Here is a 144179-nt window from a genome sequence, read left to right as displayed (position 1 = left end):
AACAAGCAAACATGTTTTCTATGCAAATGTAATTGTCACTTTGAAATGTTATAATAAATAAATAATGAGTTATTTAAAAATAAGGAGTAGTTACATTTATTTTTTATTACATTTAGTTACATGTACAAGTAATATCTGCCCCTTTGACGACAGACACTATGCTGATGTGGCCCTCAGTGAAAATGAGTCTGACATCCCTGCTATAGGGTATATCATTATATATAATCAACTGTAAATGGCCTCGCTTGTAAGTTTTTTAAAGTGTCATGCTTAGCCTGTTTGGCGATGGAGACAGTGTTCTTGGAGTGGAAAGAAACATAGCTCATTCAAACACAACAAAATAAGTTGATACCAGGGTTGCCAGATGATTATGGTCCCATCTGACCACAGTCCTATCACTCTCTGCATTCCAACTTTTCGTGTGCATTCTCAAGCTGAGAGAACTTTAAGCATCGAAGACACGACACGTTGTGTCACCAATTTTTGTCGGTGATCACAGTTTCAGCTGTCTAGAGATCCTTGACTTGGTCCTCTTATGCATTGAGTCTTTGTTGTTCTCATCAGCATTGAATTAAGTTTAAACTCTTTATGAGTTTTAACTCTTAACACAAAGTTGCTTGAAAACACTTTTTGCTTATTTTAGCCATTTGTAGGTCTACAGTTTTGTTCCTAATGTCCTTTGACAGCTTTTTTAGTTACGGTGATGTTGGAGAGTTTGAAATCTGATTGATTGCTTCAGTGGACAGTTGTCTTTTATCACTCTTATTAGGAGCCCTCTGTTTGATCTCAGCTCATTACCTGTAATCTGGCTAATTAAGTGGGCAAGTATACCAAACCAGCAGGGGATCAAATCCTTTTCCCCTTCATGTAAACCCACCCAAAGGTGGCTCATCCTTCAGTGTAGGTCAGATCCTCAAATAACACACCTGCCCATCCTGACCCTGCCGCACAACACCTGCAGTCCCTCTGACAAGTGGAGAAATACTCTCACCTCTAATGCGCGCTCACATTTCTTTCATGCATCCATCTTTCCCCGTGCCCTCAGCACGCAGGGAAAACCAGCTGGCTTGTTATTTGTGACCTGCCAGTCTCCCAGAGTAACAAAGTTTCAGTACAATTAAGAATACATTTCCCAGGTACCAGTGGAACAAATCACATCTTTGAGTCCCTGTATGCACACAAACACACACTCACACAAGTTTTGCCTCTCTAGTGCCACAAATCAAACAGCACACAAATGGCCACATGAAATAAATTATAATTCTAGGAAGAGAAAAGGCAATTATTAATCGATTCCATTTGTGTTGGGCTGAAAGGGCCTCTAACAGTCCCATTCTTCAAAGGAAATATTTGCTGTGGCATTGCAGCTCGGCCGGCGTAATTACCACTTATTATGTGAGCTGATTTGAAAGTTAGAAGCAAAGTGGTCAAATCCATCATGGGTGGTCATTATATTGTCAATTCAGAGACATAAAAAACAATCCATTGCATGCTATGAATCATAAACCCCCACCAAGCAGCACAAGTGTTTTTTGGGGTGTTGATTTTCTTTATTTTTATTATTTTTTTTAGAATCAGTTGAGATTCAAGACAGGTGGTGAGGGTGGAATTTAGTTTAATTGAGAAATAGTGCATTGTCACTTTAAAATTACAGGCTAAAGTTTTGTGTTGGGTGCTTTCTTCATGCCAAACTGCTGAACAAAGCAACCAACTGACTGGATTGTATTGGCAAAGTTTGACAGTTTTATGATTTTTTTTATTATAATAGAGAATTTTAAGTTTGGGCATTATCACAAGAACACGATCTCCTTAAAGCTTTTATGTCTTTATATTTGCTATATAAAGTATTGCAGAACTGTTCATAGAAGTTATCAATTAATAAATAATAGCCTTGCATTATGTAAAAATAGTTATTTACCCAAAGAATCATTGGTAGTTAAGCCTACCCTCCACCAAAATAGTGGACAGCTTGATTTACAAAGTGCCCCCCCCCCAAAAAAAAACCTTATAGAAAATAAAGTTTCTTGTTTTTAAAATAAAACCGCAAATGAAATCAAATAACATGGAAACTGCTAAAAACAACTTCTGAATCTGCAGCAATTAACTTCTTATAACAGATTCTATTTATTATCCAATAGTTCCACATGATTACAGAAAAAGGAAGAAAAATGTCCAGACAGGTGGATAAAAACTGAATTTATGGCTGCTGCTTTAAAACGGCATTACAGTTAGATTGAAATTAGATGAAAATATACCAAAGAATGGTGAGGTAATTTTCAAATCCAATTTAGGATCCAACTCAGCTGAGGTTTACTAAACATACAGTACGGAGAGTAAGTGAAGGGAGCTATTTATAAATCTAATGAGTGGCAGCTCCATTTTCTCACTGTTCTCCTATTTCATACCTTGGGTAATTTTAAGATGAAAATGTGTCATATATGATTTTGCTCACATTCTGTGTGCTAAGGGCACCTGCTCTGCCCTTGAGAACTGTAAAGTTTTTATTTGTCTGTTTAGTGAATAAAAAACTCCAGGAAATGAATAAAGGATTGATCTGATTTTTGATCACACAGTTTTTAAGATACACTTTAAATTAGAACGTTTGTAGTGTATTTTACTCATAACTTATTTATTGAGTTACTTTTATTTCTAAATTTGTTGGGAAAAAACATTGTAGGCACAATGTTACAGAGACCAACATAAAGCCGTCTGTCATACATGTCCACTCCTATTTCTATGAGTGTTCAGAACTACACTGCCGGATCTACTTTGTCTGCACAAAATAAACAACAATGCTGCGTTTGGATTTGTGCAGGGATGCGTGCGTACATTCATGTCTTCCTCACAAAGCAGACATGACGCAGAGATAGAAGGGGGCAACTTCGACATCTGCAAATTGAATTCTGTCCAAATGTGACAGTGATGAAGTGTTGTTCATAACAGTCATGATTGTCTCTATCTTCACTTTTGTCCATGGGTATTACAGCACGCCTGCCCGCTCCATAAGCGTCAGCCCCTGCCTCAACTAGCTCATCTATTAATGACAGTATTGGAAAATCAAATTTATACTAGACACTGTATCTTTTTTTTATTTTGGGAGAGCATGCCTAGGAGATATTTTGCCTTAGTGTTCCTCGGCACGCACATCTGTGTTTCTTTTTGCAGGATCAGACTTCCTTAGCCCTCAGGCCAGCTTTTAATAATAGGATAAGGTGCTGAAAATTGATCTGACTTCACAGGCACAAGCTTTTAAGGATTATGTCAATAATGTAACAAAGTTGGGCCTATTTCCATCCCCACATTTCTCTCTGGCAAGCTGAGGACCTCTATGTTGCTCTAAGATGTTCTTTGTGACTTTATGCTTTTTGAAGAAAGAGGAGGAGGATGGCAGGGGAGATGAAGGAAAGGAGGGTGTGGTTACCTGGGGAGATAAAAGTATTAGAAAGACCTGGAACACAAGTATCTCAGCAGAGTTAACCGTTTCCTACAGTGTTTGAAAGAGCAAGGTAAACAAGCTGAAGGGGAAAGAAGTCAAAAGTTAAGAGGATGGAGAGTATGCTCCTGCAGAGACAGCTAAAACACATGCTACGATGAATGGAGAAGTGATTGATTACATGTGTAATGTTAAAAAAAGCCTACGCCTGTTTACCAGTCATGAATGGATGCTCTCCAGGTACTTTTACAAGGAACCTATTCAACATTTACTTGTCAAATAAAATCTCCAAAATGTAAGTGAGAAAAAAATATATTTTGTTCTTTACATCTTGGTGCGAAAAATGACCTGTAGTGCAAGATGATCCCATCTAAAATCTAGCAGGAGGTCCCTTATTCTGTGTTGTTTTACTGTTTTGCTTTGTCTTTTTCCTGAGGCAACTTTCTCCTGTGATGTGTGCTGTACAGCGCTTGTTCATCTTTTCCTCTGTGCCTCCACATATCGATGCCGGGCAAATGTGGACAAGACTCAGCTGGCTGACCATCTCTCTCGGTTTACACTGGTGGCAGTTTGCAGGAGGAGACAGAGCTGCCTCGATGGAAAGCCCGCTTAATAAACTACCATCTTTTCCTTTCCTTCTCTTGTTTCCTCTTTCCGTTCACTATTTTTTCATTTTCCTTTTTTTTTAACTGGTCGAAAATTCTGCTCCTATCAGAAACTGACTGATGTAACTTTGAACTTGTGCTGACCTTTCTGCTGGTAATAAGGATGAAGTGACAGAGCCTTCATCATGACACAAGCCGCCGCTGAGCTAAAGGGAGACAGACTTTGTGTGGATGTGTGAGTGGGATGTACAAAGCTTCCCCGAAAATGAGTGGCAGCGTTGGTCCTGCATTGTATTTAAGCAAAAGTGTCTCGAAGTTTCATCATCCACAGCTAAAGCAGAAAGGAAAAAAAAAATGCAAGCAAAAGTTCTAAGTCAACCAAAATTGTTTAACACCTATAGTTTTTGGGGAAAAAGTCAGTGGAAAAGCCCAGCCAGTTAGTTCCAGGATCCAACGGTGGAAACTTTCAGTTTCTACAGACCAGAGAAAAAACATCAAAGTATCTTAATGTGAAAGCAGAGTTTGGCTCTCCATTTCACTTTAGTTGATGAATTTCTATCAGACTGTCTTATTTGTTCTTTTTTTTCCAGCACTCATTAGGACATATAGACTTTTGACAACATTTCACAATAAAGCACGAATAAAGCACAGAGAATGATTATTCCTTTTATATTAATGACTGATTATCAGTTTTATAATTTATACTAATTTGGTAACTGTCTCTAAGGAATATGTATAAGAACGGCACCTTACATGAATAATAATGATAAACTTTATTTGAATAGCACCTTTCAAGATAAAAATCACAAAGTGCTTCACAGTAAAACACGATAAAACACAGTGAAACACAGAAATTAAAAAACGAATTAAGAAAAAAAGCAATTTTAAAAAGATAGGTTTTTAGCTGCTTTTTAAAAGAGAACACTGAGTCTGCAGATCTGAGGCTGAGAGGAAGGGAGTTCCAGAGGGATGGAGCCACTGCTGGAAAGACTCTGTCACCTTTAGTCTTTAACTGGGTTCTACACACCACCAGCAGACCCTGGTCACATGATCTCAGGGACCTGCTGGAAGTGTTCGGCTGCAAAAGGTCCTTTAAGTAGACCGGTGCTTGACTATTAAGAGCTGTGTATGTTAAAACCAGGATTTTAAAATGCACTCGGTAGCGGATGGGGAGCCAGTGCAGCTGGATTAGTAACAGGGATTAATAACGGGGTGACGTGTGAAAACATGGTTAAAAGCCTTGCAGCAGCGTTCTGGACAACCTAGAGCCATTCTAATGATTTTTTGCTTAAACATGTGAATATAGAGTTGCAGTAATCAAGACAAGAATATATAAAAGCGTGGATGAGCATCTCCGTCTCAGCACGCGACACAATTGGACTCAGTTTTGCAATGTTTTTAAGATGATAAAAAGAAAAGCTAACAAGTGATCCGACATGAGAGTCAAGAGATAAAACCGGGTCAAGGGTTACGCCGAGGTTCCTGAAAGAGGGCTTGATAAAGGAAGCAAGTGGACCAAGCCACTGGATTATCTGGGGGAGACAGCTGTCAAGAGAGCAGACTAGGTCCTCAGTTTTGGCTTCATTTAGTTGGAGAAAATTATCATTCATCCAACTCATGACTGAATCCAGTCACCTGCGTAAAATCTGCATTTAAAAAAACATTCCAGGGTTTACAAGATGCACAAGGCATAAAAATGCTAAGGAATATCAGCAAAAGAACTAAAAATATACTGGATAGGCAGCAGATATAAAATAAACAATAAAGATCCCTAAACTGAGCCTTGTGGGACACCAGAAGTGAGGCATGCAGAAGAGGACTTAAACTTTGAAAAAACAACAGACAAAGATTTACCAGTCAGATAAATGGAGAACATTAAAGACCCACAGCGTTGAAATTTATATTTGGGGTGTTTTAACATGTTCTTGTTGCTTTTTTCTCATGAGGGAGGACATATATCAACAATTAAGCTCAAATATGCATTTCTGTTTATTTCTGGTAAAGTCAGTCTTGGCGATTTAGTTGACCTATTTTAAAAGTATCCACAAGGTGTGTTGAAAGATTGTGTGGTCAACCTTTAACACAGTTTATTGCCTAAAGTGTTTCTTCATCCATCATCAGTCCTTTATTTGTTTTTAGTTTTTCTATGATCTACCCCCACATTTTCCCTCTGTCCTTGTCCCATACAAGCAGTCCTGTCACATGTCTTAACATCCCCTTCTGCCATCCGTCCAGTTTAAAACTTTAAAGGAATGTACAACATTTTAACGGAATTAATTAAGACAAATTAAGGAAAAAATATTTTTACATCCAGGTATGTAGTAATAGTAATTACTTTGTTTGATAAACATTAAGCAAAAACGGAGAAAAAAATACAGTGATATGGTTAGGTAACAAAATTTATTTTTTACTTTGCAAAATAACCTCTTTTTTTTTAAATGGCTTATGGCTTGAATAAACAGTGTTGATCATAAATTGTGTAAATCTTCATTTGTTTCCTTCTCCAACACTTTGTGCAAAGCTGCCACACATGTCCACCATGGCGTCACTGAGAGGTTTTACCACACATTTACCACAGGTCAAAAGAAAAAAAAAGAGTGGCTGAAAGGTTCCTATCTTGTCAGTAACACTAAACAACGTAGGTTTTCCTATGGACTCTTTCTTTTGCACTTGTGGCTCAGAGGTGTCTCCTGGTCGGGAGATTTGTGATTCAGTGCGCACCCGCATCGTGACTCAGAGTGTCATTGGACATGAAACTGAAACCCACCTCGCCCCCGATGTGCATCAGGGTGTGACTCCAGAGACGAGGCAGTGCATAATGCATATGGAGCGGGTGCAAACGTATTAGTTTGAGTGTGACTGGGAAAATGAGAAGTATTTAAAATCTCTTTCTAAAGGCCAAACAAGGTTCCAAAATAATCTGTTTGCCCCACTTGGCCTTTGTGTCATTGTATGAGAGCAATCAAGAAATTACAGACTTGAGACAAAGAGGGAAAAGCACCTGTGGTGCAGCTATCAGGACCAATACACATCAACCCTAAAGCAGCCAAGTCTGGATGTCATGGATGACATTTACGAGATCAGACCTGCCACTTTAGCTACAGATCAGGACGGGACGAGGCACAGCAGCAAGCACGCACATGAGCACACACTTCACCTTTTAGCTCTCCAAAGTACACGCTCCATGTAAAAGTGTGTCAATCTGTGTCTGATTTGGGCAGAGCTGCATTGCAGAATTTTTGAGAGGGAAGTTAAAAGTTAAAAAACCAAAAATCAACAACTGGGAAAAACTGGACTACCGCTGTACCTTAAAATTGACATAACTTGATACTATAGTCTGGCATTAAAAAAGCTTTTGATGACGATGCTCACTTGTTTCATTATTTATAGGGTTGATCACCATGGCAACCCAAGCTGAAATCTGAAGCATTACTTCATGGCACATCAGGATAACTTCCAGCATTTTGACTTTCAGTAAGAAGCTACTTTAAAGCCTTTTTTACTCCAAAATTTTTGATAAATGTACAAATAATAAATATTTTTAATGTTATGTAGCCACATCAATATGTCAAAAAAGCTGAAAAGCAAAATTTAAGAAAAAACTGGATAATGTTAAAACTGATCAGAATCCAGGAAAAAAAGTCCAGACCACCTAAGAGTTAAAACAAGAAAACAACAAGAAAGTATCACTTCAGTCCTGGAAATTGCAACTTGCCCATTTGGCTTTGACAGTTAGCTTTAAAATTGTGTATCTGTTGAACTTTTGACCACACTTTGTCTTGAACCGGTTATACCGAGGGACACGGAAAGAGTTTTTAGGTTTATTTTTATCTTTTAGTATTCAGGTTGTACTCAGCAGGGATGGTTAATGTTCTTCCAGAGGTCAGGCAGAGTGCTGTGACCCTTTTCTCCTCTGAAGCTTATGATGAGCCAGGAGGGCAAAGTGATAAAGGCATGAAATCCATGTTGCCTTTCTGAAGCGTGTCAATAGCAGGTCAACCACAACTCATAAATATTTCATCATTATAATTCAAGTTGTTTTTTTTAACTCATGCTTTCAGTCAGTTTGGGGGGATTTTTAAAAGTACATTAACCTCAAATCAAAGCTCAACCATTTTAAGAATGAGAATCCAAAAATAAAGAAGTAGTTTCCCTCAAAAGGTTGGTGCCACAACGGAGTTTCTGTGATGGATCTCGTGTTAGTCAACAGAAGAAATCTTTTCATCATGTCTTAGGAATTAAATCAGGGCTTTTAAAAGAAACTATAAAATTCCAATACTGTTTTTGTGGTGAAAGATTGAAAAATAATTTCAACAGTATTAAAATGTATGTTTATATTATAGTTTTGCAGAAATAAACACCCCTTTAGCGTCAGTTGGAAAAAAGTTACAATACCCCTTGTGTTTTGATTTTTTAGATTATATACATGACATTTTGAATATATTAACATCATTTACTTTTAAACAATTTTTATTGCATTATTTTTTAACTTCGAAGTTGCTTTTGAATATAATTTTACAGTTACATTATGAACAGATGATATTACCAACTAAACCCTCATTTATTACAGGTTAACTCTAATTTGGTGCCAATTACCATGACTGATGTAATTATCCTAGTCTAAAAGCAAAATTTGAGTCATTATGAATGTTTGCAGCAGGCAGTATTGCAGCTTTTATTGTAGATGACCAAAAAAATAAATTTAGATTCTGGATAGGATGTTTTATGATAACGGTCAAGGAGTTTTTATTTTTTCTGCTTTAATGTGAAATTCTTCATAGCTCCACCATTCTATTCTTAGATGTTGGTGCATTTTAGCTGCAGCAGCGTGACATAGTTGATCTACACTGCAGCCATGCAGGCGCTGTATTTTGAATACCTGATCATTGATTTTTTTTTTTTTTAATGCAACATCAGAAAATGAAACCCCCCTTCTCCAAAATGCTACAGTCACCGTGCATCCATCAGCTTATGAAGGCTAAAGCTTTCTGGGGTTAAAGAAAAAAGAAAATGAAAAATCTAGTCAAAGACATAATATCTTATGTAAAATATGAAAAGTTGTAAAATTACCTTTTTTTTTTAACATTCAGCTGTCCTGAGCAGTCCCAAGGGAGAGTAGGTAAGATCCTTTTTTGTAACAAGAACCTCGCTAGTATTAACAGCAAGTAAACAATCATTTTTTTAATAAATATATGAATATCTATAGTTTTTATTTGTGTCCACTTCTGCCCCTACTTCTCTAAAAATCGTCTTTAGATTAACTCTAAGGAATTGTTGCAGCTGCAATATTAATGGAAGTGTAAACAAAGTCTGGCAGACTTGTGTGGCGTTGGGACACTAATGCCATTTGGGGGCCGCTAATGCAGAAGTACTGTTTTTCACATTTTACCATTGGAGCGTATTTAAACAACATAAGCTAAGATGTAAACAAGCTCTCCATGGGGTCTCATTTAAACTGTTGGAGAGGCTTTCTTGACACTTAAAAATAATCTTTATTGCATTTAACTTATCTATTTATTGGCATAGTAGATCATAGATTCATCAACATTTCTGACAAAAAGCAGTGGTAACCTACTCAGTACTTTCTAAAATGAATAATTACAACTTACCTTTACTTTCATAATAAAGTCTTTGTTTTTCCTTTTTGCCTCTACAGCGTTTTTGGCTCATCCACCTCAAAACCACAAAAGAGTGTCTGTACATGCATTCACTCATCCATCCCTCCATCCATCAATCTTCTTAACCCACTGAATTCCTTTAGGGGTCACAAGGTCAGGGTCAGACACTGTTGGGCAAAGGTGGGGTACACCCTAGACAGGTCGCAATTCTGTCACAGCGCCACACAAACAGACACATACAATCACACCTAGGAACACTTTAGAGTTACAAATTAGCCTACAAAGCACGTTTTTGTAAGTTTCCTGCTGTGGGAGGCCACCATGCACAGAGGAGATTGATTGACAAAGTCTGCAAAGCTCAATACATTGTAAGAAAAAAAAGCATGCAAAATTGCGCTAACAAATCCAAGAAACAGCAAGGACGCGAAAGGTGAGCTGTGATATTGCCAAGTAACACTGTATAAGTAAACGCCATGTACCATTTTGCATTTTCTGGGCAGTGCAAGGTTATCGGTTAAATACTTTTTAATTGCCTCTAGGTGTAGATGTTTGTGTATGGTTGTGTGGCCTTGCAATGGACTAGCAACCTGTCTAAGGTGTACTCTGCCCTAGCTGGAATAGGCTCCAGCAACTCTGTGACCCCTAAAGGGATTGAGTTTGGAAGACGAGTGGATAGACGGATGGATTGATGGGTGGTAAAAAGTGAGGGCTTATATCTGCAGATGTAAAGATCACCGTAGCCCTGCACAAGCTTGTAGGAGCCCAAAATGTACAAAATTCTCGTTATGTTTTTTCTTCTTCCTGTTTTTAGAAGATGTTTAGAATAGTCGCTAAATCAGACAACATATTTTGCTGATCTGTAGCACAAAGATTGTTTTTTTTGGAACGTCATCGCAGATCATGTGACGGAAAACTGTCAATAGGAATTAAGAAATGTCGATTAAGAAAAACAACTTCTTATCCAAAAGAATGACTGCTAATTACCGTTCTCCAAAGGTATTTGTTCACAGGTGACTGCCTGTTATTTAAGCAGCAGTGTCAGTTCCAAATGTTTTCGTTTCTGCTTGCAAGCGATGGTGTCCTGTGGCATTTCTAACAAATATCAAACTTGTCGCCAGAGACTCTTAGGAATTCATGAACCACCAAGAGCTTTAACTCTTGCTTTTTGCGCAGGTGGTCGGGATACTTCTAACCAGGCCTGCTCTTTGCTCAAGCAGCTCAGCGGCCATGGGGTCACCCTGCTTTGAAGTGTCTTGCAGGAAGCTTTCTGTGATGCTCCCAGCCGATAAGAGATGGCTCTGCTGTGTTGACGAGAGACTCTGGTATATCTGCAACAAGTCTGCTGTCACTCCAAACGCTACGGGAGATGAGAGGGCCAACATTAAAAGAGGTAGGAATCAAAAGGAGGCACAAGTTTGCAACTCTGCCTTCATCTAAAAATAACTGGGGCTGAGTGAGTGACACGGCGGCCTTTGAAATGAGGAGACGTCCTTCCAGTGAGTGAGAGGGAACAGGGTAAAAGGTGGGGAAGGATCAGAAGGGGATGTAGTTCTCCCCCGCAGCCTAGCTTGTTGACACAAGATTGCTATGGCAGGTTGAGATTTTCACTCTGTTTTATCCATAGTCTGAGGATAATAGCAATACTCTACTTTATCTTGCTCTTTTTTAAATCCCGAGAGATAAGTCTGATTTACCCTTAATTATTCCTCTTCTCTTATCTGGAGATGGAACTTGCATGGAGGGAAATCCTGTTCAAAGTTTTCGTCCGGCAAACTTGCACAGATCAATAAACACCTCATTAACCACATGAGATTGCAGCACTATTTAAATTTTCCACAAAAAGCGTAGGGGACATGATCAAATTTGCAGCTACAAATATGAATAGACGTTTTAAACGGAAAACATTTCATGTGATATTTTGAAGATAAGAATTTCAATTACTTTATCAGTCATTAAATGCAGCATTATGTCCCAAGGGCAAATCTACTTCCACCAGTACTCTTCACTTTAACAGCTGCAATAGATCATCTAAGGACTGTCTCACCCGGCCCCTGCTCCCACTCTGTTTAGCATAAGCTATGTGTTGCAGTGTTTACGGCACGTGGCAAATGCAGTGATAGCCGTAAAAGTGATTGGGGTTATGGGCTTTACAGTTTGGCTCCTGTTGGCAATTTGTGTGACTTTCTTGCAGAGAAATCTTAAGTACTAAGCGCTGTCTGCAGGAAAAACTGCTTCAGAATATAAAATGGATAAGTGTTGACGTGACGCTTTATTTAATAAGTGGTGCGAGCAAACACCTAATTGATATGTTAAGTCTGTTAGACTTAGCGGTGTGGGGATTTGATGCTGTAATTGTACATTTTCTTTAATCATTCAGCTGAAGGAGTGACATGAGTGCTTTTTTCTTTTGGCTTATAGTGAAAATAAAATGTGATTTATGAGTCTGTGTGCTCTCCCTGTACCTTCTCCTCTTTGGCTACTTTGGCTGGAAGGGAAAAGTTTTTTGCACTTCTCAATATTTTCGCCCTCAAACTCTTGTAACTAGCACATCTGTGGGGACTTAAACGTGTTCGCAAGGATTGCTCACTCTTTCTTTAGTTGCTGCAGTCCAAGACAAACGTGTAGCAGGTAGGCAAGCTCCTGGAGCCATTCTGGCTGGCATTTGGTCTCTGGTTTGGTGTTCTTCAAAGTTTTAGGTTTTTTTTTTTAGTTTTGTTTCGTGAGACATTTTCCTTTAGCAGGTGTCAGACCATGATGCCTTGTACAGTGACAGGGCAGAGTAAGTAGTATTGACAACAGACTGCTGATGTCAACACTATACTAATGTTTTTAAGCCACATGTTCTAATCAAAATGTAAAATGATTTTAGTTTATGAGGATCATTCCTTTTTATTTGTTGTCTTAATTTCTTTGTCAAATAAATGATGTGTTAGCACCGTTAAAGACCCACTCTGATGAAAAATTGGGTTTTGGTATTTTTAGTAATTTCTTGTGGGATTTTTCTGATGATGTCAGACACGAATTAAGAAAATTCAGCTTAAAATCGCATTTTTGAGTAATTCTTTATTCAACAAGTTGTGAATTAGGAGCAGATGAAAAATGACTCCGAGATGAATCTCTGCTGAACTCCTGCTGCTCTGCAGAAACTATGTCCTTGAAACGACAAAGATTTCTTTTTTTTTGGCCCAAAAGAAGAAAAAAAAGCTTTTTCATAGTAGGTCTTTGAGGCCATCCATGGTATAGTTATTGTAAAGTATTTCAAAGTGTAAATTCTCAATTGCAACACAGATGCTTGATCTGTTGATCAATTTCTGATCATGTTTTGGGCTCTTGGTTTGTCCCAATTTGGGTCACATTTTTCTTTTTCTGACAAGTTTCCTTTTAGTTTTATTTTTAGGCCACAGCAAACTATTAAAAACTTATCTTGTGATACAGCTGTTTGGCTGTGTTCACCTGCACGCCCATTACATTGTTTATTTATCAGATGACAGAAAAATAAAGTAGCGCGGTTTTGTGGAGGCTTTTATTCCTGAGCTCTTCTCCTTGTAGTTTTGTTATGTAATCAGACAAGAAAGGTTTTCACTCAAATACTTCAGTCAGGAGCCCTTTTGTCAAAATGATCACTGTGGAACACTTTCTTTTTTTTTTAGGCTTGATGTTAGAGCTCTATCCTGTGAAACGTCTTTTTATGTAAAAATGCAGGGCGCCTCAGGCAGGAGCAACAGCAGAGGACCCCACAGTGCAGGATAGGGCAGCATCAATGACAAGCATTAGACTGATTAGATTTAAATAGAAAGATTTGGGTTGGATGTGAGTGTGAAAACAGTGCAGGGGAAAGCAGAGTGGAGAAAGTGGGCCCATATTGTGCAGAAAAAAAACAGTCAAGCATCAGTGGACGCAGGCACCCAGAGGTGTTGAGCTTGTAGTAAATCACTTAATTAAACTAATGCATCATAGGTTAAAATAAAAAAGTATATAAACTCAGGTATTTGTTTTTAAAAAGGAAAACAAGTTAAATTATACTGTTAATACTTTCAACATGTGATTATTTTTATTTGTTTGGTATCTATAATGATGAATTTACTGGCCATTCCTCATGAAGTGAGACCTCACAGGATGAAATATTTCTTAAAAAACAGAGTAAAAATGGATTCTATATGGAAAAACACTGATAAATTATCATTACTCTATTAATTTAAAGCAGAGATGATTAACATAATCAAGGCATAGTAAAAGAAAAGCCATTTTTCAACACGTTCCAGATCACTGATGATTTTTTTCTGTCAGCTCATTTGCATTTTGTTCCTTTTCTACCGTTATTTCTGTAACTGATATCCTTTGGGCTTCTTTCCTTAAAAGTGATGAATGAGTTTTTGTCTTGCTAATAAAGAATGAGGAATGTGAGACAGGGACTATCATGAAACATGTCTGCTTTTAGCAATTTGTGACTATTTTTAATCAGATTGGTTTTAAAGCAGTCAAATCACATGATAATTCATCATTTTTTTCCATTTCACGTCTATTTTCACTGCTCTGGTTTTCAATTTAGATGCTGTTTCATTAACTCAACTTTAATTCATAACTTATTGTCAATTCAACGAAGTAGGGGCTCTTTTGATTTTATCACCACATGCTTTAAATTTTCTAATTGATTATTTTTAAGGTCTATCAGTATCTCGTCCTCGCGAACTTTGTCAGTATTGGCTGATGGAGCAAAAACCAGAAGTAAAAACAGAAATTAAAATACTCTCAAAAAAACACATCATTTTCATATAAAAAAACATGGTTAGAAAAGCCTAAACAAGTTTATTAGTACAGTACACTTCATACACAATTCAAAGTGATTTACAGAAAACACAAAAGCACAAAAAGGCAAATTACAAGTCAAACTATACCAAAATAAAAACTTCAAATTATAAATTGATCTAAAAAACAAAAAGAAAAGAAAAGATGCAAATAAAGGACCTTCAGCAGTCATACAGTGAGCTTTTTAGTTTGAACCTGAACATTGTTGGATCAAAGGCTTGTCTAATATCATCCATCCATACACCCATCCATTTTCTTCCACTCATCTGTGAGCAGGTCATGAGGTCAGCAGTCTGAGCAAAAATGCCCGGACTTTCCTCTCCCCAGCCATTTCCTGCAGTTCCTCTGGGAGAATCCCAAAGCGTTCCATGGCCAGCCAAGAGACGTAGTCTCTCCAGCGTGTCCTGGATCTTCCTATTGAAGTCCGTCCAGTAGCATATGCCTGGATTACTTCCCCGGAGAAACATCCAGGAGGCATCTGGATCCAGGAGGCATCTTTTTTTACATTTAATGTGACTGTTATAGTTCATGTCAGAGTATATGATTATGTCAAGATTTTTAATCTGGTGGACAATTTGTCTTTTCTTCCTGGGCTAAATAGGATTACCTCAGTCTCATCTGTGTAACAGCAGAATATTGTTCTCTATTTACTCACTTATCTATTGGATGCAGTGACAGAGAATTCTAGTGGTACATTTTTTACCAACCATAAGTGGTCAAATTCTGTGTCATCTGCATATTTGTGCTTAGAATTATTTTTTTTATTCATTAAATGGCCAAGAGTATGGATGTACCGATACATGTTAAGCTAAAGGGGTTCCAAGATGTGACCCCTGGGGGACCCCACAGGTCAAGGCCCTTTTATCTCAGAAACAGTCACCATTTTCAACAAAATACGTCCTTTCTTCAAGAATTGACTCAAAACATTCAAAGGCAGTGCTAGAGATGCCCATGCAGTCCTTTAACAATCAAGTTTATTTGAAGCAGCATTCAGATCTAACAACACTCAGATTTTTTACTTCCACATGTATTGAGACTTGATAACAGAAATCTCAGTGCTATGATGGGACCTAAAAGCAGACAGAAAACAACCAAAACACTTGTTTAGCAGGAGAAAGTCAGTAAGCTATTGAACTTTTTAAGGACTTTGCAAAAAAAAAAAAAGAAAACGTCTGATTTTCTCCCTTTTGCATCAAGATTCCTATTCTTTAGAAGATGGCTGATGACTACAATTTTCAAGGCTCTTGGAATTGTCTCAGACTGCAGTATAAGGTTTATTACATGTGTGATTTTTGGTAACAAACTGCTAAACACGAGTTATCTTTGTGGTGGAGGTCATTAAACGTTTAATACCTTACATCTTGTCATTACAAACATTGTAAACGTTTCAGGTAAATGTGGCAATTAATTCTGAGGAAAACAAAGCTAATAATGTATTCACTGTAGCAAACAGGACATGTGAGCTGATATTTCAGTTCGGGTGAGTGAAGAGAAATACTTTTCTCTTGTTTATTGCAACATCTCAATATTTTTGGTGTATCAATAAAATCTGGAGCTTGGACTTCTGCCATTTTTGTTAAGCTCTTGGACACTCCCTTGTGTTTGCAATGACCAAACCCACATTTTTCCATCTCCATTAGATCAAAAGTTATCATCACATCTAATCTTCTCCATGTACAGTCGTGTTCTGTGGTCCAATTTCTGTGATCCTGCCGCCCAACTGAAGGCCCACCTAAAGGCCCAACAGTTGGTTTCAGAGTAAAAAGGGTAAAAAAAGACAAAAAATAACTGGACAAAGCGACTTCAACCCCTGTAATGTTTATGTTGACAAACGTTCCTGATCTATCAGTAAAGCTTTTTAACATTCTTCAGCATCCCAATTTGAAGTTACCACACAGTGAATGTAGCCAAGCAAGAAGCTGAAAAAAGTAATTCATGCTCTTAACTCAATTAATTAAAAAAGAATTACTGAGAATTTTATAAATAACATTATCATGCCCTGATGTAAAAATACAGTTTAAATACCCGACTTATTTACTAGAGTACTATTGACTATAGATTGTACAAGAGTACTATTGGAACAAGTGGCCGGGATAGGCTCCGGCAGCCTCGTGTCCCTGAAAGGGAATAAACGGTAAAAGATGAATGAATGACTGACTGACTGACTGACTGACTGACTGACTGACTGACTGACTGACTGACTGACTGACTGACTGACTGACTGACTGACTGACTGACTGACTGAAGTTGAACTATTGAAACATACATGCAATGTGAAGCGTTCCACTGGAAATTAAGTATACATGAAAAAGAAAATGAAGAAGAAACAGCAATATGGAACATCAAAGGTACAAAAAAAAAGATTAGATTCATAATTTAGAAGAGTAACACCATTTCAGTGGTAAAAGTCTCTGAGGCTTTCATCTCTGTTTTGTTCAGAAATGATTCAAAGCTTTGAGGCTTCAGTCTGAAGAGCGGGAGCATCTAGTGGCCAAATGAAGCAATAGCAGCCTGTTTGGGGTGTTTTTGAAGCACTGACAGACTTTTTACAAGTTAGCGTAGAGTTTAGATAAGAGAGTGCAGTTATTACTATTCACTAATGGTTTGGTTACTTTATAGTACTAAAATATACACAGTATTTTTGTTTTTAAATTTATTTACACACTTGTTTGAAGACACTTCAGGCTTCTAGCAAACATGTTTTTTCTAAAGAAGCTATTTGTTCAAAAGGAAAAGTTGTAGAGATGCACTCGACAAACAAGTCTACAGATTAGTTAGGAAAGCTACAAAAAAACTGAACTAAAATGTTAGACTACTTTGTTCTACTGCAGCCTTGAAACTGATGGCATTTGGACAAAGATAGAAATACCTTGTTTTATCTTGTTTAACCTCTGGGTTTGCTATATCTCAGGTTTCTGTAATATCTGAAAACTATTCTTTACCTTACGTGTGAAGGTCGGAGACAATAGAAGTCAGCATTTTCTTTTGAACACCGGTTCAGAGCAGAGATCAATTCCAAAAAGCATTTGAAAAAGCTGACGACTTACAATCAATTTTAGCAAAATGTAAAACTTCTTTTTAAAAAAAGGGACAGGAAATGTGTGATTGGTGGCTGTTGTGGTTTTCTGCTTATTCCTTTTAGTTCGCCATCCACATCATCAGGGTCCTCATTTATCATAACAAGCCAGTTCCTGCCAAATTAAAAGGTCTGCTTTGCTCTGCTCCAATGTATTATTACACTTTCAGGTGGGAGCATCTGACTGAGAGATAGAATGTTAAAAATAGAAATTGAAGAGGACTGTGTGTTGATTTGTTTGATGCAGCCTTGGACAAGGTCTTTGTGACCTGAAGCCTCAAAAGTCTTCAGCTGGGTTAAAAACTATAAAAATACCAAATCCAAAGCCTGAACTGATGCTTTTACAATAACTATAATTTTTTAATAATCTAAAAAATTAACAACCGATTGATAACAACTAAAAACATTTGTTAGTAGAGAGCAGAGATTTGGCATGATCTAATTTTTTCCCCTCTTTTCTGATTTTACATACAATGAAAAACCTTGAAAAATGTGTCCCTTAATCAGCGGGATAAATGAAAACACTTTTTCCATGAGTTCATATCCTTTTAAGTATCCAAATTTGAATCTTTACTGTGCGTTAGAGAATTTGACGACTGAATGGACAAATTTGCTGGAATCTATACTCATGCATGCATGCAGACCACAGAGGGCGCAGACGCAAGTAATTACTGCACTGTGGCAAAATATCATTATTCACTCATCTGCCCACGAGCACCATCTGTCCTGCTGAGCACCAAGCTCATACACAATCAGGACCGCACCAAGGACAGCTCCACCTACCCACACGCCATCTATTTTCTCAGGCACTAGCTCACAGGACACCACTCATCACCTCACCTTTTCCTCCATCCATCCTCATTAGCCTTTTTAGAACAGAGCCTTTCAACATGTATATAGATTCATATATTCTCTACATATGTGCAAACTGTCTCTTATTTTATTTGCTCACAACGAGCAATAGTGTTTGACCCTGTTTCTAAATGCATCATAACAACAATTCGATTCAAATCATATTTTTGTTGACCATACGATTTAGTCAATCCGATTCACTGACCTAGAATTGATCCTGGACCTCTTTTAGCCAAAAAATTCAACCAGTGCGATTCAAAGATAAATACCTGAAAATTGCAGGTAAATTTTTCCAGATACCTTGTATTTCTTGGAAGAAAATCAATGTGTACAACACATATTTTTGTCAAAAAAGTTACATCTGCTGCATGGTGGCCAGTGGTTAGCGCTTTTGCCTCACAGCAAGAAGGGGGAACTGAAACAAAACATCAATGGGGGACCTTTCTGTGTGGAGTTTGCATGTTCTCCTCCCGTGGGTTTTTTAAGTTGATTAGATGTTACACCCCCACAAGACATTTATTAATGGGAAGTTGGTCGACCATCAAAAATGACGCTACAAATCAGTGATGTTGGACTCTAACAAACATTGTTGAAGCACCAGGAGAACATTTATGGGTCCGAATAAGGAAAATATGATAAAAGCTGAGTTTAACATGGCGAGGGCTCCTATTTTAATGTAGGCAAAAAGGGGAAACCACAAGTCAAACACTATCATGTATGGAAAGGGTGCAGGCTGCAATTAAAACCCAAGAGATGACTAGATCTATTCTAATGATCTGTCTTATTATGAGTCTCCATTACTCCTTACCACTAAAGCTTCTACTAAAGCTCTCTTTGCTTTAGTAGAAAAAAGGAACTTTAATAGCAATTTGCAGTAATGCACCATGCCGTAATTCTGCCTCTGTCTGTTGGGTGCATCAATAGCTAGATGTAATTGCCGTTTTTACTCAGAGCTGATGGATTAGAACATAAAGTAACAAGAGAGGAACAATCATGTCAAGGAGATGGATGGATGGGCTCAGAGGAGTGAGTGAGTCAGGGAGTGAGTGTGTGCATGCGCTTCTGTGTATGCAGACAGGGCAGTAGGCAGCTGGGCAGATAAGAGGCAAGAGGCATCAGGCTGTAGATGTGGATTGCTTCTGGGAATATATCCCATTTCCCAACTCTCTTCACCCTGTGTCGTTCTGCTGTTCATTGTGAGCAAACACATGAAGCTGCACACGTGCATGAACAGACAAAGAAACCCATCACTGTCAGAAAAAAAATGGAAGTCACTTAAACTGGTCCCACAATTTTCAGTTAATCAAATCATTTTTCCTAACTCCCGTGGTCAGATGAATGAAGGGAATGACATTTTTCTAAAGTGTGTTTCATACAGTAGGTATTTAAGTGTCTAGACCTTTTCCTTTATCAAAGCCTTGAACTAACTGCTAGGCGCTAGCAGAGCTTTTAAGTTGCTTCCCTGTAGGATAAATTTGATTATCAAGGCCTTCTTGCTTTGCTGTTTCCCTGAGGTCATGACTGAAAGAAAAAAAAGAAAGGGAGGGGGAAAAAAAAGGTTGGTGCAGTCATAAAATGCCATCCATTCAAGCATCAAGGTCTCATAAGTTGCAATATTTAATAGATTTCAAAATAGCGGTAAAAACATTGACACTAAAACTGCGATGTGCAGGATCATTCGTCTCTTGTCTGACACGTTATAGAGGATCAAGAACAAAAAACTATTATGCCTTCTAGATCTTTGCGGCCACACATTTGAATTATTTTTTAATCAAAGGTCATAAAATATTTCCTCAACATTCCACTCCGATATTTCATTCAATCACAGTCTAAAAACTGTTTTCATGTGAGACGTAACTGAGATTTCTGCAGGTTTCTGGGAACAAATCTGAACTGAAGCCAAAACTACCGATGCCCACTTTGTCCCAACTCTCTCAGATGCTTAATGCAGTTTTAAAATCTACAGCTGGGTAAATAAATAAAGGCCAGGGTAAATGGAGATTCCGATGCAATTACACAACCACTTCCAGTTAACCCCCGGGCAATTAACAAGCTGTCAGCTGGGATGGATAGAAGTAACTCAGCAGCAAGGGAATGTGCATGTGTTTGTGTGTCCGTCTGTGAGTGCATATTTATGTGAGTGTGTGCGTATCCAGCTTGATATACATCAGCCTGCTGCTGATGCAAACTCAATATGCGTAATTAAACTGCACAGAAACTCTACTAGCATACTGAAAAGAAGCAGCAGGGTGCTAAACAAGTAAAAACTGCCCTTTCGCCAGAGGTCAAAGTTTGACTGAGAGTGACTGACAAAGTGTGCTGGTACATTACCTTTGGAATTGTGCCTGACAGCAATGCAGGGAGTACCACCTGAAAGTTATACAGTCATTAAACAAGAAAACACATATGTACACAATTTGTCCTTTTCTCAAAAAAATGCTATTCAGTTCATACAGGTATCAATCTGAAACCAACTCTAAATTATTGCAGTGGGAAAATGAGTGCCAACTCTTGCAACAAGTTGGAGAAACAAAATTAAGAGATATCTTCCTGGAATCACATGTATGTTGTCTTTCATTTAGGCTAAAACTTATAAACGTCTGCGGTACAACTTGTAGAAACAATACAGCTCAATTCCCATGTAAAACAGCTCTGACTGTTACATATATTTTCTTTTTAGTTTTTTGCTGTTTAAAATAAAAGCTAGCTGAAAGCCATGTACCATTTAGTGTAAAAACAAGTTTTAGTGAGTTTTATATGCTGAAAACCAAAAGAGCTGGAGACTGACAGTCTATCAAGTTTTATTTCTATAAAAATAGGTTAGTTATAGAGTCATTTTAGTTTTAACTCACATGTTTTTTGATCAAATCATAAATTTGCTAGTATTCTCAGAAATAGATTTAAATTAAAGGTCACCCAAAGGCAAAACCATAGAAATTACACAAAATGGCCATTACCCCAAAATCTACATCTCAGACCTTCTAAGTCTTAAACTCCAAGTCAAACGCAACATTTCAGTGCAAATAACAATTGTGCCATCTGAACATCTTCACTCCCTTTAAAAATTACCCTTACAACCAAAGCCTCAGATTATATATATTCTAAAATGTATCGTGCACAATGAATTATCGTCAAAGAAAATTAATGAATTTATACTTAATTCATTTCATTTTTTTATTATATTTTCTGTCATACCATACCAAAAAGATGATCACCGATGACCATTGTTACACTTTTTTTAACACAAACCATCTGTTATGAAAGTTTTTACATACTTAAGTTTTTATAAATGTAAAGTACTTCTGAAATAATAATATTGAAACGAAAAAAAGAGCTGTCAACAATGTGGAATATTGTGTGTGTAGACGTACGTGTGTGTGTGTGTACGATTGTGTCTGTAGATATGTAGTTGTGCGATTGTAGCTGCATAAACATATGACTGAGTGTATCTGCAAATTGGAGAGTTTGTTTGTGGACTTTGAACTATTGCTGGTATTAAAAGGCTTTTAGAATTTGCGTGTCAAAAATGACATATAAGACGATCTTTAAGAAAAGTCGTAAAATTTCAAGTTTGAAAAGGAAAGGTTAAGGTATTTGTTTTACAACTAAACATGGTAGTGGGTCACTTTTTACCTGCAGGACAACAGAAGGGTTAAAAGAAATATAACAAAAATTGTATGGATATACAGATAGCATTTTTTAAGTTGAATATGAATATGAAAATGCCATTAATTTCTCTTTGGTCAAATAAAAAAATAGAATTTGAAAATTGTATAGAATAATTACAAATAAACTGAAAAATTTCAACACATTCGCATGACTTAATACAAATACTTTACAAAAAGAAGTTTTCTTCCTTTAAAAAACAAAACAAAAAAACTCTAGATGTATAGAAGAAGGAAAAACTGAATGGAAGAGAAGATGTTTCCATAAGGAAAGATTCAACCAATCAGCAAAGGCCAAAGTTGAGAATAACACAGACGAACAACCAAGTCTTCTGGAAAACATTGAAGGTTACCTTTATTTAGTGAGATAGGCCAGAAGAATGAGTGAGTAAAAAAATAAGGGGGAAAAAGGGAGAGGGAAGATAAGAACAAGGTCTTTACACGGTTTTAAACATCCACCTGATTTCTTTCTTTTTTTTTTTTTTCTTCATTTTTGTGCAAGTGTGTTTGTGTGTATTTGCACATACATGCACACCCATCCCTGGGGCCTAGCTTTAAGGAGCCATTAAACACCAGATACAAGCCAGAGTGACCTCCCTGCACTCCTAACGATTTTTGATGCTGGTGAAAAAAGCAAAACATTTCGTACCCCCTCACAGCTATATTGCTATCATAGCACTTTAATGAAAAAGAATGCAGGGCACTGTCCCAGAGGTCTCAGACAGATAGAAAGGTTAGAGTCTAGAGTTTAGGGGGAATTAAGAAGAGAGAGAGAAACGCTTACAGGACATAGATGATAACACCGGACAATATCACCTTTCAGAGGGGAGTCCAAGAAAATATTTGATCTCCTCAGGCCAGTGTTTAACACCTTCAGAAGCCATGTCAAAAGTCATTGAACACACATGTTCAGTGTCTGAATGTGTCTTCACTTGTCTCTAAAGCCAAGAGAAGTTGGAAAAATGCAGATTTTCAACTCTATTTGCAACAGGGATGGCGTCAACTCCAATGGCTAAAGCTTATTTAGAAAATCTAGTTTTCCCCTGCTCGGGCTGCGTGGGTCCCGTCGCTGGGGACGCTCCTGGTCCGGGGGTCTCCCCCTCTCTCATGGTCGGGCTGGGGAGGATCTGGTTTCCCTAACGATCACATGGTTCACTTTGGCAGCGTGCATGCATCTCCACCCCCACGTGCACACTGGCTTACTGCTCCCTGTCTGCTTTATCCCTTCTCCTAACTCACAGTGTGTCGATTGACAGATATCTTAAGCTTAGATATCTTATAAAGATATCTTAGATATTTTTAGCTTATTGACAGATATCTTTAACTTATCTTAGTGTCAGAATTTCACATTTGGATGTAATATTTGCCTTTCTGCAGATCTAGCATAAATGTTTCACAGCTTAAAAAAACAAAAACAGAAAGGGGTTCATACAAATTTACACCCTGGCTATCGGAAGATTCATAACCCCTTTTTGTAATAGTAAAACCTGTCCAACACAAAAGGCTTTCAGCGCTCATCTGTTTGCTCAGTTGTTGGACAGAACAAGTAAAAAAAAAAAAAAAAGTGTAAATATTGAATTTAAATTACTTCACATTTTTGTATTGGCTCATCATAGTCTGTTTTCCTGTTGTCATAACTTTTTGACTTAATTCAATTGCTGACAGGGTTGTGCTACATTTGGAAATGTGCGTTCAAGCGGCAACTTCCAATGAAAAGTCTTTGTAAACGCACATATAAGTTTTGGGCTTACAAGTCTAAAATACTTGTGTTCACACATGACTATGCACTTTTTAAAGTCAGCTTTCAGGCTCTACGTATAAAATGCGCAGCAATTAAATGTGCGTCAAAAGTTAAACCAGTTGAACTCTGACTCGGATTTGGTGGTGACGAGTGTCCCTTTTTCAAAATACTGTTTACTATGTGCTCCTCTTATCTGCAATAAGCAGCTTTGGCAGAGACTGCAACATAACAGAAAAGTAAGCTTTAACTCATTCACAATAACGAAACATTTTTAAGTTATAACACATAACATACAGAAAAGTAGCCTACACTTACTTATTCAGCTCATTTTATTAAAGCACGGTACACATCACTCTCATCAGGCTCCTGAAGACGATGGCTGTGGTGCTCTGACAATCCTTCAAGCGGCATGACTGTGTAGTTTACCAGAGTCATACTTTAGGAGACCCAGCGAGACGAGTGTGGTGAGTCGACTTGGCGGCGCGTAAGCATTTGAACAAACATTTTCGATCTTGTTTCATTTTTCCGCCATATTAAAATATTTCCTGCTAACTAACACAACCTGTTAAGAGTATTAAGCTTCTGTCAGCCTGGAGGACCTGGAGAATTTCATTGACGAGTGTTTTAATACCTGCAACATGGTGAAGCCCAGAACCGCCACCACCACCCCCTCCGCCAAGCGTGAACGGCGTGAGGACTCTCCCGGGGCTGTGTCCTCTCCGGGCAGCGGAATGAGCGATATCCTGGATTCGATTGACAAAAAGCTCTCCAGCTTTGATGGCCGCCTCAATTTGCTGGAGATCCTCCATAGAGAATTTCAAGGTCTGCGGGAGTCTCTGGAATTCAGCCAGCAGCAGGTGCGGGAGCTCGCAGCGGAGAACCAGGCCCTCAGAGAGACCGTGAAGACCCTGAGCAATGACACCGCCCGTCTCTCCGAGGAGAACCGATCCATAAAGGAAACCCTCCTGGATCTTCAGTCGAGGAGCATGAGGGACAATCTCGTGGTCGCGGGGGTTCCAGAGGAGGCAGGAGAAGACCCCGAGGCCACCGTTAGATCCTTTTTAGAGGTCCACCTGAAACTCCCCAAGGAGGAGGTGCAGAAGATCTCTTTCCACAGGGTTCACCGCCTCGGAGGAAGAAGGTCCGACCACCAGCGCCCGCGTCCTATTGTGGCTAAATTCGAACATTTCAAACAGAAGGAGTTGGTGAAGGGCCGCGGACGGGAACTGAGAGGCACGCATTACAGCGTTAATGACCAGTTCCCGGCAGAAATCCTCCGTAGAAGGAAGATCCTGTTCCCGCTGAGGAGGAAGCATCTTGCTGCTGGTTCGAGAGCGATTGTGGCCGTTGACAAACTTTACGTGGACGGCCGGCTGTTCCGGGACCCGGAGATCACCCCCTGGCTGTGCTGAAGGCTTTCAGATCCGCGCTGAGAACATCTGCGCTGCCCAGAAGAAACCCGCTAAACTTACTTCAATGAATGGAAAACCGGATCATCAATAATCCACACCTCGATCTCAGGAAAACAGTCTTTTTTTTTCTTCGTCACCTCAGTCCCACTGATGTTTCTATTGTTGTTTTGTTGTTGTTTTCGTTTTCCCTTCTATCTCTTTTTTTCTTTCCTTTACTCTCCCCCCCCCTCTCCCCCCTCATTATATGTAAATCACCTGGAAGCAACTCATCCTCGGTAAGTATTTATTTATGCACGGAACGGGCGCGCGCACACACAAGCGCACACAGGGGCGTGCACATGCGATCCCGCACACACACGCCGACATACTGCAATCACCTCACACAGGCTCTCATAGGACGCACGCGACACGCAGCTCACATAGCCAGAAAACGTTCACGCGCACAGCGCTTCTCAATGCGGGCACGCGCACACGGACTGGTACACAAGCACTACTTAGCTCTACACCTTTTCAGTCAGAGCAGTTATGAACAGTCTTAACATCGTTAGCTGGAATGTGCGTGGACTTGGCTCTGAGCCAAAGAGACTGAAAGTGTTAAATCACCTGGATGGTCTAAAAGCAGATATAGCTCTACTGCAGGAGACCCATTTATCAAATTCTTTGGATCACCTTATGTGCTGCTTACAATTTCCAGTTATATACTCTGCCAGTTACAACTCCAAACAACGAGGAGTTGCTGTTTTAATTAATAAAAATCTTAATTTTACTCATAAGGATACAGTTACTGACCCAGAAGGCAGATTTGTAATCATTAATATATCCATTCAGAATAAGGACTTTTGTATAGTGAGTATTTATGGTCCTAATGTTGACGACTCTTCCTTCTTTCACAGATTCTTCACCTCACTCTCAGTTCACTCTGACTCCACAATCATTATAGGAGGAGACTTCAACCTTGTTTTGGACCCTGAACTTGACAGACTCAGCACAGCAGCAAATCAGCGTACATGGCGATCTGCAAGTATTCTAAAGCAGTACATGAATGATCTGGGTCTCTGCGACGCGTGGCGTTCATGTCACCCAAGCACTAAAGGGTTCACCTTTTTTTCTCCAGTTCACTATTCACACTCCCGTTTAGACTATTTATTAATCAGTAACTCTCTTTTAAAAAATATTCAAAGCTCCAATATCCATCCAATTATTTTCAGTGATCATGCACCAGTCTCTGTAAACATTTCTAGGGAAAAATCCACACCCTCTGGTACAACCTGGAGGTTTAATACGTCTCTGTTAAAGGACCAGGAATTTCTTGAATTCTTTAAAAAAGAGTGGGAAACCTTCTTAGACTTCAACAATACTCCAGACATCCCACCGTGCGTTCTTTGGGAAACAGCAAAGGCAGTCATGAGAGGGAAAATCATTTCTTATTCAACGCACAAAAAACGCAAAGAGAAAGCAGATTTATTAGAATTAGAAAATAAAATCAAAACCCTGGAGACTGCTTATGCTGCTTCTGCACAGGAACGCATTCTGGGAGATCTGAAAAATTTAAAGCTGCAGTTAAATGACATCATTAATAAACAAACACAATTTCAAATACAAAGGCTACGACTTGAAAGATTTGAAAACTCTAATAAATCTGGCAAATTTCTGGCTAATCAGCTTAAAATTAACAGAGAAAAATCATCAATCGCCTCTATTATGGACCAAACAGGAAATGTCACCCATGACCCGGTCAAAATTAATAACGCATTTGAAAACTTTTATAAAAACCTGTACACACCGCAGATCAATCCGTCAGAGCAAAGTATTGACTCATTTCTTAATAATGTAAACCTACCCAGGCTAAATGAGGATCAAATCACAAACTTAGATTTATCCGCTCTCGCCGTCTGAACTTCATGAAGCTCTGTTACTTATGCCCAATGGTAAAGCACCAGGGCCTGACGGCTTTCCTGCTGAGTTTTATAAAGAATTCTGGGAACAACTGGCACCAACATTTTATAAAACTGTCACATCTATTAATGAGAGCCAATCAATGCCACCTAACATGAACTCAGCCAACATAATTCTTCTTCTAAAACCAGACAAAGATCCCACTAGTCCTTCAAGCTATCGCCCTATTTCTCTAATCAATGCAGATGTAAAAATTATCTGCAAAGCACTAGCACAGAGAATAGAAAAAATCACTCCTCACATAATTCACTTCGACCAGACTGGATTCATCAAAGGCAGACACTCGGATGATAATGTCCGTAGACTAGTTAATATAATAGACTTTGCCACCATTAAAAACCAGGAAATGACGGTACTATCGCTGGATGCTGAAAAAGCCTTTGACAGAGTTAATTGGAAGTTCCTTATTGCTGCCCTCCATAAGTTTGGTTTTGGAGAAGCATTCATCAATTGGATCAAAATATTATATCACAACCCCAATGCATCAGTTAGAACTAATAAACAGACTTCAAACAGGTTTTTTCTTGGAAGAGGAACCAGACAGGGCTGCCCACTCTCTCCTTCTCTTTTTGCTATATTCATTGAGCCTTTAGCTGCAGCAATAAGACAGAATGAGAGCATTATAGGAATAAAAACCAAACACAGCCATCATAAAATTAGTCTTTATGCGGATGACATATTACTGTTTTTAAGGAATTTACATTCTGTAAATGAAACAGCAATGATCATAAATGAATTCTCCTCCATATCAGACTATTCCATTAATTGGAATAAGTCTGTTTTATTACCACTCAACAGGAATATGGAACAAAGACTCACAATTCCAGTTAAAACAGGAAATATCAAATATCTGGGTATCTACTTTTCCCCCAAACTATCAGAACTGGTGCAGCTAAACCACACCCCATTACTGAAAAGCATACAGGACGATCTAACACGCTGGACCAACCTGCCTTTGTCCCTTATGGGCAAGGTAGCCACGGTTAAAATGAAAATCTTACCCAAGGTTAATTATCTCTTCTCAATGATTCCCACACAACCGCCATTAAAATGGTTCAAAACATTAGACTCATCCATATCAAGCTTTCTATGGAACAACAAACCTGCAAGAATTAGTCTAAAAACTTTAAAATCTGCAAAAAACTGTGGAGGATTAGAATTACCTAACTTCCACAAATACTTTCTTGCAAATAGATTACAATACATCTTAAAATGGTTAAAAAATAATCCAGAAACCAACTCATGGTTAGATTTGGAACAGGCGTTATGTGGAAAGATCAACCTGTCACAGCTACCATTTATTAGCCAAACAGTTAAAAAACAGGATTGTTTCAAAAGCATTAATATAAATGCCACCTTAACAGCCTGGTGGGAATTTCTCAAAATATCAAAATCATCAATTCAACCGTGCAAAATGACACCCATCTGGAACAACCCGGACATCCTTATTAACAAAAAAATGATTCACTTCCCAGCTTGGCAAGCAGGGGGCATAAAACAACTAGAGCACGTAATTATTGATAGAAGATTCATAACCCCCCAGGAACTTCAAGACAAACATGGAATAAATAACTTCTTGGAATATCAGCAACTTAAATCAAGTATTACTAAAAAGTATAAAATTAAAGACGACGATTTAAAGCTACCAGATGTAGTTACCACTCTGATTAATTTTTCAATGAATAGAATTCTCTCCAAAATATACAAACTTTAATGTAATTTAGATAACAATATTGCCCTTCCAACAAAAAAATGGGATGCAGATTTGAGCATCAGCACAGATGAAAGCTTCTGGTCAGAACTTTGTCTAAACACCTTTAAACTGACAAAAAGTCCAAATCTGCAGCTAATCCATCTCAAAACTCTTCACAGAATTTACTACACTGGACAGAGGATGTTCAAGATGGGTCTCAGTAACTCAGACATTTGCGAGCACTGTGATAATAATCTACCCGACAGCTACATGCACGCACTGTGGTTCTGCACTCCTGTCCAGGCTCTCTGGCAGCAGGTATGTGCCGATTTATCAGTCTGGCTTAAGGTTTCAATCACTGCCTCACCGTCACTTTGTGTGCTTGGTGACATGAGTGCCATCGATATAGAAGAAGGATTAGCATCTATCATTTTCATAACTCTTTGTATTGCCAAAAAAACTATTTTAAAAAATTGGAAAAACAAGAAAAATATAAACATAAGTCAACACAGAAATCTGCTGTTTGATCATATCAGCTTGGAAAAAATGTCAGCCCAAAGCTCAAGTAACTTTGAAAGAATTCAGTCTCTCTGGTCTCCTGTGGTTGACTCCATGACTTAGGGGGTGGAGGGCTTGGTCGTCGCTGCTCCTTGCCCTTCTGCCGTGGTTTGGGGTGGGGGTCGGGGCTTCTGGTGCCTGGCGGGGGCGGTGGGGGGCTCCGTTGGTCGGGGGTCGGGTCCGGTGCCTGGGTGGGGCGGGCTGGGGCGCTGCGTGGTCCTCTGGGCTTGGGTGTGGGGGTGCGTGGTGGGGGGGTGGGGTGGTGGTCTGGCTTGGCTTGGGGGGGTGGTCCCTTTGCCTGTGCTGGGGGGGGTTGGCGGGGGGCCCTGCTCGGGTGGGGGGGGCCCAGCGGCAACGGATGGGCTGCCCATCTGCACCTGGGGCTGGGATCGGCCCTTCCCTGGTTCTGGGACGGGACGGGACAACCCTCTCGGGGCCCCCGGTCGCTCTGGGTGTCACCCGCTTCGGCTGCGGGGTCTGGGGTGGGGTGGGGGGCTTGTCGGCCCTGTCCTGTGGGGGGGCGTTCTGGGGGGGAGGGGGGGCCCATTATTAGTACGGGTCGGGGGGGCTAGCGGGTCGGGGTCTCCGCTGAGGCAATCAGTGGTTGCCTCGGCCGGTTGGCCTCCTCGGTCCCGTCGAGGCCTGACCAGAGCTCTTCTAGGGCCGGCGTCTGGGGGTGGGGGCCTGGGCTTGCTCCGGGGGGGGGCGACGCTTTCTGGCTCCTCTCTCTCTGTGTGGGGTGGGTGGTGCCGGGCCTGGGGTGTCGGCGCCTCCGGGGGTGGGCCCCTGGGCTGGGTGGCCCTGGCCCCTTTGCTGGGGGTGGGCTGGGGGACGGCTGTTTGACCACCGGGGGACAGTCTACCAGCTGTCCCTAACTTACCCCCTTCCTTATATAACCTCATATTAGGGTGAGGGGGTGGGGGGTCTAGCCTGCGATGCGCCTTGGGGGGGGGGCTACTTGGGAGTGGCCCCCCTCCTATGGTTGCCGTATGGAGTGGGCCCCCCCTCTTTCGGTTTTATTTGCACCTTAGACATGTAGGGTCCTTGGTAGGGGGGGTGCTTGGACATCACTGCAAGCAAGCAGCAGATGTCCTCCTGGCACCCTACCCGCCAATTTTAACCGCACCTTAGACATTTAGGGCCCCTTGGTGTGGAGGGTGAGGGGACATCACTGTGAGTAATCAGGAGATGTCCCCTTAGTGCCCTACTCGCCAATTTTAACTGCACCCCCCTTAGTACACACACCCCTCCCCCTTCAATATATACATTCAAACATAAACACACACACATGCACACAAACACCCTCTCAAACACCCATACACGCACACACATTTTACAAGGAAGGTGGGACCTGGGTCCATCTGTCCCCTACCCCTTCCCTGGTGGGGGGTGCGGGCCCCTTGGCGATGGCGGCCGTGTCCCTTGGGTGCCGGCTCCCTGGGCCCGGCGGTGCCCTCTCCGCACGGTGGGGGGGTTCATATTACACCTGAGCCGGGGGTGTTCGTGTCCCTGGGGGGTGGGTCCTGGTCCTTGCCCCTGGGCGCTGGGCCCCGCCAAACTTCCAACATGGCCGAGCCTGGTCGGGCCATATTTATAACATCCCTTGTGGGCCGCCCTTTTTTCCCCGGGGTTCCCCCCTCCTGGGCGGGGGCGGCGGGCCCCTGCCTTGCTCCTACCTGGACCAACCGTGGGCCAGGTGGGTGGCTGCCTGGAGTGCGGAGCGGGTCTCCCTTGGGGGGTCCTGGCTCGTACCTGGGGTCGGGGCGGGGGGATGCCCGGAACTCCTGGGTGGTGGTGGGGTGCTCGTCTGGGGCTGTGGGCGTCCCTCTCCGAAGGGGCCCTGCGTTGGGCTCTTCCGGCGCGGCGGGGGGCTGCTTTCCTGGCTGGGCTGGGGCGGCGCTCTCTTTCCCTCTGCGCCTCCCTGCTCTCTGGCTCTGGGGGCCTCGCGGCGGTCCTGCTGGCCCTGGCCTGGGTGGCGGTCTTGGTCGCCCGGGGGGCGGTTGTTCCCTGCCTGTTCCCATGTGGCGTTGGGGGAATTCCGGCTGCCGCTGCTGCTGCGGCGGGGGTATGGGTGTGGGGGTGGCTGGGCGCTCCTCCTCCTTCTTTTCACATTCCACCATCCATTTTAGAAGAACATAAACACTCACCTGAGCACAGGTGTTAGCTCACCTTTGCACTAATAGTTTGCATGATTGAATGAATGAAAGATTTCACACTAGTTGGTTTAAAGGCATAGGTATGCGTTCATGAAAACTATCTGTTTTGTGTGCATGTTGACATGTGGACATTTTTGCGCCTAGCAGGTGTGTTGATAATATTTGAGTGTGTGTGAACAGGCCCCGCCCTTTTTGTACTACATTTGAACCGTACCGTAACGATAAACAACCAGTAAACCTGTCTGCTCTATGCTGCTTCATGGTCTTACCCCCCTTCCCCTCCTATTATCACCCTCCTACCCCCCCTCTCTCTAACGTCCCTCTCTCTTCTTCCCCTCTTTCCTTTTCCGTCCGGTCCAACACCAAAGATTTTCAAACATGATTGAAATTAATAAAGTTTGGCCTCAATTACAAAAGGGGTTTATTCAGACATACCTTTGGTTTGTCTGAAGATGAATAACCCCTCTTGTTAAAATAAAATATGTCCAACACAAGAGGCCCTCAGCTTTCATCTGTTTGCCTAGCTGTTGGACAGGACAAGTTAAAAGAAAAAAAAAAAAAAAAGAAAAAAAAAAAAAAGAGTCATACTTTAGCATTTTGACAAATATTTGGTACTATGTAGCAAATACAGGGTACATTGTCAATTTTTAAGAAAATTAAAGGATTTTCAAGGCATCTAATGGTCCAAAAACATGGTAGTTGTATTGAGGGATTCTATAAAATCTACCAGCAAACAGACTTTGCACCAAATACTTGACAGGTACACAGATTATATAAGAACTTACAATATGTGAGGAATATCCCAAATTGCAGCTATTATCTTTACAGTAGAACATGTTAGTCAGCTTTATGTTTTACCCTATTTGTTCGTGACTATCCTTGTGTCCAATGCTTCTGTTCAGCACCGTTTCCTTGGCATTAAAACTGGGCAAACAACAGACAAACACAGCTGTTAGTATTAACAACCGCTGTCAATAGAACATAAGCTAGTGGAAATGTGCAGGTAAACAGTACAGCAGATCCATTTATGTCTTTCTCAGAAAAAATGTTTTAAGTTTTATTTTTTTTAAAGAAAGTGTTTGTGCATAAGATCCATGTAGGTCAGTGCAAACATTTGAGATTTTTTTATTATATTTCAATGACCCCATTCACTGCAAGACAAGCAGTGGGGCAGGTGCTCTATAGGAATTTGTGCTTTCTGAAGTTTGATTCCATATGTGAGTGGTTTTAGGTTTTGGGATTTTTTTATTAGTAAGGTTTTCCTACTTTGTTCCGTTTTAGTGTAGAGTTAGCTAAATCTTTGTTACCGCTCCACAAATGGGAATTTTGCAAACAACAGTGAGGTCTCAATAATTTCTTGTGTCATGGGCAGTGGTCTCTATAAACCAATGACTGTGTTCAACGGTAACTCTGCATGGTCATATCATGATGTCACAGAAAGCCTAGGTGCATCTCACCTATGATTTGCGCACAAACATAGACACATGCACACTTTCTCTAAAACCTGTCTCCTATCCAATCAAAGCCCAGCTAATTACAATGTTTCTGTGGCGTTTCTCCAGTATGAAAGCAGTTTGCCTGTTGATTGCATCTAGGCCTAAATTACGGCTTTAATTAATGATACTAATGGTTTTCTTGCTATTAAGCATAAATGCAAAGTAGAATCTGAAGATATTCAGCTCTTATCTGCAGAGTTCCCCAGAGGGTAATAGGCTGTAGGAGAACCAGGAGAATGCTAAGAACTGAGGAAATGCCATCACTGCAGTTCCGCTCAATGTAAACCTCAATGTTGGCCCTTGGCTTGAGGCACAGGATGAAATACACACTTTTATTGTTATAGAATATAAATGAAAATCTCCAGGAGTATGTAGAGTTGAAGTACTTGATATGTGAGTTTTGGGACATTGTTGGTATTATTCACCATAGCTTTGTGGCAAGTAATGGGAGGAAAAAAAATACGTTTAACGAATACAAAAAAATTGATGAAGACAAATATATGTATTTTTCTTTAAGTTTTTGACAAAATTGTTTTAAAAGCATAACTTTCTAAATTGGTGCAAATTGACAATGAGCATGGTTTTAGATCAAAATCCAAATTTTGTGTTTTAGTTGGGCTTGAACTTTAAAAGCAAGCAGGCCATAGAGGGCAGTGTAGCACTTAGTTAAGTTGGTTGTCTCAACATTCAACTGATGAAAATCCTTGTGTTGTTCTGCTGAAAGAGTAACAAAATCATTTCTTGGACATTTTTTAACCAGATAAGTCAATTGAGAACTAATTCTCATTTATGATTTGGATCTGTGAAGCATGGTTTTGGACTTGTCCGGAACACTCATGAATTGTGTTTGTACCTGTGACAGGGGAACGATTTCTTATTCCAAAATTTTACTTTCACACGGCAGCAGTGGATGCAGTTGTTTTTATTCGGGGTTTTTTGTGGTAGAAAAACAAATTAGTTATGTTTTTGCAGCCTTAGAAATGACAGCTTTTTGAACAAATCTGTGAAAATGGATTTGCCACAAAGTCTTTTTTTTTAAAGGGAGTTTCTCAGTTGGCTTAGAGCCTGCTTGAAATTAACCCGTGATTTACAGAGATGAGCCCATATCTGGGCATGAATAAATACCAAAAAAAAAAAAATTAGCTTGTTTACCAGTCAGAAAAAAACAGGTTCAAGGCAAATATTGCACAAGGAGATGCAATGAAGCATAATAGAATGGTTTACAAGATTATGTTTAATTGTGTTTCTTGAATTAGATGAACTGGATGGATTGTTCTTTATTTGCTCTAATGTCATGGTTGATTTCGCTCTGCTCTGTGAGTGTTAGGTTTTTTTTTCCCCCTGTCACAGTCACACCAAGTCTCAATTATTCACAGTTGTCTTGTCTTTATCAATAACCCATAACCTGTTCAAGAAGGTGGTTTTCAGTTTGTTATGGTCGGGTCCTTTTTTTAATTTTTTACATGTTGATGTGCATAAAGTCAAACAGATTGTCTATACATCACACATAACACCCTGAGCAGTGAAAATGTAACCGGAAGCGAGTTGGCATGTTGACTGGACTTTACTCCGCCCACTTCAACCACTGAAAATGACCTAGTGAGCGGGAAACGGTAAAGTGGGAGTGCAAAATAATATATATATAAATTTGAAGCACTGTAAGTGATACCTGTTTGGGCTGGAAGACAAAAGCCTGGATAGAACAAAAATCAATATTCTTTAAACGTGCCCATGAAATGTGGTGAAAACATTCTTTTTATGTTTTTTGTTTTTTTGTTTTATAAAAGGGATCATATGGGACAGTTGTCTACCTGAAAGTCAGCCTGAATTATATTAATAGTTTCCAAGATTTTTGTTTTCTTTTTTCTACTACTTTTCCCTTGACTTTAAAAATAAGAGGGGGAAAAACCCAACGTAGCAACAAGATATACTTTACTTTCTATTTACCAATCAAAAATGGTTTTTAACATTTAGCATTTATGTTTTCAGTTTTTTTTTCTTCTTCTTTCTTTTTTACTTCTACAGCAATATTAGCACAGTTTTAAAATGACTGTTGACATTTGTTTATATTTTCTTACCGGATAGCAAAAAGGCTGTCAAAATTCAGCCACAACATTACTTGTTAAAGTTGTCACACGACCATACACTGTGTGAAATTTGCAATCACAGCCACATTCAGGAACCATTTGGTGGTTTTCAAATCCAACCCCTCAACCCTGACCGTCAAGCAGGTTGGGCATTGGGTGGGTCACATTTGAGAGTTTTTTTGTATGACCCAACCATGGATTTCAACCCAGGACTTGGGACAGACACTCCACCACTAGGCCACTAGGCCACAATGCTTGGCTTATCAACTGTAAAAGCTGTAGGATTCAAAAATCCCATTTTTCTCTCTAAAAACATACCCAGACATCTTCCGGAAGTGAAGGACAGTTTACAAGCAAGTTGGTTGCAGAGCAGAGCAATGTGTCTCTTCTGATACATAACAAAAAGCGTTTATGATCTCCTCCTTATCGAGGGCTCTTCCTCCCCGCACTGATAGACAGTAACGCCCAGTTGTTCCTCCTTGAGTCCCTGCTGTTGATACTCATGTTCTTGTGGCAGCATAAACACAAATCTGTGTGCACAGGCTGCAGATGTCAGGCAAAGTTACTGATATGCAGCACACAAATCTCAGTGCAAATAAAAAAAAACACATTTGCAGAGAAAGGAGACTAATTATTGCAGTATTGGTGGTGGTGATGTGTGTGGTGCTGACTATTTTCGTCAAGTTCTGTAAAAGTTCTCCAGGAGGTTTGTCAGTTGTTTCTGCATAAATATTCAACTATGATTAATAAATTGTCACTCTGTCAACAAAGTTATCATTAACTATATTTAAATTCTAACTTTATTCCTAAAATCTAAGATTATATTCTGTACAAGTAACACTTTGGGGGTTTGATCTTTTTTATGTTTTTGTAGCACGAAGATTAAACTCTCATATACCTTTTTCATCATATTCCAAATATTATTTTCCTAAAGCCTTAGCCAGGAACGTTAGACTCCAGGCTTCAGAGGTCAACATCCTGCTGATGTTTTTAGTTATCCAGCCCTATATGCTGCTGATTACCTGGATCAGCTGTGTTTTTTCCAATAATAATCGTAATTGGAAAGTTAGTTGGAAAACATTGGACACTGGCTCTCCAGGCCTGGATTTTGAGACCTGTGGTCTAACTCATTAGCACATTGAAATGTGACACATCATGATACTGCCTCCACAATCCTTCATCGTCTTATTTTTTACCAAGCATGATATTTCATGAAGATAAATCATTCGATGTTGCACTTTCCTTACATCAGACTCTAAAAAAAAAAGCCAAGTTGGGTTTTAAAGTTGGCTGCTTATTGTCATTTAAACCCAATTTGCCAAGAAGATACATTTTAAAGAAAAAACGAAAAATTGGAGAGAATGCAAACTTTCACTTGATGGACAGTCATAAAACCATTACAAAATATATGTTTCTATCCCCCCTTTAAAGTTATGTTTACATACTGCAATGATTAAACAGCACAGCCACATAATGCCAAATATGACTTTTCTGTAATATGAAATTATTTCAGCAAAACATCTGGACAAAAGTGCAATTTTTGTGTGTCTGCAAAGAAATGTTTTTTTGACCTCAACTGCTGTGAGGTGGAAACCGCTTTGGGTTGATCACTGACAAGTAAAGTCTAAACATATCAGGACAGAGCATCCAATGTAAAACTTGTTTCCTTCACACAGTGTAATGCATGCACATTTAGGGTTCCACATGGGGTTCTAGTTACTTTGCTGAGTAACTCATGAATTTTAAGATGCAGTAACTTAGTTACTAACTCAATTACTTTTTGGCAATGTAACTTGTAAATATAACTAATTCGTTTTTTAAAGTAAGATTCCAAACAATTTTTTTTTTTTTAAGTAATATTCCTAACACTAATGGGGGCCTTTCTGTGTGGAGTTTGCACGTTCTCCCCGTGGATACGTGGGTTTTCTCCAGGGACTCCGGCTTCTTCCCACCATCCAAAAACATGCTTCTTAGGTGAATTGGTTACTGTAAATTGTCCCTAAGTGTGAAGGCGAGTGCGTGATTGTGGCCCTGCGACAGACTGGCGACCTGTCCTGGGTCTACCCGGCCATCGCCCATGAGTGGCCGGGTTAGGCTCTGGCAGCTCCCTGACCCTGAAAGGGGCAAAAGCAGCTTTAGAAAGTTAATAAATGAATTCCCAACACTGTTAAGGTGTAGGACTGTATGCTGAATGAATTTCAAAGACAGTCAGGACATTGGAAAAGTGATCATTTGCACACCAAAACTACAATATGGCAGGTCCTATCCATAACCAAATGAAATGAATTGAATTTAACAGTGGAGCTGTCGCCGACAGAATAACACACATTCCTTACAGTCGTCTAATTTTTTGACTGTTTACGGTATTAACATAATTCAAACTTATTCACACTGTAGAGTGTTGTATCCATGCAAGGTTGTGTTTCTCAGCTTCAGGACCCACTGGAATTATTTTAATTGCATAAACGTTTAATACGGTAATTCAAAGAACATCAACACCCTCCAATGTTAAAGGGTTAAGCACATTTGTTTTATAACTCATAACAGATTATTTTAAAACTTGCATTATATTCTAATGTTAGGAGCATAGCATCATCTAACGATTTAGAATCTTTTATCTTATAGACGTTGTATCTTTGTCACTCTGGAGAAGCTGCAGACACACAAAGAAAATCCTTAAAAATTCCAAAATCATCTCCTGCATCACCTCCCAAGGGCTCCAATGTTTCTTCTGTATCCTAAGATTGGGCTCTCAAGACTTCCACAGTTTTTTGTTTCTTAACTAAAGACGCAGCTTCATTTTCTGTCACGCGTCTCCTCAGCCTGTACTGTGAATTCCCGGGGAAACATGTAGGATAATAGAATTCAAAGATGTCTCACAAAGAGAACTGTGTTGAGAAAAAAAGAAATTTCCTTTGTGTTGCGGTGGACCAAAGTTTACATCCGAGTTATAATGGGAAATGCTGAATTCTGGAAAAAGAAACAACAGTGCCAAAAGCTTGCAATGCCTTGATCTTACCTGTCTGCATCCATTTGTTGTTTTTTGAGATATGTTACTGTGGCAACCCCAAAGGAAATCCAGTTCAGTCAAATCCAGCACTACCCTGCAGAATAAAATGCTTGTGTTGTTTATACTGTTTTAGCAAAAAAGTAGAATTTTCTTTTCATGCCTGCATCCATATTAACATCTTGTAACAAAACTGCAACTGCAAATTTTGAGAATCTGTGTCACTAACTGCAAAAAGATCTTTTTTTTTTTTACTTTCTGTTTTATGTTCTTAGTCATGTCTCTGTGCATTATCTATCAATTTCACCCATTTTGCTGCCTGGAATTATGCTGTAAATGTTTGATAATCCATAGCCCTCAGTCAGTCAGGCAGTGTGTCTGCACAGAGCAGCAACTTTGGTCAGTTGAGATGTGGCAAAAAGGAAAAAGAAAAGAAACAACTTTACGCCAATGGTACATGATCAGAATACAGCTTTCCTCTTCTGTCTACCAATTCAGGGTAAGCCAATGAGGTGGCTTTCTCGTGACTCCATTTGCATCTGTGAGCTTTAAAGCTTGACTTGTCTTTTGTCCGGGGACTTCTTTATTATGCACAGTACTGTAGCAACCTTCAGTGAATCCCAAGTCAGTGAAAGCTCTAAGTAGATATATTGTGATGGATCAACCTTTTATGAATTAGGGAAAAGAGGATAGACTAGGTATTGAGTAATTTTTCTCAGGATAAATTAGTGGAAAAAAATTGTATTCAGCAAGGTCTCAGTGCATCAGTCGGTTCTGAAACCCTCTACTGGCACTCATTACCTGTTCTTCAGCTAATTCTTTGACACACTGGTACACATTCAGTGCACATTTGTTTTTATATACCTCTTTTTACCCTTGCGCTATCTTAGATGAACCCACCCTTACATTGACATGTTTTCCCTACCATGACAAAAGTGGATAAAGGTGGAAAGATTTCATGTAATCCACGGACACCAGTGAGGTTCACAAGTCATTGAAGAAAAAAGGTTCAGCGCACTGTCTAGTGGGTCTAGATGACCCAACTCCCAATGTTAAAGTGCCTAGGATAGCACAAGGGTTACGGTGCTTTGATCTTAAGCCGTTGCTTGCGTAGTTTTGCTTCTCAGCCTAAAATAAGGCTGCTTTAGTTTTTGTGAGAAGATACAAAGACGTCGAGGCGGCACAAAAAATAAGACAGAAGTTGTTAGAAAGAAAAGAAGATTTTTCTTCTGTTGAAGTCTAGCACTCATGTTTTAAAGATTCCATAGAAAGTGTTCATCAAAAAAATCTATTGTGGAGTTTTTGCTCCTTAAGGTCATCCTCCTTGGCTGTTGAGCTACACAGCTCAATGAAGCACTGTCACTAAAGCTCCATCTTTCCAGGAAAATCTTCACAAACTGCCCCCAACTAATCACTTCTGCTAACCCCAAATAAATGTCACATGACGGTTGACTTCTATGTCATAAAACCTTCAGCGGCTGACATGTGGATAAATGTGTACGAGTGAGTGTGTGTGTTAAGGTGTGTTATTGTGTTTGTTTTGTAAGACAGTGACCTCCTGCAGCCCTCCGCTGAAAGTGCATCTTCAGCAAAAGCCAAAGAATGCTGTGAGAAGCAGAGTCTGCAAAAAGCTCACATTTTGCACACACATTCATTCTCAGCATTTGTACCATTCGATAACACACAAACACACACACATATAAACACACACACAGGTCTTACTATTGTTGTGAGGACTTTATTTTGAGATGCAGTTGCACTAATAGATTCTCTGGTTAACTGTGACCATCAAAACTGACTTTTCAACCCATAGCCATTTTTTTCAATCTAGCCTGTCGTAGCTCCTTAAAACATGTCCCCACTGCAACAAACGTCCCCAAACCTTTTGTGTGGCATTGTGGTCGTCATTACGATGTGAAAACACGCACACGTTTCTGCTTGCAGACGTGCTTTTAATCCACATAGAGATAAAAGGTATGTTTATTACAGATTCTTGACACATTAAACTGTTTTATTCCAGGTGATAAAGCCCCCTAGAACTCGGGGGGCTGGACTGGAGAACAGCGTATAAACACACCGATGAAAAGGAAAAATTCTGCAGAATTTCTGCTGCCCTCAAAAAATCAAGGTGCTTTATTGCAAGGAAATACATGTTAGCTGCTGTGAGTCTCCATTAGCTTGAATATGCAAAATACATGCAAATGGGAATAGTAGCAAGGGTATATTTAAACAAGAGAGGAAGCTAATTGAGCACCAACTGATGCTGACTCATTGTTTTCACCGTGATGAAATGTAGCAGCACATTTGTGTTTAATGTGGAATCATCAGCCACGATTGCAAGTGGCTCAAGGGGGTGGGTTAGAGTTTTAGACCACTGTGAACACCCTTAGGAAGAGTTCAGAGTGCAGTGTTTGTCTCCATATGTCCCTTTGTCAGCGGGAAGATTTAAAATCGTTTACCTCCGAGGTTGAAAACTCCTGCTCACACAGGTGTTCTATAAAGTTGATGTTGCAGGGGATGAGTGTTTTATCCTAACAGGTAGCCCTCCATCAAGGCACCAACATTCCCCCTGAGAACTACAAGGACGAGAAGGTCACACACTGAGCCAGTAAACACTGGCTTGTCTTCAGATAGATGCTCAAATAAAATCTCCTCAGCTGTGGAGATTTTGTGATTTCAGGATGGCACGACCTGTATGTTTACACCTTTAACAATATTCCCAATTGGTTATGGGCTCTGGTGATAAACCGCCCAATTACTGTGGCTGATTATGAGGGCATCTTTTAACACATCTGCCTTTCTTTGACCTCTGGATTTACAGTCGCACACAACTCACTCAGAGGATGACACGGCCAAAGGCAAGTTAGAGCTGACAGAGCTGTTTTAAATTAGCTCTCATAGCACAAGAATATAGTTTGTTTAGTTTTGCTGTATTTAAGGGTAACAGAGTACTAGAATATGAATTTAAACATCTGTAATGTATTCATTAAAGATTTTCTGATCTGATCGCGTCGGCGGAAATCCGGCCCATTCACATAGGCCCAAACTGACTTCCTTCCCTGACCCTCTGACTCCTCGCTAATGATCCATTTGCTGCATTTGAATGTGTAGTGGTGTCTAAAAGGATGATCCGCATCACTCTGTGGTGTGTAGCAGAATCGCATTTCTTTTTGTCGGTGTACTCTGAAGCACAGAAGTTTACATTTAAATGTGAGTATTGAGTTTTGGTTTTTGCATTACTTTTTAAAGTTATAAAGCTGATGTTGTGGTGTATTTTCCACCACTACGGTAACATAGATGACCTGCGGCTTTTGATGACATCATCGATTGATAGAACCATCCTGATTGGGTGGCAGTTTAGATCAGGCAGTAGAGCAGGTTGTCTAACAACTGAAGGGTTGGCGGATCGATTCCCGGTCTCCCAAGCCAGCTGTCACCCCCTGAGTGCGGCCAGTCTGCAACTCATCGCTGCCATGACATGGGTCAAAATGCGGAGAAGATTTTCCCCATTGTGGGATAAATAAAGTATCAATTATTATTATTATTATCCAGATTTGAAGAAACTATTTTTTCCAGATCCCTCTACTTTGAGGGATATGGGTTGGGAAATGCCAAAGGGGTAGAGAAATAATTCGGATTCTGCCATAGTTTTGGACTCAATTGAAATCGGATGATGCATATTTTACTCTTGTTATGATCAGGACTATGTATTCCAACCTATTGTTACAGATGAAACACTTTACTAGAAGACAGCATATCATGAATGGCTTTCAACATTTAGCTGTAAAATGCAGCAGAATGCAGTTTGACCAGGAGACGAACAAAGCAGTCCGGAAAAGTAAGCAAGATTTTCAAAGATTTGGACTTCTCGGCTCAAAAACTCTTTTGGTAAGCGTTTGAAAATGACATTAAGTATCTAGTTTGTTTTTTCTTAACTGTAAAAATGACCTAAGGCATTTAAAAGAAAAAAGATCAGGTTTTTGTTTCTTTTTAATGAGAATTACTCTCTCCATTCTTTGGACAGAGAAACCTCTGAGACAGCTGCTCCGGCGAAAAGTGATAAAAGAAAATAAAGAAAAAAAGAAATCAAGAATCTAAAAAAATTAAAAAAAACATTGAAGCAAAAAGAGAATTACATTGAGATGTACTAGTCATGTAAACACATCATCATATTCATCATAAAACAACTTTTAAAACAATTTTGGAAGTAAATTGTTTTTTTAATTTTTTGGGAATTTTTCATAGAGATGTGAAATATAGTCATGTAATCATTACTATATTACTGTTTGTTTTAAGCTGTTGTAAATGTGTGGCAACACTGTCAAGCAACCTTTCTGTACACTTTTTACATTTCTAAAAACTGCAAATAAAAAAAGAAAAGTTGACAGTGAAGGCCCACAATTTCCAGGGTAAGTGGAAATTGTCATAAGTTTTCAGCAAAACATGAAACAAATGTGTCTGTCTAATAAGCCAAGAGGCTCTGGCTGTTTTCATTGAATTAAATATCAAGGGGCAAATGAGACACACTAACTAGAGCAAGCTAACTGGGAATGAATAGTGTGAAAACTTGACAAAATGAAAGGAATTTTGGTAAAAAACTTTTTTTTAAGATTGATCTGTTTTCTATGTAAAAAATGAAAGGTATGCAACCAATTAACAGTTCATATGCATTTTATGTATTTGAAAGAGTATGAAGAATGTCAGGCTGATTGGTTGGCCTTCAAACTTTTTAACCTCATCCAGGTCTACCTCACCTTTGCAAAATGTTTATACCCTGGTTTCAGGGTTAAATTAAGGTTAATTTAAAAAAAAATGGGGATAAACCTGCATTTAGTACCGTTGCATTTGTTTATGTTTTTATTGTGTTACAAAAGGATCGGGACTTGGTATCAGCAGATCCTCAAAACCAGATCCATTATTTGCTTTGATCACAGATGTTTCTTCCTGGGACAAGCATTCTTGATTTTACGTCAGTGGAATGGTCCTATATTGTTTGACAAAAATTGGTTTTATTGTTTCATTTGTTTATATCCCGCTTTGAAAGCTGGCATTTGGTTCATTGTCATGGCCAGTGAAGTTTTTTGTTCTCAGTTGGAAGTGAAGCACAAAAATACCCCATATTTACTTTGAGAGGCTTCTATTAAGGCATTCAATTATCAAACATTAAACTTTTAATAGTTCTTCCTAATTAGATATGAAAATTATCCCCCATCCTCCAGTAAATAGATATTTGCTTACACTGGGGGTTTTATCTCCTGCAGGAAATGGCCTCATATTTTTTTCATTCCTTTGTCAGGTTAATTGTCCACCCAAACAGCCAAGGGCATTACACATTAAACATTTTTTTTTTTGCTTTTCTTTCTATTCACATCATTATAGATTGGCAAGTCTGACAAAAAGTATTTAAAAGTTTCAGTTCATGTCGATAAAGAGACTTGGCACCTTGCCTGTGAGTTTCTTAAAAGGATGAGTAATCCTTCCTTCCTTCTAAGTCCTGTCATCTACAGGGTCTGACAAAATATGCAGATAAATGCATCTGTGAGCAGGAACTAACACACACAAACTGCATTCAAAAAATTTACCTCACTTCCCTGCTGATGTCTGAAAATGATGTGTCCCCCATTGTTCCACAAATCACACCGCAGGCTTCCCCAGCTCTTACCCGTGCTCTCTTTACCTCCGTATTTAGGGCTTTTTCTTCCACTTTAAGTTGGGCCTAAATTGCAGGGCCTGAATTGCCCTATGAACAGCATGGGTTGGACAGGCCAGCGGGAAGGGGTGTGTGAATGCACGACTCGTTGTTATCCTGATCTCTTTTCATTTTCTTCTCCGAGTGATGCTGTCAGGAGCCAAACAAGATATCAGCCCCCCCCTTTCCACCTGCAGGGAGTTGCAACACTGGGCTAAGGAAATCAAATCAAGAATAAAGACAAAAGGTAAACAAAATGCTTGCCTCCCAGACGACTCCACCTCTACCGTAAACAACTAATCCCATGATTCTCTTTGTTCCTTAATCCCATCAACCACTGAGGCACTGCAAGGCTTTCTGGATGAAGATAATGGCACCCCACTGCGTGTCTTGATGAAGTTCAGAACCTTATTAAACAGCATTTTCTCGCATGATCCAGCAATCATGAATATCTGATTTTTTTTTTCCAGTCTAAACAACACGAAGGACTTCTCCTCTCATTGAACTTTTTGTTGTAACACAGAGAAAGGCATTTAGTATGGATCTCTTTTTACTTGAAGGAACCTTTCATAGTAAAACAGCCTTTGCCCTGAACGTTTCCTGTACATTTTATCATTTTAAGGGAGAGATGTGACTGCCAATGACATTTGTATTAGGCAGCATGTTTGGTCCTTTGTGCCATGTTTTAATAAAAGTTTAATTTAACAAAAATAGAGCCTTCTGCAGAAAAAGTATAATTGATTTGAATTTTTACTACCACATCAAGTCCAATAACTCTCTTCTGAGAGACAATTCAGATGCCACATATCTACAGCAACATTTTTTCTGTTTCTCATTGGAGGTTAATTTTAAAATTAATACAAAAACAAAAAAATTAAAGACTCCTCGGAAGAGTATCCTGTTCAGAATCAAGTTTGCTGAATGATGCCGCAATGATTTTACATGAGATCTTAACAAACAAATTTGGAAGCCACCGTGAAACAAAGGGTACAAAACATTTTCAGATTCATCATAGTAATTATAAATGTCCACTTTTATAGCTTTTGTTATAATACAGCAGCAAACAAAGTCCTGAAAATGACATGAAAAGTCGCAATTTAAAAATTGTTAAAAGTCATGATATGTTTGTCACAAGTGTTTCAGGGTTGGCATGTATTTTGGGAAATTGCTTTAGGTGACCTCCAAGTACCACAAGAGGTTCCAAAATCAGAAGTTCTCTGGTGACACAAACAGCAGCAATGGAGCAATTTCATGCTCAGACTAAATAACAACAGCAAATCACCACGCACTTATGTGTCTCAGTTTCGCCTTCTATTCACAGATGCGCTATAGCTGTTGTGCACTATCCAAGAATAAACTCCCTTGGTCTGATGTATGTGATGAGCTCAAAAATACTGGCGCCATCCACTGGGTAAGTTTTCAATCTTCAATCCATGCTATCTTTTAAATCTTCCAGCCTGGAATTAATATTGGATGCTGTGATTTTTAATTTGTAAAAGTTTAAAGATGCAACCAAATCTTAAATCTTCATTATATATATATATATATATATATATATATATATATATATATATATATATATATATATATATATATATATATATATATATATATATATATATATATATATATATATATATAATGAAGATTTAAGATTTGGTTGCATCTTTAAACTTTTACAAATTAAAAATATATATATATACATATGCATTTTTATTTATTGTCACTTTTGAACGTTTCAAGTCATTTCAGTGAGCATTGTAGACTTTCTTTCTTTAACTAAGGGGTACCAACAACTTTGTCCACCACTGTTTATATAGATAAAAATTATGTTTCTTGGTAAATGTAGTTTTTGTATTTGGTTATCTGTGTAAAAATACAAACACAAAAGCAGCAATGGTCTTTTGCTTTGACAGGTTTCTTCAGATTAAATACAAAGTTTCTATTCCAATCTAAAATCTGTGGAAATTAATATACATTCACTTTACAAAGCTTTGTCACCAAACGGCCATGGTCCTTTAGACTCTCTCTGCTGTTTACAAAAGTATAATGACTGAACGTAGGCAAACACTCTTCAGCTAAACAATGACAGACAGAAGTCATTGTTTTTGGGGGAAAAAAGAGGGCAAGTTAGTGAAGAACTGCACTTACATTAGGCCTTGGCTTAATCAGCTTTTTTATCATCTCAAACAAATAGGGACATCTTGTATTCTTGTATCTTGTATTCAGACACGGTTTAGGGAGATCCGTGCCTTCATCCATAAATCCAATGCATATTATTATTATTATTATTATTATTATTGTTGTTTATTGTTGTTGTTATTATCTGATGCAGGCAGGACTAATGTAACAGTCTTCTGTCCAAAAAGACTCTTAGAAAGCTACAGCTTAGTCAGAACGATGCTGCCAGAGTTTATTTAATTTATTTAACTAGATCAGGAGAATTGACCATATTGTTGCTCTTCTCAAGTCCCCAGACTAACTAGATTGTTGGTTTTAAAGTTCTTTTGCTAGTTTATAAAGGACTTAATGATGTAGGATCTAAGTAGGATAACTAGGTTCTTATCAGAAACCTAGTAGGAGTCTGAAGTCTACAGGAAACGATCATATTTACGACTAAATTGGAAGCAACAAACACAGTATCCTCAGCAACGCATGTTCCAGAAGCCACTTTCAATGAAAAGTTTATCTAAAAATGCGTAAATACACGTTTCACATTTTTAAGAGCGGTTTCGGGCTTTATGTACAAAACCTGGGCCATTAGAAGCTAGTTGCAAGTTAAACCAGGTCAAACGTTGACCAATCTGTAATGACGTATGGATGACGTATGGCCCTTTTAATTTCCGGAAGTGCCAACCGTTTGAAAACTGATCATGTCAATTACTAAGAAATTCATATTACATGAACTGCTGCTTATAGCCTGCCAGTGCGTTTAGTGTGTTCAAGAATGTACGTCATCTGCTCGTTGGTCTGTAGCGTAATACTGTTTTGGGTGCCTTTGTTCAAAACACGACGCTCTCACTGATTCAGTTGACTGTACTTTCTTGTATTATATTTTTCCTGAAGACTGCAAAAGCTTTTGCATCTCTGTGAAGCACTTTGAAGTGCCTCTCTGTTTGAAAGTTGCTGTAGAAAAAAAGCTGTCTTGCCTTTAGCCAAGTATTCAGACTCAACATAACCTCAAAACTATCATGTTTTTTGCAGATATATTTAAGTAGCTACATAATGTGTTAAGTAGTTCTCTAAGAAATGGTTTATTTTTCATTTTTTCTACAAACTTAAACATCTATATTTAATTAGAAATGTGTCCCTGGCTTGTTTGGAGGGCTTTAAAGTTATAAATCTTTATGTAAATCATTGCTCTAAAAGTTTATATTCATTTTCAATTAGTTTATACATAAGTAAGTTTGACTTTTTCACGTTGTCTTACAGGAGGCAGAATCTATATCCATACCTCACTATGTAGAGTTAAAACATAAGGGCAACCTACTCATTACTCTAAGTGTTGTTCCACAAAGTACACATGTACCAATTCATCACTGCACACCAATTATAACAGAGCCACTTACTTTGGCTTGTTAGTTGAGCTCTTTATGTCTGAGAGTTTGCCAACTCAAAATTTGCCTAGCATGTGGAAAAAGCATTTGTTTTAGTGGAGTATGAGCTTTTTTATTTTTTTTAATGTTGTATATCTGTCGCGGTTTATTGGAGGACTTCATTGGAGGAGAACAGAGCAGATAGGCCAGAAACTTTATTACTGTAAGGAATAAGTGTACTCAAACATGGCAAAACTCATATATGTGTATAAAACAGCAAAAATAAAATGGTGACGTCAGATTATGGTGCTGTAAGGATCATATGGTCAATAAAAATAAATTACACATAATTAATCCTTTAACACCAACGATGTCACCGGCAACACCTAAATAACACATACTCTTTGTTATGCTGTAACTCTCTGATCGTTTACAAGATCAATGTGAATCAGCTGATTCTGACATGGAGAAAAGGGGCTTTTTATGCCAACTTCGGAGCGATATGCAACAAATTATTGTCTCAAAGTGTTGCATGGTGATGCAAAGTAGCTTTTCTCCATGACAAAATTTGCTGATTTACATTGATTGTGTGAGCACTGTAAAGTAGGGGTATTAATTATGGTCCATGTTTATAAGAAAAAATCATTGAAGTGAATTTCTCCAGAAATCATGTGCGTTATGACTGTATGGTAATAATTAGTCATGTGAGATAGTTTGGTGCCTGTAGCTTTAGGATCTTCAGAACTATTGAACATTTGTAATCCCTTGACATCATACCACCATTAAAAATACAAAGCAAGGACATTAAAATGGAACAAAATAACTGGAATGCACAAAAACACGGACAAAACAGGGTTAAATGCTCCAACTCGATTGAGCAGCTCCCAAACTTTCTCAAGAAACCATAGGTGGGAGGAGACTAAGAAAGGAACCGAAACAAAGAAATAACACAAACCTGTGCAGGTGAGTGCAGCTCAGAGGCAGAAACACTGACCTGTTAGGAGACTTTTTCCACACAGAGCAGATTCATCCTCACAATATGAGATGTGAAGATTGTGTTGTTGTTTTTTAAATCTTCACACCCAACTTCCATTTGTCTAAAAAAAACAGCACATAAAACCTGTTAACAATTTTAAGGGATTGCTCACTGATGTTGCTTTAGAGGCTGATTAAAGCTGAGCAGATGAGACAGTGGGAAAGGAAAAGAGAAGGATAGATAGAGGGTAGAGCTTTTCCAGGTAAACACGCCCCAGGTGCCTTTTGATTTTAGTATATAAATAACACACAAACACACACTCCAAGCTGCAGTCTGATTATTACTGCAAAGTGCTGCTTTCAACACGATCCCAATTAAGACGTCTGCAGACCCAAAGGATTCTTTTTAATAAACAGCGGCAACAAAAAAGAACTAAATAAACTGTTGACAAAAGGGGAGCAAAGCAACACACCATGCTTTCACTGGTAACTATTTACCAGTTATTAATGAAGTACTTTGGCTTTGATGGCCTAAAGTTCTTTAGAGGAATTATTAAGAAATAAACATTGCAATGAAAGGTGTGCCTTGGGAGGGATGCAGCTATATTGGGTTATTGTAACAAATAAACTCCCGACTTTTCCACTGTGATGACACAGATTATGAAGCGATATTAACAAGAATCTCATCAAGCACATGCAGTTATTTCCCTAAATTTTTAGCTTATGTCAATTATGAAACGAGTGAGATAAAAACCTGCAGAGGCAGATTTTCTTACTGACCTTCATTTACATAAACACTTAGCGTTCGTTATGCAGAGAGCTAGCCAGCTCAAGTAGATCAGCTCGCATGTAGCCATTCTATTAGATATTTAGTTAGCATAGTTAGAGCAGAAAGTGGGTTTTATTGTGAGGCTAGCAGAGTTAAAAGGCACATAGAAAAACTGGGATTGACATAAAAACATTTGGGTTGTAAACCTACTCAATAAAGTGGATTGAATTCCAGGAGCACCAGCTTGCATCGCTGATATGTTGACATGTAGCAAACAGCCATTTTTGTTGGGCCTTTACTTTTTCTCTCCCTCTCTGAGTTTTCCTTTTTTATTGTCTCTGATAGCCAAACAGTTTTCTTGTAAACCGAGATGTAGTGAGGCCGAGGCAGGGGGCCAGTCATCATCTTGTCATTGTGTGATGGGTCACTTTCTCTTTCCTGTTGCGGTGTGAGGGGTTAAATGTCACCCCATACGGAAACTGAAAAAGGAAGCCTCAAACTTGATTTGTTGTAAAGGGTAGCCACTGGCATTTCATAGGAGGGTGATTAGAATTTACAAACTAAAGCCTTTTATTCCAATGCACCTGTACAGGTGGTTGACCTGTCCGGCTCGTGGAGGGTCATAGAGAGGAGCCGCCATATCTTCAGGGGAACGCAGGTGTGTTTTGCAGTTCTCTTGAGGCCCGTACGGCCCTTTCACTGTATATCAGAACTGGAATGAATGACCCCTTCCCCCTGGCTTTCCAAACAGGAAGTACTAGATGGCTCCAAGAAGGCAAAATTCCATAGGCTTTAATTGAAAAATAAAAACAATTTTTACTCAGTTCTTGTATTCGTTAGAATAAGCATTATTGCTTTTTTTACCTTTTTTTGACAATGCTCTTGCTAATTTTAACTTTTTTATATGCATAGTTTTTGTTTATTGCAAGTTATTCAAGTTATAAACTGGCTAACCGTGACCAGCTTGCTGCTGATTAGCTGACTCAAGTGATTCCACATCCTGATTGACTGAACCTGACCTGAACACCTGATTTAGGTGGTAAGCATCAAGCAGTCCAGGGAGAGCTAGATAACAGGCAGGGCTGTGGCTCTTGAAGACCAGGGTTGGCCAGTCCTACGGTACAAGTACTGACCCTGCACGAAGAGATGTGCAGGTGATAGACAAGTGCCTGCAGGATGCCCCAAACTGCGCTCCGATTGTCTAATTTCCTAGTGTCTGACACTCAGGCAGTGCACAAGAAGCGTAACTTAATGTGCAAATAAAAGATTTGCATGATAAATGCAAAGATTTTTGCTCTATGGGGTCACAGAGCAACTTCGACCTTGATATTTTGTGCGGGCCTCCTGCATTCCTGTACAAGTTTGCCCATTTTGTGCCTGCAGACAGCCCATTTTTACCTGTAAGGACAGTTGTGACAAAGAGTTAAAGTGTATATGAAGACACCATTATCACTAAGAAGAATCACACTCAAAATTGTGTTTTTTGCTTTTATATTTTGAATGGTTTGCTGAAAATGGATCATGCCCTTCTGCGTAAAAATGTGTGCAATTTTTGTCACAACTTCTAAAGTTTTCAAACTTGATAAAACGTCAAACTTTTTTTTATATTGACTAACGGTTTTTGTTCATTTCAATCTCAAAACTAACAAGGACAGGTCAACACCTGACTCCCCGAAAGCTGCTTCGTTTCATTCAGAGAGATGCCTGCACACGCGCACGCACAGTTCTTCACAGGGACGCACATCGTGTGATGTGGTGCCTTGGACTGCCCTTGCCCCTCTCATTGTTTGCAAACAGAGCTGCCCTAGAAGCTTCTGGCAGGCTTCTTAACTGCTAATCAGAGCTCCTACACACTTGGCTTTCTAAGGCTGCAGCTGCTGGAAACACAAGAGCAACATCCACTTTTAAATTAGATAATAACCTCTCCAGGAAACATTCCCTAAAAATACCACTGCCGTCCCACAGTAATTAGCCTTTTGAAACTTCTCCTCTAAATAAAATAAATTACCAAAAAGCAAACTTTTGTTTAAGATCATTGACAGAATGTTTCATATGTTGTGATTAATCCTCATTAATATTGACATAATTTAGGAGGCATTACATTTTTACAAAAATATTGACAAAAATAAACTGCTTTTTTTCATTTACATGATAATTGTGGTAATCTGGAATAAAAACATACAGTTCTGATGTTCACTACGCTTGTGCCAAGAAAATATCCATAATTCGAGCAGCGTACATAATGGATCATCAGCCCATGGAGATGTGCATCATAGATGCAGTCGTACTTTAGAGATTTGCATCAAGGAATAACCTGTATCCCACAAAATGAGCATTCAGACCTACTGACAACTCTAAAAGCTGACCCTGTGGTAACGGTGATTTTTGCTTTAGTGATAGCAGAAAACATAGCCAAGACCATATGACACTTTAGTGGCAGAAAGCCAGACTTTAAGAGAAAACAGGTTTCCCCCTTTTCTCTGGGCTCAATTTGCTCCATGTGTGGAAAATGTAGTTAGAAACTCATCAAGGTTTATGGAAAGATTTTTGTAAGTTTGTGCAAGAGTCATGACTCTAAGAGGTTTTAAATTCCATAGAGGTATGGACAAATATGTCCATACTTACATTCATATAAAATATGTTTATTATTTTTTTTACAATAGAAAAAGTAAAAAACAACATTAAAAACAAGCCAGAAGTGGCAAAAACCTGACATAACCGGTAAAGAGAATCTAGGCAGGAACCAAGCTGGAATTAATACTGAGTGGTATCCAAACAAAAGTGAAAACTACAAAGTGAGAATAAGGTGTAAAAGATGACTGAAAAAAACGAATCTGCCCATAAATTAAGCCTCCAAGCTAACAAGTGCAAAAAAAACCCTCTAATTTATGAATAATCATGTTAAAAAACAAACAAAAAAAAGTTCTCACACATTTTTGTTGAAAAATAAATGTATAGACAAAGGATTTAACCTTACATCAAGTTATTTTATAAATAATTTCAAATCTGCGCAGGAAGCATCACTGCAAAACAAAATAAGTTACTAAAAAGAACAGATGCACGTAGGTTTATGTTTTAATCTGAAAATCCCTTGTGAATAAATACAAATAAAATATATTTATATATTTGGGCTTTTAATAAATAATTTTTTTTTTTTCAGTGACCTTACTCCAGATGAAAAAGCTTAAAAAAGAAGTAAGCCAAGGAGGATATCCATCTATGCTTAAAAATAGATTGTGATTCCACCTACAGGCGTCTTAAAACGACTTTATGTCTCCAAAATGCTTCAGCTTTTTTTTTTTACCCTATTTTACTGAGTAAAAATCTTGGCATGAACAACTGACAGGTGTGTCCACATTTATTCCCCCTAAAAAAAGAAGGGAATTGTGAGTCTCCTAAGGCAACAGGCTAAAAGAAAGTATTAGCAGCTTACATGTGGGCTAAGTGACCTCTCACAAGCAAGCTTAAATGTGTACACCGGTAAGTCAATCCGAGGATACGATTCCGCTTTGTGTGTCAGTCTTTGCAAGTGTGCTGCGTGTGATCACTTGCCCTCTGGGCTGTAATTAATTAAATCAGCAACAAGGCCTGATCAGAATTCCTCTGTGATTCCTAACCCCAGCAACCTTTCCATCCAGCCTGTAGCCCTGATCTTGATCCAGCACGGCTGGGTTTTTTTTGCATGTGTGTGCTTGACGCATGCACGCACAACATGTGAGGATGCAGCAAGCGTGACGGTCTTCATAATGAAACGCAAAATTCTCTAAGAAGGATGCTGGAAACATAAGCCCGAGTCATGTTTGATGTATTTCTTTGGGACAACACGGGTTGAGTAAAGTGAAACGGCAAAAACAGTCGATCCTGCAACAGTTGCCGTTGGGGATGTCTGGAACATTGCAGTCTCTTGTCCTTGGCCACAGAGGGATTACTTCTACCAGCCGGCTATTGAAATTGCATCTTTTGATCTCACATTTCCAAATTAGGATTGTAATTCACGCTATGAAAAATTAATTACAACTTTCGAGGGTTTCAAAGAGGACGCCTATGATTACATTCACACGCGAATGGCATTAGATATGTTAAACAGAGGCTTTTCTTTTCTGTAGTGCGGACGGTTGTGTTGCCCGGTCATGCTGAGGCGCATTGAATTAGTGATGACCTTCACGGCGAGAGTCTGTAAAAACAGGCAGTCTAAAAGTCAGAACCTTGGTTTGAGAGCCGTGCCGCTATTGTAAACCGCGGGTGTGGCAATTATTCAACCATCTGGCTGAAGAACTGGATTGAAAAGGATCTGTGGATGCACCAGTGACGCTTTTTACATTTAAGGAGGGATTTATACATAAAAATGCATAGCATGTTGTCAGCAGAGAAGGAAAACACTGTCACAGTGTCTGTCATAATATATTTTTCTCTCCTCCGAAGCGATAAACTCAGCAGTCCATGTTAGCCATGGAATCTTAACATCTTCATATCGCCCTGACAGGAAGAGAAAGAAAGACGTTCATAAGCAGAAAAAGAAAAAAAAGTTGGGTACAGATCAGATCAATGTTCTAGGTTTCTGCAAAAATCATGGAGACATTTGTTGACAGACTGATTAATCTCATCACACATGAGGAACCCGCTGCCATTCACATGGAAGTCTTGCTGAAAAGTCCACAAAAACGACACTTGTTGGACAGTTTTTGGAAATATTGATCCTATTTTGAGTTTGCTCAAAAACAACAGTTTTGTTGGGCTGCTATCATTTGTCTTTACTCCTCACTCTGTCCTCCCACCAACTGTTCTTTCAACACAATTAATGATATTCTATTCACTGTCTGACAAATAAGTATCTCACCGTCTCTGATTTCCAATATTTTAGTGACTTTATCTTCTTCAATAGACGGTATTTAAGTACTTAAGGTATGTAATTAATTTCTTTTGCTCGCAACACAATTGATTCATTAAACAAAGAGGATTTTTCTTATTATTTTCCCACAAGGTTTTGCACCCACAATTTCCTGTTTTATTTCGAGCTCATGAACCGTTCATTTGGGGCCAGTCCTAATCAAGACACTTTTAATGATAATGGTGAGCTCTCGCTTAGCTATTCAAAGTTAGCTGACCTTACCAAATGAAAATGAAAAGAAATTAATTTTCATTGAAATTAACAATATACTTAACAACCAACAAAAGTATGTCAAAGCTGGAAAGAGTTTACACCCCGTAAGGGATGCGTAGTTTTAAGACTTATTCGCAATCATTCTTCTTGATTGTTGATTGTGGTTTTTTTCTTTTTCTTTTTTTCTTCAGTTCATAAGGCATTGCTTGAAATTTTGAACTGAATAAAGATATTTCCCCGAAACGGTCATTTTCATGTCTCTCTGAGATAAATTCTTCAAGCATTTGAAGGGTTTGAAATAAATTGAGGGATTCTCTGAGATCTTTTCTCAGAAGATTATAAATAAGCGAAGATGAACCCCCGCTATTACCGGACAATAGATATTGATTCCTGTTGTGCCATAGGAGCACTCGGCTGTGATCAATCTATCTGTTAATCTGTCTGTGAACAAAGTCCGAGAGCCAAAGTGAATGAGAGCCAGAGCACCAAAGTCTACACAACATTTCATAAACTAATTAATCAATGCTGAGCCCCGGCGCAGGCCAAGCAGCCTTCTGAAAAACTGCAGAAGAACAACACTGCCACCTACTGCGGGACCGGACTACTTCCTGTAAAAAGTATGAGAGAGTTTGGCACCCACGGAGAGATTAAGATGAGAAAAAGGAGCCTCGCCAAATGCTGTCATATTGTATTTTTTTTGGTTAAAAAGGCAACCACTGATTCAGCAGTTGTGATGCTGAGGGGAGATGAACATATGGCCATGGCAACTAAAAACAAGACTTTTTCAAAAAATGATCATTCACAGATTAGATAAAGATAAAATGCCTGGCTCAAAAGATATTCAAGGTTAGCGTGGGATTTATGCCAGCTACAAGGACTCAAATCTTTTGGATTCCTTCGCTAACAGTCCTTCCAGCAATCTATTAGTAGTATTAGTGAAACATATGCAAAAAAAAATATATTCCTCAACTTTTTGATTTGCAGACACCTCAATACACACTGAATTAATTCAATTACAGAGCCTTTTTCCTTGTATTTATTGAGTCATTGTGCTTGACTGATAATAAAGTTTTCTTTTCTCGAGCGTCGAGGCATCCTGCAGGGATGCACCTAGAATAAAAATACAGGGACGGTTTTGTTTCCTCAAGTGTTAATCAGCGTGCTCTCGTTAAGGTTTGATCAAGCCTATTGTCGGATTAATTAAACTGAACAGTCGAACACTTTTAACGTCAGAGTGCCTGCTCAGTATTCCTGCACACATTTCAAGTGGGCCCGCATGGTTTGGAAGTCCCAACGAAGGAGTCATTCAAAGACTTCCATTTTCAAAGGTAAATATGTCAGACATTAAAAGCCTCTTCTGAAATAAAATGGAACTCCATAGAAATGCAGCACCATCTTCCACCTACGGCTGCCGCTTAATGCAAAAGGAATTGATTAAAGATCAGTGGGAACTTTACGAGTTATCTTGAAGCTTAAAGAAAAAGGAACTTCAGTAAATGTCACACGTCTTTGTCAACAATTATGGCGCGATGACTTCACAATCCTCAAAGCGTTGGTTGATGTTTACAGCGAGGTGTCGGGATCTTAATGCTAACAAACCGGGGAAATGTGTTAAGCGAATCCTGGGTGCTGGTGCAAATTCCAGTTTCACAGTCAGCAGCCTGGAAAGGGGGTTTGTACCCTTCAGCTTCTCTTCAGCATCTTCCCTCGTCCCCTTATTCTACATCTCTGTATTGGCTTTGTCTTCTTCAGTTTTTATTATATATTTGTGTAAAGGCGCAACTGTCCCTCATCGTTAATGCACAGCACAATCCCCACTACCCCCTTCTCCCTGCTTGCAAACAAGTTATTTATTTCAGGTTTTTGTTGTGCTTTTTCCTGCCTCTTTATAGCTCGGGCTAAAAGATTATTTTCATTTGTTTAGCCAAGTCAAGATAGTTCAGCGCTTAAAATTAGACTTTATTCATGTGAAGGCTGCTTCTGTATAATGTGTTTCACTCCCTGCCTTTTAGAAGCACGGTGGCTCTGAATTAATGTGATTCTTCTCTGAGTTTTAAATTAACTTTTCCATTTTTTTGCTAAATTCTTTTGCTCTTAGCATTTTCTCTGTCAAGACCACACTTTCATGTTTGTATTTTAAAGCTACAACTTATCTCAAGAATGAAATTTTCACACAATCCTAATGATGCACCAGAACCCCCAGCATTGACTCCATATGTGTGCATTGGTAACTCCGTTCTATATAATATCTCTGCACGTTACAGAAATGACTTTACAAATTCTTGTTCTGAAGTAATTTGCAGGCAGGAGGACCGTCGGCTCGCCGTTCAAGCTGCGTATAGGTCAACAACGCAGGTTAATTGGTGAAAAGACCTCCTGTTTGGCTTTGCCAACCAGTGATTAGTGAGTTTTGCTCATTTTTCTCTCACCTAATGCATCATTTGTCAGGAGTGACCTTATGCGAAGGGAAGCAAGAAATTAAACACAACTTGTTGGAGAATTACTGTACTGATCTGTTGTGCCAGTTTAAATCTAATAAAGGTCACTTCGATTGAATATTTTACATGGATTAGGATGCTAAACTTACCTGCTTGCTGCACAAGAACATCTATGTTTGAAGGCTGCATGAAAACCCTGAGTGCTTTGAGCATTTTATGATGCAATTAATCATATTTGCATCTTTTGGAGTTGGTCTTTGGCACAAAACAGAAATGAAATGAAGCAGTTTTACCATTATTGGATTCAGAAATGAATTATTTCAAAAGTGCATTGAACCTTACTCTCATGACCTAGATGAAAGAGTGTGCAGGGCCCTAGAACAGAAGGTCTTCCATGGTATATCGACTCAAAAGCCTTGTGTAATTTTGATCAATAGGAAGTTGAACTTCCCTCGCCCCTATTTTGATAGACCTAAGCTTTGGTTTTTGCCAAGGATGAAAGGCCATGCGATAGATGGATACCTTACAATTTGATCAGTGATGCTGCAACTTTAAATGATCAAATCTGTTTAAAGCCAGCATGGGTGACTCAGAAATTAAGTTCTGTGCGCAGTGAGTTTTAATAAATTGCATGCCATTTTCGAAGATGCTGTTTATGACTGCTGGATTGGCCTTGGGGGAGTGTGGGAAATTAAGGATGACATGTGAGCTACCCTTAACAAAATATGACAGCACAAAATGACAGCTTTGGCCCAGGATCTAGGATGCTGTGTGCGCACCGTCCCACACACAGACTCAGGCGTGGAGAAGGAGGTACAAGCATGAGGGGTAAACTTGATATGTTCCATCAACATTTTTCTGCCTGGCTTTACACGCAGCAAGTCTAATAACAAATCTTTTTAGTTTGTGGTTGTGAAAGCAAATTTAAAAACTGCGAGGCCTGAAAATAACTTTCACTTTTAAAATTTAAAACTTCCTACCCTTTTATATATATATATATATATATATATATATATATATATATATATATATATATATATATATATATATATATATATATATATATATATATATATACATACATGTATATATATATGGATATAATGGATATAATGGATTTTTACCACAAAAAAAACACACAGAAAGGGTGGGGATTCATGTAAATCGACATCTACACTGCAGAGTGACCCCTGCTTGGGCAAATACCTGTTCCATCAGGTTATGACAGCTACAATTCTTGTTAAGATTGAGCACCTTGCATGACGTCGGCCTTACTCTTCCTGCCGAGTAAAGTCACTGTTGTGTTCTCTCTGTCACTATTCAAGTGATGGAAATATTTACATGTCTTTTGAGTTTTGGGTTGTATCAAAGGAAAGATCAAATAAATGAGATTAAAAAATGCTCTTTTTATATCATAATTTTATAGTAATAATGTAAAATATTTGCTGTTAAAAGATCCACAGATTAAAGGGGGGAATGTGAATTGAAGATGAACAATTAAATTATGGAAGGTTTACTTTAAAGTTCTATTGCACGTCAACAGAAGAGTTCTGACAGCTCAACCTTATACTCAATCATTTTCATCACATTAGTTAATATCTGAGACAAATAAATTCCATGCAGATGTGCAAAAAGATGCAGTTCATAGACCAGCCCTTGAGCCTCCAGGCGTAAGTTCATCACAATGACCAACACTTTCGCTTTCACAGAATTAAAAAAATAAAAAAAACACTAATTTGAAGACCCAAACAGTGACATAACAGTGGAAAGCTATTATTTTATACTCAGTCCTTTATATTTTAACATTTGCCCATTGGTAAATAGAAACCACAACCCCAGAGAACTGTTAGAATTTTTTTCCTAGGATAAGAAATCTGCTAAGAGCTTACATCCCTAACATTCACAAGTAAAAAAAAGTAAAAATATCAATACAATACATACATGAATCAATACACTGAAGAAAAATATCAATATTTTATGTTGTATAACAGTGAGCCTTGAATATAAAACATCTCTGGGTGTTTCCATCTGTGCTGCTTGACTGCTTCTTTTTTGATCGCACATTTATGTTGAAAACTCAGACTTTAATGAGTAAAATCTTGCATTTCACTTTTTTGATGGTATATTCCAGTCATTTGCAAACTGTATCACGAGTGCCATTAAAGAGGTGTCACATATATGCTATTATCATGACACAGCATTTAAACAGATATTCTGCAGGCCCGACTGCCTTCCCTGAGTCGCTTGATCATTTAATCTTTCATTTAATATTGATTACACACACACGAATTTCTCCAGGAAGATTAAGGCAATTAAAAACCGCAAGGACAGAAATAATTCTGACATTTAGATGAGCCTAACACATTAAAGAGGTTTATGCTCAGCAAGCGTCAGGAGAAGTAAGGAGCTGAGGGAAAAAAATAAAAGGATAGAAAGGCAAGATGACAGTGACAGCTGAGAGCCAGAGCTGACAGAGTGTTCAGTGATGGCAGTTAAGAGCATCTGGTCCACAGGGTCACTTCAGCCTCTGGTCTCCCTTTCTTATCTGTCTCCATTTTTCTGGCTCTTAAATCTTCTGACCCTCGTTCTCCTCTCTTCCTCTATCTGTCATGAGATGACAGTTAATTCTTTCAGAAGAATTACATCCATATCAAAGGCACTCTATGTGAGACGTTTCACACACAGTATTTGAAATGTTACACTGCAAAGTTACTGCATGTGTGAAATCAGAAGAATACCAATATTTGAAAATTTTGTATGAACCTCCTGGCTTGTTTTAGAACAGTTATGGCTTTGGAGATCAACTTCGATAAAAGAAAAAACAGGTTTTTGGAGCTTATAACATGTTCTTGTGGCATTTTTCTGACGATGGAAGACATATATTAGTAAAATGAAGCCGAAAATTGCATTTTGGAGTATTTCTTTATTTAAATCATATTGAATCAGGGGTAAATACCTTATTTGTGATGCAGAAAATACACTGGGCAGGCCACAAGCCCCCTGCCATGCCCCATTCTGATGCATCCACTTGTAGACGACTAGATACATGTACATCTTTGTTTTCCTTGTCTCAGCTGGCATCTGGCTCAAAACTGTTAGGATTCGGTCCCCAGTCTCCACTTCCTGGTTTCTTTATTACAGTTCCCATCAGCCCTTGCCTTCAATACCAGGATGTTCCCCAGCTGCTTCCACCCATTTATTACTCACCTGTCTCTCATCTGCAATCACACAACCACTGAGCAGAGCTCAGTGCGAAGCAACAAATATACTGACCTTATATTCATGTCCTCTGATTTTTCAGCCATGTCACTGATCTTCGCAGGTCCTCAGTCCCAGTTTGCCACCTCATCCCTCTCCTGGTTCCTATCCTTGTCCAAGTCCGAAATCGACGCCTGCCAGTCTCATCTGCTCAAGCTCTCGACACTTTTCCGTTTCCTCCTTATTCATAAAAATCTGCATATGGATCCATCTGCCTCCGACTGTTTGTTGCAGTACGGCTCTCATTTCTATTGCACCGGTGTTAGCTTGGGGTTGTGAGGAGATGTAAGTTAGTGGGAGAGTGTGGTAATAGATAGCTCTGAATTATGGGTGATGGGAAGGGGTGCGGTCCCACCCGCAATTCGAAAGCAATTTCTTATGAACTCCTGCCACCCTGCAGAAACTGTATTCAAGAAAACGACAAGTTGTGATTTTATTTTGGCTAAAAACAGCATAATCATAATTACAAGACCACTGAGAACCCTTTTAGTTCAAAAGATGACCACTTTCTTTAAGATGCTTCTTTAGCTTAAGTTTTATCTGCTTTTATCTGCTTTTATCTGTTATTTTTCATCCACTGTCCTGTAGTGTTGAACAAACCACACTTTGAATTCTAATGTGATCATTTTTATTGTATTCCTTTTCCTCTTTATCTTATCCCAATACCCCAGGATTGTTATCAGCCTCTGCAAGTGACTCTGTAATTGTGCTCATCCAGAAAAAAAAGGCCAAGACACCAAGAATCCTTCACTGTTGGTTATTTGCTCATTTAGTGTTAGAGGCAACCATAACACTCTATCAAAGTTTAATTATGAAACTTGTTCCTTTAGCATGTCATGAAATGGTACTAAATTGTTTTTATTGTTCTTGTCTGAAACGTTTTACTCTTTGGAGGACAAATACTTTGGAAGTAGCTTTATTGGTTGAATAGTTCCTATGTAATGGCTTGAAGCATCTAAAGCAGATACAATCTGACAACAATCTCGTGACATTAAAGGAGAGCCATGACTATTTTATTAAGCTATAATTGTGTTTTATGGTTAAACATCTTGCTAAAATGGTACATATTAAAAATAAACATGATCCAATTTTTTATTTTCCATTTGCATATGTTGCTTATACTCAATCCTTTGATTTAATTTGGCACATTTTGTCCCTATTGGGTGTAATGAGTTAACTGGGTTAAAGAAGGGGTGATATGCCGTGAAGAAGGTTTGGTATGGTAAAATTCCAGAGTGTCCGCAGTATTTGTAGCTAAAGAATGATTTTCTTTTTCTTGTTCTCAGAAATAGGCAGCAGTGGATGCAGTTTACTTGAACTACTGCTGTGTAGAAGGTGGAGCCATTTTTTGACAGAGGAAGAGCCAGCTTAATGTGGTAAAAAGAATATAAAGTTTTTGTGACAGGGGCAGAGCCATTTTTTTTAGACAGAGATGGAGCAGTTGGTTGTTTTTTTTGACAGAGGCATGGGCAGTTTTGTGGAGAGGGACCTGGCTGCAGACAACATGATTAGCCAGAAGCGGAAATTCCACAAGTGTTCAGAATTGTAGCATCTTTTATTAAAACATTTTAATGTTAATGAAGGCTGTTACAGTCTCCAGTTCAAAGTCAAGTTTTAGCGTGCTTAAAATGGGGCAAAAAACAATACTCATTTTATTCTTTTCAAAATTGATAATGCCAAAAGTGTTCAGATTTGTAAAAGTGTTAACCCTGTTATACCGGAGCTTTAGCTCCAGTGCTAACATTCCTTCAACGACAGTAACTTTTTAACCCTTTACGCAATCAACGCGAATCAACTTATTCTGTCCTGGAGAAAAGCAGCTTTAGGCCCGTTTATAATATTTTATATCATTAATGTGTTGCATATTGGTTAAATGCTGCTTCAAAGTGTTGTATACCAGCACAATGCTGCTTTTCTCTGTGAATCAGCTGGTTCACATTGATCATACAGACGCAACTGCGCTTTTCTCTCCGATTTGGAACTTCCGGTTCCGGCTGGTGATGTCTGTGTGCCATCTTGTTGTCTGCAACCAGGTCCTCTTGATTTTTGGTGACAAAAAAATAAAATTTTTGTATGCCATTTTTGTATGACAGAGGCAGAGTCAGTTTGGGCTGGCTGGCACGCAGGCGAACGGATAGATGGATCAATAGATTGATCGGTCGATAGATTGTATCAATTTGATTTTAGAGTTTCCCAGTCAACACCATAAGTGTCTGTGCAAAAGGCTTAGCTGGAACCATTAGAGTAAAGATTTTCATGTCTATTGATAAAGATTCTAATGTATCTATAGGAAGGTGATTGACTTGAAGGTCAGTCACAGCATCTGGACATATTGTCTTCTATTTCTGAAACTTTTCACCAGTAATTCTAGTCACTTCATCAGACATAGGTTTGACGTCTGGAAATGTTTTTACCTTGAAACTTCCTTTGGCTCTCCTGCTTAAAAAAATCACTTTACCCTTCTAAATAATATGACATCCAGTAGGTTTAGTTGAATTTGGCTCAATTAGAATAGGCGCACAGCCTTTTCCTGTACACCTTAATATTCCCCCTTGCTGCATCCGTCAGCAGAAACATTTTTAATACATCCAGTCTTGCCAGGTCCACTGGCAGCTTTAAATGCATAAAATTTGACAGAACCACCATAATGGTTGACAGATGGGTGGCACTCTTTGGCCAACCAGTGATTTCTTTTTCTTTTCTTTCTTTTGTCTTTACAGCTCCTCCTTTTTTCCAAGAGTCAATTTTTCTAAGAGTCAATTTTTAGAACAAAGTTCTTCAGATGATACAAAATTTGTCAAGTCAAAGATCCTCTTTGATTGTCTTTTAGTGAAATTGGGGATGTAAAAAAGGGGGGGAAGGGACATATTACATTTTGGTGCAGATCAGACTACTTTCTTTGAAAATGCAAAACAGGACATTAGCCTAGAAGAAAGATGTGCTCTCTATATGCCCCCCCCCCCCCCCCCCCCCCCAATTTTTCTGTGCTTTTGAAAATGGCAGCCTGACCTTTTTATTTCAGGGCTTATCCATTGCCTTTACGCTGTAGTAAAACATCAAAGGTTATGGTTATAAAATAATCCTCAACTAAAGGGCATTGTTTCTGGGTAGAAATAAAAAAATTATATATTTTATCAGAAAATGGTTTACCAATTTGTTTTGATCTGTAACAATAATAGCAGGTATTTATATTTGATGACAAAATCATTAAATCTCACAGACATTGGTTGGTAGTCTACACTACCTCAGAAAAATATACAACTGTCAGAAAGAGACATTTGTATCTAATTATGGTTACTTCAGGAGCTATAAGATTTTCAATAAAAAGTCAATACAAAAGGTAGTTTTATGGCTGTTCTAGTATAAATTAACAGAGTAATCTATTTACTTTTATCCCTGCTACAATATAGTTACTTCATAGTTTATTGATGTGGTTTAATCAGTCACAAGCGCTTCTTTTTTTTTTTCCCGAGCACTTTACATCCACAAGACTGTTTTCCTTGTGACACAGAGTGTGTGTTATGCTTGTGTGTGTATTTGTGTTGTCCCATCTGGGATCATGATTGCTCAGGGAGTCAAGTTGGCGGGTCAATGTTGATGCTTTTCTCCACGGCAATGAGTTCAGCGCAACGCCAGGATCTAAACAACAACGTGAGAACAACATCATGAGGCATGTGATGAGCATGAAACTTTTTTTGTCAAACAAATGCTGGAATGGTGAAAACACCTGCTGTTGACATGGTCAATATTTGTTATTTGGGGGTATTTTTATTGTTCAGTTCAATTCAATTTTATTTATATAGCCCAATATCACAACACAGTTGTCTCAACCTTCACACCAATAATTGTACAAATGCATAAAATCAGTCATGAAATTTTAACAATAACTAATTGCTGAACTAAACTAGACAGACCCTGGACATTCTTGCCCTTAGACCCTCCTGTTATTATCTTGGGGCTTAATAAATATGAAACTAATGAAAATGGTGTTTTAACTCATTCATTATTAGAAATATCATAGGGAACTCTTACTTATTTAATTAAAATTCAGACCAAACAGGAAAAGCACTCATGTAAATAACAGTATTCCCAACTCATAGTGTATGTTTCAAAAGAATGAGATGGAAAAGAAACAAGTGCGGTAATAGAGAATCTGCATAAATTGTCTTTAGAAAATAAAGAAGTTTTGTTTCAAGAGTTTGTTTAAATGCATTGCCTGTAAGGTCTTATGTTGCAGACAAAATAGTCTCTGGGAGATGATAAAGATTTCTCTGTCTAATCCCAGACTAAAAACATAGGTTAAAAAAAGAAACTCCAACCCACTTTGGTTTATACATCCCACAAACATAATCATTAAACAATAGTCAAGGTTCTTTGATATGTAGCCTAATAACTATTTGAGGATTTTTCTGAGAATGGTTCCTGGAGACGGCAGAAAAATCTAAGTAGGTCAGGAAGTCTAAAGAAAAATATCCTCATAAAGATTATATGGGTTCATCTCTATTTTAAGAAAGTAAAATGGGTGTTTTACATGACAAAACATGACTTGAAATAATCCTGCTTTGAGTGTCACAGTGACACTGTAGATGTAAGGCAACCTTCCTCACTTACTTTCTTGTGATATTGTTTTACAAAGGGGAACTGCACATCTATTAGTGTCACAGTATATGAAATAGTACTGCACTCTCCTCCTTTTTCTTAGAGGCTGATATCCTGTCCCTTCTAAAGGAGAGATCCTCTCACAACAAAACATGAACAGTCAGTCAGTTCAGGTGGTTCTCTTCTGCAGAAATAGATTAAGAGAAGAATTTGCTCAAAACTTCTCCAACAGACAAAGAAAAGTGTGAGAATAGTGGAACACAAAGGACGAAAGTAATTTCTGACTTACCACAGAATGACAAGATACGATTGGTTCAAAGGATTTAGGACAATTATAAATGAAGATGAGTTTGACAGCGTGGGAATCCAGACAAGCTGAAAGCCACAACCCTCAGATGTGATGGTGATCTCCCAATGGTAATTATGGTAAAGCCTCCAACAAGCTAAAATTAACCTTTTTTTTTTCAGATAAGAAAATAAATTGCTGTATGCCATTCTTGCTTATTCAGCATATATACCAACAAGTTTCTTTTTTTCACAATTCCAAACCAAATTTCAGTCTGCATTTGAACTTGCACTAGTATCCATTCATTTATCTTTAGAACCCGCTGAATCTTTTTTCGGGGTCACAGGGCCGCCAACCCAGCTACTGTTGGGCAAAGGTGGGGTAAACTCCGATCAGGTGGACAGTTTGTTGCAGTGCAGCAAACTTACACCTAGGGGCAATTTAGAGATACCGATGAACCTATAAAGCATGTTATTGGACCTTGGGAGGCTGTGCCTGGAGTAAACGAGAACATGCAAACTCCTGACAGAAAGGACCAGCTGGCATTCGAGCCAGAGCCTTCTCTCTGATGGGCGAGAGTGCTAACCATTACACCACCCTGCAATCTCTTGTTTTAGTATTCATGTTAATTTTTCCCATCACATTTTCTTACAAAAAAAAATGGAAAAGTATTTTTTTGATCTACCATCTTGATATTATCCACTAGCAACAAAGGGTGTAACGACTAATCGGCATAAATGATAACGCAATTTATATTTCTACAATCCAACCAGATCGATCCGTCTGAGGCATGTTGTTTATCAAATTGACCTATACCATTATAAAAATAATATAAAATGAAAAACGAAATAAATTCATTAAAATCAATCTTGCAATATACAAATTTATTGACGTTTATTTTACTATAATGTAAAAACAACCTTGTACCACCACAGCAAACAACACACGTGGTGGCAGCCATCATTACAATTCAATGTGCGAAAACACTGTGGTAAATGCTCTAATAATATTCCATTTGATGTGGAAAAACAACAGTGGGCTGAAGTTTATGTAAATAAAATGTGAATGGATTTGCCATTAATTCTTGTTTACTTGTTTGTTTGTTCACATAATTTAATTTATCTCGCAAAAAATACAGGGAATCTGGAAAACTCCACCCGTACTTTTTAGTACCCAAGTATTTATCTCTGATTCACACTGGTTGAAGTTTTGGCTAAAGATTTCCCGTATCAGTTTTAGTTCAGTGTATCATATCGTTCCAAATAAACCAAAATTGACTATGAATAGTACCATTAACCACAAATGATGATAGGAATTGAAATGTTGTTGAAATGAATCATTACACCCCTAGCAACACCTTTGTGTAAAAACTATTTGTGTGAGAGAATATTGCATTTCTTTAGCAGTAGTTTTTTTCGTCCTTTGGCTGCCCACTGCACCGTGTTACTCTTTAAGGATACATAAACTTTGACTCAGGTCTAAATATTACGTGAACAAATACTCGATAAAACTATGTGAAGGCAGACTGGATTTCACACTCAACAAGCACAGTGTTGGCAATAATTCACTCCACATTCAAGACAGAAACTTAACTAATAATGCATTATTGATAACCTCTGCAGTAAACTGATTGATTGCTGTTGCGTAACACATTCCACATGCCAGCATGCCTGTGCCATGGCCGGTGGATTTATGCCGACACCACCTGGTTGATTAAATGTGATGTTTCTAGGTAAAATATTGGCCTGGTGAAAGGAAGAGGATAAAGTCAGGGGAGACCACGCTCACACTGCATGTGTTTGACAACTTAATTGCATCAGTGATTATTCCTTCACATTACACCTTCCCTACTCATATTTATAGCTGTGTCCAATTTTCATTATGCTCTTCATTAAGGAGCATAAATAACTTGCGTAAATGTGTCGGCACACCATAACACACCCACAACAGACCATGTAACACTGCCAAGTGATATCCATCTTGTCCCAAAACGATCAGACATTACCTGGCTGAATTGTGTCTATTAGCACTATGTGGCCCCTCCCACTCTATCAGGACAGCCGTCTGCAGCTGACATTAACTTTTAGGGCTTTATGGCAGCCTTTTTTTTTTTTTCTTTTACAAAACGCATGCCATCAATTGCCATTACTCCTTTTTATGCCCACCACGACCCCTTTCATCGTGTTTCATAAAATAAAAATATGAATAAAGCTTATTAGAGTGTCTATTGTGGAGAGTCTTAGTGATAAATCACAGAGCTTTTATTAGAAGGATTGCTTCTGTCAAAAGTCAGGTTGCTTGCACTAAATCATGATTGGAAATTTTTTGTTTTTTTCTTTTTGACCTGTTGAATGCTTAATGTAGGAAACTCTCAGTGTGCCACAATCTTATCTTCTATTTTGTTGGAGCTCTTTTTTATTTGTTTGTCTTGCATGCATGTAAGAGTCAACACTGTACATTGTTGGCAAAGGATGCACCCCTAGTAAACTGGGAGAAACTGCTTAAAGCTAATCCGTCAACACAATTTTACATGTCACCATTCCTAACCTGTGACCCTTGTGCTATCCTAGGCATTTTAACATTGGGAGTCGGGTCATCTAGACCCACTAGACAGTGCGCTGAACCTTTTTTCTTCAATGATTTGTGATCTTAACTGGTGTCCATGGATTACATGAAATCTTTCCACCTTCATCCACCTTTGTCATGATAGGGAGAACACGTCAATGTAAGGGTGGGGTCATCTAAGATAGCACAAGGGTTAAATACCTTTAAACCTTTAAATACCAAAATGATCTGTTCTAACTCGACACCTCCCATTCCCTGATTTTAACCCTGTAACACCAGAGATTTTGCCGGCAATTACTCTTTGACTGGTTATGCAATCTATGTAAATCAGGTGATTGTGACCTCATCACATCACAATCACCTGATTTACGTTGATCTACACAGATTTTCGAAAGATTACTCATTCACTCCTATTTTTAAAAGTCTGATTTCATCATTTTAAAAGTAATATTTTATTGACATGCACTTCAATAATATGTTTGTGCTTTTTAAAGTGCAACTTTTGTTACTTTGGATCCTTCATGGTTTTGCTATACTTTCTGGAAAATTTTGTGTAAATTTTCATGTTTATGTGTTGTGTTTTTTTCTCAGATGTAGATATATTTTTACCATCTTGATGTCAATGTTTCTTGTACCAAATGTGAAAATACAGAGCTTAAACAATTAGACTCTTTTAAAGTAAAACGTTTTTAGATGTATTCTATTAACAATCGTTTTGTTTGGTCTACAGGTATTGATGTTTTGTTTTTGTTTTTCTGAAGCATCGCGATGTGGTGGTGGTCCCTTTTTTGGTTGGAATTAAAAATATGCCTCTCATTTTTTTCCTGTAATTCCCAAAGAGCTTTAAAAATGTCTATGATGATCAAGGACTGACACAACATGTTCATTTCAACACAAGCTCAAGGTTTTTAATAAGCAAATTAGAGATTTCCACATCATTTTTTGAAGAAGAAAAAAACACGCATTCGTCCTTATAGCTGTGCATTTTGGAGGCTGTACAGCACCTGTTAGTCCAAGTTACTGTGATGATTGTGCACTTTAGTTTAATTTTCCTGTGATATTTCTTGGTTTTAGTCAAATTCTGTTCAGGTGTCACAGTCACAAGGTTCAAGCTAACTATTCACAGCTGTTTTCAATTTTACTAATTGTCCTCATCATTTACAAGTGTCTGGTTTCAGTTTGTCGCGGGCAGGTCATCTGTGTTGTTGCTCCTAAGTTTTTGTTATGTTCCTATGTTTAATGGTTTACATTTCTTTCACAAAGCCTGATAGCTGGCAATCTATATCCTACCTGAGATGAGATTAGATTTTCTTTTATTGCCCATTGTACAATGAAATTGAAGCATCATCATTTCAGTGCAAAAGTAACGAAAATAACAAAATGTAATATTAAATAAATCAGTATGTCCACATGAACAAGTGTACAAAATATAAACTGTAATAAAAAATGTACAAAATTGCGTGCAAACATGTCAGATGTGCAAGAGGTAGCATCATTGGTTCCTGACAGTAGCAGTATTGAAATAGTTTTAAAAAATCAACCCCATCTTCAATTTATTTGTGTGCGTTTCCCATTCATTCATTCAACTTCTAATCCCTTTGTTCCCTTTTGGGGTCACGGGGCTGCTGGAGCCTATCCCGGCCACTTGCGGGCAAAGGCTGATGACGTCCTGAACAGGTCGCCAGTCTGATAAAGTGATTAAGTGATTTGTGACAATTAAAACATTTGCTCTGATTCTCCATCCAGGACTTTTAAGAGGCAGAAATCTGAAAGAAACCGTTGTTGCTAGTTTATTTTCCCTGCACACAATGAGAAAAAGGTTGAAGCATTTTCTTTTCTTTTGGTCAAGAAATATAGTTTTCCCTTTTGAGTCCAGTTTCACTTCCACAAAACCATGAAGTTTGGGCTTTTTCACCAGAGACCCACCAAAACCTTAAAATGAAGCCCTTTTAACCCCCCCCCCAAGTCCTAACAATCTTCACAAAACACTTTTACATTTTGTTCCAGCTGTACAATAAATAAAGTTTTAAATCAAAGCGCAGGCTTTGCATTCACGAGGATTCCATTATCAAGGCTACTGTCTTCCAAGCTAGGGCAAAGGCTAAGCACACATTGTCCAAGGTGAACACACTTGTGGGTTTGTGTGCACAGAGAAAGTATTGTGTGATTGGGAAATCTCCGGTCCAGACGCTGTTGAATTATGGAGCAACTCACGGCTGAGAAAGGAAGAAAAAAAATTAAGTATTCCTGCACTGTTCAAACAAAAACCTCTGTCTTGTCTTTCACCTTTCTCCTCTCCACCTCCTTGAAACTCGTCTTTTGTAGCAACTGATGAAGATCTCTTCTTTCACTTCAAAGCGCTAGCTCTCTCTTTTCTCTCTAACACGGAGTAAAACTATTCCTCTATTTATGGGTAACAACCTTTGCGATTGAGCGTCACATATAATGTGTTATTAAGGGTTTGTGTGAGGACACAGCAATGATAAAGGCATTATGTCTAACCAAAAAACGATCACTGACCGCGATTCTAAGGCCTTTCAGTAAATTCTCAATTTGAGGATCTAACACTGCCCTTGAATTGTTATAAGCACAACAGGGACATGGTGGAGGAATTAATTTCAGATATTACCAAACAGCAGGGTACACCGCTCCCTGGGCTCCACAGACCAAATCTATCATTTCTGTTAAAAAAAATTGAATCAGGGTTTAGAAGAGAACGCTGATGATTCAATCTTTATCAGCAATGAGCCACAATGAAATGTTAAGTTTCCAAGGGATGCTCTTACCTCATAGGGGGACTCATGAACAAAGGTACATTACATCTGAAGGCTTTCCCTCATGCTCTTGAGCAAAAAGAGAAGAAGAATAAAAAAGGACAGGAAGAGGCACACACATTCTCTGTGAGGCAAAACTGAAAGTGCTCATTAACAAAACAAGCAGTTCCTGTCGTATATGATGAAGCGGGAGAATGCCAGCAGGGCAATGCACAGACCTGTTCTGCAACAGGGCTCCGAAATATACCTCATGCTGACGTCTCCCGCAGAAAGCAGACAGTAACAGATCGAGACAGCTTTCAAGTGTCAAATATACATGCACTCACACACAAACGTGGACTTGTTTGGCATTCACATCCACCAACACCTCTCTCTGTCACTTACACTTTCCCCCACACAATGCAGGAGAGAAAGTAAGGGGAGGGGGGCACAGGGAGGAGAGAAATGAACAACTCCAGCTTAGTAGCATCAAGTCAAACTCTCCTAGATAACTGATAACGGCATACAGATACTCTGGCCGAAAAGCTCCACTACAGCCTTGGAGTTGTCAGCACGGATCTAATCCACCAGTGTGGAGACGGTTACAACGAGTCAATATGCAATTTGAGGCAGGTTGATGGAAGGAGCTGGATTGATTCATTTTGACCTTTTACATGACAGCACCTGGTGCACCCCCTCCCTCCCCAAAATAAAAAAAAAAAGAATAGAAATCCTCATATCTATGGCTTCTACCTCTTTTCCTCCCCCAAATAAGTGGCTGTTGTTAATCCCACTCACATATCTGACCACAGGTCTGCTCCCTCTGGTTTATCGCTCGGAGCATGGGCAGTCAGACCCAAGGGGGTAATACCAGCCACATCGATCTGGGCATACATGCAGAGACATGCGTGGCCTGTTGTAGTGCCACAGTTGTGCTGTAATGCTCCCGATTTATCTCTATTTATGCTTTACCAATACTACGTATATGGTTTAAAAGCAAAAAAAAAACTGTATTAAATACAAAAAGAAAAGGAATTGTCTGAGTTTTGGTTCAGGGCTTGTAGCGGTCACTATCAATATTGGTTTAAATCTCTAGCTGAGTTTGGGTAGTTTGCATTTTTTGTATGTAAAGACATAGATGTATGTGTCATAGAGACTAGCTAGGTAGTCAGCTCCGGAACTAAAAAGCGCTTTTTTGAGTAGCCACTAACTCGAGTGATGTGTTTATGATTATTGTCATGCTGGAAAATCTAGCCATGACAAAAAAACAGAAGTCTTTATTTAAAATATGGATTTAATGTGACAGTAGTTCCCACAAGCCTGCTCTGCATCATATTCAGCAACCGATGTTACGAGGATGCTGCTAATAAAGTTGCTCAAAGGGTGGATTCATGTTTATTATTATAATGTATATCACAATGTACTGTATTAGAACCAAAACTGTGTAAAAACTAAAAAAAAATGCAAATGTTTAATATTAAATAATTATCCCTTGTGCTATCATGTGACCCCACCCTTACATTGACGTGTTCTCCCTACTATGACAAAGGTGGATAAAGGTGAAGAGGATTTCATGTAATCCATGGACACCAGTGAAGATCACAAATCATTGAAGAAAAAAGGTTCAGCACTCTGTCTAGTGGGTCTAGATGACCCAACTCCCAATGGTAAAGTGCCTAGGAGAGCACAAGGGTTAAGCAAAAAACATGGAAAATGTTTTTATGTAAAGCACTTTATGTCACATTAGTTGGAAATGTGCTATACAAATAAAGTTGATTTAATTGGATTTCTGTGTCAAAGGTCTAAAGCCACATTCACTTCAAGTTGTACTTGTACATCAATGTGCAGACGTTCAATAAGTCTGGTGTTGACACATTTTGGGTGGCACATTGAAAATTCATCGACCAATCAGGATCTCGGCTTCGGCCTGTAGTTTCATTATGCTCTTCATTAAGGAGCATAAATAACTTGCATGTAGTTAGAGGGTGGAGTCCAAAACCATCATGGAGGAGAATATGATCATTCTCCTCCTGAACTTTGATATTTTTCTTATTAAACTTTTTGCAAAGACAGCCATCATCCGGCATTAGTTGGACCTTTATATAAACATTAAGTGCTAACAAACTATTTAATGAACTTTATTTGCAATGGGATGATTTTCATTTCTGCAAATTAAACAGAATTATCTCTAAATACTGTGTTACCAAAATTAGTGTTAATTTCTGCTATGAAGACCAGAACTAAAATGAAGAATAAATCTGTGTAGCAAATAAAATAAACTTTAACAATGTTAAATCTGGGCCTCAAATAAATGTAACATATGTGTCGCAATAAAATGCTAACTGTAAATGTCTAAATGTAAATCTTTGGAACAGGAAAATCAAACAAATGGGGTTTTTTTTATTTTGATCACAGAAACAAAAAAATCTGTTTTTGTCATTTGGCCCTTAAGGCTCTAAAGGTCAAGTATTTATAGATTTACAAAAGCTTATAATGTAATTTTGCCATTCACATTCAAGAAATCACACACAGTTCTTTAAGAGTGTTGGAGGCCGCATATTATTGATTTTGTGACAGGACCCTGCGGGTCGGTAGAAATGTGAATGTGCATTTGGCCCACAGGCCGAACTTTGGGCATGCCTGCAATAAATTCATAATATGTATGATGTTATTATTTGTAAGGGTAAACAATCAGTCAGCAGGACAAACGTGATTTCACCTGGAAGCCATTTTATTTTATTTTGTTCCCCTTTAAAAAAGATAATAATAAAAACGGACAGGGATTTTTTTGACCATAAAAATAATCTTTTGAGCACTACAACAAAAAAAGGAACCAAACGAATATAAAAAAGGGCCTGAACTGATCCAAGAAACCCAATCCCTGGTTAACACACAAACGGGGGACATCGATGCAATCAATAATGTATATTTATAAGTTAAAAAAATAAAGCAATTAATCACTATATTATTTAAAGACCCAACATAAACCAAAATAAACCCCATTAAAAAACAAAATTTAATCCATAAGAAAAGACTTGGCATCCCTTCAGTGTTTCTCGCTAATCTTTTTCCAGATTGTAAATGCATTTTTTTTTCAATTTTTTTTTTTTTCTTATAACATAGCAATCCACCCAGTACTTGTTGTAGACCATTGTGTAACCCTTGTGCTATCCTAGGCACTTTAACGTTGGGAGATGGTCATCTAGACCCACTAGACCAGAGGTGTCAAACTAATTTCTTCCGAGGGCCACATCAGCATAGTAGTTGTCCTCAAAGGGCCAGATATAACTTACACATGTAACTAAATGTAATGAAAAATAAACGTAACTACTCCTTAATGTTAAATAACTCATTATTTATTTAATATAACCTTTTAAATTGACAATTACAGTTACATAGAAAACATATGTTTGCTAGTTACTCTAGCATAAATCCTGTTAAATTTGATTCTGTCAGGTTAGTTTATATGCACAGGGTTTAAGTCCTAATGTCTAGTTTCCCAATCCGATATTTCAAGTCCAATTCCCCCTAGATATGAATAAATACACACCAACTTTAATTTTTCCTTTTCTGAAATTAAAAACTTTTATACTCTTGCGGGCCACATAAATTGACATGGCGGGCCACATTTGGCCCCCGGGCCTTGAGTTTGACACATGTGCACTAGACAGTGCTCTGAACCTTTTTTCTTTAATGATTTGTGAACCTCACTGGTGTCCATGGATTACATGAAATCTTTCCACCTTTATCCACCTTTGGCATGGTAGGGAGAACACGTCAATGTGAGGGTGGGGTCATCTAAGATAGCACAAGGGCTAAAACAGCACAAGGGTTACGAATTCAATGGAAAACATTTAAGTATTACTGTAATCCTCAATCATTAGTGATTTTATAACGGCTCAACCATGCCGTGCTTTCTTTTCATTTAGGGATATCAGACTCCGGGAGTAACATTCTTAGAGCTTGGCAACTGAAAAAAATCCACTCCCAGTTTTGAACTATGTAATTTTGAAAATATATAAAATATCTGGATTTACATATAAAATGCTAAATTTGACCTTTTAATTTTTATAGATTAAAAATCACAATTTTAACATGTTTTTTTTTATGGTCATGTAGGCTTTGAAGATTTCTTTAGTTTAAACTCAAAGGAGCATAGTGTGTACTTTGCGCTCTACTCTGCTCCAGCATGGCTTAAGACACTTAATCTTTAGATAGATTTGTCCTTAAAGCTGATTTTGAATGCAGTCAGTATCACCATACAAAGTGCCTCAAGTTTATCCACCACCGAATGATCACCCTTTCCAGGTGATGACCTAGCGAACTGCAGCCAGCTGATTCCACCCTCTTGTTGGCGCTTTGAAGTGCAACAATGGAAAAAGTCAGCCCCTTTTCCCTTTAGACGTGGAAAAGAAAAAATTGAGATCTACTAGAAAATGCCACTTTGAAACAAAATTTGAACTTGAAAAAGCCAGTCACACGAGGGTTTAGATGAAAATCTATATTCTGGGCTGAAATCAAACTAACCATCATCCCATCCTGCCTTACGTCTCTCATGAGAAAATGTCAGATATGTAACATGCAGCCATTTTCTCAGCTGTCAAGGCGCCGTCCGTTTTTTAAACACATTCCCTCCGATTTTATTCTGCTCAAATCTGTGCAATAAAGTACAGTTTTCGAAAAGGCGTGTTTGGAATTATAAGAGGGTTCGTTTATTTCATTCATTTTTATATCTGTATGTGTGTGTTGGCTCGGTCGAACGTGTGCTTCATTAGGGTTGAGGCGGCACAGCAAAGTAGGTCATGACAGAGGTTAGTACTGCATTAGCAACTGTCACTGCTGGGACAGTGGGGTGCAGACGCTGGGGCAGCTGTCTCCCGCTCATTCACAGTCTCCGTCACAAAGACGCACCAGCAGTCTCTGAAAGTCCACGGTGGTCTCTGGTGGATCGGAGCCAGCAGGCCGTGACACACATGGAGGGCAGTGTCTGGAACAGGAGGACATGTCCTGTCTGTCTTCAGTGTTTAAGCGCACACGTGCATGACACTGTGTTCTTATATGACAGGGGCACTTGCCCTGTCAGACTCCAAGCTGTTTGCCCTTGCCAAAAATTTGCAAAAAAAGAAGAAAGTTCTCACTTTTTTTGACACTTCTTTGATGTTTTTACGTTTTTTTTGTTGTCATTTTTAATAACTTTCATTCAACATGCAAAGTTTTTTCTCTTTCTTAGCGTGGCTGAATCTTTGCCGAGCCTTTGTATCAGCATTCACTTCTCAGATTTGATTTATGGAAATCAGCCTCATTACTTTTGCCTTCTTAGGGTTCAAACTCTCACATAAAAACATAATGATCCAAGCTGTTTCTGTTGTCTGCGGTGTCAATCAGCCCCCTTTCTTTTCTTTTTTTTTTTTTTGATGTTCTAAGTCTCCTCAGTTTCTACCCTCAGAAAGTCTGGGATAATTATGGGAGTAAAAAGGCTCACTTTCAGAGCAGATTAACAACATCTCACAAGGCTGAACTCCTCACTCTTTTATCTCCTCAAACGCAGCAGAAGAGAAGAGGAGTTATGCAACTCTCACCTTAGGGACTACCCGACTTCCACTCAACTTGTGTCTGCTTCTGCTTGTGCAGGGCTGGCTTCCGTGTTTTTTGATGTGAACATTTGAAGCAGCTGTGCGACCAGAGTAGAAATGACGCTTTTGTCAAAGTTGGTCTTTTCCCGCTCCTACATTTACCGTCCAGCTCCAATCATTTTTTTGATCTATTTAAAAAGTGTTCCCGCAGTGGTCTTTCAATTATGATTATGCCGTTTGTGTGGGGTTTTCTGAAAAATATTTTCTGCAGAGCGGTAGGAGTTCATCAGAAATGTGCCTCTGAGTAAACCTGCATTAATTTACCATCATCTCTTTATTTACACTCTCACACTGCTAGCCTACAGCCCCTCACACCGTCATTAGGGGTGGAACAAAAATGGCGAGCAATATCGGAGCTATCCAGCCGTACAGTTTTGAGCCAGATTCCAGCTCAGATGAGGAAAAAGAAGACGTTCATGGATCTATTTCTCTACAAGTAAGTGCTTCAGAATGGAGCAGAGCAGGGAGCCTGTGGCTTGCCACTGAAGTTTCTACATTACAGCCACAAATCTTTTCTTATTGTATTTTTTTTGTCTGCTCCAGAGTCAAAATGCTTTGAATAAAGACATTTTCTTCATATATGGCCTTCATCATGAGATAAATGCTACAATGCACATGTTAAACACATCAAAAACAGAATTTTCATTGAAGAGTGGGTCTTTAACACACTCTCTAATGCTAAGTTCCAAGGTTGCTTTCTTCCTATCCTTTTCTTGTAACTATCTTCAAACGATCTTTTATTATTAGTTGGATTTAAAAAATGATCTCCCTTCTATTGTCATTTAATTGGAATATTTATTATGCTGAAAATGGCTCCAAATAACATGCAGTTCAAAAAATTCACTTTAACCAAAATAGTCCCCAATGTGTGATTTATGGATATTATCTTTCTAATCTTGTGTCAGCATAAAAAAAAAGTTGTTTCACACAGAAAATGTGGAAAACGGACAATATTCTCTCCGTCTTCTAATTAGGAAGAACCGTCATTATTCTTGTGTAAAATAAATGAACAACAAGATGAACTTTGGGTTAATTAGTCTCTGACTTTTCTGGGAAATATTCAGCATGGACATTTTCTGGCACTGACTTTTTGCCTTGTTACTGTAAGTTAAAATTAAAAAATGCTGAAAAGATGATTGAATTCATTGATATTTGTAAAACAGAAAACTATAGGCTAGATTTAGTTGTTGATGCTGCAATCAGTGAACACATGTAAGTGAAATCCTCAAGGACAAACTAAAATGTTGAATTCCTACTGCCTTTGGATAATATAGGATCACATTTATGTTTGAAGAGATGAAACTTTTTTTTAAACTTTTTTGCTCAGGGAATTTTCATTAACTAATTAGGTTTTGATGGATTTAATAATTATGAAATTTAATTTGTTCATGTCATTGTTTAGGGGCCTCTGGGGTTTTGTTCCAAACCATACTATTTCGCTTAATTAATTTACTTTTCATTTGATCTATTTACACAAATAACTGGATTAAAAAAATGTGCAATTGTCTAAATAGAGTCCCTGTGTTGATGTTCTGTATCAGAGGACAACACAAGCTGTGAGGTCAGAGGTCAGCCCTGCGATTCTAACAGACCTTTTCTTTTTGTTTTGTGTGTGTGTATGTGTGTGTGTGAGACCCTCTCTTTCAGGATTGCATCAAGTCACAAACAAATGCAGCGAGCGCTAACAGTTCAAACACTTCAAGGTCCGCTGATAGACGAGTTGGCTGCCAATAAAAAGATTCAAGGAAAAGATGTCTTCTTCATTCATTGGCAAAAAATTCAATCTACCGGTCATACTTTTTTCTTTTTTTGTAACCCTTGTGCTATCCTAGGCACTTTAACATTGGGAGTTGGGTCATTTAGACCCACTAGACAGTGCGCTGAACCTTTTTTCATCAGTGATTTGTGATCTTCACTGGTGTCCATGAAATACATGAAATCTTTCCACCTTTATCCACCTTTGTCATGGTAGGGAGAACACATCAATGCAAGGGTGGGGTCATCTAAGATAGCACAAGGGTTAACAAAATGAGAAAAACTGCCATAAAAGTGCAAATTAGAAAAACAAGCATATCTATGCAGCATGTTTGAAACTATATTATTTAGGGTAACACAAAAAACAAATAATAATTGGCTGCCTTCTTTCACCCATAACACATACATTATTATCTCATATTTTCTTTGTTCATGTCAATTGTTTCATTATGTTGTAATATACTTTTGTTATAAAGCTTTTTTTATTATTATTATTTCCTCCTTAAAAAGTGAAAAAGTTTTAATTAAAAAAAATATTTTACCTAGTTCTTTTCTCTGTAAAGATGAAGAGCAGCAATCACAAAATATTTCATTTATAAGATTTTGATTTGTATTTATGCTGAAACATGTATTTACCAACTATAGACCTTTTCTCTCCTACCACAATTCTCAAACATTGTAGAAAAAAAATGTTCATTGAAAATTTAGTTAGATTTATTGATAAACATGGCATTTTAAATGAAAACCAATATGGTTTTAGAGAAAACAGATCAACCTCGTTGGCTATCATCGATGCTGTGGAGGGAATCACAGATACTCTGGACAAAAAGAAATATGCAGCTGGAATTTTCATTAAAGCATTTGACACTCTCAATCAGGACATCCTAATAAACAAACTGGAAGTTTATGGGACAAGAGGACTAGCGCAAACATGGGTCAAAAGGTATTTAACGGGAAGAAAACAATTTGTCAAGACTGATGAATATACATCAGAACATCAGAAGCCAAAGAGATAAATTGTGGTGTCCCACAAGGATCAATTCTGGGCCCGCTGCTATTCAATATTTACATAAATGATATATTCAATGTTTCAAAACTTTTAAAACTCATTACTGCTGAAGATAATCAATCATTAATAAGCACTTGATTTTGTAACTTGAAAAGAATCTATCTGATCAGAACCGGTTTACGGAAACTATGTAAAATTGTAAAATGAATTAACTCAGTAACGGTGGGATTATATAAGCTCGCTTCTTTTCAAGAAATAAATCAAGCTCAGCATGTCTTTAGTTAACGATCTCTGTATTTAATTAAGCAAATGTGACTTAACTGTGTCCTTGGGTTTTTTGTTTTTTTAATCTATTATTTCATCGTTTCTGTAATTAGTTTGATAAATCTGAGTGAATTCTTTATTGTTTTGACTACAATGATTGAAATGAATCAGTTAGTCATATTAGCATCAATTTTGGATCTTTTTATAAACTAGGCTACAGCATACTAAAAGAAAAAACTTCATTGACAAATTACTGAACAACAACCTATATCTTGTTGTAATATATTACTTTTTTTTTAAACTGGGAAAAATGTTATTTTACAGAATATAAAAGCCTTTAGCTTATAACTATTTAAAAGTAGAATCAACCATACAAAATTGAAAGAATTTGTTGATGAACCTTTGAAAATTCACCCTTAAAAAGGCCTGTGTAGATTCTTTAGTAAATAATTCAGATTCAAAAGTATAGTTAGTGGTTGGGAGTGAGGCTTGATTATTTTCTTTCTTTTATTTGTCAGACATTTTACATAAAACATTGTTTAGGGACTCCAACACTTTTAAAAGGTTTCTCATTCTTTGAAAACTTGCATTTTTACAGGGGCTTTTGATTTGACGAGGCATTCAAGGACAGCTTTTTTGCCACTCAGAATGTTTGCGCAGACTGCATTTGCCAGCAGACAATGCAAGTATTAAAATTTGAGAACAGACCACATAGACAGGAAGTAAAACTTCAGCTTAAAAGTCACTTCTTTTTAATTAAAATTGCCATGTTGGCAACTCTGATGCCCCAGAATATAATTATTTAAGTTTTTAACCCTAGTGGTTTCTTACATAAGTATTTCTATTCAAACAAAGTACTTGTATTTCTTACACTTATTTAGCTTTACCTACAGCTATAATTTAGCATGCAAAACATAAAATAAAAAATACTGTGTGTTTAGACTGTCTCCGTAGAGGCACCATACCAGATCCATGCCTGCTTTCATCTTATTTTGAAGGACCCCCAGAGATGCTCCTAATTTATCTGGACCAGCTGCCACATGATAGAGACAAATAAAGAAAAATGTTCTCAAGATTCATGTGTTGTAAACCTCATTTACAGGTAAAAATACATAGAAAATAAGAGTGTTTCTTTACAATGACCTAAAGACATTATCACCTATAGCTGGCACAGGCTCCAGAAGGCCCAGGAACAATAGCTAGAAGCACCTGATGCATCCCCCAAGGCGGCCTACCAGCACAGGAATCAGTTTCTGCCCGTTATGCTGAAATACCCCACAAGCGGCCAGTGATAAGCTTGAAAGTTGTCTAATCTACAGTGTGATCAGGCTGTGACATATGGTGTTTGTAAGCTTGTGAACGGTGCCAGTCAGGCCATTACACAGCAGGGGTTTATGTGGGTATCACTGTGCATGGCTGCATTCGCACCGTTATCCCTGCGCTGTTGGTCCACAGTCCGTTAAGTGACGTAGTGACACTGAGCAGCAGGTCAAGCATGATTAGAGGTCAGAGTGTTAATGACAACACCTCAGAGCTTTCTGGTGACATGGATGAGAGCCAGCTGGATGTGGAGAGTTAAAAAGGGGAAAGGTGGCCAAGTAGAGATGTTCTCTGCACCTTGCTGGACCCTTTCATCTGCAACCACCAGCTGCTCCAGAACCTCGAAGACAGGTGAGCAAACTTCTCTGTGTTCCCCACGGGATTTTAACCTTTAAAAGTGCATGTATATGGTAGCCATGCAGGATAAAAATGAAGTGTAGGGTTGGCAGGGTCTATTATTCAACCAATCTACTGTGCCAAGGAGCCTGGCATACAGCCCAGAGGGATAGAGTGGCAGACCGGTGAGTTGGTAAAGAAACTGTTACATTGAATCATTTGCCATGTAATAATTTATGCTTAAAAAAAGTCTTTATGGCATTGGAGCTGCTGCTAAATACATATCTTCATTTCGAAATTGAAACTTTATACTGGCTGGTGATTCCTTGCGAGTGAAGCTTAACTGATAAGCTGCAATACAGAACGGAGTCTTTTGTAACTTTTCAAATCAAGCTTTAGAACTTTCACTGCTTATTAATGCAAAGTGATTTTTACAAAGTAAGAAGATATTTCAAGCTTAAAAGCAAAAATAATCAGCATGAAGGATCCTGGAACGCCCATTCTAGCAAAAGTTCAACAAAAAGTTTTGTTGGTGGAGGTCTAAAAATGCCATTTTTGGACTGTTACTATTAGTTATAACTTAATGCAGAAAAGATGGATGCTTTTAATTATTCTTTTCAAAAAAAGAAATTGCTCTTCGGGGTCATGTAGATGTCATGTGTCTGAATTTCATTCGGTCCCCTTTGAGCGGCATTTATTTGAAAAGCTTAGCGACGAAAGTCAAACCCCGACTCTTTTGTAGACGTTGTTTTACCATCCCTTTTTTATCGCAGACTTTGATTTCCAATGAAGGAATGAATTATTCAGTTTACTGCTCACTTCAAAGCCCATATTTTGAGTTAGGGTATTGCTGTGTCTCTCCTATATTGAGGGAGCTATTATTCCCTGCCTAGAGCTATCTGGTAAGAATTCAGACCTTGGCAAAAATATCTAGAACTACAGTTATTAAATAAAGTGGTCTTGTAAGTCTTAGGTGTCATGGAGAGAGTTTCAATTAACTTTCAGCATGACTTTATGCCCCACCAACTTTCGTTTGTCTGGCCTGAGGTATCAAGTATTGATAGATGTGTTGTCGTTTAAAATCTAACATGAATTTTTTTTTTTATCAGGAGTGTTTACATTTTCTCTTTTGCTGTGTCCAAGCGTTCTCCCTCTTATGGCCAGGGCATCATGGGTGCTGTTAACTGTGATCCTGCTGATCTACTCGCCAGGGGCAACCTCGGCGCCCCTCCAGCACCTGTGTGGGTCCCACCTGGTGGACGCCCTCTTCTTTGTTTGTGGAGACCGGGGATTTTTCTACAACCCACACCGAGCCCACAAGCGGGACCTGGGAAATCAGCTTGGTAAGACAATTTCCATCATATTCATTTTGGTTAAACTTCTAGTTCAAATCAATTTATTTGATTTAAATTGAACCAAATTAGAATCTTTCAGTATTAAAATAATAAATTCCTGAAATTGCAGAAGGAACAGAAAAGTCGTTTTTCCCTGAAATGATACAAGAATTTTTCATTTGAAAGCTCTACACAGACTCCTCTAAGTAAAGATCAAATTAATTTGGATTAATAGAATGTTAAGCCCCGCCCTTTGACACAGAGTATCTCACAATCTGTCTCATCTACAACAGTCTGGTGTGATCTAATTTAGATCTACATCCTCAGATATCCCAATTTCCCCCTTAAATGCACACTATTTGGGATTTAAATGTAGTTGGGTGAGAGGATCACATCTACAAACTGAAATGTGGTTAAAAAAAAAAGTTGAAGGCTTCTCCAGCCTGGGTATTACATCTTTAATGCATTCCTTCATTGTTGCTTTAAACATCTATGATGTGGCAAATCCATTCATTTGGATCCCGTGAAGTTTTCACACCTCTCATGAAGTTCCCCCCCCCCAAAATGCATTATTTAGATCCTCATCCACAAACACTCTACTGCTGTTTTGAAGTTATCAGGCTGTAAGCTATGCTTCTTTGGAGCTCTTTCATATCATTGCTCTCAAAGCAGCAACCAATAAGATTAAATGGATTGCTGCGATTAGGTTAACTAGATATAAAGTCCTTATGAAAGCCTGAACAGTCGGTGGTATTTTTATTTTAAGGGGATTTGCATAGAAGCAGCATGACTTAACACGGCTGTGGAAAACTCTTTCCGCTTCAAAGGTTTCCTGTCTAAAATGGCCAGACAGCAGGAGCGGCAGTGGAGGGATCAGTCTGGCCGTGATGAACCTAAGGTGAAAAGAGGGATTGTGGAGCAGTGCTGCCATAAGCCTTGCAGCATTCACCACCTGGAGGGCTACTGCGACTGACTCTTCCCCACTCAGCATCTAGGACCATTCATAGCCGGTAAAAGTAGAGGTCCCAAAGTCAACTTCTGGCTCAAATGTCGCTGGCTATGTCTTATAAACTGAATGAAATAAAGTTTATTAACCTGTAACCCAATGCTCTTCTCAGCAAAGATGTTAAGTTTTGTTCTTTGTAGTTATTAGAAAATATCACTGAAATAAAAGGTTGCAGCGGCTGCTGCTGGGCTGTAGCTGCAGTGCAAGGGTGCCCTCCAGTGGCTGAGGAGAGAAACAACTTTTTTTTCTTGAATTAATTGTCAGTAAAGCTTTCATTCCAAGTCTGGTATTTAAAATTAGTCTTTATTTACAGAAGAACAATTTCCAAAGTTATATTTTCTAAAATAATAACCAGTTCTGTCATTTAAAAAATTTACTCATAAGCTCATGGATTAAGTTTTTGAAACAACCCCTTTTTACTCTGACCATTAGAATGAATCCCTCCACCCATGTGCACAACATATCAGTTCTCTCCACACAAACTAGAAACCTTCAGGTTAGTAAACAAACAAAATGATGTAATGCACCAGTAATGTGAGATTATACAAAGTAAAGTTTATGAGAAACATAAGTTGGTCAGAAATGGTCACCAAGAAAAAAAAAGGTGTCAGTTCCTCTTGTTTAGAAGGTCTCCGCTACTCATTATGGTTTCCTATCAAAACACAAATAATCATAGTTAGATACAGGACACGTTTAAATTATATACTTTAAAAAACTTTAAAAACTGTTATAAAAACTTTAACTGAAGCTGATCGTATGTTTAAAAGGTAAAAGGCTGTAACCCTTGTGCTATCCTAGGCACTTTAACATTGGGAGTTGGGTCATCTAAACCCACTAGACAGTGCTCTGAACCATTTTTCTTCAATGATTTGTGAACCTCACTGGTGTCCATGGATTACATGAAATCTTTCCACCTTCATCATGGTAGGGAGAACACGTCAATGTAAGGGTGGGGTCATCTAAGATAGCGCAAGGGTTAATGAAACCCCTTAACGTTTTGTCCATCGATTTTAAACTACAAAATGTCAGGTTTGAATGAGAAAAACATTAAAGCTATGGTTACGAAACCTGATTATTATATCTAGGTCTTTAAGCCACAGCTGAGGCGGTTTGGACATCTGGCAAGAAGGCCACCTAGACGCCTTTCTTAGTGAGGCGTTACGGGCACGTCCAACCGGGAGGAGGCCGGCGGCAGACCCAGGACGCGCTGGAGAAATCCTGTCTCCCGGCTGGCCTGGGAACGCCTCGCCATCCTCCCGGAGGAACTGAAACAGGTGGCAGGAGCGACTGCTGCCCTCATAATCCGGAAAAGCAGAAGATAATGGAATGAATCCAGTCCCTGAATCCCTTTCTAATCAAAACCGAAGCTTGAGTATTCATTTTTGTTTTCATTTGAGCTCCTTTTTTTTTTTTTTTATTTAACATTACAGACATTTGCCTAATCACAAACTCTAGATGTTCGGCTGCTGCATCTGAGCTCTTTAGGGGTCAGCCGGGTTCCCAGGCGGGCAGGAACAACTCCTTTCTCCGAACTTTGTCCTCATCAAGCATCCATAACAAGACATTTCACTGTTACCGCCATCTCACACATGAATGAGTACACCGCAGTTTTGCTTTACGAGGTAGTGGAGGAATATGGAAAATAATAAATCAAACAGTATCTTTTGTAGTAGCACAGCTTTTATGAAATCATAAAACGTACTTTTACACTTTCCAAGAGATGGTTGGAGTTGTCAGCCTTGAGCCCTGCTTTATAAAAAGGCGTTTTTTAAGTCGGCATTAAATGTAATGCTCACCTTTTTTTAGAGCTTCGGTGTGCCTGTTCTCCTTGTCATGCTGGAAAGCTTTGCTGGGATCAAACCGGCGGCGAGAAGCACCGGGGAGCTTTGACTTCAACTGCTCCAAATCAGTCTTCTGCCGACTCACCAGGGTACGAAGCTTTGACACCTCCTACACGCACATATGTGAGAAAAGAGGAGGAGGGAGAGGGAAGAGAGGGTGTTACAGCACGACTGTCAGACTAAATATGTGCTTTGCAAAGCAGATGGTGCTGCTCCGAGATTCCACCTGTTTTAGAGAGATGTTCTCATCTTTGAGCTTCACCACATGTTTGATCTTCTGCTTCTGGTTCTGGTGCCCCAGGAGACGGGCATAAGCATCCGCCAATTTGTTTAGTTCCTCTTGGTTTGCTCCGTTTTCGTTAAGCAGCGCATCTCGCTCTGCTGCAAACGCATTCAGCTGTTCCTGTGGGTGTAATGGAAAAAAATATATATATATATCATTCAGTTTAAATAAAATCAGCGTCTAAGTTCTGGGATGTAAATTGGGTCATTTGTTTGAATATTGTGCTGCTTTATGGGTCCTAAAGTGGAGAAGCTGACTGTGCCCATTCGCATGCAGAGTCAGAGACGCAGTGACAGAAACGAATCTCTGGCATCTGCTTGGGCAGAAAGACAAAAATAAAATCAGATTGGCTAGAAGTTTCTAAACTCCATGAAAGCTCTGAAGGCCTGGGCACATTTCATGCTCATCGTTAGACCCCACTAGCCCACAAACTCAATCACAGACAATAGAAATAGGCAGTTGTTGATTTATGCATGCAAATTTCCAGCCATGTGGGTTTTTAGTGCAAACGCCAAAGAAAATTGGGTTTCCAACATGTTCTTGTAGCATTTTTTTCATGATTAGGGACATGCAAACAGAAAATTTAACTTAAAATTGCATCTGAGTATTCAGTTATTCAAATTGTTGTAAATCAGAAGCAGAAAAGAAAATGCAGTTGGAAAAAGCTTGTAGTTTTCCTCGCCTGAGCTGGCATCTGGCTCAAAACTGTGTGGCTGGATAACCCAAAAATTGCTCACCATTTTGGTTGGAGTTGTGAGGGGCTGTAAGCTAGTGGGAGAGAGTGTAAACGGGTGGATGATGAGAAATGACTTGTGCCAATGGTCCCACCTGCTCTCAACTTTTGATCTACTTTAAAAGTGTTCCCATTGGTTTTTTAATTATGATTGTGCCGTGTTTAGCCAAAATCAAAAATCCTGTGCTGTTTTCTATGGCGTAGTCTTTGAGGAACGACAGTTGTGGGCGGGACTGTTGGTGCACAGCAACCCCTCCCTGTTGCTGAGAGTTCAGAGAAGGGATCTAGTGGCCCACCAGGCATATTTCCTACCTCACAAACTCATGATTTGATGCTTAAATTTCTTTCTATATGTCCTCCATCATAAGGAAAAAGCCACAAGAACATGTTAAAAACACCAAAAACCCAACTTTCATCGGAATGGCTCTTTACATAAAGAGCTGCAAAGGTCAGAAATAGTTAAAAAATAAAATGTTAAAGAGCTATAAGGCTCAGAGTTACCATACATGTTTCTATAGGAAGACATGTTTGAGTATTTTATTCTTTGCCAATTAAACCTTTCGATCATTCGAGCCTAATTAGATTTGGCATTGAGCTTACTTACTGACCTGGAAGGGTCTGACTTTAGCAAAAAGATCTTCATACTGCTTTTTCCAATGCGTGATCTCAGAGCACTGGGAGCTGAAAGGACAAAGAAAAATGAGATGAGGAACAAGAAAATCCAGCATTATGCAGAAAACTGAGCACCGCTCACCTCTCTTGTGCTTTAGTTAACTGTCTTTGGTGTTCCTGTCTCTGCTCCTCTAGCTCCCACTGCAGAGTAACTTTTTCCTGAGACAGAAGTAGCACTTGTTCCCTCAGGGCGAGCCCACCCTGCTTGTGGGCTTCCAGTTCCTGCTCCAAACCCCGTTTCTTCTCCTCCATTAGGTCTAATTGGGTCTTGAACCTAACAAGTTCTTCTTCAACATCGCCCAAGCGAGACATAAGCCGATCCTTGTCTTGCTCAAAAGTGCCTAGCTGGGTTTCGAGCCGGTGCCTGAGCTGCTCTTTGTGTTCTACTTCAGCCAGCAGACTTCTTCTGCCCTCCTCCACCATCTCCAGCTCACGCCGTAATGCCAGAACTTCTGATCTGACCTGCTCACAGTTCTTCCTCTCAGCCATCAAAGCCTCTTTTTCTTCCTCTAGGATCCTTTGAAATGCAACTTTTTCTGCTCTTTCTTCTTGAAGCTGCTTTATTAGTTCCATCTTTTCTTGGCCGATCTCCTCCAGCAGTTTTTGGTCCTTTTCTCTCTCGTGCTGGAACCGAGTTAAACTCTGATTTCTCTGTTCCTCCAGCTGCCTCAGTGCTTCCTCTTTGCCATTTGTCTGCAGCAGTAGCTCCTGCTGTAGCTGACTGATTAGAGCTGCGTGGCGCTCTTCTGTGGCCTTCATCTCTTCATCTTTTTGTGCGAGGCAAGCCTGCACCTCCAGCAATATTCTGCAAGGTCAGAGAGAAAGAAAATGATGAAAAAGTGTAAATGACAAATATTTCAACAAAGAGCGAAAGCATACTTCAAACGCACTTTGCATTTTCCTCTCTGGCTCTTTCTTCGGCCAGCAGGGTCTCTTGGCGCTCGTCTGACAACTCCCTCAACTGGTTGATTTCTTCCTCTGTACGCTCCACCACTTTGTCCATCACCTCCTTCAGTTGTTGGGTCACCCTCCTCACCTCTGCCTCCAGCTCTTTCTCCCTTTTCTTTGCATCCTCCAGAGCCGCTGTGGTGCTGAAAAGCAAGGCACGCTTTCTGTGAAGTTTGGGCGCCGACGGAATCCTGATTAAAAACATCAAAGAGCACAGCTGCTCGAATGCTCACCTTTCCAGCTCAGAGACAATATTGCTCATCCTCTGCTGAGAGATTGCGCTTGCCTCTCCAAGTTCTTTCATGGCAGTTAAATGCACCTGTTTCAAACTTTCCACATCGTTGGTTTTACTGAAAATGAACGGGGGAAAAAAGTTTTGTTGAGGAGCTGGAATCAATTCATCATCTTAAAATGTCATTACTTTGATGAAATGTTGTTCAACTCAATGGTAAAATATCCAGAGGCTTAATTCTGGCTCATTTTTAAAGCACGGCCATTTCTCTCAACCTTAAAAAAAAAAAAAAAACATAATTGCTGGCAAAATTAGTACGGAGTAATGAATAGAGAAAAATGTAAACTCATAAGTTCATAAAAGTCATTTAACACGATACTAAAATAAGCTCAAGAACAGTTAAAGTAAATTATAGCAATCAGGGAAAGCCTTCCTTTAGCTCTTCAAACTTGTGAAAGTGCCTTCAGCTCAAGCACAATGCAGAAGTGCACAACTACTGCCCCCACCTGGATGTATGAGGCAGCGCTGTTAGCTTGGGTTTTGGCAACAAAAAAAGCAGCATTACCCCTCAAGAGAATATACGGAGAGCCAAGAAATAACTGGGATGACTCAATTGTGCTTCCAGCTCACTTGGTTCTCTCTTTTCACCTTTTGTGTACATGTTTAGAGTCGTGGCACATCTTAAAAACTTCCTCAATGTCCTGAGATATTTGTGTGTGTGTATACTAGTATAAGGACCAAATTATTGGAAGACGTCAGTTTTTACACACAAAACAATCTCAAAGCAAGAAATGCTTAAAGATCTTGATAAGGACGCCCTAAGTCAACAGCACAAATACATGCAGAAATCAGTAGAAGACACTGAAGATAAAATGCTGCAACTTTTCACACAATTGACTTGTGTTCCATTTTCTGTCTTCAAAGACCCATTTTGGTGAAAATCATGTCGGTGTTTTTAAAATGTCCCTGTGGCATTATTTTTTATAATTGAGAACATATACAAAGACAATAAAGCATTTGATAATACAATAATCTGACCACTGTTTCATGGCCCGAAAAAAAAAAATGTTTGCATTCTTTTTCTGTAGAAAAGGGGAATAAAGGTTGCATCAAAATATACACCTATACTTTAAAATACAGTTGTGAAGTGAACCAACAAAGATTGACATTTTTTGAAAATATAGAAAAAACACTTCACCTTTCGGAAAGGTGCACCTTGTGCCAATGGCACAACTAAGTGTCCAAAGGACCTTTTTCCTATGAGATGTGGAGCCCAGCAGGGAGCTTGTTGCATGCTGATTGTAGTTTGTGTACAGACTTTGTCAAACAGCATATTTCATATGCTCCTGATTCCCCATGATTTGAATAAAGACATTAGAGAAAAATGCTACAAGAACATGTTAAAAACTCGATTTTCATCAGAATGCGTCCTTAGTTTCTACATAAATTGCTTGCTTTTTTGCACTGAGGGGACAGTTCCATCTTCAGTGTTACTGTACGCTACTATTTAAGAGCAACAGAGAGGGTAAAAACAAACAAAAAAAGTTCTGTCATTTGGTCTCTTACTTCATCAAAAGTTCTTTTGTAGCATTCAGCTCCTGCACCAGCCTGTCTTTTTCCTCCTGTAGAGTATTCACAGCCTCCTGGCTCTTCTTTATCACCTCCTGTCTCTTCTGCTCCTGGTCCTCCATTGCAGCAAGCTCTCCCAGAACCTCCTCCATCTCCTCCTTTAGCTGTCTCAAATGCTCCTCAGACTCGCTCCGTTCTTGCCCCACCAGCACAGTCAGGGAGTCTACAAGTGCCTAAAACACATCATGAAAATCAGCAAAAGCATCTTAAATTTACGCCGTGAGAAATTGACAGTTTATCTTTAGAGATGCATAATAATCCACATGAAACCTTTTCCTTGGTCAGCTCCTCAGAAAGGGTAGCCAGTTCTTGCTCAAGTTGAATCTTTCTCTTTCTCTCATCTCTTTTAGTTTGCTGCACTGAGCTCAGCTCCATCTTCAGCTCTTCTATTTTCCTCAGCTCCTCTTCCTTAGCTTTGTCTGACATGGCAAAAGATGCACGACTACTTCAGTACAAACTTCGCCGGCTTGCAGTGAAATGCATGTGTGAAGGTTCATACTTCTCTCCTCCTCAGAAAACAGACACTTTTGTTCAAGATGTGCCACCCTCTCGTCCAGCTCCCGCTCTGTTCTCCTGAGCACCTCTCTCAGCCTGACGAGCTCCGCCTCCTGCTGGCGAACTTCCTGGTTGGCCGACTTGATTTGTTTTTCAGAGTCACTCACGGCTTTTTGAGCAGCCTTAAGCTCCAGTTCCTGGTACTCCAGCCTTTTCTCCACCTCCCATAATGCATCCTTTGATGCCTGGAGTTCTTGCTGGAACTTTTGAGCCTCCTCCTCTTTTGCTCTCAGGGTGTTTTGAGTGCTTTCTAGCTCTGCGGTACAGTTTCCCAGTTCCATTTCTAGTTGCCTACAGAAAAAAAAAGCATAAATGGAGAAAGCACTACAAAAGATGCATATCCTAATTTAAAATAACGGAAGTTTCTGATTTATTTACTTAAGTTTCTCCTCTTGAAAACTAGCTGCATTGCTCTCCTGTGATTTTTCTTGAAGCTTCAAGCGGAGATCCTAAAAGCAAGCAAAGGTTTTAAGGAATTTACACACGAAAAGCAATACTAGATGTAATCTTTATGGAATTGTTCATACTTGGATCTGATCGTTTGCTGCATCCAGGTACCCCTGCAGTACTCTGACCTCCTCCCTAAGCTCCTGTATTACAGCTGTAAAAAAAAAAAAAAAAAAAAATTTTTGTTATTAGTAATTATTTTTATCAGCTATGGATCATTTTGTCTAACTCAGACCTAAATTAACAGCAAATTATAAAGAAACTTCACCTTGTAAGCTAGCATTTTCATTTTCAAGCTCATCATTCTGGGTTTTCATCACTTGATGGAGATCCTCTTTAGTGGGGGGAAAAAAGCAAACATGAAAACCAAATAATGCACCAAATCAAACTTGTTTTTCGAATGCATTGTCCAGACTCTTACCCAAGTCGCTATTCCTTTCTTGGAGGGCGGAAACGGTAACTTTGGAAGCTTGAAGATCAGTTTCCAGCATGCTCATTTGTCCTTGTGTGTTAATCTGCAGGACATGCAATTCCTGGAGACAAGCACACGAACAGAAATGTCTCAGAAATGTGAAAAGGTGTTCATAGATTCAGAGTGTTTTCACATTGAAAGCCCTCACACACACACCTGGTTTTTCACATCTAAATTGTTCCTCGCGTCCATCAGCTCCATTGTGAGAGAATTAATTCTCTTTTTTATAGTGTCAGCAGAAACCTAAGCAAAAGGAAAATTGAGACTTAAAAAAAAAAATAGGCATCAACATTTATAGGAAATTTAATAAAAAAAGACTGTCTCAAACCTTGTTTTTGAGAAACTCGTTGACTTTCTTGAGCTCTGCCCTTTGCCTCTCAAGTGTGGTAACATTGGCTGCGAGGCCTGTCCTCTCCCTGACTGCAGCCAGCAGCCTGGCCTCCACCTTCTTCAATTCTTCCTCCAAGACCTGCAGGCGACGATCCTGCTCCCCTCGCTGCTGCACCAGGCACCGGATCTACAAAGCACACAGAAAAACCTTGGATGTGCCGCCAGAAATAACATAATAACAAACCAGGAAAATGAAAAAGGAACACTGCACATCTGCTCCTGAAATTGAACTGCTTCATTGAAAGATACCTCTCTTTCCAAGAGTCTCTGCTTCTTCCTCTCCAAGGTCATGCAGGTTCTCTCCTTCCTTGCACTCAATCCTTCCGCCTGCGTTTCAGTGAAATATAAAGAGCCGCACTCAAGAAACGTGAATGTTTTCTGACGTATTCCAAATAAAGACTGAAACTGGGGGCAACTGCAGACTTACCAGACCGTCCACGGACAGAGTCCTGCGCACAGGAGACACAAAGACACTTCTGGAGGGTGATGCTGGGGGTGGAAGTGCTGCCCCTGTGGCTACAGATCAGCAAGCATGGGGTTAAATAAAAGGAAGTTGCGCAATACATGTTCCTGACTGACAATATATGGTATGAACTTACCCGTCTTAACCAATTTAAACCGGTCAGACTTGTCAAAAGACGCGGCGCCCTTTAAATCACACGTTTTGATATCATACGACCCCGGTGGAGGAGCACAACCTTTAGTAAACGACACAAAATTAATAGCTTCCATAATCCATTTGGTTTAATTAATATCATTCTACGCCCAAAACAAAAGCTAGAAAAATATTTTTTTTGTATTCGCCATTGTTGGCTAGTTGTTTTAGCTAGGCTTCTCTTTGCTCAGCATAAGTGGCACATTCGAAAACTAGCTTCTAACTTCAATTGTTTTAAGGTTACTTACCTATTTGCTCATTAAAGCGTTTCAACGGAGCTCTGGAAAACGACATAATGAATCCAAATTGTTCCTTAAAAATATAAAGAAATGAAAATAACTTCGCTAAATCTGCAGCAGTGCAGCTTCAGGTAGCTTGACATAACACAGGCGCTAACGACTAATCCGCCACTGAAATTTGAAAATACCGTCACACGTTGGTTTGTCTGTGCGTGTCCAATAGGAAGTCAGCATTGCGTGACGTAAAACACCAACGTCCAATCACATCTCTCTTTCACAAACAACATGTTCTCAGAGCTGACTGTTCCGTCTTTGTTTTGAGTTCATTGGAGTAAGTACACACTACAAAATATTTCTAAAAATATTTGAGCCATTAGCCTTTGTGCTATCCTAGGCACTTTGACATTGGGAGTGAGGTCATCTAGACCCCACAAGACAGTGCGCTGAACTTTTTTCTTCAATGATTTTTGATCTTCATTGGTTTCCATGGATGACACAAAATCCTCTTCACCTTTTCCACCTTTGTTGACCCCGTAGGATAGCACAAGGGTTAGGGTTTAGTGTCACTTTTTATGTTTACACATAACTGCCACAGATAATTGGACTCCATTACCATAAAAACCAAAAAAAAAAGGTAATTTTGATTAGTTTAACTTTTGGAAAAAAGTTAATTTGTATTTAGTAATGTTCAAAACATTCATGTGATCACGTGACATGAGGTCCTCCTGTGAAAATAATGTTGCTTTATTCAGTAAGTGGTTTTTCAAAACAGAAGGGCCTCATTTGCCTCCGTAATCATGTGTATCCAACTGTCAATTTCAAATAATTCATTTTTTAAGCAACAACCACCATCCTCCTTATCCTCTGAGAATATCTGCAAACAATATTAGAAACATATTTGTATCTGAATTTATAGCTAAACCTCATCAAAACACATTTAATATGTTCAAAAACCTTGTTATTAATGGATATACAACATAACCTTGCAGAACTATTGTTGTACACATTTTAATGATTTTTCCCCATACTTTTAAACACCATCACTTGTACAACAATATCATAAACAAAGCCTCATGTCACAAATAGAGCCACTTAAGACAATAAATTACTTCTGCCATGCTTAGGTTTGGAGATGATACATCGGCACCTTCATTTTTACTTGATTAAATCTTTAAATGAACAATAGTTTGGACTGGAATAAATATGAAAGAAAGACACTGGGTTTACAAAAGAAACATTCTCCATTTTAAACAGAGATTACAGGGCTGTTTGAGGCTCTCCTCTTATTTTCTTCAAAATGAAAAAAAGGGGAACATGTTTTTATAACACTGCAAAACCTTAACCGAAAGTCCAAGGATAGTAGATACATGTATTTATGAAACTGCCCTTTATTTCACTATCAACACATCATTTTAATTTGTTATGCCTGGAAGTAGTTCTTGACAGGTCTAATCATTCACTCAATCAAAGCAAGTTATTCTTGTCAGAACTAGAGGTACTTCTTCAGATCTCACTTCTTCTGTATTTTTGTCATCAAAAAATCAAACACATACTTAGATGAATAAGAAATTTGTAAATAATTTCATGTACAGAATATAAAAAATCTCTTGAGCTGACAAAGAAAAGGAAAAACACTTGAGGTTGTTTTTTTGTAGTAGTAGTAGTAGTAGAGGCAGGTATACCAAAGATGTGTAAACTAAATTATTAATAATTAGAAACAGGAACATTTACAACACTCAATACTTCACTTTGTTCAACAGTGGAAGTTTACAGTGTGGAACTTGCAAAAGCAATCAAAGAAAGAAGGAAAAAAAAAAAAAAACGAGGTGGTGGCACAAAGAAATGCAACCAGTTTCTATGATTCAAAAAGCAAGCCAGGTATGGAGGAAGGTGACAGGGGTCAAATACTTCTTCATAAGACACTGTGTACCCTGGGTATGGCCTGACCCGATTATTGTATCGTATTGTGAAGCGATCCAAACAAAGTTGGATCCAAAAATGACATGCAGAGCAGAGAAGCGTGGAGGTGCAGAGGCAAGAAATGTCAATAGCAAAAAGAGCACTTTGAGAGCACCAACATATTTTATGACTTGAACCATGAGTCGTTTGTTAGACTAGTAAATATTGTTGTTAAAATCAATTCCCTTTCTTCTCATTTTTAATTTTGGGGGCTTTATTAGCTCCAGTTTAATATTTCAGGATGTTTTTTTAATCAAAGCGCTTTCCAATGCACAAGTGAGCAGCTGAGGGAATAAGACAAGGCATGCATGAGTTTCAGCGAGAATAACACAAAGAGAGGTACGTTTAAAAGAAAAAAAATGTTAAATAAAAAAAGGTGAATATACTCTTCTACCTCCCATCTGGTCAGCGTCTTTGAAAAATTTAAAGACAACTTAAATAAAAGGAAACATTTGAGAGAACTTGTTTCCGATTTTTCAAAGCTTTGTGACCCATTATTGTGACTAATACCTCTCAAAGATGAGTAAGGAGCAGAAATCAGCATCACAGCTTAGGGGGAATGTGTGTCTGTGCCATCAAACAAAGCTTTTTCTCAGCAGGTGGTGGCCAGGGATTGGTGTATAGGAGGCTGGAAACAGCGAACATGCTCCACAGTGGAACTGTCTGTTTCTACTGCCTTCATGTACTTGTTCAGGATGGCAAATATCTCATTGTTGAGGATCTGGTACTTTCTAATCCGGTCTGCCATCTTCTTCAGGGGCTGTCAAAAAAAAAAAAAAGAAGAAGGAAAAAGCAGCAAAAAGGGATATCATTTAATAAACTGACATAAAAAAGCAAAAGGGAAATTAGGCTTCCAAAAAGAAGATGAAATATACTCACCACATTCTTGATGATCTCGTCCTTGCCATCCTGCCTTTGGACTTTCAGCAGATGGTAGCAAAAATCAAATAGATCGAAGCGTCGCTGTTGTCCCAGCAGAACAATAATGGCACAGCCTGCCCAGTTGAGCCCATCACCAAAGCACTGTCTGAAAGGCAGAAAAAGAAGATGTTGTTTTAGTTGAAGGCCTTCTCCAATGAAAATTACCATGGCATTTTTCTGATAGAGGACATACATTAAGAAAAAATTAAGCTCAACATCGCTCAGTACTTGTATAGTCCTGGGCACAACTTAGGGGCAAATTTCTTATTAACCACTGTAGGAACTATGTCTTGGGTTTTTTTGGCCAAAAACGGCAAAATACTAATTAAAAGACCACTGGGAACGCTTTTACAGTAGATCAAAAGATGATCGGAGTGGGTCTCTAAAGAAGACACGAGTCTAAAGACACAGCAAAAATGTTTGATTTTCTGCTTCTCTGAAACTGCAGCAAAAACAACATTAAATGAAAGATGGTCCAACAAATCAAAGGCTGTACTTACTCTGCTGTAAACTCGTGTGTGCCTACAGGGATGCAGTAGACAAACTGCATGGCACTCCACAGGCGGTGGAACTCCATGCACTCATCAACATGCATCACTCCGTTAGTGGGCGGGGGCCCGCGCCACACGCCGTCCTGCAGGAAGCTGCGGATGCGAGTCAAAATGACCTCAAACATGGAGAGGCCGCAGCACAGGCGCTCTTTGGTCAACAGGTCACCCTCTCGTGCGATGGCTATTTGCTGGAGAAAAGATAAGCAACAACAAATACATTTTTTTATTTTTCATCATGCATTTAATAAATATTAGTATTCCAAAAGATGGAAAGGAGCATGTCCCACCTGCGGGGTTCCCAGCCTCTCGATTAGAGGCACAAGGTGAAGTGGGGCGTACTTTGCTTCCAGTCTCTTCATCCTCACCTCCAAACGCTCTCCCTCTATGTTCAACACAAACACCACAGGTTTAAAAAAAACATATCTTCTTCCTGTGAGAAGGACTGATGTGTTTTGTGTACCTTTGATGTAGACTCTAGGCAGAATGTTCTGGAAGGGGGCAGCGTGAAGCAGGTCGCACACTTCCTCCTGGGACTGCAATTCACCCACAAAGCAATAAAAAAAAACATTGCTAAACAGATATCCTAACAAAGCATGCAAGAATGAAAATGAAAACTATGAGGTGGTTTTCATTTTCCTGAGTGAGCTTTTTTTGAGCTTTGGGGGCAAACAAAAAAAAGGTATCAACTTTTAAAACAATACGGAATATGCTGCAGCTCCAAAATGGAGCAAATGCAACAGGCTGCTACATGCCTTTTTGAGATTATGCAGCACTGCAGCAAAAATTGACTAGGATTGAATGATGATGAAGGCCAGGTGAGAGGCCAGTGCAAACAGAAATCAAATCTGTCACACGTGCAGCACAAAATCCCATATAGGTGGATTCAGAAGGCATACATCCACCCCAAAGGCCTAAATATGTGCACAGGTTCTGAGCGTGGCATGTGAGCCATGAGAACTGACGTGACTACTAATGCACCAAAAGGCAGTTGTCATGGAGACAGTCAGTGAAGAAAATCAAAGAAAACATGCAAAAGCAGCATGTTAGAGCCTTGACTGAAAGATCGAGAACAAGAAGAAAGAACCATGCAACGTTGAGAAAACCGAACGGTCAAAACACACCGACAGCAACACAAAGACACTTCATACACACACTAGAGTCAGTGCAGCCAAGACGGCGATGACGAAGAGAAGTTAAAGAGAAACAGTTCAAAGTACACAGGCATTATGAGCGACCACACTTAGAAGAGACTGGAGAGTTAAGCACCACAGCAAACCAAAATATGTCATCACCTCTTCCATGGAAGTCAAGGAAGTTAGGAGCACGCCTTGATTTTCACTCAAGTGAAACATTTTAATTTGAAATTTTAAAAAGTAAAAAGGTCCTTATGCTTCCATGGTTGATTGGTGGTAAAAAACGAGCCAACGTTAACATAAAGTTAAATAAATTAAAAAAAGCAGCTCCAACGTACAAGAAAGGAAAAGAAAATACCAGATTTGTTCTCTTTAATACTGATACCAATAACCAAACCTAAATTCTTACCACCTGTGATAGTTTCCAGCGTGTAATAAAAGATAGAACTGTTTTCAGAATAAAAAGCTATGAAAGATCGAACACATTTGAGGGTGTGGAGACTTGAGTCACATGATTCCCCATTTCAAAGGGAATCTTAAACTTTCATTCATTATTCAATACGTCACGCTACATAACAGAGGCTTGTCAACAAAAGCATGCTTACAGACAAGAAAGGGTTCATTACAATAAACTGATAGAGTTTATGTAGCAGGAGAAGCAACACAATATAGGAGATATGACAAGAGGAAACATTAGAGTACTATGAGATGTAGACAAATCCAAACAAAAGGACTTACCAGAGCTTGTTCGATGAGCAGGCAGAAGAGGATAGCGTTTCCCACCTCCCTTAAGCTCTGAAAGACATCTGTCTTCAGCTCAGCGTATTCAATGATATCCTTGAGCTGATGATGAAAGAACTCCAGGATTCCTGGCGGGGCAGAAATAACAAACTGAACCACTGCGAAATCCTTGTTTTATGAAGAGACAAGAGTCAAACTCCCCAAACTCCTTCGAACCAAGTACCTCGCGATTTTGTAAAACCCCCAATGCTACGGGGATGACTCAGGTCAGTGTGACCCACATTCAATGAGAGCGCCAGGCTTTCACCAGAGGACAGGAGGACCGCTAACTACAGATGGAAAGGTCGCGGGCTACGAGCCAGGTCAAGATTTTAGGTTACAAAGGTACAGAACATCAGTAAGCTACAGATTTACAAACCTCTTCACCTCAGCATAATCTGTCTGGCCAACTGTAGTCTGATTTTGCACACGTAGCTTTAGCCACAGTACATAAATGTGGATCAGAACTTCCAAAACTAAATTAACACAGAGGGGGAAAAAAAGAAGAAACATTTTTTTCTAGCCACTTTTCTCACTGGGAACCACATTTTTACATTTCTTTCAAGAACGGTGGCTACATTAAATTCAGCAGAGTTCAAAGCCGGCCCGGATTTAGCCTGCCCCACTCTGGGGTAAAGCAAGAATATTAGGGGTTGTGCTAAGAGTTTGGGGTTTCACATCCGTCCGAGCTCCTACATATGCATAGAAAACCATGCTTTCATCATTTCAGCTCATCTATAGCCTTCATCTTCTCCTTTGATCTATCTGAAATGTCCTAGGTTTTAGGTTGAATGCTCTTCCTGACACTACCCTCCTTATTTATCGGTCTTAGGATAGGCACCAGCAAGCTGTTAAGGGTGCATTTATGTATTTTTTTTTCTTTTCGTGTCCGTCTATTTGTCCATCTGTCTGTAACTCCATGATGTCTTTTTTTTTGTTTTTTTTTTGTAATTTTTATTTCTATAGTTGGTGGTGGACGTCGTGGGCCATCACATTCAGGGGGGCACCGACGCATTTAGGTGGCATTGCCCCCCTCTTTTCAATGCCTATATTCGGCCTCGTCTGCCTGTCTAATCTTCATCTGTCTGTCCGTCCATCCTTACGTTATATATATTGTTTTATTTTGGTTTGTGGGGTGCTTTTAGTTAATTGTTGATTTTTGCGGGCCGTCACATTTGTGTCGGACAGTCACAGCATTTAGCCCCCTTTTAGAGCCCAACCTGTTACTCATATCAAGTCTGGTTCTGCTGAAGAATTCTTCCTAATCTTCCATTTAAAAATGGAAGTTTATGCCCTGTTGCTGTTAGCTTACTCAGTATGAAGATTCCAATGAAAAGCTTTCAGTGTAATCTGCTGGTCAATTACATAGACCATTAGAATTTAATTAAATGATCTGGTTTCTTGGAATAATCTTATACTGGATTATAACAATAATAGTCATTATGAATCTCAGCTTGATGGTTTTTTAATTTAATGTAGTATGTAAAAAACCTCAACCAGTCACAATCTATGCTTTTAATTGAATTTACACTGAACTTCCTTATTTGAGTCATTTTTGCTAAAAAAAAATAAAAATAAAAAGTGCACATTTAAGTTTAAAATTTCAAAACCTGTCAGTAAATGTGGTTGGACAAAAGACAGAGGTGAGCTCACCGGGGGAACCATACTCATGGCGCGGTAGACGGCAGATCTTGGGCATGACTTCTATCAGAGTTTTCACATATTGCAGTATGGTGCCCTGCAACTATAGGGTAAAATAGATAGACAAAAGCATCGAAAGGGAAAGAAAAAGGCAGATAATGATAGCGGTTACAATTCAGAAAGATCATGACAACATGTTTTTTGGAGGCTGCAATTGGAAGATAAATACCAGGCTCTTGACAATTTTCAGCAGCTCCTCCATCACGACAGCGATGCCTTGGTAACCAAGCAGGCGGCAGATGGTCTTGAAGTGAGGCGGGCCGACGAAGTTTCTATAGGAGCTGTATATGTGGGAGTAGGCGATGTTCAGAGGCTGAGAAGAAAAAGAGGAAGCATCGGAATCATAATCGGAGGCAGCATAGTCATTATTTCAGTTTTTCTTTTGTTACACAGTGTAAAAAGCAACAAAAAATAGATAAAAATATGAACACCAAACATAGAATGGCAATATACCTTGGATCCATACAAGTAATAAGGCTGCACATTGGCTGGCTTGTCTCTTTGAGGCTCCTGGGTGAAAGGAATAGCTGTTCGCACAAAGCTGAGAGGAACAGGAGAGATGGTTCAAAGTTGAAACAAAACAATGGTTTTTCTTTACATTTATTTAGCTGACCGGTTCGTTGATCCGTTGTAGCAGTAATTTGGGAGAAAATCGAAGTTGAGTTCCCAGAAAACGTGGAGCGTGATTCGTCCGTAGGGAGCAGAGACATTGTGGTTGGCCTCACGAAACATGGCATCAAAGCTGTCCAGCGTCAAGTGTTTGCACAGAAGTCTGTGGGTTAGCCTGTTGATCTCCAGGAGCCACTCCAACTCCTGTCCAAAAATACAAGGAGTTTAAACAAAATATGGAGAACGAACAGGAATAAGCTTCACCTGATGGTCCCCTCACCACTATGGAGGTGAGGTCTTCACTCTCAAAACGGCTAATAGCATGATCCAAGGATTTGTACATCGCTGCCGAGATTCTCTGGGTGATCAGGCGGTTCAGGTCAATCGAGCGACCCAGCAGCTGCAGACGAGTCAAATACGACAATGACATAGTTTGCAAATGAGACAGCAAAATAATCAAAAAGACGATGTGCAGATACCTGTACGTGTCTCTGTTTGAGCAGCGTCTCGTAGCGGTTTGATGGAGGGTACGGGATGATGACCCCGTAGTTTTTACACTCTGCCCTGAAACGCTTGTCTAGCAGAACACTGTGGAAAAAAATCACAATTTCTTCAAACGAAGCCCTCAAATTTCTGTATTCTGTTCAAAAAAAAAATCTCCTTTTACCTGCCAGCCATTGCTTTATAATAGGCAAAGATCTGATCTGCCAACTTGTAGACAAACTGGTCAAAGCACAGGTTTACCTGTTCAAATAACACACAAAATATATATCAAATTCAACTTAAAATGAGCCAAATGGAATTGGTGTCCATCAGATCTTACCTCAGCCTCAATTTCATCATAGAGGAACTGCTTTTTAAACTTTGTAAGAGCATAGTAGGCACTGTCGTTGTACAAATCAAGGGGGTACAGCACATACCTGGAGGAGAAAGGGTAATGGTTGCAGTACTGCCCACTTGTTAGGGTACAAAACACAAATCTCCCCTTAATTAGTCTTACTCCATCATGGAAGGCTCCTTTGTCTCCAGGATGTGGTCAGTAAGGATCCATGGCATGGACATTTCAATGGGGAACTGGATTCTGCGGCCCATGGTCAGCTCCAGGAAGAACTCCCTGAACCAGAGCTGGGACAGGTCGCAGCACTGCTGCAGGGCCTCTGGACAAGACAAACACAATTAAAAGTATTGCTTACATGCACAAGGATAGTCCTGTGGACTTTGTATAAATGAGCAGAAAATTCAAATAACTGTCGTACATTCGTCTGGTTTGGGTTGCTAAAGCACATACAGCTCTCAGAAGCTGCTGAAGCAGATTTAACTGCCTGAAGAAAACCTGCAGTTTCAAGTGCTGCTCACTTGGGGGCAGCATAAGCAGACCAAAGCAGGGAAGACGAAGAAAAACAACTATTGCCACAACCACTCTCAGATAATTAGCGCTAGTATTTCCTCACTACAAGTTTACACTGCAATGCTTTTCAACTTTATGTGATTCCTTCTGAGTTTTGCTGATTTTGTTGCTACTTTTAATACATAACTCTTATGTCATTTCTCCTTTTGGTTCACTTCTGCGCTTTGGTCAACCATAAAAAACATGAAAACCAGAACCTTCCTCTCAAACAGAGCAAGGTTCACCTATTGTCTGCACTAGAGTTTAGATGAGCTGTACCTGACAAAGTGGACTATATAAGGAAATCATTAGAGGTACAGATAGCTGTTAAAACCTTCATGCTTAAATAGGATCATTAAAACAAACAGCATGCACTTATAGTTTGATATTCCAACTAAAATTTTCGATTTCAATCAAAAAATATATTCCATCTCCTGAATAAATGACTTGAATTACATTTAGCTTACCACTAAAGTTCAGTAAATGTGTGAAGAAGAAGGACTGCTTATGGAAATCTTCGATGGCCTGCACTATGGGTCCATCCAAACTGCTGCGGAGAGTCTTCTTCGATCCACTTTTGTCTGCTATCAGGGACTCCAGCATGGTGCGGACCATGTACAACTGCACAGGAAGACAACCAAACATCAAAATGCTTTTTATTTTTCACAAATTAAGAAACAAAAAATGCTTAAAGTCCCACTTGTGTTTTATTTTGATCTAGTATCCCAGTGGTCTTTTAATTATTATGTTGTTTTTCGCCAATTTTTTTAAAAACCTGTGGACATTGTTCCTATGGAGTGGCAGTAGTTCATTAGAAATTAATCTTCCCCCTCCCTGTTGGTGAGAGCAGGGATCTTGTGGCCCGCTCCGTGCATTTTTTTTATATCACAAATAAGCTCTTTTTACAAACCAAATTTTATCGTCTGCTTCCGTTTCAAAACTACTTGAACTAAAAAAAAAAAAATCCGAAATGCAATTTTAAACGTAACTTTCTTTAGAGTATGTCTTTATAGTTCAATTCAATTAATTCATTCATTCAATACAAAAGGGAACAAACTACAACATCAAAGATATTTGCCACTTAGATAAATAAACTGGACAATCAATTTTTGATTTCATGCAAAGCATGAAAAAATTTATAAAAAATAGAGGTATTGCCTCTTTCTGAAGAAAAATAAGACATTTTCTCATATTGTTGCCATCACAGAAAGAACACTAACCCCCTTTGAAGCTGGCAATACTGATTGTCTTCACTTTTAAAACCTGCCTTCATCTCTGGTGAGACAGATTCCCCTTTGATTATTATCTTTTCCTTTGAAAAAATAAAATAAAAATTGTGTGCCTGGCAATCCTTTCCCCAAATAACCCAAATAACATGCACCTTGCACCTTCTATGCCAAGCAGCCTGGTATGTTTTATGCTTTACCTGGGTGCTGGAGGGTCCCACAGCTCTACGGGGCACCTTGATGTCAAAACCGCCCTTTGGATCCTTTTCGCCTCTCAGACAGGGGTCATTCGGAGGCTCTCTTGCTCCTTCCCAGTCACAGACAGTCTTTCGAATTGCCTGGAGAACACTTTAAAAAAAAAAAAAAAAATCCCACAGTTGGTACTTCATCTCTTGCAGGCTGAATCCAAAAGGGATTATCTGATTCACTTTGCAGTACCTAATGAGGACATTCTTCTTCTTGCGCACCGCTTGGCGTAGCGGCTCTCTGAGGGTCATTTGAGCAAAGTCTTGCAGGGCTGCATAGATTGTATTCCTGATAGCCTGATTGAACACCGACTCCATACGACCCATGAGCACCTACACAGCAAATCCCACAGAACCACCATTATGCATGTCTTCAGGACTGAGACCTCTTTATTTAGCACCTGAGCTATAAATTAAGTTGAAATAAAACTATTTAGCAGACACCATATCTGTCCAGACACCGTTTCTAAATGTCCTCCTGCATTGAACATCAATTAGCGAACACTTTATGTGTCGGCAGTGTTTACCTGCAGCCCTTTAATCATAGCAATGACCTCCACCAGGGCAAACTTCTCCTCACTGGTGTAGTTGTACCTTGTGGCGCGTTCATACTCTTCTGCTGTGCCTGGACAGTCCTTATTACAGAATTTATCTGTGGGATGTACCAACTTCCATGAGTACTGAAAGAGACAAAAGGAGTGTTGGAAATAGGTCAAATGGAAAAAAAAAAGTTAAAGTTCTATCGACTGCAACACAGGTCAGCTACGTGACGTGTTCTCTGCATTTGACCCATCCCCCAGGGGAGCGGTGCAGACACAGCCATGTTCAGTGACCTTTTGGGGGTTTAACCCCCAAATCCAACCTCTTTATTGCTAAGTGTCAAGCAGGGAGACATTGGGTCCCTTTCGTGCGACTCAACTGTGGATTTGAACTCACGGCCTTCCAGTCTCAGGGCAGACACTCTCCCACGGGGCTAGTTTTTGAAGACCCACACCGAATTGCCATTTTTATTCAAATTCAAAAAGCCTGTGTTGTTTTCTAGTATTTGATAGAAATTCAACTCCAAGTTGTGGGCAGGACTGTTGGTGCAGGGCAACCCCGCTCCCCTTTCCCATCATCCACCTGTTTATATGTAGTGGGTCTTTAAGCAAAAATTGCTTAAAAAAACTCTAGAAACCTCTTTATCGTATTGAAGAGTTGGCTAAACTTCATCCAATTCTTAACTTACCACTTCCATGACGTGGGTGCTCCACTTTGACAACAGCTGCAGACCCCTCAGAGCCAGGTCAAACAGCTCCCTGTACTCCTCATCAGACTTCTGGCTGTCCAGCCCGGAACCCGTCACCACTTCGCTGTTGCTGTAGCGCGCAAGCTCCGAGATGAAGCGAATGTGGTCGTCCCTGATCTGCACCATCTGCTCACACAGGTTGTACTGCGGTGAGATGCTGCTCTGAGTGCACGTCCACCTGCGCACAAAAGACGGCGGCGTTTCACTGGAGACGCCTCGTGCAGGAAACATAGAGGAACTGTACAGGTCGATCCGAAAAGCAGCATTTCGTTGGCAGGGTTTCCTTACTTGGACTTGTTTTCCTCGTAGTGAGCACTTGTCTCGATGTAGCGTGACAACTCGATCTGCATGTCTCCAAAAAGTGGTACGACTTGAAGCTGAAAATTACAGTGCATGAACGCCTCACCCATTTGTTTTTTTTATGTTAGTCGCTAAAATGTAGTTAAAGCAGCTGGAGCCTTACTTTGAAGAATTTGTCAATCTTGCTCAAGTTGATCCTCTTCTTGGCGTCTAATTTGTAGATATTACTTACATTTCCATCCATCAAGTACAGACCAAAGCCCATAACCTGGAAGGCACAAGGAGAGCACTTGCTTAAAATAAACATCAACATGGATATCAGAGCTTTACTACCCTTTAAGTTGAGCTGCACAGACCTTTAGCAGCATGTGTTTCTCACTCGGCGTCAAATACATTTTGTTCTCATAATAGTCAACGCAGATGTTGACAATATCAGCCAAAAGTTCTTCATATCCTGGAATCACCTCCAGCTGCTGGTGCAGGCACTAAAAAAATGAACACACTACAGATTAGACACGGAAAATGAAGCCGTTTTTGTCATCTTGTAGATTTTATAAATTTGACAATAAGAAAAGAATTTTGTTTTAGTCACAATATATATTACTGTACGCATTTTGTCCCTTTATTTTGTTTAAATTAAAGAAGTTAATTGAGAATTATACAAAATTGAATGACTTTATAATTTTATAGGTTATGCTATTTTAGACTACTTCTAATATTCTCATTTGGTTTATATTCATTCATCAGCAGAGAAAGCTAAGTCAAACCCTAATCTAACCAGCTCTGTGCATAAACAGTGAACCCAATTCTCCAACGTCTTTCCACTTTTGTTCACTGTAAAGAAAAAAAAAAAAACATCTTTTGATTTGAATATGCAGTTTTATTAAAAAAAAATAGAAAAAAACAGCTCGGATTAACACTAACCTTTTAAATCTAATTTTCAACCTCATACATGTGAAAAGGACACAAACAAACCTGAGTGATCCTGTTATGGTTTGCTAAAAACATGGAAAGATTTTGGGACTCCTGGATGGACTGAGGGTCGGCCATCTTCCTCAAGAACTGAGCAGCTCTAAAAGGCAGAAGACAGTGGAAAACTTTTACTTTTCGTTCTAAAAAAAATAACATTTTTATTTTATTTTCAAAGCTACTTTAAAACTGTAAACCAAATGACTGCTGGCTACCGTTTGTAAGCAGAGTGATCGTTCTTCACACTACACTTCATATTCTTGAGCTCATCCAGCACTGCGAACATGTTGATGAATTTTCCCAGGGTGAGCAGATACGCCTCTGACACGAAGTCTTTCCTTCTCTCAGCGTGGCAGAGTCGCTTTACTTCACTGCAGAAGCGTTCTATAGCTTTCCTCTGCGAAAAATGAGAGATAAATAATCTACCATGTTGCAGTGAATTTGACCCTTTTAAATCAGAAATCCGTTGGTTGATTGTTTGCTTCACTTTTCCAATTAATATCTTGCCTGGAAGTACATGAACTTCATAAGCTTGGTCACTTCAGGCTCCAGAACCTCCACTGTTTTCTCATAGATCTCCACTCTGTTGGGCTGCTCGTTGCATTTCACCTAACCAACACAAGATGGCGACAACACACAGTTTAGAACTGCCATTCATGAAGTTTATACACTGATAAAAGCAATAAAAATGAAACTTCATATAAAACAGAACACCGAAATTTAATAATAGATTATGTTTTCACTCTACACCTCTGTTAATTTAAGAGATAGAGATGGAAAAAAAACATGAAACTTTTAAGTTGGTGTCAAAACCAACAGAGCAGAAGCAAAACATGAACAGCTAAGCTTCAGCTGCCATGAGATGTCAGGTTTGACCAGTTAAAACCAACATTTCATGTTCAGCAACTTTAACAGTTTCATACGTTCAACCACATGCTGATCTGAACAAATTCAGACAGCAATCCAAACGGGGTTTTTTGACAGGAATATTCAGTTATGGTACATCAGCAGATTCTACTTCAGTTTGGAAGACACAGACTATGTTGGTGTTGTACTAACCTGAGGAATGGCTCTGGAGCAGCTCCTCCAGGTGTAAAGCATCACAGCATACTCATGTCCTTCTTCCAGCATCTCGTTCTGAATAGAAACAAAAAGCAAAAACGTCCATTTTTAAAAAAATAATCAAGTTTTTTAATGTCACATTGTATGATTAAAAAATGGCTGGTATTTTTATGGAGCCACCCCATCATTTTAAAGACCCACTCAGATCATCTTTTCTTCCTATTTTCAAAGCGTTCCCAGTGGTCTGTTCATTGTAATTATACTAAGCCAAAATAGAAAATCTGTGTTGTTTTCTAGGATATAGTTTCTAATACGATCTTTTTCAAATGGCTTTTTTTTGTGCCCCTGATTGATTTGAATAAAGAACTACTAGAAATTCCATTTTGAGCTTCATTTTCTTTTCTATGTTCTCCATCATCAGTAAAATGCCACAAGAACATGTTTAAAAAACACAATTTCCCTTAGAATGGGTCTTTAAATATATTGCCAGTTTCAAGAGTTGGTGAATATTTTGACAAAAGCAGTTCACTTCCTCTTTTAAAAAGTGGTTCTTCCCAAAATAAAATCTCAATCAAACTTCCTGCTAAAACACACCAAAATAAAGCGTTACTTCCCCTCTGCGTTAGTCCAACCATATTCCAATCCTTCACCTTTAGGGGAAAGAGTTAAGTGTTCCTCTGCCTCATCATCAGTGTGTGGAACAATTGTGTAAAATAGAGTGTCAGTCGTGCTGTAGACGCAGTCAAATTATGACCAGTCTACACAGAATGAGGCCTCACTTTAGTGGCTGAAGCTGCAGCTTACGGCCAGCTTTCTGTTGGCTGAAACGGGAAGTGAAATGACTTCTGGCATGGCAGCAGAAGCTGCAGTCTCACCATGCTGGAGTGGACTGTGGCTTGCTCTATGTAGCGAGCGATGCCCGTCACAAACGCATTCCTGTCTTCAAAGTTGGTGTCAAAGTTGGCCTGCAGAGAAAGAAAGAAAGAAAGAAAGAAAGAAAGAAAGAAAGAAAGAAAGAAAGAAAGAAAGAAAGAAAGAAAGAAAGAAAGAAAGAAAGAAAGGAGTGACATGGGAAAAGCTGAAGGGGATCCTAACAGCTGTGGCAGACAGCAGATGGGCGCGGTGATGGTGGGGGTGGAGGAGGGGGGTCAGTGCGTGCAAGTTGGTACCTGGTACATGATGGAGGAGGGAGGGGGCTCGATGCATGGCTGCTGGTCTGGCAGGGGCAGCTCTTCCAGCAGGTCCACATTGGACAGAGCATCTTCCAGCGTCACGTGCGTCGTCATGGTAATGAAGTGTCACTCAAAAAACAGCCCGGTCTGCAAGGAGCAGAGGGAAAGAGCGAGCATGTAAGATAAAACGTTTAGAGAATCCCTGCAAAACTGATACTTTTGGGTATTATTCATTTTAAAAATATATATTACAATACAAGGAATAAGGTGGTCTACATTATTTTATCGTATTGTTGTGTTCCTGCCATCAAATTTCAGATAATCTTTAAAACAAAATGGACATTTTAGCACCCCTATTTAATAGAAAGCTACAAAACTATGAAGTTACACAATAAAACTTCTCAACTTATAAACTACACAGATTGACTGAAATATTAAGTCGAGAGTAAAGCAGGTATTTTTTAACGCCTTGATGTGTCACTTCTTTATTGTTTCTCCCTTCACCCGAGTGCAGGACACTGAAGTTATTTTTTAAATTATTACCAGGAACAACTAAAGCAGGAGATTCTTAGAAGCCTTAAAGATGATACTGGAAAAAAACCCTACTGAAGTTTTGTATTTTTCTATTTTTGGGTTACCACTGAAATCATTAAGTGTCCACAAGTACTTGCTTAGCTCATCTGTGTGTCTGTAATAAGTGACAGAGAGGCAGGATACGGTCTGTGTCTTTTTTTTTACAAAACCTAACTTTAATAAAACCCCAATCTGTATGCATCCACCCCATGCACTGTGTCCTTCAGAAATGGATGTATTACATCTAAACCGGCAGGCAGAGCAAACCTCCCCATAAGCAGCTTAATATTCAAGTCACAAGTGGAGCTGGTGAGGATCAGAGGGTTGAATCACCAGGAAAAGAGACAAGAAGCTTGCAGTTTAGTCACAAAAAAACAACTTTAACCTCTGTTTTCATCATCTGCATATTAAAAGAGGGGGCTTTACATGACCATTTGTGCAATCCGGCGTGTTCAAAATCCACATCACAAAAAAAAAAATCAAATGAAAATCCCAGATCCAAGTGTGACAGGGAAATGAAATCCAGCACAGTTTCTGCACTTTTGGCACTCAATAGTTGCAGTTTAGGATAAACTCTGTCGAAACGCTGTTTTTTTTTTTTAGGATTTGGTTGTTTTTGGCTGGATGCCGTAATCGTCGCACTGTTTTTACTGCTTAGAACTCTCTCATTCCTTTCAAACTCTTCTGGCTTGGAGGCTCACAAACAGTAAAGCGGGGCTTTTGTGCAGCAGACAAACATGCTCAGTGCTACCAAACAGCGCTAACCTCAAGCTAGTTGAATAACCCCCCCCCCCCTGCAAACTGAGCTCCACAGTTGACAGATCTGTCTATCTCACTGTGTATGTGCAACTCTGCAAAGCAAAAAGGGCCCCTACATTCCCTTCTGGGCTCTTGGTAACGAGGCTTAGCATGGGGGACTATGGGAGGCCACGAAAATCTCACACTGTTGTTGGACTTCACCGGAAAACCCTCCCAGCTAAACACCATGGACTGAGTTACATCAGATCTTGGGTAACGCAAGAACAGCAGAAAATTAGAAAGATCTAAGCAAACATAGATAGCCGGAAAAGCACATGCGCATTGTTAGTCAACCAGTGTCATGTCAGCTGTTGGAACATCCCCCTCAGGTGGTTTATTTAGTAAAAGCACAATTAGAAGTTATCTGATCAGCTTGGGAAAGCTGGAGTTTTCCCCTTAAATGTGCACAGAACAGCATGAAATAGTGCAAAGAGCCTCAGGTGTTAGAAAGGTAGCTGGAATTGGCATCTTTACACAGACTTACTGTAGTGTTACCACGACGTCAAGTTTGGTTTTCAGATGCACACCATGCACACAACTATTTCAATCAAGGAGTCTTATTTATACGGCAAGAGTCTGCAACCTTCAGCAATTAGTGCCATTCCAGTTGATTTCCCACTGACAGCAACCCAGCTGCAGCTACCAGAGCCCTTAGAAAAAGAAGAAACTGCTTTGTTTTTATGTTGCTATCATTATAAATTTAAATAAATTATTGTCTTTTTGGCAAACATGAAAACAAACAGAGACAAAAAAGCCTTTTCTTTTCAAAATATGAAATACTTTATAACTTTAACAGTGGTTCACATGACTTCCTTTCAAAATAAAAGACACCCTGTGCCACATTGGATCATCGCAATGCAGCAAATGTAGTAGTAGGTAGTGTAATGTGAGGAGCAATTAAATAAAAATAAACAAATAATTTTCCTGCTGTCGGTGCATCTCGGCCATAAACTCATAAACCTATAACAAATTAAATCAGAGTTCTAAGTAGGTGAATCTTAGCGTTCTTAGGACAGTAAGGAACACATAACTGGAACATGCAAGGATTCCAGTTATGCTTTCAGACCTTTTTTTTAAATGATGCTCCAAAATCTGTCATAAATATGTTAGTTTGACTTAATACAAAGCTTCACCACTTGATGGACTGTTGGAGCACTAGGAGCCTTGCAGAACTGTGTGTGTATAAGTTGAATAAAGTTTGTCTTATTTGACTGTTTTGTTTCACTTGATGCACGTTGTAGCCCAAAAAATATGTTATCTTTTAAAATGAAAAACATTGAATTTTTCTTCAACCACAGAACCACAATGGGGGGGGGGGGCACATGTGGCTCCAGAGCCTTAGGTTGGAGAGCCCTGTAGAGGGAAACAACAAGGAAGATTCTCACTTTTTTTTTTTTTTATGAAATGGGCTCCTTTTTGGCACTTCACAGTTAGCCTCTCCTTAAGTCAGTGGGTTCTATCCCTCTCAACTTATTCTGCTGAAAGTAATTTTTAAAAAGCAGTTATGCTATCTTTTTTTCAAATCAAAGTTGTGAATCTTAATATAAAGCTTTCACACAAAAATAAAAAGTATGTCAAAGGAACATATCTGTTTCTAATCCTCATTTTCTCCACATTTCTTTTGAGAAAATAGGTAAAATATCGGTAAAATCTTGAGTTAAAAAACAAAGCAATATTAAAAAATAGGCATTAAAAAACAAAACTGGTAATAGTTTTATCTGGGCAACACACCAGTTTCAGATCCTGATTTTGTCCATATTACTTTGAGAAAGCAGGCAGAAAAATGGGCAACATTTGGGGTTAAAACAAAACCTTATATTTAGTTTGGACCAAATAATGTTTGAACCATTTAAGAAATATTTTTGAAAAACATTAAAATCAGCAAAGTGATTGAGTTTAAAAGGATTGTTTGGGAATTCATTCATTTTCAACGCATTTAAATATACATTAAAAAAAGGCCCTAAACGTCTTCCTTTAGCAGTAAATAGTATTATAATCAGTTAAACAGAATTGCACATCTCTGCTGCTGTGCTGACAATTGGAAGTGGGCGCGCGCGAAAGTGCGCGCGCATCAGTGTGACAGCCTTCGACGAACATCGCCTTTTTTCCCCGCATTTCTTCATGTTTGCCAGAAAATAAAAACAACAAAAAACAAAAACGGTGATGCTGTTGCCTTAAAATGCGGGCTCCGTGGGGGGGGGGGGGGGGTCACGCATGACCGAAATCCTCCGTTAGTTTAAACGGAAGTGTGAGGAGCGGTGATCGCCGCAGGCCTGCTCAGAACGCAGCTTTTATTTGGCCCGACGATCATGATGATGATGATCATGATGATGATGATGATGATGATCGCAATCGGCTGGGTGGATACAATTAAATGATATATAAATATAATAAAACGACATTTCAACAAAAAGAAAAAAAACGATTAATCTTTTATGATCGAGGTCACCCCCTCCCAAAAAAAAAAAACTCTCTCGTGGGTGTCATCTGTGCACTTGCTACACACAGGAAGCCTCTCCTCACCCCACCCATCACGGGGAGAACTACGATGCCAACGAAGGCTAACGGGATCCCATTCATGAGTCAGAATCTGCCCGGCGCATCAGCCCCGGTGCCCGGATGGGGTTGCATCCGTCCGTCCGTAAACCGTTATCTCCCCCGGTGCACAGTCATAAATGAAGACGGCACGAGTGAAAAGAAGGGGGAGCGCAGAAGCAGCCCAGCCTCCAGCCGTCATCACATCCCCGCTCGTCTCCAGCGCTGAGTGCCGCTGCATCCATTTCTCACATACCTGATATAAATGCATGTCCGTCCGGCGGACTAACGGGCGGGCGGACGGTGTCGCGGTCTGCGACGACGATCCGGTGGCTTCTTTCCTTTTATTATTATTTTTTAATATTCGTGTGTATTTTCTGATTCCTCTCGTCTTCTGTGTGGACTGATGCTCCAGTTTCGCCCTGTACCAAACCCTGTGCTAATCCACCCCACACAAAGAGCAGAAAATGGCTGCAAGTGCATGTTCTTAAAGGGACAGTCACGCAGGGGGAGAAACCGTGGGGCCCCCCGGATGATCGCCACCCCCACTCCAACAAAAACACATACATTAACCGTTTTATTTTTATTTTATTTTTTTAGTAAAAAATCAAAAGCACATCAATCGGATCATGCTTTTGATTGTTCCACTATACGTCAAAGACATAATCGATGCAACATCAGACAGGATATCTCTAATGAAGGTCTACTTTTCATCCGCATCTCCTTTAAATCGGTTGTAACATATTTTTTATTGAAGGATCTGAGAGATGAAGTAGAGTTTCGGATGTTCTGCTGACATTTCAGGCGACTTCATGAAGTCCACAAGCACTGCTTGTGCTTACCGCCCCTGGCCACTAGAGGGCGTCTGAGGGCCAACCCCTTGTATTTCATTTTTCAGAACATGACAAACAGAACAAAACAGAACAAAAAAAGAAGATGAAAAAAATGAAATATCAATCAAATAACCTTTGGGGTTTAAATACATTTTAATTTTTTTTTAAATCAAATTAGTTCGAATTGCCTTTTGGTTTTGAAGTTGATAATTTTACAGTACAGATTGATTTCATTCAAAAAATGTTAGAATCTATAGGTTTGGAGTTAGACCATTTGACTTTATGAACATGGAATTTTGCTGATAATAAAAACAACTGTGTAATAAAAATACAATCGTTGGCTACCTTGTCATTAAGGTAACTCAGAATAGTTTCTTTATCCAAAAGATTTACAGTTTCTATTTAATTATATCTCCAATATATTTTCCAGCTTCCATCCAAAACGTTTTTGTATTTATGCAGTTCATAAACAGATGACACACTGTTTCTTTTTGAGTCCCACAGATGTAAAAGATAGTTGTCAACAGCAAATCTACTTTTCTGTCAGGATAGACACAGTGCACTATTTTAAAGGAAACCTCTTTTTATTTCGTTATTTAAACAGTAATGATTACCAATAGTCCAAGCATCCCACCTGGCTGGATTAGCTCTATCCAAATTCTAGGGTCAGGTTTTGTCAAGAATCACGACTCTTCTTGAATATGTATTTTATTGTCATGTTTTTAAACTTTATTTGTATATACAATTTTCAACTATGTTGGGTGAAACCAGGTGTAATGTCACAGCTGATTACCTGGATCAGGTGTGTCCAGTAGGATTGTATATTCTTTCGTCTCACACGATTTGATACACATTTGCAAACGATTCAACTAACTGTGTGGCAATACGATAGAGTCTAATTCTTTTACCTAAATGGATTACAATCTAGATGTATTCAGCTGACATTATAAACTATATATGAAAATACCTATTTAACAGAAGAGCAATTTTTTTATATACTGGCACAGTTTTTATTTTAAGCCACAGGAACAAAATGTCTTTGACATAACAGTTTCAAACTGACATTTTGGACCTTTTAGACTCTCTTGTTCTTTGTTGTGTCTAATATTGATTTATTCAAGATATTGGTTTTAGTTCTGTGAAAAAAGGCTTCAGCCAATCAAAATTTGTCAGAGCAGGGTATGGTGAAATACAAGCAGGAACGTATCCACAACCCTACAGGGTGAATTGCCATTTGTTGTCAATAACTTCAATTGATTGGCTGCAAATCCATAAAAATAGCATGAAATAACAAAAAAATAAATAAAAAATAACTCACCTGTTATAGAGCCCAAAATATTTTTAAAACAATACAGTTTTTCCAACAGCAAACACAAACAGTGTTTGTGTTTGACTTTAAAAAAATCTGATATTCTTTTATTTACTGATGAAGTCAGGAAGAATGTTGACAATCTTGTGTATACCTATCTTAATCTAATTTCATTTAATAAATCACCTTCTTCTCACTGCTGATTACCTTAATGATAAAAAATACAGAAAAATAATTGCCTGTGCAATTTCATTGCATTTCATTTTTACACACAAAAAAAAGTTTAGCTGATTCTTTAAACAAACCTCAAACAAAGGCACTAACGTCCCACCATTTTTCTAAAATCTTGTGACTTTTCTCTGGCCACATTCTTCACTGACTTGTAAAATGCTGTTTTGAGTTCTAGATCACGCATTGGAAAGAGATAAGGCACAAGCCGTCACGGCTGTGGTGAACTGACGTGAAGACAAATAGCAGCTCAGGTTGTTTTTTATCCAAAAAAAAAAAGCCAAAAAACAAACATTTACAAGCATTTTGAAGTCTGCTCATATAAATCTAATCTGATTCCTGTGTAGGGTCATGAGGATGCTAAAGCCTACCCAGTTCCTTTAATCAAAGGCGATGTACAGTTTGCTAGTCCATTGTAGGGCTGTTTGTCATGTCAGCAAAAACGTCATGTAAAAACTGAAAAATTTGTTTTTTGGAGTAATCTATGTTTACAAAAAAGCTCAATGTTGGCAAGTGGAGGAACCTAAAAAATAATCAAATTAACTAAAAAACATCATTTTAATGAACAAAGTGTTATGAAATAACTGAAATATGGTGAAATGCTGAAATATGTACAGTGCCATAGTAGCTTTCACACTGTGTGGATCACCTTATTTATAGTTTACTGCATAATAAAACAAGTAAAGTGCAAAATCCACACAATTAGTAAACCCTTATACATTGACAAAATGTTGGCTGTTTAATAAGGAATCAATAAATAAATAAATAAATAAAAGCTCTCATTGGTTTACATGCCAGAAAGCTCGGACAGTTCATGCAAGAGGAGAGCGAAAGATGGACGGTCATCGGGTTTCTAGAAAAAAGATAAGAAAAAAAAATGTTGTCACAGTCAGTCACTGGTTGCTTGTTGAATGAGTAGATTTCCTGTTCTGACCTCCTTCCAGCACCAATCCATCAGCATGTAGACTGCGTCCGAGGCCAGGCGAGGTTTTAGGAGCCTCAGGCCTGCGTTCAGCGACTCCACCACTTCTGAGTTTGAACGGTTATCGTACGGAAGACGGCCCTCGTTGTACACCTCCCACATAAGCACACCTAAACCACAGAGAGTCCAGGTATTAAAAACATCTACTACCTTGTGGTTGCAATGGTCACAGAAACTGAAGGCAGATTGCTTGTACTTAAAGCACCATTGATAAGAAAAAGCAGACTGATGCATTTCAGGAGGCATTAATTTATGGAGTCACATGAATTAAAAAAAAGTCAAATAATTGAAAATATTAATAAAAGTGTTCGTGCTCCTGCATGTTGGTGTTTGTTCCCTTCGAAAAATGCTAAAAGAGTAGCTTAATATTGTTTTACAGGTATAATATAGTACAAAATGATTAGCTTTTTCTGGTTTACTGTAAGACTTGTGACTCTTTTGAACTGAACAAAGAGGAACAAAGGGTGTGAAGTAATAATCCGTTTGACCACATAAATACCACAATCTGTGAGGTTCTGTGATGAACTTACGACTTGACCAGAGTGTGGTAGAAATTTTAGTTTTACCTAACATTATTACCTAACATTACTACATTTATGACTTCCTGCCACAACTATTTTCTTAAGTAAAGTTCAACCTACAGATTTTTTTAACTGATGCCAAATCGAGAGAAATTTTAATTCTAAAACCTGTGGTGATTTCTGACCCATGGTGCAATGACTTCCTAGCTGTTCCCTGTATGACGGTAAATATGTGATGCTGGGTATTTTTCAAATGCTGTGTTCTTATGATCTTCATTTAAGCTGTAATGATGTCATAAAGAAATTTGCCAACTGTTGGACGAATAAAGGGTTATCTTATCCTAAAAACACAATCAGTGAAAATGGTTTCTTTCAGGGTTAAAAGTAAAAAATTTTAAATAAAAGCTGACTTTATTATGTGATTTAATGTAATTACACCGGTCTTTTATTTCTTTCTTCTGGGTTAAATTGATCCTTAACTAATGTCAGAAAAATACAAACAGGATAAGAAACACATTGTAGGTTTTTAAGCAGTTTTTATAACATTTTCCTCTTTTAAGCTTATAAGAAATCTCTTCTCATGAAAGAAGTTTAAAATATTCCTTGTTATGGTAAATATATATCTTTATGAAAGTTCCGAAAAGATTATAAAAGCTTAAATTTAACAAATCACTGCTTTTATGGTAAAATATGTTCTAAATCTCGATCTCTGACAAGAAAATTCCCATAAACAAAAGCATTTAGTTACAGAAAGATGAAAAACAAACAAAAGACTTTAAGGCTTATTTTAGTTCTAAAATAATTAAATTCCAAAACCATCAAAACAATTTCTGCCCTTTTGATTTCATTTAAGGTGACATTTAATCCATTAAATGAAATAAATTGGCAGAAACGATGTAACTTAAAGACTGTAAAGACCCACAAATAAAGGTGAGCGTACCAAATGACCAGACGTCAGACTTGCTGCTGAACTTGGAATATTTGATCACCTCTGGGGCTGACCACTTCACAGGAAACTTGGAGCACAGGGAGCTTGTGTATTGGTCATCAAGAACGTACCTGTGGTGGACATCACTGAATTATCCAGCAGTTTGCTACAAAACATGTCAGTTTTCATATAAGACTTTTTAAATAAGCATACCTGGTCATGCCAAAGTCTGACACCTTTACCTCGTTATTCTTTGAGATGAGGCAATTCCGAGCTGCCTGCATGACAGATGCAGAACAAAACTTTTGCAACAGACTGCACAATAAAAAGTCTTTGATAAAATGTCTTTATACTTGGTTTTACCAGATCCCTGTGGATAAAATTGGAGCTTTCCAGGTACGCCATCCCTTCGCTGACATCCAGACACATTCCCAGCAGCGTTTCCTGAGACAAGTGGCCTCTCTTCTCCAGCAGGTAATCTGTCAGACACCCTTTCTCCATGTACTCAAACACCAGACACATGGGAGAGCGCTGTGCGCACACTCCAAAGAGCTGCACCAGTTTACAGTGAGACAACTTCCTGTAGGAGCACACAGCAACACAAACTCGCTTGTTTTACATTGGTTTTACACAAAATATGTTAAAAATGCACCTCACTTACATCATAACTTTTGCCTCCTCTTTGAACTCGTCATCGGTCATGCACTCTTCTCGCACCATCTTCACCGCCACCTTCGTCTCCCTCCACCTCCCCTCCAGTACAAGCCCAAACTGCCCGCTGCCTATCTCCTCCCCCAGGATCAGCTCCTCAGGGAGGATGTCCCACTGATCTGTTGAGACCAACAAATACCAAAATCATGAAGTTAATAATCCATGCTTCCACCTACTGTAACTTTTCTTTAGAGTGGCTGGTGTTAAAACATTCAAGACATTAGTTCAGGTAATTTTCGTTTGAACGGATAGGCCAATACATCACATGACCTTCAGCAGCTTCCTGGAAGCAGCATCCATCTGGCAAAACGGGGTATCTCAGCCGTGTTATCAGACCTGCAGAGTGCATTAGATAAGTTATCATGCAAATATATATAAATATATATCAAAGAAAAACAAATTCCTTAATGCTAAATGTGTGCAGAAGGCATGTTTACCAGCAGCATTGTGTTGGTGATAGTGGATGAGCTCAGGAATGGTGTTGAACAGATACTTTTCAGCCAAGTAGAACTGTCCTCCTTCCTCCTGCCTTATCTGATAATGTTTCACCCTGGGATTCTTTTCACCTTTTGATCTAAAAAATACATATGTATTTACATTTTAGAGCAACAAACATCATAAGAAAATAGCAAAATGTAAACTAATGTTTTTAAAAAAGACAGAAAAAGGGGATGTTTACTTATGTAGAACATGTTCAAACATACTAATGTAAAATAAAATGTCAGAAAGCACATTTTGTGTAGACTCTTTGAGTTGTATGTGGTTAAAATGACAGTTACCCGGGCGCTTTGGTGTAAACGGACACCGTGTAGACTCCTGCTTGTCTTGAGTCCCGCACCATGAATGCACCTTCTTTTCCCTGTAGTAAGAATGAAGATATTGCATAACACAGCTGACTGTCTTGCACACATCTCTTTTCTCACTTTTTTAAGATTTGTTGCTGGCCAAGCTCTTTGAAAGTGTCTGAGTCGCAGGAGGTGATGGGAGCGCAGTTCTCCCACCTGTTTGCAAAGTTCAGCAGACATTCTGTCAGCAGGAAATTCAGTTTTGAAGGAAACATCGCGGTTTTGAGAACAAATGTTCACGTCCCATGTCACTCCACAATGTCAGTTTGCAGGTGCATTATTTTTGCAAAAGCAAGATTTCTGTGGGCGGCACTATTGAAAAGTAAAGTGCGTCTTATCATGCCAGAGGAATTTTTTTTTTCTTTTACTTGATTTTTGAGATTACCAACCAGGTAATTTTCCATAAAGCACGACAAAGTTTAAAATAAATAAATAAATAAGTGGTTTATGCTCCTACCTTTTTCATTAACAAGTCTTCTGCCTCGGCTCTGTTAATGTGCTTGTTGTACCATCTGTAAAGCGACAAATCAACAAGTACATCTAAACAGTGTCTTGTAGATGTGTAAGATTAAATAAGATCTGACAAAACTCACTGAAATCTCTCAAAGTTTTTGCCACATTTTTCCGCAACGTACGTACTGGGCACAAAACCAGTTTTACTGTTAAGAAAAAAAAAATCACAAATATGTTCTTTAGAAATATTTAATTTTCAATGTATTGGTTTTTTAAAAGAAGGTCAAATCTGCTTTTTTATTTATTTATTTATTTTTTAAAGCCTTACCCCTTGTCGTCCTGCACAGCCCACCACTCAGAGTGGGAGCTGTTGATCAACAGGTACTCCTGATCTTTCTGGAGGGGCAAATCGTCGTCTCCCATGGGCACATAATCTTGCAAAGCTATGACCATCCCCTGTGTTGAAGGTTGTAATGACATCTGCAAAAATCAACCATATCTAAGAAACAATTCACTACTAAAAATTCATTCAAAAAGGCAAAAACAATGTACAAGACATGACTGGACTTTTACAGTTAGGGTAACATTTGATGAATAAACCGGCTGTCTCAGTTCTATTCAAATAAATCTACCAGATGTACAGAAAAGGCAAAGCAAAAAAAAGTCAAGTAACTTTGCTATGAATTGCTACAAATTGCTGTAAATTAACTGATTTGTCAGTTTTCAATGGCTGCATTAATAGAACATTAACATTTGAAGAGGTCTACCTCTGGATCTGGGAGTTGGGGAAGTGGCTTCTTAGTGACTGTGGATTAAGTAAACAGTGGAATTAGTAGTTAAGGCTTTTTCTTGCATATCACAAGCACTGACACAGAATCCTATGCAGAGTATAAAGATTTTAGCATCTAAAATGCAGATTTTTAGGCCACAATCCCTTTTTAGGGAGAATATTCACAAAGGTAAACAAATAAGAAATAAATATATGATAAATATATGAAATGGAACGTGTGAGATCTAATTGTAACTAAAAGAAGAAACAATAACAAATGAATACAAACCACAACCCACTGGATCATACACACGACAACCTGCTGCCAGTTTGTCAGTTTGTAGGCAGCATCTCCATTTTCCATCCATCCAGAAGTTTGTGTGGTATTTTGCAACCAAACTGTTATATTTAGTCTCTACATAGAAAGATGAACATATTTCTTTATATGCAGGTCAAGATATTAAAATTACAATGATACAAAGAGGTTCTGATTGAATTACCCTCCTTGAGGGCTTTGACCCATCTCATACGACAGTCGTTGTCTGGAGCAAAAATGTAGAGGTAATAGTTGTCATGAAGAACCTGCAAAGCATTTGTGATTTAAAGAAAATATGAGACAGAAATCTTCAAAATTCCTTTGAATTAAAAATGAAATAAATTATTTTTTAAGTTAAAAAACTGCGACTGGTACCTGAAATGGGTACTTGTATTGGCATGGTATGGGGATGTCACTACACACAATTTCCACACACTTAATACTGGACAGTTGAATGCAACCTTTTAGCATGGGCTTCTTCTGCAAGATCGTGCCATTTCCAAAAGTTGTCAGTTCAGTCAAGCTCAATTTGACAATTCCATGAAGCACACAAGCACTCACCCCCGAACGGCGCTCAGAATACTTCAGCTCCTGTGTGTCCAAAACAAAAAATCTCTCTTTGTAATTACACGGTGACGTTCTCTTCTTTTGCTGAGATTTTTTGATCATGGTTCCCTTCAAAATCACCCGAGGAAACATGGTTAGCAGTTGAGAATAACACCACTGGAGACACTGGGTGGTATTGGACGGAGTAACTGAAAGCCTCTGACTGCAGGGGGGAAAAAAAAGGGAGAATGCAAACATTGAAGATGCCGAAGAGTTTCCGGCGTGGGTTAGTTGCATGCAGTAAACCACATCCTTGTGGCAACACTCTGTGCAAGCAATCACACACTGATGTGCACACAAATACACACACGTATCATCACGTATGTTGTGTTAAACTCAATAAAGGTTTTTTTTTTAACATGAACCTTTGATGTACTATTGATCAAATTTTGCATAAAAATGTAAGCTTTTTGTCAGAATTGCTTGGTTGTTAAACAAAAATGTTTTAGAAAACAATTTAAATTTTCATATTAAATCAAAAGCTAAAAACAAAAATAACACTGTTAATCAATACCTAAGAAGCCATAGCTGGGGTTTTTTTTCGGAATTTTTAAATTTTCTTTTTTCTTCATTTAAAAGAAACTCTCCGCTTGTATCAAAATTGTAGTAAAAAAGTACTACTGAAGGAAAACTTAAAAATGAAAAAAATGCAATTTTTAAAAATGTAAAATGCATGATAAGTTATATCCTACAAACACTAAGAATGTCAAGGTTTCATGAATCACTAAATGCAGAAAACAGCAAAAGAGAAAAGTCTGGTTTCTAAGAAAAATGTATCCAAATACAATATGGAACCTTTGATGTACTTTTCATGAGGCTATGTTTTCTTTGGGGTTAGAAAGATTCTTATTTTTCTTTTCAATTTTGGTTCAAATACGATGTTCTTGTTTTGTTTTGCACACTCCGAAGCACAACCTTTGCCCTCTGCTAAATATTCACTAGGCCTATGACAACGTTTATAAAATAAAATGTTACATGTCATTCTTATTTAGTGTCAGGGTCAAGATGAAGTCAGCTTACTTATAATAGTTTGACCATTTTTATTTAAGTGTAAAAAAAAGAAAAAGAATGAATATTAGGTGTTGCTAATTGACTAAGTAGAAAATGAAACATAAAATTCAAAGTTAGACACTTTCACCTGCCCTACTGTATTTAGGGCGTAAAAACAAATGATAGATACATTTTTAAAATTAGAGTCCCCCTCCCCCCCCTTTTTTATGGTTACAGATCTGAACTTTTTTTGCTTGGGTTTGATTTCTTAAGCAGCTTATTTTAAGAACATATTTTAAGATTTATAGGCCTACCAGGATCAGAACCTGAACTCACTATATTAAACAAACAAAAACTAACAAAAAGTTTAAAACAATTAATACAGGAAAGAGATTAGTTTTGAATAAAACCCACTAATTATAAGGTTAATAATGAAATACTTTAAAGGCTTGTCGACGCAACCAATCAACGTCGAGTTTGTTTCCGGGTCACTGTCCAATCCTGGCATCTGAAACTCAACCGGGAAATGAATAAAGCGAAGCTAGTCAGGAGCTAACTGGCTAGAAGAATTTTCATCTAAACTCAACCAATTGAGTCGTTAAACAGGTTTGTACAATAATCAGTTATAAATGTAACCCTTTTATTCGTGTTACAGACCTGTTTCTTTGACTGTAGAGACTGTATTATTCAGCAGATGCAGGAAACGACGTTTGTTGTTAGCCAAACATCAACGGAGCGGTTTTATTAATTAGGTTTTTGTAATAACTTTTACTGTTAGTTAGTATATACGTGGGCTTTTATGTGGTATCTAAATGCACTACGGCGGAATAATTCGAGATTTGTTACGTTAGGTTTGACTTTGACATAGTTCTCAAAATGAATCGTGATGATCATGTGTGTGTCTGTTGTCGACTTGTCCGCCTTCTTACTTAGAAAACAGGTTTAGCTATGTGATGTGTGAACATTATCTGTTGTTGTACTTCTTGTGAGCACGTGTAAAATCCTAAAAAAAACGCGTGGGAAAAAATACTTTTATTGGTTGGAGCGGTTAACGACTCGTTTGGCTACGGTAAACTCTGATCGTGGCAATCTTCAAGTTAAAACATGCACCGACCATATGACATATCCTTCTCTGATTTGAATGTTGTTTTCTTTCCTTCAATAACAATGATACAAAGTGTTGAAAACAGACATCAACAAATATGCATTTTGTAAAAGCTGTGTTTTTTTTAATGTATAGAATGTGCATGTATGCACTTCTCTTTACTAAAATCCACAATTTGACTTGTTTTTGACCCTCATTTGTTCTCTTCTTACATCAGGATGGCTTTTCTTTAAACATTTTTTTAAACTCTGCAGTTTTTTTTTTATTTATTTTTTAATTTTGAATATAAAATCTACTAATTCAGTTGTATTTGCTAAATTGATAGCAGAACAATTATAAGGTTATGTGCACAACAAATAAGCATTTTGAAAAAATGGTGTTAAATCACACAGAAAAAAATCATATTCTTTAACAAGTACAATCTGATAGGGGGGATAGTGATAGATAATATAAATTTAAACATGTTTCAATTGAATAAAAACTGTTTTCTTATAGATAAAGGAATTATAATAATTTGGATTTTTAGTTACCGGTAAGTAGCACAGACAATTTGTTTCAATTAAAAAAACATGAGGATGTAAAGAAGTTTAGGAATCAATCAAAAATCTGTTTAATTGTCCCACAGGTAACTATAATGCAATGGAAGCTGTCACATCTTTATGCCATTTTCCACAGCATTTAGAAATGGCTTTATTGATTAATTATTTTTGGTATTGTAAAACTGATTATGGAAACCTGTATAAGTCTTTTCTCACAATTTTAAAAAAATGTTTCACTTAAAAATTCCTCTACATTTTCTTTAATCTTTTGAAAAATATATTGTAAAACAATGTATTATTGAATAAGTATCTGTAACAGAAACTATAGTAAACCGTGTTAAAATAATTATAACGTTTGTGGATGCATATACAAAACTAGTAATATTAGGCTAAGTGTCAACATTGTACATCTGTTCCTGTGTCTGTTGGTTAATCTGCATTTAATACTTATCTACTCTAACCTAAAAACATGTATATGTTTAAGCTCCACAGATGCATGTTCTTCTTGGTTGTCGCTCTTGCCTCACAGCAAGAAGGCCCCCAGTTCAAGTCCCAGCTGGGGGACCTGAAACAGAATCACCACTGGGGGACCTTTCTCTGTGGCGTTTGCGTGATCCCCTGGTTTTTCTCCAGGGACTCCAGCTCCCTCCCACCGTCCAAAAACAAGCTTCATAAGTTAATTGGTTACTAAATTCTCCCTAGGTGTGAGTGTGCATGGGTGTGTGAACGTGGCTCTGCTACAGACTGGCGAACTGTCCATGATGTCCCCTGCCTTTGCTGAGATAGGCTCCGGCAGCCCCGTGACCCTGAAAGGGACAAAAACGGGTTTAGAAAATGAATAAATAAGGATATTTTTTCTTGAAAGTTATTATTTTGGCACATTAAAAAGGCATAGTTTTGACAAAGTGCTATCATGACTGTGACTTTACTGACTGGAGAAAGCGTTTATGCAAGAGGTAGCTGATGCCATCACCCAGAACATATGAGGGGGTCATTAAAGATTGTTTTACTTCATATAAGTGAGACCCGTGAACTCGCCACAACAGTGGGATCTTATCAGGTGCATGACTGTGTATTTGTTGTTTGGATTCTTTCTAACTTGTAGTTCTATTTATTTTATAATTTTTAGGTCTGCAAAATGGGTGAACCACAGCAGGTCAGCGCACTGCCTCCACCGCCCATGCAGTACATCAAGGAGTATACAGATGAAAACATTCGCAAAGGTCTGGTGCCAAAGCCGCCTCCGCCCATCAGAGACAGCTACATGATGTTTGGCAATCAGTTTCAGTGCGACGACCTTATTATTCGGCCTCTGGAGAGCCAAGGCATCGAGAGGCTGCATCCTATGCAGTTTGACCACAAACGGGAGCTCAAGAAGCTGAACATGTCCATTCTCGTAAACTTTCTGGACCTTTTAGACATCCTTATCAAAAGTCCTGGTAATATTAAACGCGAAGAGAAGATGGAGGACATAAAGCTTTTGTTTGTTCACATGCATCATCTGATCAACGAGTACAGGCCGCACCAAGCCAGGGAGACTCTGAGGGTGATGATGGAGGTGCAGAAGAGGCAGAGGTTGGAGACGGCGGAGAGATTCCAAAAACACCTGGAGAGAGTCGTGGAGATGATCCAAGGGTGTCTTGCTTCTGCGCCTGACGACCTGCTGCAGATGGAGATTCCAGACGTTTCTGAAGGGCCAAAGGGTGCGTCCGGAGCAGCTGCTGCCCCCTGTTCGTCTGGGCAGCCCCCTCGGCTGAAAATGGAACCTATGGATGTTGAGGAAGCGGGGGGCAGCTGTATGGTTGCAGGAAACCAGGAGAAAAATATCCCTTCTTCAAAAAGGGACAAAATATGGGACAAAGACGCTGCCATGTGTAGTATAATTGATGAATTAGCTTAGCTGTATGTTTTTCTTCTCTCTTTTATAACCAGAAATCGTTTGATTGCTCTCTGTTTGACTAATTGCAGTGTTTTCACAAGAACAGGAAGTCTTCTAATGTTAACTTATCTAAAGGCGGTCTTTCAGTTTTTTTTCCTGCACATGGGAAATAATTTAGATAGTTGAAATTCTGTATTAAAACATTGTAGTGTCAGTATTTGTTTTTGCAAGAAACCTAAAAAAACATTTTTCATTTGGGTATGTTTAAAACTGCAAATAAAAGTCTCATGTTCATATTTATGCAAACGTTTCTCCTTTGTTTGCTAGTCCTGTCAGTTCACTTGCTGTTTTCTCACCACTGTGGAATGTAAGCATGATCTATTTATTATATATTTGGTTCCTCCTTTCCATTCAAAAACAGAAGTGTGTTGCTTTTCAGGAAGTTGCTCTGACATAATTTCTACTTTAGTAGAGAGGATCACTCTTTGGATGCAAATAAGTTGCCTTTAGTTGCACTTTCTGTTATGTCATATACGCCTGTGTCACTTCTGGAGCAGGGGTATTTCTTAAATGATACTTAGGATGTATTTGATCACATTTATGCTTCATTTGATTTAAAGGTTAATGAAAATGGGGTAAAAATAAAACTTATAAGGTAAATTTTCTTAGATCTTTAATGACTGAACGATACGGCAACAACATTAAAGTCCCACTCCAAACATCTTTTGATCTATTGTAAAGTGTTCCCAGTGATCTTTAATTTACGGTAATGCCGGTTTTAGGCTAAATAAAAATAAAAACTGTCATTTTCTAGGACAGTGTCGAGTGTCAGTAGTTCATCAGAAATTTGCCACCAAGTTGTGGCGTGGTGTAAGCCTGCCCTCATTTCCCCATCATCAGTTTGTCTACACTCTTCCGCTAACTTACAGCCCTTCAGATCACCAACCTAACATTTCCAGTGCAACAAAAACAGTGAGCAATAAAGGAACAAATCCAGCCGTACAGTTTCCAGTCAGATGCCAGTTCAGACAAGGAAAACAAAGACGTACACAGATCTAGTTGTCTACAAGTGGATGCTTCGGAATGGAGTAAAGCATGGAGCGTGGCCTGTCGACTGTAGCACCTACCTCACTGATACAGGCTTTTTCTGATGGCATTTTATTCAGTCACCACGATTTTGATAAAAGATAAACAGAAATGCAGCTTTAATCTGAATTTTCTTTATATATGTGCTTCATTGTGAGAAAATATGAGAAGTTAATAACACAAGAACAGGGTTTTTTGGGGATGGGTCTTTTAGCTGCTCAGTGCATCATTCGATCATCACAAGCAGTTGTTCCAACTGAAAAGAGAATTAAAAATGAATAAAACTAGAACAGATATGCCTCAAAGTTAATTTAATTGTGTGAAGCATATTTGTCTTTAAAAGACATCCTGAATTTGTGTTTTACAATTGCCTTTAAAAAGGCAGGCGCCAGGTTGCTGGGATATATTAATAAAGTTACACTGAAATTGTACTACCAGAACTATTTATTCTTCGTTCAATAAAAGCAGAATAAAAAAAAATATCAATAAATGTGGACACACATAACTGGGTTATGTTAGAAAGCTGCCACGCCCCCTACATGTCATACTCCGCTAGGATTCCCTACTCTGTCGAGTTATTTTTAAGCGTTTCCTTTTTATTTTTTAACCAACACAATCCCTATTACATTGACATAAATTACAATTTATAGTATTATATATTTTTGACCAACACTGGTTAAAAAAAGGACTTCAGTCACCGAAGTTGTGTTATGAAACTCGGGATCGTTGGGTTTCACAACAGGGCTAAAAGCTATCCTCTTGTCCAATCAGAGCGCGCGCTGTTGCGTCACGTGACTTTTATTTATGTAATGTAATGGTGTTACACAGTAACCTAGGTCCTTGGGTTTGGATGGCTCCCGACGTTGGTTAAAAGCGGACACAGACTTAAAAAAACAAAAAAACAAGCAACTCTTTGGATTACTTAATTTGTTTTTGGGGTGCTGTCTTTGGAGTTTGGACCGTAAGGGGACGAAAGCGGCGTTGCTGGACTGCAAGCTACTTGAATTCAACCTGTCTTGTCTCTGTGAAAGGGAAGATGCTTTTTGTTTCGAACAAAAGACTGTGTGGCCACTCCGACTATGTCGGTGAAAGACTTTTTTGCGAAAATTAAACCCGTGAGATGATAAAACGGAGGCTCGTGGGGGAAGCTGGACAGAAAGTGGTTCGAATTCGAGCAGAAGCGTTTTCAAGTGCAATAATAATTTAAGTAAAACAATAATAATAAAGCCAGAGTCATCCTGTCTGGGTTAGTTAGACGAAAAGCAGGAAGCTCTCCCCGTGGGACATCGTTTTGGTGACATAACCCGTCCACCATGGACCTGCTGGAGTGTCCTCTCTGCCTCTTCCTGATGTGTGAGCCCGTGACCATGTCGTGCGGCCACACGTTCTGCCGGAGGTGCGTCGGGGGTTACCTCCCGTCCAAATGCCCCATGTGCAAAGAGAGGTTGAAACCAAATGACGTGAAGGCCATGAAGAACAACGTGCTGCTGATCAGCGTCGTCGAGAAATGTTACCCCGAAGAGACGAGAGTCAAGTGCCAAATCCACGAGAAGCTCAAGGCCAACGAGTTCGCCGAAGCTCTGCGCATAGTCAATGAGGAGCTGCGCTTAGGTAAGGCTCACGCGCGACGCACCCGTCTCTGCTTTGCAGCAATAAACAATAAACAAACAAAATTAAAAAAAACCCTGTCAGCAGGTGCAATGACAGAAAAACATCTCCATAATGTTTGACATTTATAATGAACTCCATGGTGATTAGGAGCATTTTCCCACTACCTGAGCAGGTTCTGGTGAAAGACTAGAGCCACCAATCTGGTTGTTTTCCCATCTGTCCTAGTCAATCTCACAGCAACTGTTAGGATCCATAACAGCTGATGACTCAGAGGGCATGGATGGGAATAAAATGGCATTTTGGGGTGACCCAATTTCCTGCAATAATCTATGAGGGGAAACTTTTTGCCCTGAATGCTCAGGTAACTAACAGCAGGTAGGCCATAGGTTGTGGAGGCATTACCTCCATACCTGATAATCCAGTTACATTGATTCTCCTCTGACTTTCTATTAATTATTTTTCTTACTTGTTCCTGTTTTTATTGCCATCAAAGGCTAGAAGTTGGATCTTATAGATTTTTGTTGTTGTGACAGCATTCTCAAAGCACAAAGTGTGTTTTTGTTTTTTTTGTCTTTTTCTTTCATAAACATGACTTGTATAACAGCTTTAGGTAACACTGACTCTTTGAGTCTAGAGTGCACATGGGTGCATTGATGTAACATGTGTCAAAAGTTGTTATGATGTGATGGCAGTGAATGCAGCACTTTGGAAAATGTTGGCAATTGGTTACAAAGTGCGGTTTACTATAAAAAAATGACTTACACAGAAAAGTGTTATTATTTAGGCAATAAAAAAAATGCCTGTAAAGCATTTCTGACATTTGCTGATGTGAGATGTTATAAATGCGAGTGTATTCCATGTCCTATGATTTCTCAAGTTATGAACCCTGCAAATCAAACTTTGTGTTCACGCCTGTGCAAATATTTATTGTTAGACAAAGCATTTCATATGCGCTATTATAACTTTGTGACTGAAACTCATCATAGCAAGTCATTCAGCTTTTCAGGATGTCATTATTTTCACTCATCTGTCAAATGATCCTATTGTTTTTTATTTATTCTTTCTCCATTCTTTAATATATTTACATATATCTTTAGCTCCAGATGTGAAGACTTTGAGGCTGTTCAGAGTTGAGGCAAACTGTGGCTTGCAGCATTTCTCCGACACTCTGACGGACTTCGACTACCTCTGCTGCCTTCACCCCAAGTGGACAGAGGTCAGTGCTCGGTTTTTTGGGTCACCGGACTCGCTGTAATTGTTGTCTAATTAGCTTAAGCGACTTTACACTAAACTAGAAGTATAGTGTCTTTTTTTTTTTTTTTTTGTTAATAGCCATAAATATCTTCTTAAAGTGCAAACAGTGGAATATTTAATCTAGTAAACCACCAACCAAAGCATTTCTGGTAATCATGTTTCACTACACAGAATTAACTTAAAAAGTACCGTAATCAAGTGAACTTAGTTTCCTTTTTATTGATAAAAAAATAAAATAAACCAAGTCCAATTTACCGTTTTTTTTTTTTTTTTTTTTTTTTTTTTTACTACATTGATGTAATCAAACTGCATGAATGACAATCCACACAGACTCCTTTCTTTCCCTAAAATGTCTTGAATATTTCAGTCAGCTGCACTGGAGTCCTTCTCTCTGCAGGTACTTGTTTGCTCAATTTGCAGCATGCATGTGTTTGCTCCCTTGCACAAACCATAAATAAAAAAAAATTCTACATTCTAATCTTTACCCGCTAATTTGGCTCAAACCAAAAGTAAATTCTTACTGCTTCTGCCAGCCTTACGTCAGTGTTACACAAACAGCTGCTTATAAAATAATGTCACATAATCGCTCCCTGTTAGTGGGTGGAACTGCTAATGCACCGACAGCCAATGGTTGTTACTACGGTAATTAAAACAAAACACAAAAGTATTTTTTCTTGCTTTCATAAAAAAGAGATTAGTTCACCTGACTGTAACACAAGCTAGCTCACTTTTGTGTTATAGGTATATTCATGCTTTTTGCATCAAAGAGTTGTGTTGTGATTGCACTGTTGTGTTTGTGCAGGGCTTCTTCCGGAAAGGGAATGTGCTGTTGGAAATGGGTCAGCAGAGGGAAGCTCTCATCCAGTTCCAGCATTGCCTAAAACTCCACAGCGACTTTGGTCCTGCAAAGAGTCAGATCAAAAAGGTAAAGCCCCCCCACCACCACCATGAGGCACGTTGATGTGACCACAGTTTAGAGAACAATGTGGAGGCTTTAAATGATGTTGGCAGATGAGCTGGGATTCAGCTTGCCACACAGAAAACAATGAGACTCACATAGTCATCCATTCGCCTCCTAAACTAGTGTTTTTGAGCCAAACTACACTTATCCTGGGTAAAAAATCACAAGGCACACCACCAACTTCACTGTAAAAGAAAACCAACAGTAAATTTTCAGGTAAAGCTGCTAAAGAAAACTTAAAAAATATATGATAATAATTATAAAACACATACATAATTATAGAAAACATAAATGTAAACATGTATATTTTTTTATTTTTCATTTCATCTTTATGATAGTTGATTAAATTGCTATAACATGAGCTGTTTTGATGTTATTAATTATTTTTTTTTTCTTTTGCCGTACTGTCTGCTGTCCTCAGTGAGGTCACCAGGAAGTGATAAAACTTGATGCCCTTTTTTAAAAAGATCATATGGTTTCAAAAATAATAGCCTATACTTATAGTTCTTTATTCTTTCTTCAGTACCCAAAGTTCTTTACTCTCAGATCACTGATTCACCCACATTCTGAAATTGCTAGCAGCCTGATGTTAGCCAGACCACCAGGAGCCCAAGGGCCGTTTGATACATGAGGATGCAAAAAAACGTGGGAATTAAACCTGCAATTGTTGAATTAGAGGACAACCACTCCACCTCTGCACCTGCCTCATATTTACCTTTTTTTTCTCTGCACTATTAAATGGATGTTGAATGGCTCCAGATCCTTGAGGTCGAGGGCGTAGCGGTGCCAGAAGATGTGCCCCGCATTCTGCAGGTGGTCTCAGATTACCTGAAGGCTTCTTGTCCAATCACAAGCCTCAGCAGCTCCCAGGGGCCGGCGCAAAGCGAAGGCAAACACCCACTCCAGGAGAGGAGAGAGGCGCAACAGGTGAAGCTGCACACAGGACCCGTAAATTCAATTTCAATGTTAACCTCAGGGTTTAGAAGTGAGGGAAAAAAAAAACAGAATTTCTTCTTCTCCAAGGTGAACCACGGGTCCAGCTCCGAATGCTGCCTTAGCCTCTGCCACGCTGTTTCTTTCCTTCCTGCGTCACAGGGGGATGAGGAGATGATGAGGAAGGAGGAGCGGCACTGCAGAAGTACAGATACATTTGTGCTTCATCCTGAATAATACTTGATATTGCAAACGGCTTTCCTTTAGCGAGTAGAAGCTTTGTCTGGAAATCCTCAGTCATACAGGTCATGTCATCCCAGGATTCTGCTGGACTTCAGAGGTTCTTCTTTTGGAGTCCAGTTCCCCTAACCAACAGAATCCTATGATGGCAGCTTTAAAGTGACACACATAACCCCATGCCCCTTTGATGATCATGAGGATATTTTATTGTGGACATATACATTAACAGGAAACTTAGAACAAGATAAAAATTAATACAAAAAATATCCGAAAGGGAGTGAGAACAAATAAAAGCCTTTAAAATTCTCACTTCCTTGACCAATTTTATTACTAAAACCAGAATCTGTTGCAGTCCTGTTACCTCTCTAATGAGTACACATTCAGTTTCATACCCATATACGCACATATAATTATACATAAACATACAAACATGGAAACACACATTTGTCATGTATAAACACTCATTTGGTTCTGTTTAAATCTAAGTGGATGTCCACACGATTCAGATTTAAGTTCATGAATATTTACAGGTAGTTTGCAGTTGATATCTTTTCTAAACACAAACTCTCTGACAGTTGCATGGATGCATTGAATTGTGTTTCTTTTTATCATCTCAGGTGAACTCAAGGAGCATTCAGAAGAAAGGCTAAGTGTTCTCACCGTGTCGGACTTTGAGTGTCCTCTCTGCATTAGGTCAGCCTCCGGTAGAGTTGAATCTATCTCATATTATCATATTATTCTTTACTGAAATGATGAAAGAATGTTTTCACAGGATAATCTATTTTATTACTTAACAAAAAAAAATGGCAATTGATCTGGATTATGACAACTATGCAAACATATAAAACAAAATGATTTCTTTGCAGTCCTTTTCAAGCAATAAATCAAACTCTACTTGACTTAATCACTATATTAAAGGAATCTAATGTGACCCGTGTCTATTTATGACAATAAGTAATTACACTCTTAAGAGGAAGTCATCTTTATACATTTCCATTATTATATTTTTTAATCAATCCATTTATTTATTTCTGAAATGAGCTTGCTATATATTTTGTGATTTCTTGTATCGTCTACAATTAATGCTTGAAATAAACCAATAAATCAAATCTTTAGTAGAGCTATGGGCTTAACAGCCTCTCTTAAAAGCTTAATTAGTGTTGAGGATATATATCTGGTGTATTTCTATTGCAAAGCACAGCAGTCAGAATTATGTACTTCTTTTCAAATTAAAAGTCATGTCTGTGCTCTGCAGGTTGTTTTTTGATCCGGTTACAACTCCATGTGGCCACACCTTCTGCAAAAACTGCATTGAGAGGAGTCTGGACCACAACCTTCGCTGTCCACTCTGTAAACAGCCTCTGCAGGAGGTACCTCCAAAAATTCCTACCCCTCACCAAGTTCCAAAATGTTGTCCTACACTCTGTGACTTTCTGATGTCATATGTTTAAAAGTTACAGTAAAGAATTTGCCCTAGTGATGGAGAGACCAAAGCTTTCTGAACCACATTGAATCAAATTGTATTGAAATGGTTCAGGGTTGTGAAGAAGTTGACACACTTAAACTAATGACATGTATTGGCCCAGACTACAAAACTGCATCAGAATGGAACAAAAAAGACCAGCATGTCATGAAAGAGTCATTATGTGCGATAAGTCATGTGTAGCAATAAAACATTTATGATTTCCAACATGATTTCATGTATAAAATATTGTAAAGCAAATACAGTTGGCTTTACAAGATTGGTTTAAAAAATATATTTGTTCTTTAAAATACCAAATTTCATAAAAGAAATAGAACAGTGAAATCCTTGTGCTGATGTGTGGATCAATGAATTTATATGAGTAAGTCTGCTTACAAATGTCCATAAATGAAACGTTCTACCAAACTGACCAAAATGCCCCCCCCCCCCCCCCCCCGGTGTATAAAGCAACGTGAAAACAGCAGCAATGCTAGCTGAGACTCCTCAGCAAAGGATGAGTGACGTCTCTCTTAAAGAACAACATATGAATAACCCCGCTCTGAATTCAAAACTGGTTCAAATTTTTGGCCCTCGGCAATACGCGAGTGATGAAATGTAGCTTCATTTGGAAAGTCACGTGATCATACGCCATCTGAAGCGAGCGCTCGATACGCCACCAGTGACACTTTTAACAAATACAAAATCGAGCCGCTCGCTTTAAAAGAACATCTCTAATTAGCTGCCTTTTTATTTGCTCACTCAAATGGTTGACATCAATAAACAAATGATCGTTTTTTAAATTGTTTGTGCATGTTAACTGATTTTTTTTGTTTGTTTAAGTACCTGAAAAACAGGAAGTACAACCCGACGATCGTCCTTAAAGACTTCCTGAACCAGCTTTTCCCGTCTCAGTTGGCTGAAAGAAAACAAGTCCATGAGGCGGAGATGGCTGAGCTCTCCAAGTATGTGTCATTCCCTCCCCCTGCTGTTGAATGATGTACAACCTGTGGCCGTGTTCTATCCTCAACGCTCTGGTTTTTGTCTTGGGTATAGTCTCACCAAGGACATCCCTATTTTCGTCTGCACGGTGGCCTACCCGGGAGTGGCCTGTCCTCTGCACATCTTTGAACCTCGGTACCGTCTGATGATGCGCCGCTGCATGGAGACCGGCACCAAGAAGTTTGGCATGTGCAGCTATGAGCACGGAAAAGGGTATGACCAAGCACTCCTCATTTTTCTACCAATTGCTTTTATGGATACATTTCAGCTTTTTCTGTCTTAAAATTTATGATAGAATCAACAAATTCAGTTTCCTTTTACTCCCTTTCTATGAGTTTGATATACTTTTATAATGTAAATATTACTCATATTAACTGCCCGAAGTCGGATCTTTGCTTATCAAATGATCTGTTTTTAGATGCTGTTTGCTTTCAGGCTTTTCCATTCTGAAATGGAGCTTGGTCAAATTGCTGCAATGTCCTCTTATTTACTATCAAAAACTCCGATAAGGGCAGAACTTGAGTCTTGTGTGTTCCTGTACGCATCACAAGCTATCTATCTGACTGGTCTGTTTTCGGACACATCAATAAATTTCAAGCCAAACACCCTTTTTTTATGTCGGGAACGTCCGTTCTAAAATAGCATCAAACATGCATAACATGGGAGATCACTGCAGGTCTAGAAAACTACAATTAGGATGAAATAAGGGTTATAAAGTAAAGTCAAACCTGCAGCCATTCCAGAGCGAAGGAATTCAGGGTTCAGTGAAGGAGGGGCCCTTTTTGTTTTAGTCTTCCAAGCTCATTATTTACTTCATTTTTTATGATTTGTAAAGTGTAGGTAGGCCTTTTTGGATTTTTGCGATGTTTCTATTCTCCTTTCCTTTGTTGGATATGAACAATAGTTGATGTAATTTAAAGAGCCGGCCCCGCAACCACTGATCGATGAAATGTCAGACCTCATTTTCAAAGATGTGGTGGATGTTGCTACATTTTTAGCAGCATCGTCCTAACTTGATTGAACTGCCGCCACATACTGTGCAGAGCAGGCTTGGTGCGTGGGAACAACCTGTTGCAAAAAATCAATTTTACAGTTAGGGCTCCTGGAATAGTCTGCTAAGTGCAGCTTTCTTTTTCTTTTGTGTGAAAAGACACTTTCCAAAAAAATGGTTATTTCATTTTTCCTCTTTGCCTTTTAATTTAGCTGTTATGTTGTATGTGTTACTGCTTAAAGAAGAGAATCCTCTAGTTTTCCAAAATAAAACATGATTCAGAATCAGGTAAAGCAGTACAACAGAATAGCTGTAAGTAATGTATTGTTTTTCTAATATTCGGAGGTAAAACCACCATATGAATTGTAATCACATGAAAGATTTGATGTCATGTCTGGTTGGGGCGATGTGATGTGGTTATTTTGACTGGACTGTTTGGGTGTAGAGACCATGTTTGACATTTTCCTCTCTGTGAAGCTCACAGCGGGCTCAGTGGAGCCTGATGGGATTGTCAGCAGTGCAGCAAAAAGCACAGAGCTGAGGGCAAAGCTTAATCACTCATGGGTGACCCACAGGGGGTGGAAAACAGCATCATGCTCAGCTTTCAGCTTAGAAGTCTGCCGGTGCATTCTTCTCCCCCTCCTGATACTTTCCTATCAGATACATTATTGTATAATGTTTTTTATCATACATGAGTAAATAGTAGCTGTAAGGAAATTAGTGTAAAACATTATAATATTATTAATTCTTAAATACTAAGTAAAATATTTGACACTTTTTACTCCAAAATGATTCTAATATCATATTTTTGTTTAAAAATGGAACTTCAATTTAAACCAAAGAATAAATACAAAAAAATGAATATTTGAGATTTTTTAAATAAAAATTTTCATTTTTGTGTTTTTATCTTTTACTTTCAGATTTGCAGATTATGGCTGCATGCTGGAGATCCTTGATCTGGAGCTGCTGCCTGACGGTCGTTCTTACGTGGAAACTCTAGGGGGCAGCAGATTCAGGGTGCTCAAAAGAGGCCAGAGGGACGGCTATCACACAGCAGACATCGAGTTCCTGGAGGACGTTAAGGTTTTTAAATCAATTTTCAATTATCTTTTTTTTTTTTCTTTTCTTTTCTTTTAAAGTAAATTTTACGTTGATTATTTCTACGATGTATTGTGATTTTAATGCATTTTTCTGTTTTGTGAAGCACCTTGAATTACTTTGTGTACGAATTGTGCTATACAAATAAACTTGCCTTGCCTTGCCTTGCCTTAAGGTCAGGCTTAGGCCTGCACAATGAATCGCAAATTTATCATTATCGCAATATCAAGCTGTGCAATGTGCATATCGCAAAACACGATGAAAACTGCAATAAGCGGTTACCTTTAATGGGCTAAAACGATATTAAGGCAGCTCGAAGTATTTAATCAATCAAGAGCCCTTTTATTTTAGATGCTCACCTCTTATGTAGAGGACGGTCATTTGGAGTATAATTTAAGATATGTGATGTTTTTTGCTATTTGTTAATGAATCCCAATTTAGATCGTCATCGCAATATTGATCATTAACATCGCAAATCGCGAGTTTTCCTCATATCGTGCGGCCCTAGTCAGGTTTCACTTAAGACTAACTTTACCAGGATTTAGTTGCACGCCAAGGAACAATGCCATCATCTGTGTTCTGAAGTTCCCGTTCTGCCTCAGGTTGATGGAAGTGAGCTGGAGCTTCTCCAGCATCTTCACGACAGCGTGTACCAGCAGGCTCAGGACTGGTACCAGCGCCTGGGAAGCCGCACCCGCGAGCAGATCAACAGGCAGCACGGCAGACTGCCTGAAAAAGAGGAAGACATTCAGGTTTGAAGAGCCACTCTGATGAAAATTGAATTTTTTGGATTTGTAACATGTTCTTTTGACTTGTTTCTAATGACAGAAAACATATAAAGAGAGAATCATGCTCAAAATCGCACTTCTAAGTATTTCTTTATTCAAATTTTTGTATATCAGGAGAGCCACTCTGATGAAAATTGAATTTTTTGGATTTGTAACATGTTCTTTTGACTTGTTTCTAATGACAGAAAACATATAAAGAGAGAATCATGCTCAAAATCGCACTTCTAAGTATTTCTTTATTCAAATTTTTGTATATCAGGAGCAGATGAAGAAAATGCTGTTTGAAAAAAAAACATTGCTAGGCGAGCTACAAGCTCCTGCATACGAGCTCTCTTGGCAACAGAGAGGGGAAGGAGGGCAGGGTTGCCATGTGCCAATGGTCACAACTCGTAATTGGGAAAGTGGAATTTCAAATGAACTACTGCCGGTCTTTAGAAACTATGTCCTAGAAAAAGACACAGGTTTTTAAACCTTTGGCTAAAGGTGGCATAATTAAAAGACTACTGGGAATGCTTTTACAATTGATCAAAAGATATGTAGAGTGAGGCTTTAAATCAAATGTGAACAGATGTCTTTATCTACATAAATAGAAGCATCTTAGTGATTCATTCATTCATTCCTTCATTCATTCATCATGAATGAAAAATGAATGAATGAAATGAATCTTAGTGATTACGGGCCAGAATGGTGATGATAAAGATGTCAGACAGACTTAAATTCCTGCGATGTAATGTTTCTAAAATCAAAATACATCTTAAGTTGTAACTTTTTGGCTTCTAATCTGCAGTTGCTGGTGGAAATCCATACAAAGAGCATTTCGATGACACTACTGTTTTAACCTTGTCTTCCTGCAGGCCCTGTCCAACGGCCCGGCGTGGTGTTGGTGGCTGCTGTCAGTCCTCCAGCTGGACCCCGCTTATCAAACCACTGTCTTGTCACTGACTTCACTCAAAGACCGCCTGGGCCACCTCCGCCTCGTGCTGGAGTACTTCTCTCAGAGCTAAAACCAGAGCGCAGAGAGTGCTACATCCACGGAAACGAGTTTTTATGCACGCACAATTCCCCAGAGGGACTGTTTTTAACCATGGTCAGACGCAGATGTGGCTTTCCTGCAGAGCACGGTGGGCTTTTTGGGTTACGTTTCTCCCGTCTCAGTAATTCTTGGAATAAAAGCGGTTTCTGTCGCCCCTTTCAAAGTTGTCTAAAGATGCTTCTTGTTTCGGGTCCTCGTATAAAACAGTAGTTGTAAAGGGAAAGTGGGTGACACTATTTCCTGCATCGAAACAATCTACTGATAGAGCAGATCCGTATGCTGCGCCGCGTGTGTTCAGTCAGGCTCTTTTCTTGAACCGAGCTTTGTGTGGAGACATAAACGACCCTCATGGTGTGTAAAGTTTTGGTTTTTATCACAAGGCGACGTGTTCTTGGAAATCTCCTTTGATTCTCTGTGGCCGTTGAATGCAGACACCGCTTTCTTGCCTTTTATTTTGTCAATTGGCCTTGGCAGCCATTAAGCGTTTCTGATTTTATACTATTAAATAATCTCAATGTCCTTTTCCCCCCAGTTATCATTTTCAAGTTTGCAATACTTATAATACTTTTGCATGACAGCAGCCGGGGGATCTCTTTTTAAAGGAATGAAAGCTGCCGTCTGGTGAATATTTTTCTAACTGTCTTGTAGTTAACAACCCGATTCTCTTTGTTATAATGAGAACATGTGGTCAATGAGCCTGAAGACCACTGATTTATATCGTCTGTGGTCAAGTAAAAGTATCAAATCCTGTGCTTTTTATTTTTTTTTACTAGTTTCCATCTTCACCAGCTATTTTTTTCTGTTTTTAGATTTAATGATAACAGTACAGCTTGCTCCATTTAAGGACAACAAAGTGTGTTGCCATTTTAACGCCACGACACCTGTAAGATACTTAAACTATGTCACTGTGGTTTGCCTAAGACCCAGTCCCTCCTCGCCACCTCTAAGGCCACCACGTACCTACGTACCTACCTCCAGCGCCGCATCAGTCAGGCTTGCCTGAGTAGCGGGACCTTCGAGTGCATCAGCTGACCCCTCTGGTTGGGTGACTCCCTCTGCAAGTCTTAGAGCCCCTTCTTTCGTGGATGATGGATTGTGTGACTTTTGCTGGGACACAGCCACATTCCATGGAATGTCAAACCTGCAAAGTTGTCTATCCTTACTTCACCAACTAACACAGGCTTAACTGGGTGATCTTTTTTTTCTACTTTGAGAAAGGTGCCATAGATATATATTTGCTTGTAGAAATAATTTAAGTTCTTTCTGTGTTTTTATGTATTTCACAGAGCTGTATTTCTTACAGACATATCACAACTGTCCAGACAAAAGCTCCTACAGTTTGTACAGATTGCAGCGCTGCCGGTATGAAAATCTGACGGAGGAATGTCCGATTGAACAACTGTGCTGGGTTCACGATAAGCTTCATGTCTGAACTCTGTGAAGGGAAGACCTCACCCCATTTAAGCTAGCACAACTTAAAAAGGGACCGACATTTTTTTCAGTTTTTCAATGACAGTTGAAACATCAAATGTTGATGTTTTTCTTACTGTCCGAATCCACATCCAACTTTTGCTGTGATTCTTTTTTTTTTTAACTCAAACTTGCCAACCTTTTAGATCTGCGTTGATCTCAGCCATCAGCCTCACATTTGTTTACTTTGGTTACCAGAGAATGTAAAGGTGTAATTTCTGCACTGCTGTGTGATTTCCCTCATAATACCACTTCACATTTGTAAGATCACTCCATATATTTTTGCATGTGGCTCTACGCCATTTATTTTCTAATTCTTTTCTTTTTACTGATTAAAAAAAAAGAAGAAAAAAAAAGGTTTTGCTGCCGATTTTCTGCAGGTTGTTGCTCCATTTGAAGCCGTGCCAGGTGTCCTTCGACAGTTTTCAAATGCAACTTAAACCCCTGAAAGTGCAGAACTTTGAATTTGTTTGCATTCATTCCTCCACATTCATTTGTTTTGATCTAATTACTGTTTACTTGCTTACTGCTTGGATGACTTTTTAAGTGTTATTATGAATAAAGATTTTCAGAGCAAGTCGTGATTAATGAATATTTAATGTGTCTTTGCAGATTCTGGTACATAATTAAAGTTGGTAAGCAATTACAAAACGTCAAAAAGTTGATGATTTTAAGAGTCATATTGCTCAGTTTTAATGTTCCAACTTCATTAAGTTAAACATATTACAGTTGAAAATTCTCATCAATTCATTTGGATTTGGGGTATTTCGAGCAATCAAAACTAAAAATACTAAAGAAGACAAACATCTATACATAAATATATCAAACTTTGGACAACTAATTTTGACTTGATTAGAAAATAAAAAATGAAAAGTAGGAGACTTAGACATTGACAGACATCCAACTACAACTATACACAATATGCTATTTACTTACATCCAGTTTCTAGGGAGAAGGATGTTCTAGCTCTTCCTGACTGGAAGTGAGAATCAGCTGACTTCTGGGTGAAGCAGCTTCTTAACCCTTGTGCTATCCTAGGCGCTTTGACGTTGGGAGTTGGGTCATCTAGACCCACTAGACAGTGCTCTGAACCTTTTTCTTCAATGATTTGTGATCTTCACTGGTGTCCATGGATAACATGAAATCTTTCCACCTTTATCCACTTTTGTCATGGTAGGGAGAACACGTCAATGTAAGGGTGGGGTCATCTAAGATAGCACAAGGGTTGAGCACCTATCTAGCCCTTGTGCTGTCCTATGGGGCCAAGATGACCATTGATGTGTTCTCCCTAGCATGACAAAGGTGGATAAAGGTGAAGAGGATTTCCTGTAATTCATGGAAACCACTGAAGATCACAAATCATTGAAGAAAAAAGTTCAGCGCACTGTCTTGTGGGGTCTAGATGTCCTCACTCCCAATGTGAAAGTGCCTAGGATAGCACAAGGGATAGTTGAATCTGTTATGTAAACAAGTGTTATCAGTACATATTGCATTGCATTCAATTTTGTAATATGCTGTTAAAACATTTACCCAGGCTATTTACTTGGCTCAGGCGGTAGAGCAGGTCAGCCAATGATCAATAGGTCAGCGGTCCGATCCCTGCTCCCCCAGTTAGTTGTGTCCTTGGGCAAGACACCTCACTCCCCGCCTCCAACGTTACCCCATGAATGTCTCTGTGATGGTCAGACTAGTAGGTTCGCACTGGAAGCCCCGGGCAGCTGTGGCCACATCAGTAGTTTATCGTCACCAAGTATGAATGAGGAGTGAATGAATAATGGACATACATTGGAAGTGCTTTGAGCATCTGGAAAAGCTTAGATAAATCCAATCCATTGTTCTTATTATTATTATTTAGTATGTATTGCATTCACATTTTATAATGTGCTGTTACATATTTATTTTAGCAAGAACAATACAATCCATATTTGTGTAATTTGCCCAAATTGCGTCAATGTTCTCACTTAGACATTGTTTTATCATTCCTTGTACATGCTATAATGCATCTGTCCACCAGGGGGCAGTCTGAAGCTGTGTCAAAACAAAACACAAACTACAGAACAGTTTTAAAGTTGTTTTTTTTTCTCTCAAGTATGCAGACTCAAAGTGATCCCACTCTAAAATATGATTTAAAGTCAAAAGTGGCCTGCAGAGAAATGCAATAAATTAATAACGGAGGGTCAAAAAAAAAAAAAAAAAGCAAAGCAAGAGTGGATGACAGTATATTTTCATGAACCACATTTTCTTTGAACATGAATTTGAATTTGAATGAAAGAGAAGTGTGCGGCAGAAGCGAGGTACATTTCTGCCAGCATGCTCTGCATAGGAAGCAGCGGGATAAAAAGGGGTTTCGCCGGCTTTAGCCGGGTTCTGTAATGCAGCTCAATGTCTACATCAAAGCCATTACATTTGAAGAACGCCACAGCTTTTCTGTTCTAAATTGATCCATCGGCTCACTCTGACTGCCTGGTTGTGTATGACTGAGTAAGGATGACAGGCGTTTTGTAGGAGTTATCACAAAGGGGGGGGGGGCAGGCTGTGTCTCTTAGTGTGGGTGTTTGTGTATGTGTGTTCTTGTGTCTCTGCTGCCATGAGGACCACTGAACTCAGAGGCAGAAAGATGAGAAGAATCTTCAACATAATGCACGTTTTACTAGTTTAAAGACTATGACAGTTTAGGAAAGGGGTTAGAATTTAGTGGTGTAATCCATCTGTGATTAACTCGACAGATTCAGTCCTGATAAAACATCCAAATGCACACATGTGTGTGTGGATCAGTCATGGGCTTCCTCCACAGTTATGAAGAAATTCATTAGTGCTTCCTCAGAAAATCAAGGGAACAACAGCAAAAAAATAAGAATAAAAAAGAGCATCCAGGGACAGATGCAGCTTTGTTGTCATAGGAACCAAACCCAGCACCCACACTGAGAGGTTTGTCAAATTAAGAAACAGAGAAACTTTGTCTTTGAAGTGAAAAGCATTCTGTTTACATTGCACAGCATGGGAGGCGACTCGCAAGGAGCTAAATCCAGCAGATATAATTGCACGGAATTAAAGAGAAGATATGAACCCAAATTGCGTATGTGTTTTGAAAAGCTCATTCCTCCTTTTTCAAGAGATTACACTTCGTCAGGGTGTGTGTCACTGCATGTGTGCCCTTCTTGTGGGTGAAAGGCAGACAAACCTCACTTGTTTATGTCTTATAATCCTCTTGAGTGTCAATACGATGATAAAGCTCACAAGTTAGCTCCCGTGTGTCCTGTGCCTCTGGGAGCCAAAGTAAACATATTGGCTGCCTGCTGCTGGCTGCACCACAGGATTTGTCATAAATAAATAATAAGAAAGGGGTAAATTTCAAAATTGCCAAAAACTAGGAGAGAAAACTAATTAGACTGATTTGATTTCAATAGGCAAACAATTTCTTTGATCATTGAAACTTCTTACATCTGGAACATATAAGGTGACCTCCAAGTGTTGTACAGTTGGCAGTTTATGTCAAAAAAAAAAAAGATGGATTACATATCTCTTTGCTCCATCACTGAAGCAACGCTGAGAAGATTAGAGGGGGGTATGAGGCAAGTGAAGCAAAGAAAGACCACGTCCTGGCAGATGAAGGACAGCAGAAGCAGGAAGCTGGGGTTGCACTGCAGGAAACATGATGCAGAGCAACTGGCACACTGATTGGCGGAGCCATCACCTGCAGAGACGCGCATCTGTGTGGAATTCTGTGGTCTTTACAGCATGATGCTGTGTGAAGTGCACAGTGGTGCGCTCATGCTCGAAGGACAAAGGAAAGGGGATATGTGTACCAATATAAACAATTGGAAAAAGTTCCAATAATTTAATCTTCTATTATAAAAAACTGGGGTTTTTACCTTCCATGCAAAATAGTGAAAAGCGGTTACATACATTGATAATTCAGAGAAGACAGGATGTCAGATGGATCAGCTTGAAGAGAAAACAACAGAAACTGGGAGATAAATCGAAGAGTTAATTTGGTAAAAAAAATCAACCAACAGTTTAATGAGATATCAGCTTTTGAAACTGTGCTTCAACTATGACTACAATGGAGCAGATAATGAACATAATAAAGCTGATCAAAGTGAAGGCGGAAAAAAAACTGGAGGGAAGTGAGAGGTGGGTGGAGGGGGATTCAGTGGCAAGCCGAGATCAGATGAGAGGCAGGTTCCTTTGTTAAAAAATAATAAGAATGTCGCTCAGTTTGATTTCTTCAGAAAGGAAGGCATGTGTTTAGCAGATGAAATTCACGGCAGATCTGTCACCAGACAAACAGACCTCTCCCCAGGTGAGTTTAGCACTGGCAGGAGCAGGAAAGGTACGAGGTAAATCAGACAATCAGGTTCAAAGCTCTGCTTTCTGACGGTTACAAAACAAAGTCCATCTAAAATGCAAACAGCAGGGCGATGTGAGGAGTGACATACAGTGTGAATGTGAAAAAAAAAGAACTGAATAGTGGTTAAATGTCTAGAATTGGGATCCATGACAAACCAACTCTTTTGGTATGCAGCCTCAGCATCATTATCCACAGAAAATTTCTTTTGTTCTGACTATTTGGATAACACTGACAATCTTCTTTTTGGGCTTTTGGTAATTGGATCATGGATGCATGCTTTTAAAGCGTGAATTCAGGTAATCTGAGTGTATATAATTACAAATGGTTATCTGTTTACATTTGCCCGTACATTTCAACATTTTTGTTGTGCATCTTTCCTAAAGCTGTAAGCTGTAAAGCTGTGTTTGAGCGAGCTGCAAAAAAAAAAAAAAAAGTCTGTAAACTTAGGTCACGACAATTAAAGAGCACGACAATCAAAAAAAACAAATGAATTAAAAAAACAACAACATTGCAATGTGATATGCAAATCAAAACATTTCATAAGACAAAACACAACCTCCCCCAATGACACAAAATGAAAACCAAACGCAATTTCCAGAAATTAAAATTAATTGCTAAAACATTGTTGGATTTTTGACATTTGAGTTTTTTCAAATGCGTCTTGAATGTCTGCATACATTGAAGACATTGAGGAAGGATTTTTCATTAGTGCAGAGCATATCCGGTCTCCCTCAATGCTAAATAACTCAATTTATTTCAAACACAAATGAAAAATCAACACAGTGGTTTAAAAAAGACATAAAACAATACAGTGTGCTTGAAAAGGAGTGGGTTGAAGAGAAATCTTGTCTGTTCCCACCCCTTTTTACAAAACCTGATGATGTGCGTATTCCATATGTGTATTACTACTTACAGATAGGTACAAAACATAAGCGCTACAATTCTGCATGGCAACTGTGCAAAAGTGACATTTTTTGTTTAATTAATCGTTTGTGGCCTTATACAGTACTATTAGTGACTTCTTGTAAGTTTTTTTTGAATACATGTAAACTTTTGGTTTGTTTTAAACCAATCCATTCCATAAATCCACCCCAAAATTTGATAAACATTTTTTTTTTTTGTTGTGCGAATGCACTGCTTTTGGAAATTCTGTTGTTTTCTTATTGTGACTCCCGTCTCTGTCTTTGAAAATTTGATGTAAGTTTATTGGAAGTAAGTTGTATTTGGCTTTATACATGATGAAAGCCGTTTTCAGTTTCACTAGATCCCATAGTTTCAATAAACCCGACTTTAAAAATATTAAGTATCAAGTATTTGTATGTGTCCCATAATCCACTCCATCAACAATTCGAACAGCTTTTTTTGATAAGATATCTAAACACTGTGGGTTTGTTTTATAAGTATTTCCCCAGACTTGCTGTACTGTAAATATGGTAGTATTCTGGATGAATATATTAGTAAAAGTGCTTTGTGAGTGAGAGTATGGCGCGTTTTTCCCAACAATTTGGGAATTTTAGCAATTTTATGATGCACAAACGTCACCATCCAATCAGCGATGTCCCATGATTCCTCCCTTTTCTGGTTGTTTCATTTTTAACAGTTCATTTGGATTTCTGGAAAATACTTCTGCTTTTCAAAACATTTGGATTTGAAATTGGATTTGGAAATTGTGTCATGACCTGTCGGCTACTCCCTCCTCCCCCCTCCTTCCTGTGTTTGACGCGACCAGCTGGATCCACTTACCTCATCATCACCTGCCTTCATAAACTCCTCCAGGATCATCAGCCGGTGCCAGT

The 144179-nt window shown here is 38.9% G+C and overlaps 6 protein-coding genes across 7 annotated transcripts; 3 read left to right on the top strand and 3 right to left on the bottom strand.

Annotated features, from left to right (window-relative positions):
- The first annotated feature begins 80468 nt into the window (after positions 1-80468).
- Positions 80469-82887, top strand: LOC101172253 (insulin-like). The gene is made up of 3 exons (XM_011480393.3): positions 80469-80632; positions 81591-81790; positions 82609-82887. Exons 1-3 carry the CDS (start codon positions 80541-80543, stop codon positions 82752-82754), a joined length of 438 nt encoding a protein of 145 aa, XP_011478695.2. The 5' UTR covers positions 80469-80540; the 3' UTR covers positions 82755-82887.
- Positions 82888-83069: 182 nt separating this feature from the next.
- Positions 83070-92068, bottom strand: hmmr (hyaluronan mediated motility receptor). The gene is made up of 20 exons (XM_011480391.3): positions 91893-92068; positions 91589-91687; positions 91417-91505; positions 91239-91316; positions 90928-91116; positions 90756-90842; positions 90549-90660; positions 90396-90461; positions 90208-90281; positions 90059-90129; positions 89625-89971; positions 89396-89544; positions 89063-89298; positions 87498-87614; positions 87207-87407; positions 86399-87121; positions 86253-86325; positions 84855-85031; positions 84584-84737; positions 83070-83439 (listed from the first exon to the last, which is right to left on the bottom strand). The coding sequence occupies exons 1-20, from the start codon at positions 91936-91938 to the stop codon at positions 83423-83425; spliced, it is 3105 nt and encodes a 1034-aa protein (XP_011478693.1). The 5' UTR covers positions 91939-92068; the 3' UTR covers positions 83070-83422.
- An 807-nt stretch (positions 92069-92875) lies between these two features.
- Positions 92876-111559, bottom strand: LOC101164818 (cytoplasmic FMR1-interacting protein 2). Of its 2 annotated transcripts, XM_023959332.1 has the most exons (30): positions 111349-111557; positions 107184-107333; positions 106890-106979; positions 106012-106089; positions 105460-105561; positions 105168-105349; positions 104959-105055; positions 104340-104468; positions 104147-104251; positions 103972-104060; positions 103624-103861; positions 102923-103075; positions 102589-102728; positions 102351-102498; positions 101392-101545; positions 100538-100694; positions 100361-100457; positions 100205-100281; positions 100017-100125; positions 99818-99937; positions 99542-99741; positions 99382-99469; positions 99098-99241; positions 98881-98971; positions 97186-97316; positions 95775-95847; positions 95602-95696; positions 95264-95502; positions 94722-94869; positions 92876-94602 (listed from the first exon to the last, which is right to left on the bottom strand). In XM_023959332.1, exons 2-30 carry the CDS (start codon positions 107298-107300, stop codon positions 94435-94437), a joined length of 3759 nt encoding a protein of 1252 aa, XP_023815100.1. In that variant the 5' UTR covers positions 107301-107333; positions 111349-111557; the 3' UTR covers positions 92876-94434. The 2 variants fall into 2 exon arrangements, with proteins under 2 accessions (XP_023815100.1, XP_023815101.1); XM_023959333.1 differs by lacking the exons at positions 92876-94602; positions 94722-94869; positions 95264-95502; positions 95602-95696; positions 95775-95847 and adding an exon at positions 95855-96859 and having other exon boundaries at positions 111349-111559.
- Positions 111560-113680: 2121 nt separating this feature from the next.
- Positions 113681-119753, bottom strand: itk (IL2 inducible T cell kinase). Its single transcript, XM_011480390.3, has 17 exons — positions 119549-119753; positions 119363-119467; positions 119172-119253; positions 118961-119086; positions 118670-118707; positions 118231-118382; positions 118043-118108; positions 117907-117961; positions 117384-117463; positions 117042-117178; positions 116875-116940; positions 116555-116723; positions 116257-116473; positions 116107-116171; positions 115906-116024; positions 114397-114554; positions 113681-114315 (listed from the first exon to the last, which is right to left on the bottom strand). The coding sequence occupies exons 1-17, from the start codon at positions 119684-119686 to the stop codon at positions 114250-114252; spliced, it is 1839 nt and encodes a 612-aa protein (XP_011478692.1). The 5' UTR covers positions 119687-119753; the 3' UTR covers positions 113681-114249.
- Positions 119754-121073: 1320 nt separating this feature from the next.
- On the top strand, positions 121074-124406 carry med7 (mediator complex subunit 7). The gene is made up of 2 exons (XM_004073421.4): positions 121074-121189; positions 123357-124406. The coding sequence occupies exon 2, from the start codon at positions 123366-123368 to the stop codon at positions 124125-124127; it is 762 nt and encodes a 253-aa protein (XP_004073469.1). The 5' UTR covers positions 121074-121189; positions 123357-123365; the 3' UTR covers positions 124128-124406.
- A 1572-nt stretch (positions 124407-125978) lies between these two features.
- On the top strand, positions 125979-138614 carry LOC101171754 (LON peptidase N-terminal domain and RING finger protein 1). Its single transcript, XM_011480389.3, has 12 exons — positions 125979-126803; positions 127901-128019; positions 128860-128982; positions 129778-129945; positions 130042-130156; positions 130809-130884; positions 131447-131561; positions 132494-132615; positions 132707-132865; positions 134564-134726; positions 135344-135493; positions 136384-138614. The coding sequence occupies exons 1-12, from the start codon at positions 126506-126508 to the stop codon at positions 136531-136533; spliced, it is 1758 nt and encodes a 585-aa protein (XP_011478691.2). The 5' UTR covers positions 125979-126505; the 3' UTR covers positions 136534-138614.
- Positions 138615-144179: the final 5565 nt, after the last annotated feature.

Source organism: Oryzias latipes, chromosome 10, assembly GCF_002234675.1.
Source record: "Oryzias latipes chromosome 10, ASM223467v1".
NCBI lineage: Eukaryota > Metazoa > Chordata > Actinopteri > Beloniformes > Adrianichthyidae > Oryzias > Oryzias latipes.
Note: the sequence above shows the minus strand (reverse complement) of the source record. Positions and strands in the feature narration are given on the sequence as shown.

Excerpts from the sequence above, each read along its gene's own strand:
- itk (XM_011480390.3), bottom strand. The coding sequence starts at position 119,686 with ATGTTTCCTCGGGTGATTTTGAAGGGAACCATGATCAAAAAATCTCAG. Across the intron at positions 118,109-118,230 it reads GCTGTGCAGGACGACAAGGG|TAAAACTGGTTTTGTGCCCA; the intron begins GTAAGGCTTTAA and ends TTTTCTTAACAG. Across the intron at positions 117,962-118,042 it reads AAAAACTTTGAGAGATTTCA|ATGGTACAACAAGCACATTA; the intron begins GTGAGTTTTGTC and ends GTCGCTTTACAG.
- LOC101164818 (XM_023959332.1), bottom strand. The coding sequence starts at position 107,300 with ATGACGACGCACGTGACGCTGGAAGATGCTCTGTCCAATGTGGACCTG. Across the intron at positions 103,076-103,623 it reads GCACCCACGTCATGGAAGTG|TACTCATGGAAGTTGGTACA; the intron begins GTAAGTTAAGAA and ends TGTCTCTTTCAG. Across the intron at positions 94,603-94,721 it reads ACGAGATCATCAAGAATGTG|CCCCTGAAGAAGATGGCAGA; the intron begins GTGAGTATATTT and ends TTTTTTTGACAG.
- LOC101172253 (XM_011480393.3), top strand. The coding sequence starts at position 80,541 with ATGAAGTGTAGGGTTGGCAGGGTCTATTATTCAACCAATCTACTGTGC. Across the intron at positions 80,633-81,590 it reads AGGGATAGAGTGGCAGACCG|CGTTCTCCCTCTTATGGCCA; the intron begins GTGAGTTGGTAA and ends GCTGTGTCCAAG. Across the intron at positions 81,791-82,608 it reads GGACCTGGGAAATCAGCTTG|GTTTCCTGTCTAAAATGGCC; the intron begins GTAAGACAATTT and ends TCCGCTTCAAAG.
- LOC101171754 (XM_011480389.3), top strand. The coding sequence starts at position 126,506 with ATGGACCTGCTGGAGTGTCCTCTCTGCCTCTTCCTGATGTGTGAGCCC. Across the intron at positions 132,616-132,706 it reads GAGATGGCTGAGCTCTCCAA|TCTCACCAAGGACATCCCTA; the intron begins GTATGTGTCATT and ends TCTTGGGTATAG. Across the intron at positions 134,727-135,343 it reads AGTTCCTGGAGGACGTTAAG|GTTGATGGAAGTGAGCTGGA; the intron begins GTTTTTAAATCA and ends GTTCTGCCTCAG.
- med7 (XM_004073421.4), top strand. The coding sequence starts at position 123,366 with ATGGGTGAACCACAGCAGGTCAGCGCACTGCCTCCACCGCCCATGCAG.
- hmmr (XM_011480391.3), bottom strand. The coding sequence starts at position 91,938 with ATGTCGTTTTCCAGAGCTCCGTTGAAACGCTTTAATGAGCAAATAG. Across the intron at positions 91,688-91,892 it reads ACGCTTTAATGAGCAAATAG|GTTGTGCTCCTCCACCGGGG; the intron begins GTAAGTAACCTT and ends CGTTTACTAAAG. Across the intron at positions 90,462-90,548 it reads AGAAAGGAATAGCGACTTGG|AGGATCTCCATCAAGTGATG; the intron begins GTAAGAGTCTGG and ends CCCCCACTAAAG.